The 144,179-nt window shown below is 32.2% G+C and overlaps 10 protein-coding genes and 2 long non-coding RNA genes across 15 annotated transcripts; 5 read left to right on the top strand and 7 right to left on the bottom strand.

The window, feature by feature from the left end:
• Window positions 1-9,277: 9,277 nt before the first annotated feature.
• LOC108323724 (uncharacterized) lies at window positions 9,278-13,380 on the top strand. Its single transcript, XM_017556316.2, has 10 exons — window positions 9,278-9,500; window positions 9,571-9,675; window positions 9,818-9,883; window positions 10,153-10,326; window positions 10,411-10,521; window positions 10,799-10,870; window positions 11,922-12,005; window positions 12,107-12,207; window positions 12,517-12,601; window positions 12,793-13,380. Exons 1-10 carry the CDS (start codon window positions 9,423-9,425, stop codon window positions 13,189-13,191), a joined length of 1,275 nt encoding a protein of 424 aa, XP_017411805.1. The 5' UTR covers window positions 9,278-9,422; the 3' UTR covers window positions 13,192-13,380.
• A 4,703-nt stretch (window positions 13,381-18,083) lies between these two features.
• LOC108321987 (homeobox-leucine zipper protein ATHB-14) lies at window positions 18,084-24,054 on the bottom strand. 2 transcript variants are annotated; one of them, XM_017553921.2, is made up of 18 exons: window positions 23,357-24,054; window positions 22,072-22,231; window positions 21,815-21,930; window positions 21,649-21,739; window positions 21,463-21,558; window positions 21,246-21,359; window positions 21,057-21,140; window positions 20,791-20,946; window positions 20,625-20,699; window positions 20,435-20,541; window positions 20,133-20,322; window positions 19,808-19,996; window positions 19,640-19,720; window positions 19,417-19,551; window positions 18,964-19,289; window positions 18,665-18,776; window positions 18,432-18,581; window positions 18,084-18,343 (listed from the first exon to the last, which is right to left on the bottom strand). In XM_017553921.2, exons 1-18 carry the CDS (start codon window positions 23,569-23,571, stop codon window positions 18,197-18,199), a joined length of 2,544 nt encoding a protein of 847 aa, XP_017409410.1. In that variant the 5' UTR covers window positions 23,572-24,054; the 3' UTR covers window positions 18,084-18,196. The 2 variants fall into 2 exon arrangements, with proteins under 2 accessions (XP_017409410.1, XP_017409418.1); XM_017553929.2 differs by having other exon boundaries at window positions 21,815-21,927; window positions 23,357-24,053.
• Window positions 24,055-39,733: 15,679 nt separating this feature from the next.
• Window positions 39,734-43,919, bottom strand: LOC108345380 (translocase of chloroplast 159, chloroplastic). Its single transcript, XM_017583980.2, has one exon. The coding sequence runs from the start codon at window positions 43,744-43,746 to the stop codon at window positions 39,997-39,999; it is 3,750 nt and encodes a 1,249-aa protein (XP_017439469.2). The 5' UTR covers window positions 43,747-43,919; the 3' UTR covers window positions 39,734-39,996.
• A 20,362-nt stretch (window positions 43,920-64,281) lies between these two features.
• LOC108322582 (nuclear transcription factor Y subunit A-7) lies at window positions 64,282-69,423 on the bottom strand. Its single transcript, XM_017554724.2, has 6 exons — window positions 69,196-69,423; window positions 68,413-68,467; window positions 66,046-66,188; window positions 65,192-65,293; window positions 64,930-65,094; window positions 64,282-64,804 (listed from the first exon to the last, which is right to left on the bottom strand). Exons 2-6 carry the CDS (start codon window positions 68,435-68,437, stop codon window positions 64,619-64,621), a joined length of 621 nt encoding a protein of 206 aa, XP_017410213.1. The 5' UTR covers window positions 68,438-68,467; window positions 69,196-69,423; the 3' UTR covers window positions 64,282-64,618.
• A 12,611-nt stretch (window positions 69,424-82,034) lies between these two features.
• Window positions 82,035-82,722, top strand: LOC108340512 (uncharacterized). Its single transcript, XM_017577965.2, has one exon. It carries the CDS (start codon window positions 82,076-82,078, stop codon window positions 82,553-82,555), a length of 480 nt encoding a protein of 159 aa, XP_017433454.1. The 5' UTR covers window positions 82,035-82,075; the 3' UTR covers window positions 82,556-82,722.
• Window positions 82,723-82,845: 123 nt separating this feature from the next.
• On the bottom strand, window positions 82,846-87,888 carry LOC108338539 (ADP-ribosylation factor GTPase-activating protein AGD12). Its single transcript, XM_017575488.2, has 9 exons — window positions 87,781-87,888; window positions 87,085-87,166; window positions 86,776-86,851; window positions 85,943-86,106; window positions 85,393-85,531; window positions 85,107-85,223; window positions 84,872-84,967; window positions 83,983-84,281; window positions 82,846-83,027 (listed from the first exon to the last, which is right to left on the bottom strand). Exons 1-8 carry the CDS (start codon window positions 87,818-87,820, stop codon window positions 84,000-84,002), a joined length of 996 nt encoding a protein of 331 aa, XP_017430977.1. The 5' UTR covers window positions 87,821-87,888; the 3' UTR covers window positions 82,846-83,027; window positions 83,983-83,999.
• A 2,883-nt stretch (window positions 87,889-90,771) lies between these two features.
• On the bottom strand, window positions 90,772-93,337 carry LOC108335752 (pentatricopeptide repeat-containing protein At5g46460, mitochondrial). The gene has a single exon (XM_017571890.2). The coding sequence runs from the start codon at window positions 92,956-92,958 to the stop codon at window positions 90,805-90,807; it is 2,154 nt and encodes a 717-aa protein (XP_017427379.1). The 5' UTR covers window positions 92,959-93,337; the 3' UTR covers window positions 90,772-90,804.
• Window positions 93,338-101,626: 8,289 nt separating this feature from the next.
• LOC108342237 (disease resistance protein At4g27190-like) lies at window positions 101,627-116,192 on the top strand. 2 transcript variants are annotated; one of them, XM_017579984.2, is made up of 4 exons: window positions 101,627-103,745; window positions 107,917-108,069; window positions 114,434-114,540; window positions 115,665-116,192. In XM_017579984.2, the coding sequence occupies exons 1-4, from the start codon at window positions 101,724-101,726 to the stop codon at window positions 115,801-115,803; spliced, it is 2,421 nt and encodes an 806-aa protein (XP_017435473.1). In that variant the 5' UTR covers window positions 101,627-101,723; the 3' UTR covers window positions 115,804-116,192. The 2 variants fall into 2 exon arrangements, with proteins under 2 accessions (XP_017435473.1, XP_017435481.1); XM_017579992.2 differs by lacking the exon at window positions 107,917-108,069 and having other exon boundaries at window positions 101,629-103,745.
• A 3,434-nt stretch (window positions 116,193-119,626) lies between these two features.
• Window positions 119,627-120,663, bottom strand: LOC108342279 (uncharacterized). 2 transcript variants are annotated; one of them, XR_001833359.2, is made up of 3 exons: window positions 120,516-120,663; window positions 120,369-120,445; window positions 119,627-119,790 (listed from the first exon to the last, which is right to left on the bottom strand). It is a non-coding gene; the product is annotated as an uncharacterized LOC108342279 (long non-coding RNA). The 2 variants fall into 2 exon arrangements; XR_008246591.1 differs by having other exon boundaries at window positions 120,369-120,663.
• A 3,676-nt stretch (window positions 120,664-124,339) lies between these two features.
• LOC108342228 (disease resistance protein At4g27190) lies at window positions 124,340-130,766 on the top strand. Its single transcript, XM_017579974.2, has 5 exons — window positions 124,340-124,813; window positions 125,025-128,109; window positions 129,456-129,641; window positions 129,968-130,332; window positions 130,422-130,766. The coding sequence occupies exons 1-4, from the start codon at window positions 124,404-124,406 to the stop codon at window positions 130,304-130,306; spliced, it is 4,020 nt and encodes a 1,339-aa protein (XP_017435463.1). The 5' UTR covers window positions 124,340-124,403; the 3' UTR covers window positions 130,307-130,332; window positions 130,422-130,766.
• Window positions 130,487-131,869, bottom strand: LOC108342286 (uncharacterized). Its single transcript, XR_001833360.2, has 3 exons — window positions 131,727-131,869; window positions 131,579-131,656; window positions 130,487-131,002 (listed from the first exon to the last, which is right to left on the bottom strand). It is a non-coding gene; the product is annotated as an uncharacterized LOC108342286 (long non-coding RNA).
• A 4,827-nt stretch (window positions 131,870-136,696) lies between these two features.
• On the top strand, window positions 136,697-143,964 carry LOC108342268 (uncharacterized). The gene is made up of 11 exons (XM_017580022.2): window positions 136,697-136,766; window positions 137,629-137,794; window positions 137,917-138,069; window positions 138,575-138,721; window positions 139,028-139,108; window positions 139,201-139,454; window positions 140,810-141,016; window positions 141,101-141,193; window positions 141,287-141,391; window positions 141,482-141,904; window positions 143,618-143,964. Exons 2-11 carry the CDS (start codon window positions 137,647-137,649, stop codon window positions 143,750-143,752), a joined length of 1,746 nt encoding a protein of 581 aa, XP_017435511.1. The 5' UTR covers window positions 136,697-136,766; window positions 137,629-137,646; the 3' UTR covers window positions 143,753-143,964.
• Window positions 143,965-144,179: the final 215 nt, after the last annotated feature.

Here is a 144,179-nt window from a genome sequence, read left to right as displayed (position 1 = left end):
ACAATATATAAATTATGAATTATTAAGTGTGAGATTATGGGATGTTAGAGAAATTAGGTTTTGATTAGGTGTTGTTCATATTTTGTTCAAATTATGATTAAAGTCACACTTTTGTTTACACTACACACTTTAAGTTATACATCTTATTATTTATTTTGATTTTGGAACTTTTATTATGTACATGGAACAATTTGAAATATATATTATGTTCTAAAAAAATTATTGTATTTCAAGTTTAGGTTTTATGATTAAATAAATAAAATTAAAGAAAAAAAACAAATTTAAATCTATTATGATCACAACAAATTTAAATTTATTACTATTTTTTTTAAATGTACGAAAGTCTTTTGGTGAGCAACAAATTTAAATTTTAAGTCTGTTTGTCAACAACAAACTTAAAATTTAAGTTTGTTAGTCAACAACAGACTTATTTACTGCCGAATCTAAGTCTATCGTAAAACAGATTTAAAAAACCCGAAATAACATACTTAAAAAGTCTTTTTTGTATTAGTGATAAAGTTGACAAGATAACTCTACGTATTTTTCATTTTTATATTGATCTCTAAACTAAAATTTAATGATATATACATACATTCACACGTGTATATATATATATAATTTTATATTTATCTCTGAACAAATTCTTAATAGTTTCCTTCTAAAAAATCATTGATGCTAAAAAATATATTAATACAATTAAAACTGATTTTTTTGTAAATTAGAATATCAAATTGTATTTAAATATATTTGGTAACATATGTTTGAAATTATTAATTAATCATTTAAACATTATCACTCATCTATGATCTATAAATTAAAATACTAATTTAAATATTGTCCCTGCACTGCGCCGACACCTTGGAAAATTTACTTTGAAAAGTATGATTAGTCAAAGGGGATTTACGATAAATTCAAATAAATGTGAAATATATATATACACATCAGAAGTTTGTGTGTGTGAAATGCTAAGAACAAATATTAGAGCAGTCAAAAGCAATACAACTTGCTCAAGTGTCTATTTTAGTTTGTTTTTATTCAAAATGTCAAAGAAATAAAAATTATTTTTCCCTGTAACTCTATGCTTATTCTTCTTGCACCTCCAACAAGATGATTTTACCCTTCATTTAATAAAAAAAATAAGTAAAGAGTAATTAAATTTTACAAGGAATCCAATTTAATTCTTGCCAACAAAATTTAATTCATGATTATATTTGCGTGGTGGTAATGTCCTGTCATTTTCTTCGTCATTATAAGTATCCAAAAATGTCGAATGTAATTAAATAACTTGGAATCTCTTGAACTCTTAACTGATTATTAAAATTCAGTTAAAAACTAATTGAATTTTGAAAATTGATTAAAGCATCAACAAATTTCGTTAAATTCTTAATAAGTTTTCAAAAGTTAGTGAATTTTTAATCAATTTTTAAAAATTAGATAAGGACAGATAAAATTTCGAAATCTTTTTAAGCCTATACTAGATTTTAGAATTCAGTGAAATTTTTGCTAGATTTCGATACTCGGTAAAGACCTTGTCGAATTTTGAAATTCATTGAGATCTAAACTAAATTTCAAAATCCAACAAAGCCTTCTCCAAATTTTGAAAGTCGGTTAAGCCTTCTCTGAATTTCTGTTAAATTTCGAATTTGTTCCTCTACATCTTAACCTGATTACCAATATCACAACAGAACTGAATTTGAACAGTACAAATCTTAAGTTTTTCAAATGCATATATGAGAGAAATAATTTATCTGGTTCTGCTTCACAACGTTTGTCTTCTTCTATTCACCAAGGAAGATTTCAGGTGTTGCTACAACCTACCATAGAAGAAATAGTAGCAAACGGAAGTGCAACCATGAAGAGAAAAAGGGTGGAAAGGGTGAAGCTTAGGGGAAAGGAGGAATATAGTAAAGGTTCATAGGAAAAGGTGCATTTGGGTGCTGGGAGAGATGATAAATACACTTTGCCTATAAACATGTTTAATTAAGGTTGGCTTAATCATGACCCAAAAGATGATAAATATATTTTGCCTATAAACGTGTTTAATTTCCAACATAATTAACTAATAGGTGTTCGACCGACCGACCACTCGCTCTTTAGTGAAAGTCATATGGTCTGCAGTGTAAACAAAAATGAAGACGTTGACCACTCCGATCAACTTCTGATAAAGAGGCTAAAAATGTTGACCACCCATTCAATTGTGTAGAAAAAGTGAAGTCAATTATCTCAACCAATAGGGGGTGAATTGGTTTGCCCTTTTAAAAAAATTTCTTCCAAACACTTTTTTAAATCTTTGAAGTTTTGTTGGAATGCAATCAAATAAATATGAACAATAATAAAAGAGAAGGGATAGAAAGATCAACACATAGATTTATACTGGTTCGGCCAAGCCTACATCCAGTCTTCCTTCAACAACCTGAGTTGAAGGGAACCACTATAATGATAGAGTTATACAAGCAAGAACACAGAGAACTCCCCTCTCAATGCATTTTCCTTTTCCCAACTCAATATCCCTTATAGCACAAGATGTGAATCACCTCACAATCTCAACCCAGAAAGTAATCCCAACTTTATGTAACTTTAAAGCAATCCCAACTCTAATCACTAGAACACACACGTTCTCTTCCTGGCTCACAGCTACAGGGAAACACAATCCTCTTAGATTGTATAGTCAACATTGATCTTCAAGAATACACCTCTTGTGCAAAATATGATCAACAATGTGAAAGAACAACTTCTTTGTGAGAATCTTGATGAATTTTCTTCCAATTAAGCAATATTGATTCTCCACAAAGATTAGAACGCTCCTGCAATTAATTCTCAACAAACAAATCAATTATGAAAATGTAAGATCATAAAAACATGTTGAGGCAGTTAGCAATGTGTCTATTTATAGAATTTTCAAACTTTGACGCAATTTAATCGATTAAGCACATAATGTAATCTGTTAAGTTTTTCCTTCTGCTTTAATAGTTTTACATTTGTATCAAATTTAACAGATTAAAAGCGCATGCAATCGATTAAAGAAATTATACAAGCCAACAATATTCAAATATGACTGTTATTGACAATTATGACTTTTCAAGAAAATGATTTTCACAAGAAACACATTTTAACCGATTAGGAAAATAATGTAATCGGTTAAGTTCCATACTTAAGAAAATTTGAAAACATTTCTCATTCTAAACATTTTAATGCACTCAGCAAACATATATTGGTATAACAACGTGTTTTAATCGATTACACAATTAATGTAATCGGTTAAAACATATTTGTTTTGCTCCTGATAAGCATGTATTGAAAACTGAAGAAATTTAACAGATTATGTAAATAGGGTAATTGATTATTTCTATCAGATATACAAAGTACAATATGTTTCAACCTATGATTCATTTTAATACAATATGCATATACCAATAAGTTCAAATACAAACATACAAATATGATCAAACAATTGTTTTGCCATTTGTTATGCAAGAAAGTATAAAATATCAATCAATCAAACTCTCTTAAGATGAAGCTTTGCATTAATTATGTTTAACTTTTAGGAGTTGTTTTCTAAAACATGTATATTTTTAAGTTAAAAACGCTAAAATAAAAAACTTAATAGAAAACTGTTTTATATATATACAATATTGAATTTATTAGGTTAACAATCATAATTAAAAATGAAGACATCCTTAAATTTATAATAATAAAAATAATAGATTGATTTGATTTTCTAGATCAATACATGTACTCTTTTTGAAAGAATCATTTGATAATTTATATGTTTCTTCAAGGTAATGGGATGCTAGAGAATAATACATTTGTGATACGTGAATCCAACCTATCTATAATCTATTAATTGAAAAATGAGATTGTATTTTGATTTTCTTTTACCCATTACAAAATAACATCATCCTCTAATACCTAAAATACATAGATGACAAAATAATTTAATATTGATTCATAACTTTTAGTATGGCATAACAATATAATAATAATACATGTTTTATAATATAAAAGTGTAAGATCCCAGAAAATAGGAGTCTTAAAGTAGTTTTGAAACTTTGGTTTTTTTTAGAAATTAGTGTTTTTGAATGTTTTAGGAAGATTGGTGGTGTTTTGGAAGAAAAGAGAAAGAACAACAGAAAATCCTTAGCGCAAAAGAAGATTAGTGGTATTTTGGAAATATAGATAAAGTCTTAGGATTGATCAATGTATGAGAAAACTTACTTTTTTTTGTTTATTGTTGTATGTTATATGTGTTCTTAGTTATTTTGATTAATAATTCTTGTTTGATATATGTTTATATGATTATGATTATGGTTGTATGTTGTTATTGTTGGGCAATGGTTTGTATATGCATGAGCATGGGGTTTATGTAATATTTGTGTTGGATTTTCCCTATGAATGTATTATGTATGTTTTGTTGGGTTATCCCAACAAAGGGTTTGCTGTTAAGGGAGAACAAAGTTATGATGCTTAGGAGTTTCCATGCAAATATATATTATAAGTGTTGGGTTATTGGGCTCCCTTTCTATGTAGAGAATAGGTCAAATAATGTGGACCATTATGACTCACTTTGTTTTAGTAGAGATGAGTCAAATTAGTAGGGAACATTAGAGTCATTTAAGGAGAGGGAAAAACCAAGTGAGAGAGAAAGGAAGAGAAGAAGTCATTCCTGTATAACATATAATCTGCACTGGTGTTTTCGTCGTTGTGAAGTCGTTCACCGTTGGATCGGGCTTATTTTGGATAGTGGGTTCCAGACGTATGGTTGTTCATTTTGACCGTTCGGATCGTCAATTAGAGGTTTAATTTGGGAGAAAACAACCTCGCATCAAGTTGTGTTTTGAAAATTTTCATAAAATATGCACTAGTGTTTTCGTCGTTGTGAAGTCGTTAACCATTGGATCACACTGATTTTTGGACAGTGGGTTCCAAACGTATGTTTCTTTATTCTGACCATTCGATTGTTAATCAAAGTTCTAGTTTGGGAGAAAAGAGTCTCGCATCAACAACTTTGTTTTGGAGAATTTTCATTTTCTTGGTTCTCATTTATAAGCATTATGCTTAGTTAGTTCGACTGATTGAAAACCCTATTTGGTGTTTTTATCGGAGACTCTTTTGCATCCTATTATTGGGGGTATAACATGTCAATGATTGGATCTTGATGATTCAAGTGATGTATTATATGTGTTTGAGTATGTTTACATGGGTATGCGATGCTTGAATGCATGTATGATGTGTTAACTATGTTTCCACGTGATCTAGGATTGATGTATGTATGTTTGAATGCTTGAATCATGTTCATGATGTGTTTTGATTATGCAATAATCGATTATAATTAGTTATAATCGATTATTTGGCGTTGGTTTTAAGGGTGGTTTCGAGAATAATCGATTATCCCTTCCTGCGTGATGTTTCTGGGTAAATTTCAATGAGAAAATCGATTATCACAGTGCATTTTGGTAATAATTGGCAAATTTGATGAAGAATGGACGTATACCAAGTCTGAGGAACCGTGAGACATGATGATAATCAAAGATTGAGGTTAGTGGTTATGTTCAGGGTCAGTTTGACTTGTGGTTGGGAGTGAAACATGAGTGAGTGTTGGGATGTACTTGAGGATTTGATTGATGAGCACGAAAGTGAAGGGTAAGTCTACTTGTTGTACCTCGTAAATCTTGGTTCTGATAGATGCTTCCTTTTGCCATATGTATATTGGAAAAAGATGATCTGTAGGGGAGGTTACAAATGTCTGGTAGGAGAGACTACAAGTGGGTTGTAGGAGCGGCTACAGTCGGTGAGGTATGGTACAAGAGTGAGATAGACTCTTTCCACTGTGGTATTATGGTACGAAGATGCTCATGTTGTTGTTCATGACGGAGATAGTCATGATGGTGGTGTATCTATGATGATGATCATGGTACTTTAGATACTTCAGGTTTATTATGTTGATAGTGGTGTTACTATAATGGTTATAATAAGTAATTAACATGGATGATAATGAGTGGATAAACTAAGGGTCTATGTATGAGATGTTAGTGATGACATCAAGGGTTAGAGATTAAGGATCGATGATCGAAGTTCAAGGATCGGAGGTCGAGGATCGAGTAATTCAGTATGATTGAATTGTTTATGTTAGAGGATCAAGAATCTTATTGTCATTACTACTATTTATGTGATGTTTGATTATGATTGATATAATAAGAAGGTATGTATCTTGTTGTGTGTTTGATTATGATTGGTATAATCACAAGGCATATATCTTGTTATGTGTTTGATTATGGTTGGTATAATCAAAAGGTATGTATCTTGTTATGTGTTTGATTATGGTTGATATAATCAACATGTATGTATCTTGTTGTTATGATTGTTTTATCGGTAGCTTACCCCATATATGTTTGTGTGTTTGTGTTTGGCAATAAAATTATGTGAGTAGATGATATTACAAATGTTCCAGAGGCATGATAAACTCAAGAGATGATGAGAAAAGCCTTAGGATTCAATTAGAACTATTTTATTTTACAAGTTTAGACAATATAAATGAAGTATTTAATTCGTTATTTTATTATTTGAAATAATATAATTGATAAGGTTTTTTTAAAGTAAGTTTCCGCAATATAATAATTTTTTTCCATTTTTAGCTTCATAAATCATGATGTTCCAACAAAACTTTTTTAAGATTAAGACTTGCGTTGGATTAAGTATCCAACACTTTTCCACCTTGAATATAAATTCAAGATTGTATTGAAGTACTAACTATATTTTCTTAAATGTTTTTTAATTAAAATTATTTATTTTTTAAATTTTAAAAAATCACTGAATGATTGTGGGAAGTAGAGCTGTCAAAACGGGTCACCCGACCTGGTCCACCACAGGTTGGTCACTTAGTGAGCCAACCCAACCCGGCTCATTTATTAGCAAGCCAGAAAAATTCGAACCCGGCTTGACCCACCACGGGTTGGTGGGTAAACGGGTTGGTTCACTGGCTCACTTAATTACAATTTTTTTTAAATAAAAAAAATTACAAACTTTGTATAATACAAATCTAAACAAATTTCACTCTCAAATTTCACTCCCACCATGGATGTTTAATTAATTTTGAAAATAAGGAACTTAAATAATTTTTTCAAGCAAAAATAAAATAATAAATAATTTTTTATAAAATTAAAATTAAATTTTAATAAAATAAAATTAGGTAGGTGGATTGGTGGTCCAACCCGACCCACCACAGGTTCAACCCGCATGAGCCGGGTTTAAACAAGTTGGGTTGAAATTTGACCCGCATAAAAAAAATACAATATTTTCTAACCCAATCCGACTCAAACCCGTGATGGGCCGGATTGATTCGCGGATTGTGACCTATTTTGTCAGTTCTAGTGGGAATGTATGATATTTAGAAAAAGTAAATGTCATTCTTCCATACCGAAACTGCACAAAAATATAATTCAACTATCAAAATAATTTATTTGAAAGTTATATAATTTTAAATTTTAAATAATTATTTAACCTTCTAAAACTTCGATTGATTAATTCCTTACACAAGTTTATAATGTTCTTAATTGAACATAATAAGATCTCGTTTTATTATTTAAAAACTTTAATTGCATGCCATAATACTTTATATAACAAATCTTTTAAACTATTTTAAAATCCACTTATCACCCTAATATAGTTTATCTATACTTTTATATAAATTTATTTATAAAGAGGATACATGTCTTCTATAAACAAATTTCCTTTTTCTATTTTATCTTTTATATATATATATATATATATAATACTAATTGGTTGTACATTTTTACTCATCTGTTAACGATAATGTATAAAGTTGTCAACAGTTTCAATTTTTTTATTGATTTGTTCAATTAATTTTTATTTTTTTAAATTTGATTAAATTTTTAACTAAATATATTTTTATTTTTATTTGGTAAAATTTTACTGTTTGTTGTAATTTTAGTTTTGGATTAAAATTTGTACTAAAAAAATATTTATATTTTATCTGATAATATTTGTTGTAATTCCAAATTTGAATTAAAGTTTTTACTAACAAATATTTATATTTGATTTGAAAATATTTTTGTAAGTCACTTTGTTTTCGTCTTTATAATTTAATTTTCTTACTAATTTAAATATTTTAACTTACATTCTTTATTTTATGTGTTTATAATTTTATAACTAAAAAATGATTTTCTTTTCTAATAATTTCCTTAAGTATTTATTATTTTTAAACATTTTTAGCGTTATTTTATGAATCACTTTAACTGAAATTGGAAAATTGTAATAATAGGATATTTAAAAATTAATATACAAAGAGAAGTTGTCTACGCTAGTAAATCATAATATATATTTATATAATTTTTAATTATATTACGATTATATATATATATATATATATATATATAATTATTTATTACATAAAAATAAACATTTATCATATTTATTATGTATACTGTGAGTTTACCGTTATCTTCCTATTGATTATAGCTCTTTTGCCATTGAAAATGTGGATAATAGAGAAATGATTCACTTCTTCGTCAATCATAAAAGAATTAAGTTAAGCTTAATTATTTGGATGTCACTTGATAAGAGTGTGTCAAATTGATTATCATTTTTAAAAAGTTTGAGTGTTTTAATTTTTGAAAAAGTATTTCAATTATTATTTAAAAAAAAATTATTAATGGTGTTAAGGTCATGTTACATATTAATATGTGATTTTTTTTTAAATTTATCTTATCACATATTCTTAGTATAACACATATTATTATCTTAATTTTAATTTATTTTTTATATAAATTTTTTAACTAATTTAATTTTAATTTTTCTCAAAAATAAATTATATTATTAATTATTTATATAAATATCATACTAATATTTTTAATAGTTTAAATTTAATAAAATAAATATTATTAATTATTAAAAATATCAATATAATATTTATATAAATAATAAATATAAAAATTAAATTGAAATTAAGATAATAAGAATTGTCATTCACATTACAGTGAAGTGAAGGACTTGGTATGGAATGATAATTTCTTTTATAAAAATAAAATTAAAAAATTAAAAAACTTAAAAGAAACTATAAATTAATACATGACATGCTAATAATTTCTTTTTTTAAAATAACTTAATTAAAATATTTTTTCAAAAGTTAAGATAGAATTAAAACTTAAAAAAAAATAAAAACTAACTTAACACGGTTAAACCAAAACGGAACCGAGTAAAGAAAAGCATATTAAAAACAAGGGCATTTTATAAATAAGAAAAATAAAGTAATTATTGAAAGAAAAAAGGATTAGCTTAGAAAAGGGTTTTTTCTGGTCGGTAAGGAAACAAGGTCTAGTGAGAGCAAGGGAAACAAGGTCTAGTGAGACCAAGGGTTTTTGTCAGGTAATATACGGCGATAGCCGGGCAGTGCAGTGCTGACGCCGATGGGGAGCACGGCGGTGGAGAAGACGGAGGAGGTACTCCGCAGCGAGATCGATGAGCTTCTTCGCCAACAACGCGAGGTTTTCTTTCTCTCTTTACACGGATATCTTAAATGTGTTGGATTCTTTCTAATGTTTGTTGATTTTGTAGATTACGGAGAGGCTTCGAGATCCTCGAGGTCTTCGCAGAGGTGCCTTAGCGGGGCCTGCTCTTCGAACTAACGGCGGTGTTCGCCAAAGACCCTTCATTCGCTCTGTTAGTATTTCTGAATTCCCTCTCTTCACTCTCTCATTAGGGTTATTTCCCAATTTCTTTATTCTTGTCAGTGTTGAATTTGAGTAGATTAATATCATGGTGTTAGATTTAATTGTATTGATACTTTTAATTTACTGTTCAGGGAGACAGGAATGATTCCGAAGATCAACCTCCTGCGAAACGTCGGCTTTCATCCACTGTGGTTAAGGTGTTGTTACTTATTTCTTGAATCTAGTTGTGTCTGCTTGGTACTTTGATTTTTAAGTTTTTTATCCTCTCTTGTCTTTTCGGGGCTTTATATTCCCATATTCGATTGTTTATAATGTGAGAAGTGGGGTGGGTGTGTTGCTTCAAAATTCGCCTGTGGTGTTAGCTCAGGGAAAAACATTGTTGTGGTGGGCCTCCCCCTGTACATCCTTCTCCCACAAGGGGAAATATAGGATGTGTTTTTAACTAAAGCTGTATTTGGGAATGAAGGTTGATGATGGTGAGTTGCCTGAAGATGCTGATGCAGGACAGGATGGAAAGGAAAAGGATTCAGCTATTGAAGGTGTGAATGGGACCGGTGCAGTGGTCCAGAGTGATAGGAACCTTATCAATTCTCACCAAAGTGGATGGTCTAAGAGAGATGGCAATCAAAGAACTTCCAAGGTGGTAAAGAGAAATGTGTTATCTTCCATGTGATTGTTGGTTTAAAGTTGTATATCTAAAACTTTAGCCGGTTGTCCATGCCAGGTTTCTGATATCCCCGCGGAACATGTTCCAAGGGTACTGCCAAAGAATGAGGATCCCAGTTTGGTTAATAGGAATAAAAGAATGTTGGGCCAGCTTCTGGGAACTCTGGAGGTATATGTTAAATTAGTTGCTAGGTTTTAGGACATCTCTATAAGCTCAAATATGTAGTTTATTTATTGTGCACATTTAAATTCTCTCACTCATCGCATTCTCTCAAAAAATGCTTTTAACTTGAATTTTCTGTCTCACACTGTTTTAATGTCACTTTTAACGTTCGTACGAGTGTTTTTCTGTTATGTAAGCATGTTTCTCTGATTTATTCATCAACTCCATTTGTTTATATTATTATTTCTATATTTTACATGTCCTTTATTCTGAACTATTTCAGAAATTCCGAAAGGAGGACATGCAACTCTCCGGAACAGAGGCATATATGCGAAGATCCAATTCCTTGCAAAGAGTAAGTTCTTTGCAGTACCCAATGTCATCACTGTCTATAAATATAATAACGTCCTTGAAAAAAAATTCAGTGAGCCTATCTTGTTTACAAGGTTATGTATAATTTTGAACTATACCTCTGGATAAATTGTGACTATCACCTTTGTTAAATATGATTTGATATTTTATAAGATACTTACTGAAACATTTTGATGAATGAATATTTTTAGATCTTTTTATTTTAGATAAATAATCATTTTGAATGTTCCTAATATATAGATTTTTTATGCTGTCAACTAGGTTTTGTTATGTTTTCATCTTTCATTAAGCCACTGCCTTGCATTGATAGCCGCAACATCTAAGTGTGTTCATGTGTTAATATAAGACATAGAAATAAATATTTATCTTTTATTAAGTCAATTCCTTGCATCGGTAACCACGGCATATGTAGGTGTGATCATATGTAAGTCAAGTTTAAATAATGCTCTTTATTAAGTTTTCTCTTTATCTCTGTCATGCTTGAAATTAATGTTGCCGTTGGCCACTTCAGATTATCGGACCTAGTTGCTGTTTCCCTCCTTAATCTATTGACATTACATCAATTTTTCACCCAGCCTAACCAAATTTGCCATCAATCTTAGTGGTTAGTGACAGTGTATGATGCTCAGATGACTAGCGGCTGGGATTGTAATGCCTGGCAATTGAATGGACAAGTTTTATATGGTCCAAAGTCCCAAAAAAGGCTGTTACAACTACTTTTAATGGCAACGTGTACATTCATGTGACTGTGATATGTACCTGAAAATGTAGCCAGAGTTATTGATTGTTCCAATTTAGTTGACCAAGGATAAAATTAACGAAGTAGTGAATCAGTGACTAGATTGTGGGTGCAATGTGCCATCATATAATTATATGAGGGATGTTTCAATGCAATACTTTATGTTATGACGATTTCAAGCTGTCTGAGCAACATGTCAATCACTGAATTTTTCTTGCCGCTTTGTCTTCTCTCGCTCTTATAATAGAATCCAAAGCTTCAGAATAATCTCATATACCTTGAAATTATTTCCTAGGCAGAGCAAAGGGCACGAGAAGAAAGTGAAAGGCTTAGGAAAGAAGAGCGTGAACAGATTGCTGAAAAACGAAGGAGAGACTTGGTTGGCTTTCGATGATAACTATTACTTTGCTATTCATAATAGTCAACAAGTTCCATGTTGATCCTCACTAACAAATATATTATTTCTTTTATTCTCATCAGACCCTTAGGGCTCGTGTGGCTGCTAAGACAGAAGAAAAGAAATTGGAGTTGCTGTTTCTTCGCTGGAGTGAGCATCATAAAAGACTAAGCAATTTTATAAGGTTTGTCCTATTCAATTGTAAACTAATGAGGCATGAGTCTATATCATGTAGTATCTTCCAATCTGGTCTAGTTATATCTGACATCAAATCATGTATACTATGCAGGTTATTTTTAATTTTGGTCCAAAAGTGTCCATATTCACATTTTATTCAGACGAAGATAAGTTTCTATTCATGTGCATTGTAATGTTGACTCAACTTGATGACTGGATGTTTCCTGCCAATTGCAGGATTTTAGGTAGACATGTGATAGTTTTTATTTGAACTTTTTCGTACTTCTTTGATTGATTGTTGCCTGTATGTTTTTAGGACTAAAGCAGAACCTCCAATCTACTATTTGCCTAACAAGCCCTTGGATGAAGATCCAACGTCACTTGAGAAGCGCAGAGAAGAGGTTGCTAAATTTAGACATTCGATTTCTCTTGGTCTTCATCTTAAAACATCGTTTTTGAACTCTATGATGTTATTTTTTGTTGTTAAATTGGTGCTTACGAGTGCTTGCTCACTACCACACTAGATTCAGGATTATGGCATTTTATAACATTATTTTTTCTTGGTAATATGTATACCCTTTTCAATCTGCAGGCATTCCTAGAATGGAAGAATGCAAGAAGAGAGGAAGTGTCTGAGTACCAGAAACAGATTGGGGAGCAGTACCTTTCCAATGTTGAGAAGGAATTGGAGAGATGGCATAATGCACGGAACGCAAGGAAAGCGAATAATGACCAGAATTTACAGGAGACTATGGACAAAGAGTTGGATACACACAGGCTGGAGCATGGTCCCAAGAAAAGAAAGATCCCAGATGGAAACAATAATGAAGATGATGATGATGTGGAAGATATAAATGTGGGGGAGGATGACATGATGGATGATGAATTAGAGGATGACTCTGGTAGGAGGATTGATGAAACAACAAAGTCGGAAGCTGGTAACGCCATTGCAGATCCTGCAGCTGATGCCGACAATGCAGAAGGGAAGTGATCTCGCACAAGGTCACAATTTTCATTAGTTCTGAGTTACATTGTTTTTGTAGTTTATTCCTTGCAATTTAAGTTTACGTATTTGGACTTGCAGCCTTTCTATTTTCTGGTATTAACCTGAACTTTATATATACACTTGTTCTCTTTGTACTGTTAACATCCTTTGGAGAAGGAGTTTGAAGATTTAAAAGCTTGGTGTAGTTTTCTTCACTTGGGCAATTGGTACAAAATTGAATTGTAGGATGAAACATCCCTCATGCATGAAGTAAATATTCAGATGGTGTGGTTTGATTCATAGTGACAGAAGTGATTTTCAGTGTTCTGGTATTAGTGTTTGGCATAGAATATTTTACCTTCAAGTGTGTAACTAACTAAAATCTCTGTTCTCTTATAGCCTTAAAAGTGAACATATATTTAAGAATACTCCCGTCATTGATTATGAAAATCCATGGAGTTTTTTAGTTTCAAGTATATGCTAGACATAGGATAGGATAAATATTGCTAATTTTGCCGTAAGAAAAATGATTTTACTAATAATTAATAAACAAATAAGTATATATTGCCGATAAATTCTCTTGTTTTTTTTATTATATAAAATTGGTCCATATCTTGATTAAACATTGAAAATTTGCACTGATTTTATTTTACTAAATTTTTAGAGTTGATATCGGTAAGATGAAATTTATTCATTCTAACAAATGGTAAAGATTGTCTGCATACTAAACTGTACACTTTTTTATATAATTGGTACATGCGCTCTCGCGCGCACACACAAAAATAATAATAATAACAGGCTATAGAATGAGCAGAAACTTCGAAAGCAAAACACGATCAAGTTATAAAGTCATTTTGAGATTCCATTAAAAAAAAGCAATCACAAAACTTGTTTATTCATCCATCATTAATTACACCATAAGCTCTCTTTTGATATAAACATGATCAATCCGCGAAATAGTTTTTTTAATAAAAATCTTAAAACTTAAAATATTTGATGTTACACACTTCTTTCAATTTCAATATTGGAAAACCCTAGTCTCAAAAGCTCAGTGAAAGGGGGTATAAATTAGGCAAATGGATAATTGAAAGAGAAGAAGGAATTTACGTACCTACGATTCTCAAAGTAATAAATATCCCTTGAAGAGGAATTACATTGAAAGGCAATCAAAATCACATAGTTGGTTAGACAACCTTTTCTTCTGTTGTTCCTTTCGAGCATTGGGAAAACATTAAGGTTCATTCCACTCCGAAAAAACAGATGTTTGTTGTCCTCAACTTTGATCTTATTGAAATCCTTTTTTTTTTCTGCTAAGAAAGCTTTGCAAATAACAATAATTAAATTTCAAGTAATAAAAAAATTCATATCACTATATTTACTATACTCTATTATTAATCATTTAGACAGTGATAAAGATTTGAACCTATTTGTTATATATTTTAAAAAAAATCCAATTAAAACTACTTAAAATCTAATGATCTAATTAAAATTTTAGAACAAATATGAGATCGAATCGAATGTTTAAACCATCATTTTATAAGATACAATGTTTCCTTCATTCAACAATTCATGTGACAACAAATGTAGGTTTAATTATCTAAAATATTAAATTAATAATATTCTCACTTTGAAGCACATTTTTTTTTCCATTTGTCTTAAAATTATTTATCTATTTTAAAAAAATAACATATGTATTGAAAAGTATATATATATATATATATATATATATATATATATATATATATATATATATATATATATATATATATATAATGTTGTTTTTAAGTTTATATAAAAAGAATATTAAATCTTAGACACAGTAGATGAAGGGAACAAATTTTTAGCCGTGAGCATATTAAATTTCAATGTCTATTCAATATAGCATAAAACTCCCATTGGTCAAGTGAAATCATTATATTTTACCATTTTGAAGAATAGGAACACCAACTTTAAATCTTCATATATGAGGAATCCATAATCAAATATCACAAGCGACAATAACTAATTTAATATCGTGATATTGCAATTATAATACATAAAGTCAACATGTATAAATATAATAACATTGTTTGTTTATTTAAAATTTGCAATTATATTCATTCAATAAAATAATATTACGTTACATTTTCCTCATATTTGTTTTTTCTTTTACAACCTCTATGGCAGTAGTTATGCAATTTTTTTTTATATTATATAAGTATTTGATTAATATGAATGATATTTTCTGAACATGTTGTGCTCTATGGTGAGAAGTATGCTGAAAGAGAAGTCGATTCCATCTTAATCTTTGGGAGAATCTATGGTTAGAAAATATTTATAACCGTGAATGGATGAATGAGCAACTAGAACCCATATGTCTACATGAGAAACTTTCTTTCAAATATTTGTCTACCTGATTCTTTGATGGTTGATACATGAGAAGAATTTGAGAAAAAAACGTTTACAACAAATATATGACAAGATTTAATAAATACGTCTAATTGAATCTTATAATATTATATGAAAAAGAAAATTTATAAATTATAAATTATAAATATAACTGAAAAGTTTAGAAAATTAAAAAAATAATAATTTTATTTTTAATTTTATAAATTATTTTTTCGTGATATACCTAGATCAATTATTTTTTAGTAATTCATGCAATTATACACAAACATCTGAATTTCTAGTTTCTTTTAGGATCTTCTTAATGTGTAATTAAAAATATTTTTTCAACAACTTAAATCCACATCTGAATCTATTTTCACATAAAACATAAAATGTATCTCTAAAATTATCAACAAGGGAAATAACAATTTGAGTTGCATTAAGTCACATGCGACTCAACCAAAAACACACTATTTAACTCTAAAAAGAGATAGAGAAAAAAACTTATTTTATAAACGATTTTGATTAAATAAAATTGGAGTATTCTCCATTATAATTTAAATGATAAACCCTGATAAAAAAAATGAAATATAAGTTTTATCTTAAAAACAATTCTTCTTTAAATTAATATTTTCATCTTAAATTCGCTCACGAAATATAAGAAGGATTTATGCCATCTAAAATATTATCCACTATAAAATCTAAAACTTTTATTACAATTTTATTCTTTAAAAACCGTTTTCAAAATTTAAAAATATATATTTAAATTACTCCTAGGTTGAATTTATAAACACATATAAAATTATTTTAAAAATAAATATCAGTAGATATTGGAGCAATAAAATTGACTTGAGAAAAGTCTTGAAAACAGTGAAAAAGTAGAGAAATGATGAGACAGCACAAGAGAAGCATCCTACCCCACACTTTTTCATCTCTTCTTCTCCACTGCTTTCATTTCTTTTCATAAGTCTTTTGAAACCTCCATGCAAACCTGCAACACAACCATTTTCAACCTCTCTCAAATCTATGCATATATATATATATATAGAAAGTATACAATAACAATAAGTAAAGAAAGTTTTAATATAATAATTTATCAATAAGTTAAATATTTTAATTTAATTTATTTACCTACAGGATCTACAAAATTCTAAACATAAAAATATTAAACATGTATAAGTGAATTAGCAACATTTAAATAAAAAATAGGAAAAAAGTTGCAGCATCTAAATAAATAAAAAAGTTAAGAAAAAGAGAAGAAAAGCATGAGCATGATGAGTGAGAAATTGGAGTTACCTAAATGTCTATACTCTCTGTATGTAGTGTTGTGGAAAGTTTAGTGCGAAAATGGTAATGCCCATGCTGTGTGTAATTATTGAAATAAAGGTAAAATCATGAATTTTGGCGTGAATTGGATATCATATGCTCAGAATTTCACAGTCTTGATTTGACTACATAGATAAGAGTAATAATGATATCTATACATCTTAAATTTCTCTTCTTCTTTTTGTCCATATCAATTAATTAGGTTATGCTGTCATTTCTGTTATCTCTTTTAGTTTTTAATTTTAATTTTCAAAATTTTAAGAAAAATGTGGTAATTTGCAAGATTATGGGAGGATTCTATTGCCTCCACAATTTCATAAGTCAAATTCATCCCAAGGACTATGGAAAAGCTATATAAACAATTGTTATATAAATTGTAAAAATAGTATGAGAAAAAAAAAAGTGCATGTACATTTTGTAATAAGTTAACCAAAGTGATGAATTGATTTCTAACTTTTATTTATTTTGACTGAAACAAATGGGTAAATTGCATAAAAAATAAATCGTTTAAAAAATTGAATTGAACTCTTATTTTAATTTAGTTTTAAAAGTTAAATTATTCTTGAATAAAACTAAATTAAAGAGCAATTGAAATACATGCTTTAATAGTTATAAGCAATTCACTTTTACAGTGTAGTTGTGGTTACTTTTATCAAATTACATTTAGATTTCAATTTAGTTTTACACATTAATTAATTCTAGGGAAAAACATCATAGAAAAATAATTAAATTTTAATATAGTTCTAGGCCTCTAAAGAATCTTGTTCAAGTGGGTTCACATCAATTGTCTAGAGAAAGAATAGTGAGAGAAAAGTGGATTTAGTGGGATACTTATAATAGAAATACAAACCATAAAATGATAGAAAGTTGGTCATAAAACACTCTTTATAAGACCTCACTCATAACATTGATTTCTGTTCAGACAAAGGCACACTTCACAAACAAGTAAAACACAATCATAACAATGCAATACCTCCTTTTCGGTCATGCTTTTACTCAAACTACATTAAATTTACGAAATTTACTAAACATGTATCTTATTACTTGTAAAAGCTGTTTAAAAATAAAATATTATCCCACATATGTGTGTATGAGAGAGAGAGATTGTATGAAATGATTCATAGAAGTTGTGTACATAAATCATAATGCCATTGAGTTGAATTAATAACCAAATGCAGATATCAATGGCAGATAAAAACCAAGTGTTGATGAAATCCAGACATTAGATACTACGTTGTTGTGACTATATCTGAGTACAGTAGTTGACATAAATTAGTAGATGTAATAATATAAGTATCTGAATGATAGTTTGTTCCCGTTAGACAAAAGACCAGTTCATGAACACAAAGGCAAGGCAGTGATTGGAATCATTATCATCCAAAACTTTGCATGCAATGGCCTGCTCATAGGACACTGGTCGATTCATACTTGATACACATATTCCAGCTGGAAGATATGCAAACCCCTGAAATGAAAAAAAAAAATCAGATAAGCACAAATTATAAGACTAAAAAGGAATAAACAGACAAGTAGTTTACTAGGGGATTGATTACCTGTTGCATTATCTTGGAGAACTCGATGCAGAGAAGCTTCCTGCCAGATTCATCAAGAACTTTATCCAGCATTATGTCTTGAAGAGCAACAAGAGTGGTTTCAAGCATATCAAGTCCAGCTTGGTTGGCAAAGGTGAAAACTGGAGATGCCTGCATGATTAATGGAGTTTGTTGAGTTCAAGACAAGTTCTTCCCGAAGAAAGATATTATATAAAGAGGCAGAGAGTGATTACATTAGTTTTTACAGAACAGCATAATATTGCATCTGAATGGTGCCAAAGTAGCTTCAAGATTGCATCACCAGATGTGGACTCAACTCTGAAAAGGTCTGTGCAGGTGTGAAGCCTGAAAGAAACAATCTTTATTGCATCAGACCAGTCAAATGAGTTTAATTTATCTTAAAATAAGCCTTTTCCAGACAATAACAGAACACGGTTAATTCATAAATTTTATCACATTTTTAGGTGTACTTTTACTGACCCTGAAGACTAATCAAGACAAGAAAATCAAATGAAGCATATGAAAATTAGACCTGTAGCTTCTGTAGATCCATCTTGCCAAGGTAAGAGCTTCTGGGGGACCAGTAAGTGACTTTGGCCCTAACTCTGTACTGAGCCGAGAGGGTGCAATTGCCATGGCAACCCTCTGAACTGATCTCACAACATTGCGCACATATTGGCGAGCCATAACAGCCACATTGTCCCGCAAATGGTTCTCAAAAGTAAACTGGAATGCAATTGTGAGGACTGACCTAAGGTTGTAGTTATTCAGATCAGTTTCACCAGCAGGACGAGCATTGCCAGATCCTATGTCTAGTGCTGATGCCAAATCCAGTGTCCTAGTTGAAGCTGGACCATCCTGAAATCAACAAATATTCAGAAACACGTAATCATGTTAGACAAAACATGTTCATGAGTCCCTTCAAAAAGCTACTTAAGAAAATAGCAAGACCAAGTCATTTTGAAAAACAAATGCATCATCATACAGTTTTAGGATCCAATGGTATGATGCGGAAACCAGAAGGCAGTAACAGAGCATCATCTGCAAAAGACTCGTCGATAGGTGCAAACACAAGCTGTGCGCATGCTCCAATTGCATTTTCATCAACTCCACTGCACAGCTGTCACATCAAATTGCATAATAAGTAAAAAACATGGACAGAAACAGTAGCAATTCCTGGTTAAATAAGATAAAAAAAATGGCTTTACCTGCAATAGATACATATCACACGCCAAAGCTACATCATCAGGGGGAAATGCATTACCCTCAATTCGAACTACCTCCAAGAACTGCATCATTGCAGTGGGTGGCATGAGAATATAAATGGGAAATATAGAAACAAGTTTATCAATCATAAATTCAAAAAAGATCAATACCTCTTCATGCTCAATAGTATGAGCAAGTGGCAAAATGACCTGGCTGCTTGGGAAGCCACTAGGTCTTCCACAAGGAACTGCATAAGGACTAGCTTTGAGACATGCAGCAGAGTATGCATCAACCCCATAATCAGCCCACTCAGAACGATGTTCCCTCAAAAATCGAACAAGCAAAGCAGGAGGAACATTCTGCAAACCATTAATGTAAATTTAGTATAAAGGAGATACATACTCCAAATTCCAGAAGAGTTCTTGGAATTGATACAAGGTTTAATTTAGACAAAAATGATAATTTCGCATGAGTTTATATGGGATTATCATATACCTGCAGGAGCATTGATGCCTTGGCACACAGAACCCCACCTCCAAATGTTGGAAGCATGGATGTATTGTAATGGGAACCAAAAGACTTGTTGGGAGATGAGTTTATGGCTATGGTCACATCTTCCACCCCATCATTACCAATCGGCGACCAACCATCATCCACAAACCCATTGACAGCATCATTAAACCCTCTGAATCAAATTACAAACAAATAATTCGTCCATAAGAATTGATGAAGACAGAGCGATTAATCAAATACCCAACAACACAACGACCTCACACTCCAAATACAAAGTGTCTTACTTGCAAAGCCTTTGACTAAATGTTCTCAAGACAGCAGGTTGACGACCCCCACCATAATGAACTTCTCCACTTGATTCTTGTGCAATTTGTCTTACATGTCGCAAGGCCTGTACAATAAATTTAAAATTTTAATTCATAAATGTTTAAAGAGTTAAACATTTAAATCAGTGTTAATTATACGAAATCTCACAGCAGTGGTCAATTTCTGAGCTAAGAATTTTGAAGATTCATAGAGGGGCCTCAGTACTTCAGGAACACTCCAAACCTACATCAATTAACAAGTTAACATACTAGAAAGATGGAGTTCAAAGATATGAAAAATTCAAAACTGATTTGAATCGCATCATTGTCCTTACATCCAGATCAATGTGATCAACAATGTGAATAATAGATCCACCACCCTCACAGGGTCTAATTAGATAGCCACTAGGAAGCACTTCAGCTCTTACAAAGTTTGAAGCAGGAGGCCCTGTTGGGCCACCCGTTGAAGAAGTCAAAGACCTCTCACAAATCTGCAAGGCAAATAACAAATAAACAGTTTTGTCAAGACAAGTTTTTCCTATGAAAGAAGTCACGTCCTATATCAAGAAAAACAAAACCAAGATTCATCTCAGTTTAGTACCACAAGACTTCCATCTTCCAATGTTGAAGTATATCTTAGAGTCCAGAAGTCTCTTGCAGCTGCCAAGGTTGTAGGTGCATATGTCTGATAAAAATCAAATTCAAAATATCAACAGAACAATAGAGGGAGTGATTCAAAAGTACATTAAAATGCAATTCCACTTTCTTTTGCATAAAACAACCACTAGACCTGCATGTACATGAGCTCTATTGTGCCCCCATTCCCTGTGGGGACTACGCTTAATACATTGAGGCATCGACAGTCACGATACCATGATGGACGATCTTTGAGAATCTCCGCAACCTGAGATGATTTGGAATGCAATTAGGCCAATGAAGCAATGTTTCTTTGTTCAGCAAAGAAAATAAATCGTGAGTAGAAATGGATTATGATTAAAGCTAAATACCTTAGTGGGCTCTAGGCTCACAAGGCCACAGGCTCTTGCTGCTACCCCACTACAGTTGGGGGAAACAGCAACGATTCCAATAGAATCCGGACCAGGCTACATAAGAATGAAAAGCAAAAAACATAAGTGTACAAACATACGATTTATGAAAGCTATGGCCATGAAGAGTTATTGAGTAGGTCACACCTTCATCCCAATCATTTGAACCCAGTTGACAGCAGTTCCAGTAGCTTTTGAAAGAAATGCTGCCAGGGTCTCTTGAGCAATTGCAAAAAGACTGGCAGAATACAGAATTAGGAACTACTCATGAATGTAAGTTGAACAAATTTGCTTGCATGCATGGAGAACTTACCCAGCTGGGTTGTTGGCATCCCACTGGGGATGCTGAGTTTTTGGGTTTTGCTGTTGCTTCTGACCACTCACTACCACAGACTCACAGCTATTGTCAGTAGTAGTAGCAGACGCCTGCTAAGAAACCACAAAATGATATTCTTCAGCAACAACGAAACAGTACACTACAAACACACTAGTGTGCATAGAATGGCACACCAATGAATATTCAGAATGAGAATTTAGAAAGGGCAATCACCCAAAGGTAAAGTTACTAACAGTGTGTATTTGTTGTTTCATGTATCCATTATCATAAACCAACTGTGAGACCTGCTTCTGCAGACGGTCATTTTCTTCCATTAACAACTTGTTCATCGCCGACAGCTTTCTATTCACTGTCTGAAGACGAGAGGCCTCCTTCCTCTGCTTTTCGCGACATCTAAAGAAGAACATCGACAAGTGTAAGCAAGTAGAGTAGGTCATTTTTCCCATACAACAACAACATTGCATGATGGTCATTCATCGTAAACTCACTCACTCTTTAAAGTTTCCTAATATATATTCCGACAGGTCCCTTACTAAGCTATCATGTCCTCAAATCAAAGACATGTAAAATGAGAAAAACGAGAAGTGCATCTAAATTAGGATACCAACCAACCATCAGATCAAAACATTTTGCTTAAATTTGTCATAGCACATGACAAGTTGGAAACATGATACATACACTCACATGTGTGTGCATGCGTTTTAATTTTAAAGAATTAATGCAAGGGCAAAAAGTAGTTCAACAAAATTTAGAATGTACAGCAAGACATAAATTTCTCTCTGCCATAAAAATTATTACCTAAATGAAAACAAACAGAAAAATGAAACAAAAAGAAAGTTGATGGTGAAAAATAATTAATCTAGAGTGCAAAAGTCATAAGAATCAGCTGTCACTTTCCTTCGCCTTATCCATAACCAATACCAAAACTAAAGCCAAATGATCATATGAACATTTCTGTTAAAGCACCCTCTACAGAAACATCATGAGATGGTCTAAAACAAAAACAATAGAGGTCAGAAGAGAGCGGTTGAGAAAAATTCACCTACAAAAATGAACAAGTAGATGTCGTTATCTCCCATTAACCAGCTAAAAATAAGAAATAAAGAAGCCATTTTTATGAACAAAGAATGAAAAAAGATCGATCTTCACAACTGGGATATCTACAAGTAAAACGGCAAAAATGGAGTAACTTTTCATGTGCATCTTTCCTTCAAAAGGGATGCTCAAAGCTTTTCGAAACGGCAAGAATGAATATTTCTCTAAATTTGAACCCACGTAGCACATTTGGAAAAACAAAAAATAAAAAATATGCAAATAACAAAACACCTCTTATGACACCCAAGTTTGCAGAAAGGGCAAAAAAAACTCACTGAAGAGCAAGTATACTAAGAAAGAAGCTGAAAATCCACCTTTGAGCATTCCCAACAAAAGAAAAGAAATGAAAAGAACAAAGGGAAGAAGGGAGAATGCCAATCAGAGAAAAAAAAAACACAAACAACGACCGTTTATCTCCTCTACCTGCGATTCTGGAACCACACTTTGATCTGCTTTTGTTCAATGTTGGAAAGGATAGGGCAGTCCCTAATGAGTTGTTGCCTTCTGGAAGAGCTAGGCTTGGGACACTCCGCATACACCCTCTCCAAAGCCTCCACCTGTTCAGGAGTGTACCTCACATACTTGCCACAATCCATGAGCCTGTTCAATACTGAATCTCTCTGCATACAAAGTGCCATAACAACAAACCCAAAACGCTCTTCGATTCAAAAAGACACCTTTTTAGAGTCCTCTTCTTCTTTGCCCTCTTCCCCCAGAGAGCCTCCACACTCCTTCATCAGATGTTGCTCCCTCAACTCCCCTCAAAATCCAATCTTTGAACAGGGTTTCAAGAGTTTAAAGAAGAGCAGTGATGCTACTGAGAGAGAGAGAGAGAGAGAGAGCTTTATCTTGCTGCACACACCAATCTCGAGACAGAAAGAGATGGAACGAAAGAGCTTTTTTTCGTGTGGAACAGTGAATGCAAAGACGAAAAACCAAACAGGCACTACAAAAATGAAAGGGCTGGTTGGAACAGTGGTGGCTCCTTAAATTCACTTGGATTTTCTGCAAAACCGCTTTCTCTTTCTCTCTTTGATACTGTGTGATGCCAAAATGAAAAGCAACAAATTATATGAAAGAGAGAGAGAATGGCAAATGAAAGGACATGGAGCTCATTTTTAGGTCCTGCCAACAAAAGCACAGCAGAAGATGCAAAAACCAGATTTTCTTTGTTTTTTTATATTTTAACTAATCATGACATCTTCCAATTCTAATTCTAATTCTAAGTTTTCTAGACAATTTAGTTTCAACAACAATGTATCATATATTTCATTTCTTTTGTTTATTTATTTATATAATTAATTCTTTGATTAAAATGTAGTACTATTTAAAAAAATATAAAACCATTACAAACACCTTATAAATTAAAAAAGTGGTTGCGAATTAATTAACAATTTATCTCTTAAATAAACCAGACAAAGATATTGGAAAAGTACATTTTGTCCTTGGGTCAATTAAAGCAACAGTTGGTACAATATATTCACTAATTTAAAATATGAATTTAGAAATCATGATAGTAAATTTCAGTACAAACTCTATAAATGAGAAAAAAAAAATTGGTTAGAAGGGAAAGCCTTCAGTGAAAGTAAATGCCAAATTTTTAGATGAATATTAGTTATGAATCAATTTGATAAATGATTGTTACTTATAAGAAAATGGAAGAAATGGTTTAATGAGAAAAGGTTAGAAAGTGAATGGTGATGTGGTTTTATGATGCATGTGATGTAATGCATGTATGGTAGATGTGGATAGATGATATAAGAGATGGGGATGTGAGGGTTTAGGTTAAACGCAATGCAACCTAAGAAAATATTTTGAGATCTCAATTTTTTTTTTTGTGTTTTAAAAACTGAATATGCATAATATATTAAAATAAAAATATATATTTGTATATATTGGGAGGCCAAAATTCCTCATTTATCATTCAGATCTGCCACAGAAAAATAAAAATAAGTGTAAAATATTTAAATCGAACATAAATATATTATATTTGTAGATATTATTTATACATAGGAATTGTACTTTTTGATATGAATAAATTGGCACAAATAATAACAGTAGCATCATTGGTGGTGTCAGGTTTGTTACGGAACTGCATGGGGGTTGGAGGGTGCCTCCCTTAACATTAATATTCATTTATTGTATTTTGATGTTATGCTCATAAAATTCTAGATGTTCTATATCAAATGAGAATAAAAGGACGAGAGTTTAATTTTTAAGTACATCCTCTCTCCTTCCGTAATATTTTATTTAGAAAATTATATTATTTTTAATAATATTTTAATTAATTTTAGTATTGATTATTTTTTATATTTTTTCTATTCAAAATATGTTCATGGTATTAATATGAAGCATACATTTCAAATATATGAATCAGATGTATCATATAAGATATTATTAAAATTAAAAAGACATAAAACATTAAAATATATTAAATTCACACACAAAATTATATTTTTGAAACAGACAAACTATTTATTATAAGAAACTTAAAAAAAAAACAAGATAAAATTTTAAATCACTTATATTATTATTTTAAATCACTTATATTACTTTTTACGAAAAAAACCAAATTAGTTAATTTGTCAGTGTCTCAAGAAAAATATGATAAACTTTGGATGTTTAAAAAAATCAAACATTGGTGTTATTTTTTTCTAAGACAGCACTCATTAATTTACCAGACCATAATAAATTAAAGTAAAATTATTTTCTAACCAAGGTCTATGAAAATTCTCCATTTAATCATGAATTTATCATTTAAAAAAAATACAAAATATGACCATCTAATTGGAAAATTAAAATGAGAGCGAAAAATAAAAACGAAAAAAGGAACAAAATCTACCTCTTTCGCCTTTTTCTTCCACACTTCCCATGCCTAACGCTAAAGGTTATATAAGGAGATTCTTCTTCCACTCCAATGGGAACAAAACCTACCTCGTTGGCCTTCCTCCTCCACACCTAACCATATGCAATGAACACCCTTCCCTCATCTTATCAAACCCTTTGAAATCCCTCCACCACTTCATAGTTAATCCACCACTTATGTGTTTCTCATTTGAATTTTGAAAATGTTGCCCAATGAAACTCCATTTTCCTTCCACTCAATTATTGTATTTACCCTTCTAATTTGGAGACAAATACTTTTTTCTATTTTACCCTTCTCACTTTGACAAATATACCACTAACCATGACATCATACACAATTGTCCACAGAAAATAATTTAAAAAATAGTGTGAAATAAACATGTTTGATTAGTTAAATAAACATGTGTATATTTAATTCAAAGCGATTGTATAGATATTGAGAAAGATGTACAATACAAGAAAGAGTGGTCAATATCAGGATATGTTTGGGACAATCTTTTATTCTTATGTTTTTTTCTTTTCAACAGAGTATATGTTTGTAACACAATATATTTTTTCATGAGTAAAGTTTTATTCTAATAATTTAATTTGTGTTAATTATACATTTCAGGAAACGAAAAAAAAATTAGGATGTTATATTTTGGTATCAAAATCATGTTAGGTGTTAAGTGATTTGTACGGGAGTGAGCTTACTATGCATCTATGTGCATCATCTATCAGAATATGAATGTGTTATGTGTTTATTTAACTGCATTTTTTAGTATTTCTTTTAGGTGTATATGAGGAAGGCATGAGATGAAGATATCCTTATTGTTTCACTAGTAAGTACGTTTTTTAGGATGGATTTTTTTAGTGGGGGAATGTGAGATTCAATAAATTTCAATAATTAGAAAAATATACTAATGTGGTTAAATATTTTAAGTAAAGATAAAACAATTTATTAATTATAATTTAAAACATTTATTATCTCAGAAATCAGATTTGGGAAATAATTATTCAACTAGAAAAATATTATTAAATATTGTTAGTTATTCTTTGATATTGTTACATACTAGATATTTATGGATCTGTGTGCGGTAGAGCTCAAGTTTTCAATGATCTACATGGGGAGGATTTGTGTTGTGGTTAACGCTCTCTGGCAAGGCAGTAAAGGTTGTGAGGTGCATGTGACACGTGCTCAGTGGTAACTGGTTTTTGACTAAGGTTGTTGATGTATGGTTCAACGTTGTTTCAACAATGGCTATGCGATGAAGGCTTACAGTTTTGACATATTTGCTTAAGGAAGAAGGAGATGATAAGGTGATCTTTGGTTGGTCAGATTTGAAAGTGGAGAACTGTGACATGTGGCAACTCACGGTTGTGCAGAGAATGATTGGTAGGATGAGTATTTTCTAACGGTAATTTTATATATAAGCATTGGTTAATGTTGATGCAAAGTTTGTGGGGATTATGCATATGCATTGGTTAGCATTGATGTAAGGTGTATGGTGTTTATGCACATGTATTGACTAATATTGATGCAAGGTTTGTGGTAATTATACACATGCATTGGTTAACATGAATGCAGAGTGTGTGAAAATTCTTTGGATGGTTCAATTTCAAGTGAATACATTATCTATGGTGGATTATGATTGTTGGTATAAAAGTGAAGATATGTTTATTTTAATCATGGTGAAGATTGTTGGGCTAATGAAAATAGTATCTCTGGGAAAGTCCCATATCACCTAAGATAAACTAGGGAGTGAGTTTGATGATTATATAATGGACTCTGAGTCCATGATGTTTCTTGTCCTGGTAAACAAACGGTGAAGATTGTTGGGCTAATGAAAATAGTATCTTTGGGAAAGTCTCATATGAGTGAGTTTGGTGATTATATAATGGACTCTAAGTCCACGGTGTTTCTTGTCCTGGTAAACAAACATTTTAAGCTTGTATTTGGATTTTCTTATACTTTTATAATAAAGTGTTGTGAGACTGGGTTAAATTATTGCTTTGGAGAGTGTGAATATACTTGGAGTCAAAAGGCATGTGAGTGTGTTGTACAAATTTTCACATAGTTTTATCTTCAATGGTCATGTTTTTTTTTTGGTTTTGAAGTTTCCACGTTATATTATTATTTTCTTTGTTTTTATCTTATTTCTTTATTAGTAGGATGATTACTAGAGATAAAGACAACATGTTTTTTTCAACCATTTAAGAGTCTTTAGATTGTCAAAATTAAAAAACAAATGTTTTTGGACTAACAACCCTATGAGTCAATATGTTGTGATGATTTGATGTGAAAAATTATGTTTTTTAATGTCGTAAGTTTTAATTTATTTTTAAAATTGAGATTTTTCTTTTTCTTTTTTTATTAGCTTACATATTTGTTTTGGTAGTTATGTTTTTACTTGGGATGATCATTATTTATCACAATAAAAACATATGATTGTACAAATACGGAGGAAGATGCTGAGTATTAGAAAGAATGGTTAATTTCACAAGACATTTAAGACATCATTTTATTCTTTTGTTTTTCTTTTTAAGTTTATAAAAAATGTGTTTTTTTATTGAGATTTCAAATAAGATAAAGATAAAGTTTTATTCTAATTATTTGATTTATATTAATTATAAATTTTAGAAGAGAGAAAAAAGTAGGATATTACACATCCTACGCTAATATTTTGTTAGGTAGGTATATGATAATTTTTTTTTATAGCTAATGTAAGATGAATTTAATAATTAAGTATAGTGTAAGATGAATTTATTTTAAAATTTTGAAAATTAACTAATGAGATTTATGTTACAACTGTAGGACGATAATCAAAAGGATGAATAACAAGCAAATTAGACCGTTGAAGTAAAAATTTATTGCATCTTCGTATTTAAAAGAGGTATAAATTTTTTGTTTCATCTTTATTGTAAGGGCCTCTTTTCTTAGTGGTGGGGACACCCACTTGCATGATTGGAGTGGAATTATTGGGGGAAGGGAGAAAAGGAGAGGGGGAATTTTACGGGGGAGGCTTGGCAAAAAGAGGGCATTCATTATTGGCATGTGAGAGGGAGAGAGAGAGCAGCAGAGGGAGGGAACCCTTCTCCCGTTTCCAGCCGTTCAAAGAGCCCCCAAGGAAGCAGTACCAACTTCAGAAATATGCTGAGGAGGATCTGGGGTTGGGCTTCTTGTGAGAGTGGAGTTGTTGCAGCAAGATCTGGGAGAAGAAGTGGAGAAATATTGAAGTTGCAAGGAGATCTTGATCTACTCGTTTGGAGGAAGATAGATCCTAAATTTTACAAAGAAAGTCTTCAAGAGGTAAGGGGAGTTAGATCTTTCGTTTGATTGTTGAATCTTACTGTCTTTGAAGCAAATCTGGGAATTTTGGGGATGAAAATTTGGGGTTTCTGGGTTCGGGAAATCTGGGTTCGATTCTGCAGAATTCTGCAGAATCGCGCGTTCGTTTTAAATGGCTCGACCAATTAGTGGTCGGCCAAATAGTATGTGCGTTCGGTTTTGGTGTTACGAACGTTCGTGTTCGTCCTTAAATGTTATGTTGAGCGTTCATTCAAAAGGTGTCTACCTATTTCCTCTCGTAACAATTGATCTATGTGCGTTCGTCCAAAAAGATATTTACATAGTATTTCGTCCTAATAGTACAATGTTGGCAGATAGCGAGCGTCCATAGGTATCTTGAGCGTTCGGTCTTGTAATCTCAGGAAAGGGATTTAGCGTTCGTCTTTGTATGTGCTAGTGGCTAATTAGCGTTCAGTCTTAATTTGGATTCTTAGGTTTAGATATTTAGCGTTCGGTTTAATTAAATACTTTCTAGCGGTGATCTAGAGCGTTCGTCTGGATGTTAAATTGATATTCAAAAAGTTGATTTTTGAACGTTCGGCCTTAAGTTGATGCTATTAAGTGTAGATCTTTAGCGTTCGGTTTTGGTTGATAAATAGCCTTTGGCCTTGCTTATTCTTAAGTTTTCGGTCTCGAACGGTCGGTTTTGGGGTATTAGTGAACGTTCGGTCGTGTTAGTGTTTGCAATTAACGATCGTCCATATCGAGCGTCAAATCTTTGTGATGGTTTCTGGTGGATGATCGTTCATATCGAACGGTCGTCCGTGATGACGTTTGTAGTACACGCCTTAGTGAGCGTTCGGTCTTGATAAGGGTTGATATTTGAGCGCTCGTCCAAACAGTATTGAATTCAATATGCTGTCCAATTGTTTAACGTTCGGCCTAGGGAACTGATCTTAGCGTTCGGCTTAGTAGTGTTGAATCCAACATGGTGTTCGTTCTTGAGCGTTCGGTCGAATGGTATTAAATCTCGGTTTTAGCGTTCGGTCTGTTGAATCTCTCAGCGTTCGTCCAATTAGCATAGTGGCGTTCGTCCAATTAGCATAGTGGTTCGTCCTTGTAGTGTTAGAATTAAAGGGTTTTCAATGCTTAGCGTTCGTCCTTATCGTATTCGGTTAAATGGACTTCGACCTTAGCGTGCGGTTTTATAGGGTTCCATCTCAAAGCGAGAGTTATAGGGAATGATCATTATTGCTGATGTTTTTCTGAGGTGGCGATCGTTTATGGGTAGTGATCAGCCTTGACATTTGTTCCTAGGTAGCGATCGATTAATAAGTAGTAATTAGTCGTGATGATGCATGATTCAAGTAGTGTTCATTCATAGGTAGCGCTCGGTTTGGATAATGATTGTCTCAGGTATGGATCGTAAATAGTTAGGGGTCGTTCGTAGGGAACGTTCGGTCTCAATGATGTTGCACTCGTATAGTGTTCATCATAGGCAGTGTTCGGTGAGATTTGACCATTGAACGATCGTTCAACTAGGGCTCGATCTGGCGTTCGGCTTTGAGCGTTCGGCCTAGTGTTTGATCTCTGTTTGTTCTAAGAGTGTTCGGTCAATATAGGGTCCAGAGTTTTAGTGTTCGGCTCAATAGTACATGATTCCCTAGCGTTCGTTCCAAATTTGACCCAATCAAATAATGTTCGATAGATGGCGTTCGGCAGATAGCGTTCGGTTTCAGAGCGTCCGCCCATGTAATGTTCGGCAAGTAGCGTTCGACCATTAGTGTTGTCTTGTAGCGTTCGCCCAGTAGCGTTGTTAGTAGCGTTCGGCCGTTAGCGTTCGTCCAGTAGCGTTGTCAGTACCGTTCGGCCATTAGCATTCGTCCAGTAGCGTTCGTCCTGTAGCGTTCGTTCAGTTGATTTCGGTGAATAGTGCTCGTTCAAATGTATTATACAAATAGTTTTAGATTCTGAATTTGAATGGAATTGTGTGTATAAAGGTTGGAATATATGCTGTAATGTGATATGTGTGAATGCATGAGATGTGATAATAACTGTAAGGAATGCATTTTATGATGTTAATATGAGATTGTGCATTTGCTCATGATATGAGTATTGTGGAGAGGTTTTGTAATTGTATAAGGGAATGGAGAAATATGAGTATGGTATGAATCTCATGGAGAGATTTTGAAATGTTATAGTATTAGTGTATATGTTGATGTTGAGGGTCCCGTAGTTGGAGGTTATCCTGATACTCTAATGTTTCATCCAGTCTCAAGTAGAGAAGGATGAATTATGTGGTGAGAGGAGCAGGAGGTCCTGGTCTATGTGCCGGTTTTGGACATAGTGAGGGGACTAACCTTGTGAATGGTATGGAGTATTTTGGAAGTGTATTTGTAAGAAAAATTTGAAGTCATCACAAGTGCATAACCTCCCGTGACCGCTCATCAACGTATCATCCGGATGAGTGTCTAGTAGGAATTGTGATATGATAGTATATGAGGATGTCTGACATAAATATTATATGATGTTTATATCAAAGTAATTATGCATGTTTTATCAATGATGTGTTGTATGTTAGCTCACCCTTACTTGTTTGTGCATGTATCGGAAAAACCATATTTTTGCGATGATCGTATAACGTATTTGTTATACGGGAGCAGATGAAGAATCGTCACGTGATCCTGTGCAGATGAAGGAAGAGATGGAAGAACAAATTAGAAGGATTCAATGTTATCTTCGCAGTTAACTCTCAGCTTAGAATTCATGTATAGATTTGTGTATGAGGTTACGGAGTGTCACCGTAAATGTATTATTACCTTATTTAAATTTTTGAATTTTTAAGGGTGAATTTTTGGGATGTTACATTTATTCCCATCCAAATATTAATTAAATAACTATTTTACAAATAATAAAAATTACAACAAATAAAATATTATTTTATTAGATATTAAATATTAAAAAGAAATATATTAATTATTTTCTTCAATATTAAATATTAAGAAAAATTAATTTTATTTCTATTAAATAAAAATATCAAATAAATATTAGATAAAGATCAAACAATTGTAGAAAAATACTAAAATGATCATATGTGTGTTTTAAAAATAAATTACAAAACCAAAGAAAAGGAATTAATTAAGTCATTTAAATTACCTAATAAATTTAAAATATTTTGATAATTTAAGATGACAAAAATAGATATTAAGATGAAAATTAGATGAATGTATACATACTTATTCTCGTTCCCATATCCAATTTAAAATATACAATATCTTTTGTATTGATACTTATTTATATATGAGTTAAATATGTTTTTAATTTTTTAAGTTTTAGTTTAAATTGAAAATAATTCATCTCCAAAATTTTGACTTAATTTAGTTCTCTAACTTTATAAATGTGTACATAGAATTAAAACTTTTTAACTAACTTTTGTTATATTTATTTGATGTTTCAAACGTATTTTATGATAACATTTTTGTTATTTATATCGTTTGACACATTTTCTCTTCAATGTTAATTGAGAAACGTGTTTGAAATATCAAATAAACTTAATAAAAATTTGATTAAAAAGACTAAATCCACACAATTCTTTAAATTAGTTCAAAATTTCAAATAATAACTAATTTTAATTTTCACTTCAAGTTAAAAGAATTAAAACATATATAACTATACTTATTATATTTTATTAAAGTTATACCAAATTTAAAGAAGAACAAAATTATTTGACATCTCTAGCTAAAGAACTTATAATTAATAATTAACTGTAATAAAATTATTTGACATCTCTAATTAAAGGACTTATAATTAATAATTAACTATGATAAAGATGTGTTTTTAAATTTAATTTTATTATTGTACATGATACTTGACTAAAAATTAAGTTATATTATATGTAGATGATACATTAATTGTTAGAAATATATAACGTTGTAAAATACAAATATTTCACCATGAATCTATTATTGGTTAATTTAATTGTTATTGACAAACAATTTTAAGAAATATAAATAATTTTTCTTCCAATGTCCTTTTCTTTTCCGCAAAAATAACATTTAGCTTCAATTTGGTTTGCCTCGTACTTGTTATTCCCAACTACCATGGCAGATTTTTATTTTGTTTCCCGATGCTATTTAATTTTCATAATAATTAGCAAATTCATCAACGTCACGGGCATTAATTCATTTTTATCAAATTGAATAAAATATAAATGAGGATCTTAAAAATATAATATTATTTTTCTTCCAGTAACTATTACAAGAAAAAATTATATTTTTATTCATCCTTTTGTGTTATGAATTAACTCTAGGTATGCCATAAATATGAAACTCTAATGAATTAACTTATCCTGCATGACCTAATAAATAAACGTATTTTCCACCTTAATTCAATCTATCCTAATCAATATTTTCATTTAATTATGGACGACAAAAATAGTATCCAAAATTCATCAAAATTTAATTATATTCAATATTCATTTAACCAGCCCTTTATCATTTAAAATTGAAATATAATAAATCACTTCTTACATGACAATTTAAAGTCAAAAGAAATATTTGTTTTCTCCTTTAAAAAAATTTGTTGACATTATAAGTTTATATTAACCATTGAAAATTTTCATTTGTCAGTTTAAAGATTGTATCCGTATATCTATTATTTGTATATGTGAACTGATGAATAAAATTTATTAATACTTATTTAATAAATACTACTTTTAAATTATAATAAAATTTTATTAAAAATAATTCCTATATTAAATAATATAAATATAATTAAAAAATACGTTATTGTTAAACTAACACAAATTATGTGGTAATTGAACCTTGGCTTATAAAAAAAAGTTTATGATAATCTAACTAAGAAAATATCGAGATGGACCAAAGTGTGAAACGCATTTTTGAGAGTTACTAATGTCAAAAATCCACTATTGTATGCTGTTTATGTAATGTCATTGTGATTAATTTTAAACCTATAATTATTATTGTTACTCTTGGAGATGATATTTAACTATATACTATGAATTAAACATTTACACACGTAATCAAGGAGCTAAAGATTTTCTTAAACAGTAACTTAAGTATTACAATAATTATCTTATATTTTTAATAATTAGAATAAAACTAATTTGGTCAACTGGGTTTTATAAACATAGTCATTTGGGAAAGATAAAGTCATTATTTTTTTAATTGTATTTTAGGTAGAATGTATTTTAGTGGCACCTTTTTATTGATTAACTTGATCTTACTAAATGAATTTGGTAGACATATTTGTGAAAATATATGTTAAGTGAATGTCACTTTTATAAAAAATATTGTAGTATGTCCAGGGGTTTATAAATTGTTACAAACTTTAACTCCGTCAAAACTAAATTCACCTTAAATGCATTAAACTTTACCAATCTGTTAATATTTTTCTTAAGCATCCAAAACAAAGAATGCATATTATAATAACATAATCAAAAAGTTAAACACTAATTACAAGGTATTTAAAAAAGTAATATAAATAAGAGTATCATATTAGCTCTAATTATCAACCCTTTCAGTTGTATTATATTATACCAAAATTCAAGCTTAGAGTGCTAATCAGTGTAAGTCTACAATGATTTGATTGTAATTTCATGATGAAAACAAATTATATGTTGACAAATTGTTGAAATATCTCCCGCAATCTTTAAGCAGCATTAATAATGATAACTAAGAAGTTATGTTTGATCCAACAACTTGTGGTAAATAAGAAAACAACATGTGTGTTTCTTCGTCATTTTATGGAATCTCGTTCGACTCCATGGTGGGTGTCAAAATATTTCGATTGAATTTATTCGAAGATCGTTTGTCTTTCTTTGCTATGCTTTCTTTCGATTATCTAATTCTCTCCAAGAACGCAATCCACCCAAAATGTTTCGATTGAATTTGTCTGAGGGTTAGTTGTCCTTTCTTACTCTGCTTTATTTCGATCGTCTAATCCTCTCCGAAAACGCAATCCACCCAAAATGTTTCAGTTGAATTTGTCCGAGGATCGGTCGGTATCTTCTGCAGGTCAACAACCCATAAGAGGGATTGTGTTCTCGGAGAGGATTGGACGATCGAAAGAAAGCAGAGCAAAGAAGGACGACCGACCCTCAAACAAATTTAACCGAAACATTTTGGGTGGATTTGATGATCAAAAGAAAGCAGAGTAAGGAAGGACGATCGACCCTCGAACAAATTCAAGCGAAACACACAAAAATTTGCACTGTAACAGTGAGCCAAATACTAAATGATTGCTTGGTAGACTCCATAACTTGGCCATGACATATGTACAAGAAACATGGCAACAAATAATTTACAAATGATTATCTTCAATAACTTTTCATGTTTTTATAAATTTTGGACAAATCCTTATAAAATAAAGGTTAAATCCCTTCGAAAGTCCCTGTTTATGTGGGTTTTTCGTAGTTAGATCATTGTTTTATCGGTTTCGTCAATTTAGTCCTTTATAATGAAAAATTGACTCAATTGGGCTCCTACCGTTAAATTGGCTTAACGGAGTTAATTTTTTGATGACTTGTGATATTGACGTGGAGAGTTTTTTAAACGTGGCATTGAGAGACCATTATACGTGACATTTGATAAAAGAAACATTTTAAAAATTGGGTTTCGAAAACTCCACCACCGTCGTGCACCTCGACCACCTCCACTGTCATCCCCAGCTTCCCCTTCCTCCCTTTCGTCGCTCCCTGCATCCTCACCGTGAACTGCTTCTTCCCCATCACCCTAAAGTTCTGCTTCTTCGCCACCGCCTCCAGCTTCGCCATCACTGACGACGTCGAGTGCTTCGATATGAACATCAACGGCGACCGCTTCCTCGTCTCGAACAGATTACTCAGATCATTGTAAGACGGACGAGCCGGCTTGGCCCCGACCAGTTCCCAGAATTGGTTGCTGCTACTGTTACCATCTTCATTGCCGCTAACGTTTCCACTGCCACTGACACTGACATCGTCCCCGTTGAAGTCGATGTGGGGGTGACAAACCAAGCGCATGACGGAGACCTCACGCTTTATCTGTTTCACCAGCTTATCCTTCCGAAGCTTCTATTTTTTTATGACCTTGATGGCCACACTGTCGTTTGTGCTGAGGTTTCTCCCGAGGTACACTTTGGCGAAGTTCCCCTACCCCAACAACTTCCCTATCTCGTACTTGTTGAACATGATGTTCCTGCTGCCATCCGTGCCATTAGATTGCGATCCATCTCGACGGCGGGGATTGTTGACCGAACCAGTTTTACCCTAACGTTGTCAATGGTTTTGGTTTCTACCTTCTCTAGGGGGGTTTGAATTGGAATTGGTGGAGGTGGGAGAGACCCAGATCGAAGGGCTTGACCCTTATAATGAAGAGGGTGTCAAATTGACACACCACGTTCTGGAGTAAAGATTTGGATTGGTTGAAAATCTTCATGGTTGCATGCGGGGGAGGGAAAGGAAAAAGGGTGGATTTGGGGTTCTTTACAATTAGAGATGGTGGCGTTTTAGAGGTTCCATGGAGATTCGAAAGTGTCACGTTTTGTGTCTAGCCTGATTTAGGGTGTATGGCTAATTTGGGGGGGCTTTCAGATTTGTGATCTTTTACAGGTTTCAAATGGCTTAATGGAGAAGAAAATAGATGATGATGATGGTGGTTCTGAGCTGCGATTGGGTTCTCTAATGATGGTTCTAGGTGGTGCTTGATTGTAATGGAAGATGATTTTTTTTAAAATTTTTTAATCAAAATGTTAAAATGTTTTTAAATTCCACGTAAAGCTATGTGAGTGCCATGTTTAAAAAACTATCCACGTCAATATCACAGGTCATAAAACATTTAATCCGTTAAGTCAATTTAACGGTAGGGACCCAATTGAGTCAATTTTTCATTATAATGAACTAAATTAGTGAAGCCGATAAGACGAAAATCTAACTGAAAAAAAATCCACATAAATAAAGACTTCCGAAAAGGTTTAACCTAAAATAAAACAAATTTCTTCAGCTAAAATTAATCTATAGACGAATTAAAGAGAACTAAAAGAATTGTACACTATTTTTATCTTATAGAAAAATTCATATATTTTCTTCTTCTGATGTCTTTATAGAGAATATATATATATATATATATATATATATATATATATATATATATATATATATATATATATATATATATATATATATATATATATATATATATATATATATATATTCTGTTGGTTAAATTTTGAGTCCTAACAAGTTGAGTTTACTACAACCTTTTTCTCCCTTCATTATCTATCTCTTTTTTTCGTTTTTTCCTTTCATAAATAAATAAAAAAGTACTTTTTTTTGTCTAAATTTAAATTAATTTATACACAAGGTTAAAAATCTGATTTGGGAGAAACTAATATAAGAGATAAGTTAATTTAACTTGTATGCGATTTTTTTTTCTCTCCTAGTGATGTCCATTCAAATAGACTTAGAATGACATGAACTTTATTTATACAGTTTTGTATGTAAGACAAAGTTTAAAATAAATTAATATTTATTCGAAAATAATAAAATTTAACAGAGTTAACTGTTTTTTCCCTATTACATTTTGGCAGCAAACATTAATTAATGGATTTGTGGTTGTAGGCCCATTTCATGTTAAAGGTCTAGTAATCGGGGAGATGAAGACAAAAGGATATTATTACGGGAAGAGATTTAATAACTTTAATAAGGATTAAAAAGAAGAATGATAAAGAAAAGGAGACGATAAAGAGATTTGAGTAAAGAATATAAAGGGAGAACAAAAGAGAACGACCAAGAAATGAAGTAAGTTTGTAACAATAATAAGTTAATATGTAGGCTAAAAAAGTACTTAATATTTTGGGTTTTTTAATATCCCTTTTAAGAAAATAAAATAAGATTATCAATTATCAATTTTTTTACTGAGTCGATTTTACCGGTTTGACATCAATTCTATCAGTTTGATACTAATCTTATGCACCTGCAATTTTATACCACAAGTCAATCTAAGAGCCATAGTATATAGAGACTCAAACTCTATAAATTAATTAAAGGAATGAATTCATGTTCTATTTAGAGTTTTTATAGTAAAGTGAAACCTTAAAACTAGACTTATATAATATAACTTTAGTCTACCTATTTATATCTTCATCTCATGCCTATGAAAGTAGCATTTTTAATCTTCATACTTTGTAACTTGTGCCATATAAATTTCTACTTATTAGCCTATTAATGGATGGGAACATAATTTAGATCTTCATACTTTGTAACTTGTGCCATATAAATTTCTACTTATTAGCCTATTAATGGATTGGAACATACTTTAGGAATAAGTTAGATCTTTCTAGTGAAATAGGTCTTATAAAAAAGCTCAACCATACTATAAAAAAGTCCACAAAAGTAATGGACTTTATTTATTTTTTAAATAAATCACACCTCTTTAACCAAAGTCTTTTTTAGTTTAAAGTATTTTTAACCTTATTCTTAAAACACTTACAAGATTACGGCAGTCTAAACAATATTTAAATGAATTCAACCAAGTATAACTTTCTTGATTTATTAATCAAGTTTTGACATTGTTCAGTACATGAGCGACATACTAATGCACATTTGTTGACTTACACCAACCACAACACTTCATATAAAAAAGAGTTTCTTTCTTCTACATCAATCTTTTCACACTACAAAATGACACATTCTCAGAGAAAGAGAACATAAGATACCATATAGGGGCGTAAAGTAAGTCTTATTATAATGGACATAAAAATATTAGTAAGGTTTGGCATTCGGTGTGTAATTCGGTGTGTAACCCTAGTGGCTGAAAGTTAGATAAAAGGGAAACAATGATCCATATCAACTAAATACAAATGCCTAACTTTTGTGAACTTTCCTTTACTCTCGTATCAAATTAAGATGACAACTCCTCATCATTCTTCCTCCAGAACATACTAATAATATACTTTAATGAATTAAATGAATACAGAAACCTCATTGCATTTCAGTCCATTTGCAGAACTTGGAAAGCTAAATATGCAAAATTAAATGTCAATAGACAAATATTGTTACTATCGTATAAAGATATAAGATTTTTCAAGTTTAATAACCATACGATCTTAGCATAAAAAATCAGTCAACTAATAAAGAAGTCTTCAGTATTATCACTTTTAGGATGATAATTGAAAAAGTCAACAAACTTTTCTTTCATCATGATTTATGATAGAATGATATTGTAAAACCACTGCAAAATATATTCTCTGAAAAAATTAATCATACACTAAGGGCATTTAAAAATGTTTGCAATGGCTATGGATAAAGAAGTTGACTATACCTGACTGTAGATCCTACTATGATCAGAACAACTTACATTTTACAGGCTCGTGATAAATGATAGTTGCTACAATATCATTTCTTTTCTTCGAGGAAGCATTACCAAGACATGATTTCTAATTCACATACAAAAACCTTCCCAGAACTGGAAGCAAATTATGTGTTGCCTATATAGAATGCAGCAACATGCTAGAGATTAGTCAACACAGAGGAAAAGAAATAAATAAAATGGAGTTGTAAACCACATTCCGGACCAGTCAAGCTAGGCCTAATAATCAATTAATACATTATTTCAAACAGGTGACAATTTACAACCAATAAATATTAGTTATAGCAACAAAGAAAGAGATTAACAAAAACAGCATAATCTGACATCAACATTATTCAAAATTTCAATAGATGCTAACAGAACAACTACGAATGATCAATTCCCTGTAGGTTCCATCTCAATTTCAGTACAATTTTCAGGCACATAAAACGCACTAATACAGTGGTCTAGACGAATCTAAAATAGCTTATTATTGAAGGCAGTCTCATGAAAAGAAGCAGAATGATATCATAAGCTCGTAATCTACTGTTCCTTAACTAATAACGCAAGCAAAAAGACGTAATCTAATAGATGGAATAATTCTCACTAGCCCCAGGCCAGAAGTTTTTGTAGATAGCCTTGGCAATAGGAAGTATAGCAACAAGGGCAATCTGAAGCTGGTCTGAGCTACTTGTTCTCACACTGATCTGTCCACTGAGCTTGTTGTTCAATCCAGCACGAACAGCCATCTTATAACTACGTCCAAGGGAAAATTGGGACTGAAGATTGGCCCCCAACGCTAGGTCTCCCCTCCACTTCACCAGAGAAAGGCTCAGTGAGGACTGGTCCTGGCCAATTGGAAAATCTGCCTCTCTGAGCCGCACTTCAAGATTGGCACCACAAGCAGAATCAGTTTGTGACTTCACAATCCCTGTGCTACCGACTAATACCAAGCGTTTTCCCACAGCAATCTGATCCTCAATTTTCAGCCCAGTAGACACGTTTTCGCCCAAAAATGTCACAGACACCCCACCAGAAGTTTTGTTTCTTTTGAAATTTTTGAATTTTGTCTCTCCTCGAACAATGTAAGCTAGCTGCTTTCCAATGTTTTGAATGTCAAAGCCTGCCATGGATGATCCATTCTCTCCAAGTTTTGCAGCAACAGAGGAATCCAGGTGGATGCTGAAGTCTTTCTTATCCTTTGTTATTTGAACAGTAACACCAGCTGGGAATTTGTTGATGATGGCTAGGCTATGCTCGATGTTTACACCGTCATAACCACAATCATGGTCCCAGCCATGGTTGTCTAAGACTGGCCTTGTCAGGAGCTGGGAAGTTGGCTCTAAGAAACGGTACCTGTAGGCTGGATTGTCACTGTCAAAGGATGGTGGCAAGGCCATATCCGGCAGTGGAACTGGCACTGCAGCTGGAGTTCCATTCTCTTGATCATCTTCTTCTGGGTAACCATAGTTGTCTACTTTAGCATTGCCTCTTTTCTTCATCTCTCTCATCCTCCTCAACTCCTCTCTCCATTGCTTTTTCTGTAGAAGTTTCACCCGATACTCGTACTCCTCCAAATATGCTTTCTGCTGTTCTTTAGTAAGCTTAGCAACCTGTGATTTCTTCATAGGCTTAAATGGTGGGAGCTGATCATACTCATCCTCATCTTCATCTAGATCAGAATCAGATAAGTCAGCCATTTCAGTATCAGAATCACCATTGTCAGCCCCACCCTGATCAGCAGGAAGTTTTGGGTAGGTACGTGACTGTAATAACCAAGATAACAAGTATGGAAGTGGTGGGGAGCGAGTTCGGAAACCAAATAGCCTCCGGTGGTCAAATGATTCTTGAGCTTTTGAAGCATTACCAGCTTCAGAGAGAATCTTCATTGAGAAGCATAAGAGCAACAAGAGAGGTCTCCAACTTTGACCATTAGGAAGCACCTTCTCACCATCTCTATTTTTGCGACAAGAAGGATGGTTTTCAACAAGAGAAACTGGATTCATTAAACTTGGATTCATGAGACGTATGTCCCCGACAGCTTGTCCAATGGTTTGTTGAACTATGTGAGATCTTTGAGCAACAAATACATCATAACTCAAAGGGGCACCTGAAGGCCCATCTGGAGGAGCAGAGGCAGCATGGGTCAGCGTGACTATAACATTTCGCCATATTGACGAACCCAGGACACTAGTAATTGATCTTAACATCGGCAGATCATTCATATCTCTAGTTTGCAGGTCCAGGCGATCCACATAGAGCACAATATCAGGGGGGGATTTTTTAGTCAATTTCTTCACCGCAGACAGGACTTTTGTATTGAAATTTTGTTCAAATGCAGAAGACTTGAGGCCCGGTGTGTCAAAAATCCTTATCTTCACTCCATCAACCACTCCAACAATTTCTGTAACAGCGGTAGTAGCAGGCCCACAAGAATTAATGGAGGTCCTTGTCTCACCGAAAATTGAATTTATTGTAGCACTCTTGCCCACACCTGCTTTCCCAAGAACAAGAATATTTACAGAAAAATCCAAATCATCTCTTCCCTCCGCTTCAAGCCGGGTAGCAGTCTCCTTTGCAGACTCAAGGCTAAACATTTGACCACTCTGCCTCCCTGCAACAAGTGTCATCCGGTACAGCACCTGTGCTGCTATTGATTCTTCTGTAGTAAAACCCAGCCTATGAACAAGTCTCAAGTATTTTACCCTAATCTCCTGCAATTTGTTCAGTTTCTTTTTCTCCTCTTCACTCAAATTGCTATCAGTGACGGCACTAGCTCTACTAATGGAAGGACTAAAAAGATTTGGACGAGTTGGCCTCATTGCAGGTTTACCTGACTGGAGAGATGAGCCCAAACCAGCAGGGCGCTCAACAGAGAATAGCCTTGATCCGTCTTGAGAGGTTATTGTGATACTGCCGCCATCTTGGTCTCCACCAGACGCCGCCTTCAAAAGAGCTGCCAATGTAGCAGTATCAAACAGCTCCTTCCCATCTCCCTCATCATCAGTCTCCTCTTCATCTGAGTCAGTAACAATCTGGCCATCAATTCCCTCGTCCCTCGAACTCCCACTGGCCCGTGATTGCTGCTGCAATTCCAAATCCTCCAAGAACTTATTGGCGGCAGCAGCACTGCTTCCATATACCACTTCTTCAACTTCTTCAACTTTCCCATCCGACAACGAACCATTAATCTCTCTTTCATCATCATGGCTATCAACATTCTCCACCTCCTCAACCTTCTCGCCAGAGCTCCCAATTTTCTCATCCGAAACCAAACCATCAATCTCCCTGTCACCATGATGACCACGCTCCACCTCATCGTCACCCTTCTCCTCTACATGGTTCTCAATCTCCCCTTCCACGTCACCCTCCTTCGTTACCTCATTTTGCTCAACAAACTCCGAACCTCCTCCTTCCTCACGAGGTACAACAATGTCACTCTTCAACCCATCTCCACTAACTCCATTTTCTCCAGGCTCATCATCCCCACCAATAACACCATCGGGGCCATCAACATTTTGAACAACACCATCCGGGCCATCAACATTTTGAACAACAGACTCATCACCCCCACCAACTATAACATCGCCATCATTATTATCATCATCATCACCAACCTTATCAATGGCATCAAAACCATTATCCAAACTCACTCTAGCCGCCTCATGCAAACCTTTAATCTGAGGCTCCTGAACATCCAGCTCATCAACAACCCCAGTCCCCAACAGACTACTCTCCACACCATCAACAAAATCCTTTTCAACAACACCACCCTCATCCTCACCCTTCTCGTCAACCACAGAATCCAAATGATTTGTCCCACCGTCATGAACTTCCTCCACCGCCTTCTCTTCCTCCTCTCTCTCATCCAATTCCACACCATCCCCCTCAAACCCTTTACCAGCATCCACTCCATTCTCAACAGCACCCTCTCTATCATCACCGCCAGAAGCCTCCACAAACACCTCGTTACTATCGCTAAAATCCCCGTCCTTCACAGCCTCCCCCGATTCCTCCCTCTCACCGCTATTCTGCCAAACGACACCGTCCGCATCACCCTCAGCAACGTCGTCCGCGTCCTCAACCGAACCATCGTCGTCCTCAGTGACCTTAGCAATGGGCCTGTGGGCCTCATGGAGAGGCCCATCAAGCTGAGGCTCCTCAACCGGCGCAGAAGTTTTAACAAGAACGGGCCTGGTGGACTCCGGCTCGAAATCCCCCTCCTCACCACTGACAAAGCCGTCGTTGTCGGAGTCTGATGCGGTGTCAAGAGACGGCGATTGGTCAGAAAGAAAAACAGAGGTTTGGGGAAAAGAAGACTCAGAAGAATCCATTGAAATTGAGAGAATGAGATGAATAAGAAAAGGATGAAGAAGAAGAAGAATAGAAAGAGATAAGGTTTTAGGATTGGGTTGAGGCGCAGCGAAAGGGTTTTAAGCTCTTCTCAGAACTCCTAAGCCACCGTTATATATTCATCTATCTTTCAATTCTATCTATCTATCACCAAATGTTACCCAATCAACAAACATATAACCAACCTTTTTCTTTTGCATAAGGATATTTATTTTGTTTTATTTATTTTTTATTTATTTTTTTATTTTATTTTATTATTTGTGGAGTATTCCAAACCGCAGTAATAGTTTGTCACCAAACGCTACTGCGCCACCCCCACTTTCCACTCTCTTCACTACACTTAATAATTTGTCACCATGTGATATTGATAATTGTTTATTCAAACTATTACTTAAAATAACTAATTAAAAAATTACGTTTTATAATCTTTAATTATTTCTCATTCCATTATTAATTAGGCTTAGTTCTATATTTAATCATTGTAATTTTAACGTAAAATTAAAATTTATATTTACACTAATTATTTGTGAAAGTTATGCTGAAAAAAATTAGTTGATTACCAAGTTAAAATAATAAATTATTTTAATTACTTCCTAAGTTTTTAATTAAACAGAAATTATAACTACATCGTAATTAAGTTTTTTCTCTATTCATCATAAATATTTATACACAAATAATTTCAAATTCAATTGTGTTAAAACTCATTAATGAAAATGTTATAGTCGGTCACCCCGACATGACACGTGTCATACAGTAACACGTGCACTTAAAGTTTTCATCTTTCGATTGATTTTACATGTATATTTTTATCCTTTAATTTGTGAGCGCTTAAAGAGTTAATTTTCTTTACAAACACAATTGCTTGTATGGGTAACATTGTTTATAAATTTTTACCAAAAAAAAAAACTAAATTTGTAGAATTAGGAGAGTAGAAAATATAATAAAAACTGTAAAAAATATCATAATTCATAATTAAACTCAAAGAATACAGTCTGTGATAAGTTCACATAAGAAAACAGAAAGCATAATCAAAACTACACATACTCTAATAACTGAAAAATAAAATACATTTTATAATTTTTATTTATATTTTTTTTACAGAAATACTTTATTCCTGCAACATTTTACTCTTGCATAACATTTTACTCTTACAAAGTCAATTAAAAATATCTGCAAAAAACTAATAAAATAAAAAAAATATAATTATATAATATTTAATATAATTATATAAATCCATAATTGAACTAATCAAATATATCCACCCAAAACTTAGATTTGACAACTTTACCATTTGAGTGAAATTTATTGAACAGTAGCTTAACGTATACTACATTAGATGACTCACAAAATTAAGATAAGTGGTCTTTTTAAGCCAATGCATTATAAGTGTTCTAACATATATTCACAAATATTTTATAATGATTTACGGTATATCAATTCATGTTGTAATTTAGTGTTTTTTTTCTTCACTTTTAGGTAGATATTTAATACAAATAATTAAAATTAATATGGAAAAGTTAACCTTTTTTAAATAGTATTATATTATATAGGTACAAATCGGAACACACTAATCGAGTCATATCAAATTGATCATTTAAGTCTGGGATGTAATTCGATGCTGATCAGATACGGTTAGTCATCCGATCAAGTTAAACAAGTTAATTATCAAGTTTAACAGAATTAGGTCGTAATTAGATTGACCTTAATCAAAGGTCCATGAAAAAAACCTATAAATACAAGTTAAATGTATGGTTGTTAGGACTTTTGCAACGCATTTATTATATCATTAATTATTAAATTGTTCGAATAATGAACTAACTTAAGAATCATAGTATCTTTAGCAGGTACTCCTAATCAACTGAAGCACTTGAGCAGTAAGGAAAAGAGTTAAGGAGTGGAGATTGCTTGGAGTGAACACTAAACCCTATATTCTCAAAACATTTTGGTGTCTACATGGGGTTGAGTAAAATATTTAAATTTTTAAGGTGTTTCGAGAAACCACTTTAAATAGAGGTTGTACAACATCACAAAATTCTTTAAAACCTATGTGATCAACCATTAACATTGAATACTCATGTAGAATTATCATCTTATGGAGTGCATATCTAACTATTTGTTGATTAAACACATAATTGCCAACAACTAAGGTTTCACCACCTTCTTTATTAGTTTTTAAAAATGATTGTTGGATGTCTCGTGTTGTTCGAAGCTTGCAACTCTTGAAATGGTTTCTTAAATGTGACGTACCTTGCCTTGCATCACCTAAAAGACTTTTGCAACAATAATTGAACATCACTTTCCATTTTCGATCTACCTTTTGTCTCTTAAAGTGATTCCAAACATCTGATAATAATCTTCTTGAGTTAATAGTAGGAGTTGAACTTTCAGTTTGATTTGAATCTACAGGAACATCATTTTGATTTGAATCTCCTACATTAGGTTCTACAAATTGTCCTCGTTCGCCATCATCAATAGAAGAAAATGTATCTTGGGTAAACATCCTAAAAATAAAATTGATCAGCATAAGTTACTCAGTTTTGTAACTTATTCTATTTTATAATGAAAAGAAAACATGCACAAATTAAAGGTTTTACATTTGACCTACTAGTAGATGTAGGGATTGATAATTCTAGGGAATATGACTCTGATCCTCTTGCAAAAGTAAGGGTGGTGCTTGTTGCAGCTTTAGAGCCAAAAGAATGAGGTGTTTATCAGGAACGCCTATTCAAAATACTATTGATGATTTGTATAACTACTTTGGATTCTTGAAGTATGATCCTTATGCTGCATATAAATCATTCTATAACACCATAAAGGTTCCTATAGCCTGGGATACCATTCAAGGTTATAAGAAACTTCAAGCAATTTTAAAGGCCATAATGCTACATGGTACAAAATGTGAATTTACTATATTTTGATTTCTCATGCACCAATTGATGATAGATTGTACATGATTACCTTTTTCCTAGTGGTATAAGTCTTCTCTCTCCTTGCTAAATTCTCATTAATCTCTGCTTAAGTCTAGTCGTTATTTCTATAATGTTAAGTCTAAGCATGTAGCACTTCAGGTTTGGTTTCTCATATTCATCTGATAAGGGAACTACTTAATCCTGCATCAAACATGTCAGGTTTGAAAAATGTCCATAAACATCACTATGGTAGATGAGCAAACTAATTATAATACCATTTCATTAGATGTCAAGAAAGGTAGTAAGCCCTTTTATAACATATTAAAACATTATCATAGTGGGTAGTTTTAGGATGACTGTAATTACACAGGACTATACAGGGATTTAATAGAAGACCATAACATAATAATAGATTTGCTAGTTATTTTAAGATTTTACAATTTCTTAAAAAATTTCAAATCTTTATGCAACTATGATAATTTATTGGCATAATGCTATTATGATGTAGCTACTACTAAAATTTTCTTTAACAAATATAAAATTGAACTCAAAAGTAAGTGTTGTATCAAATCAGATAAACAATACGTTATTGTAACTAGAAAAAATAAATAACACATTAAATAATAATAATTGAATAATTAACCTAAAAATAAAGAAATAAATAGCATTATAAGAAAATATGTCTGGTAACCTGAAACAATTTTCATCAACAATAAAAGCATAATTTGAAGATCAATAAGATAACAAAGATAACCTCATGTTTTTATAATTCGAGCATATGGTATTATGATTAGGAAGAAAGAACTAAAGCTAATGATAAAGAGAGACATATTAGATAATTGTAGGAAGTGATATTGCATTTGAATTTATCACCTGTTTCACACTCAAAATTGAATGAAAATAGCATGAGTAACAATGAGATTTTAGAATGTGATATTGAAAGAGTTACAAGCTTTTTACTTGAAATTTCCTCGTAAGCAGTATAAACTTTTGCATTTTTTTTACTACAAACACAACAAGATGCAGAGTTCATATACAATAGTTTATTACCAAATAATATTTTTCCCCAATTTTTAAAGGAAAATGAAACTTTCGAATAAGGGGTTTCGATTCTACCATGGATCTCATGAAAATGTTTTGGTAGACTTAGGTGTTATGCTGCTACACTCTCTTGTGAACAAAATCCATGAAAATTACTATAGTTCAAACACTATCCATGAAAGCCCACACCAACCTACCGAAACATCATCCGGGGAAGAAAACAATAAGAAAACAATTAAGGAAAACGAATAGAGGTAGTTGGAATAGAACTTAGAGTACCGTTCTTGGTCGACAAAATGCGCATCCGACATTCAACATCGATGGTGGTACAACTTGCGTTCTCTGGTTCGTAAATCCAACACCGATGGTGGCATAGAACGCGTTCTGGTTTGTAAATCCAACACAGTGTATGTCCTTTGGTTCATCAATTAGAGATAACACATTTGTTGCATAACTACAAAAAGAGACAAAACAATAAAAACTAATTTAAACCTAAGGATAAAAATGTAATATCACCTTTTTAGTGGGTAGCGGGTACCCATGGATACGGATAATATAATACTCGAACCCGACCCGTTAATGAACGAGTATTAAATTATCCCCTATCCGCGGTGTGGATACCAACTATCCGCAACGGGTTTTATCCACGAATACTTGTGGGCGCAAGTATTTTTGTCATCCTTAGACAAGATTGAGGAGTTTGTACGAGTTGGCCACCATAAATAGTTTGTCAAGAAGAAGGACAAGTCGAAGAGAAGTGTGCCTAAGCAGAGGAGTCTTACGCAAAGCCCCAAGCATGAACATAAAACAGAAAGCAGGAAAGAATCTTCCCGACGAAAAAGAAAAAGCAGAAGTCACAACAAAGATCTTCAGTTGAGAGGCTAGATCAACACGACCTTTAAAGGATTTATAAGAAGAGGATCCTCCACATCGGCCACAAACAACACATCAAAGCCCTTAAGTTGGTATATTCGGTAGTGCTTCGTTAAGGGAGACTTAATGTGAAGAAAGACAAATGATGCCAAGAAGTCGTCTTCGCAAAGGAAGTGTCAAACTGGGAGTGATCGTTCAAGATGACAAAAGACATGAAGAACGACGCCTATCAGCTCAAATACTTGAGCAACAAAGTTGTTCCTAACACCTGAAACGCATTCCACCTCAAATTTTATTTTAATTAACTCAAATGTAATTATCGAGCAACATGATTATCAATAAAGTGAGAAATTTCAAGTGTTGACTCTTCATCTATTTATTTTTACACCACAAAAATTCTAGTGGTCGGTTAAGAAAGAGTTCAGCAAAGTGAACCCATACTACACCTTTTAGCCCATCGGTCAAGGAAAAGTTTCACCTAAATCCCTACCAATGGAGCACTCAAACGGTTAAGGAGGATTTCTGAGCGAACCCTTATCGTTTAATAAGTGATCAATTAAGGAAGAGTTCTGAAAAGAAACCCTACCAAACCACTTATCATAAAAGTGGTTGAAGTTCGTTTGATGAACATACAAAATCGCACGTTAAAGACTAAGGAAAGGTTCACCAAAGTGAATCCCCACTGAACATTCATTCTTAAGTGGCCTAAAATTGACTTCGAAAATTTTCAAATAAATGTTAAGATGAAATGCTCTGTTAAGGACGAGTTTTGAAAAGAACCCCTATCGAACTTGACAAAGCGCATTAAGATAGAATGATAAATTGATATATAAAAAGACCAATCGAAAGGAAGGAAAACACACAAAAATGAATATGATTATAGAAAATAAGACTTTATATTACTTTGGTTAAAAAGTGAGAACTACAATATAACAAAGTCTATCCGGTAGCGAGCGATTTATAAAAAACCTATTTCTATTGATCGTATCAGATCGAACCTCAAAATGTTAATAAAAAATACAAGTTAAATTCAACACCTAAGAGAATGAGGATGTCTTTGGCAGCCTTTGTCCGGTCGGCGAGGTTGAGAGAGACTTCGTCTTTAGCTGCATCTTTGATTGCTACCTTGTCCACTATATCCTAAATGTCCATCAACTGGTCGTTGTAAAGGGCCATTTGAATGTCAAACCGATCCTCGTGAATGGGTATACCATAAAGGAAAGTCGCTTGATCCAAGTCCCTCTGGAAGCCAACCTTACATTAGACCATCACCTGCCACTTGAATTTTTCCAAGTGAGCAACCAAAGACTTGCTTATCCAAGTCCCCCAACTTCTTGCAATCGGCCTGCTGAACGAGGCGAAGGTCGTCATTCTTACGTTGGAGGCGTCATACCTTAACGGACAAACCTTTCTCTTTTTACGCTAAGACAACAATCCTAACGGCATACTCGTCCATCTTTTGCCTACATGGAACTTGGGCAACCTTCAGTTCGTCCACCTTGGCTGTTAGAACCTCGCTTTCTTGATGGGTAATGGCAAAGACTTTTATGGATCTTCGTCAGTTCTTTTTGGACCTTCACCAACTTCTTTTCCAATTGCACCACCTACAACCGATCGAATCCAGACGATACTCTTTGATATAATAAAGCCACATGGAGGCTCAACTCGTTTGTCGCGACTAGTGCCCTAACCTCAGACAACCCCTTAAAAAGATTATTCTCTTTGGAGCTCAAACGAAAGGAGACTTTGTCTCCCATCTTGAAGCCCATGCTAAAGACCCCTTAATAAGAAGGGTTAGACTCTCCTTACCTCAGCGAGTGTGCTTGAGGGAGCGGGGTGAGGAGGTTGATCGCTTGTCGTGTCTTCTCTTCCCTTTCCTCCTCATTTCCTTCTCTTAACCGATTAGAACTGCATGCACACGATGGTGATGAGAGTAACATTGGGAGCTTGCATATAAGAGACCTTTGTTGCATCGGTGAGGCTGATCGATACCCTCTCTCCTTCCACCCTAATCGAAGGGCCATTGCTAGTGGCAGTCTTCAAATTTCCTAGTCTTATTAGACGTTTGTCCATAACTTCTTGAAATAATTGAGATTGTGCGGGTTGATGTAGGCCATGATTTTTGTGACAGGAAAGAAAACTAAGCTAAATTGAAAACAAATCAAGAAAGAGATTGAACAAAGAAAGACAAGTTACCATAAAATGTCTTGACCGAGCTATCAGGAGTAAGAACATATAAGGAGTTCTCTGGTCAGTAGCTTATGGGGTAATTGCTCCAAGACCTCAACAACACGAACTCCTCATGGGTCATCATTGAAGTCTCCCAAGGGTCAATTTGCACAAGATTTCGAATCCAGTAAAAAGGGAACTTTGGTGATAACGACCTTGAAGAACCCATCCTTGAAACCTTTGCCGGAGGTTGCAAGAAACTGAAATAGGTTTTGGTCATTTTCACTTATTAACAACACTCACCTTTTTCGAATGTTCGGACGAGTGTGGTAGTGATGGAGGAATAAAGTAGGAGTTGGGTTGATACCTAACACCTGACACAAAACGTCGAACGCATGCATAACAGCCTAAACGTTTGGGTAGAGTTGCGTAGAAGTAATGTTCAACTCCTGTAAAACTCTAACTTGAAAATCATTGAATGATATGCACACACACAAGTGAATGAAGAAACATGAGTAGACAAAAAAGAAGTACAACTTTGAGGTACCATTGCCATGACATACCCGATCCTTCCCACGGTATACAAGAAGCCACACAGAGTCGTTTGTCACGTTGCCCTTTAAAATATGGGACTAACCAACAAACTCCACTAGATTGTCGCCCCACCTGAAGCGTATGGCATTTTCATGCACCTCATGTGCGACCCATGCATACCCCAAGACTTCAGGAAAGTTTCTCCATCCCCATCGGCAACAATGTCCACTTGGATTACTCCAGTAGTGTCGGTGTTTTCCTCCCCCGGAGCCTCCCTTTACGGACCTTGTTCCTTGACTGGTCCTTCATCTTTAGTTAGACCTTTATTAACAGGTTGAATTGGTGTCTTAACACTATTTACAAATGTCAGATTCCTCTCAAATGATCTTCAATCACTTCACGACGACCTGAGCGATTATGAAGACGTCGATATGTCATTGAAATACCCCTTGCCCTCTTTACAAAAGGAGCCTCCAGAAAAGATGTCGATGGCAGACATTTTATTATCTTGCACAGAAATATTTGATTGGCGAACAATGCAAAGATGAGGGTCAAAGCAAAAATGGTGAAAGTGACGGGACCACCTAACCCCTATACATAGAAATTATTGAGGACATGTGGCACTCTCATAACCATTATATTTGGAACCATTCTACTGAAAAAGGATGATACAACGCTTCACAGTTGGTATCAAACCTGACAGTACGTGCGACGAGACGACACGACTCTCCATTGCTAATAGTAAAGTCCCTAATCTAACAGCCATATTTTCAAAAGTTAAATCGAACGAATGCAATAATTAATGAGGCATCAGTGTGATTTGCAACGCAACATAACACTCCATCCCTAACTTTCATATCAACAAACCCTTTTCGATTGTTGGCTTAAGTCCAAGTTCAAAGGTTGGGGGTCTTATGTATTGTTTATATATCGATCAATATGCACCGACCAAGTCACACTAAACCAATCGTCCAAACTAGGATGCAGTCTATCAGTGCCAATCAGATCTAGTCAGTCATCCGATTAAGCTAAACAAGTTCGTAATCAAGTTTAATAGAATTGGGTCGTGATTAAGCTGACCCTAATTAGAAGCCCATAAAGAAATTTATAAATACAAGTCAAAAATATGGTTTTAAAAACTTTTTCAACACATGTATTACAACATTAATTGTTAAACTGTTCGGCTAACGAACTAATTTAAGCATCTGAGTATCTTTAGCAGGTACACTCGATCAACTAAAGCACACAAACAACAACAAAAAAGTTGAGGAGTGGAGATTACTTAAAATAAATACTCAACCCATACGCTTGAAACAATTTATAAATATTTAAAAAATAAAAATTAAATAAATTTATAATAGCTTCAAAATGAATTCATATGAAAAGTGATACCTAAAATAATTTCAATGTTTTTAACTTTAATGACGGTCTCATTATTATGATTTTTTTTTCATTTTTGTTTTATTATTTTGAACTTCTATAATTTGGTTATTTGTTTTAGAAAAATTAATATAAAAGTGATGACATAATGATTTCTTATTATTACATATGCATGTGATAACTTTGGTTGATGAGGTGAGATATCATTGTTTTTTAGAGTGATTTGTTCAACATTTCATTCAATGGAAAACTCATTTGTACATTTCATCACTTTCATTTTTTTTTTTCAATTTATACATAGTTAGAAAAAAAATTTAATCTCATAAATAACAAGATTTTTTTTTCTTTTTATCTTAAATCTTAAATTCTAAGTTAGCAAGGTAATGAATTTTAAAAAATTACTGAGAAGAAATATCTCAATAAATATATGGTTTAATTGCTTCCTTTGTCCCCAGTTTGGTTGAATTGTGTCAAATTCATCCTCATTTTTAAAAAAGTTTCATTGTCGTCCTCACGTGGTGTAAAAGTGTCAATTGAATTCAAACATTGAAAAAATTTGTGTCAATGTAGTCATCTCCGTTAAATACACACTAACGGTGTTAAGTGACTGATTATTTGGCACTAGAGAATTAAAACGTGGCAAAAGAGAGGTTTACGTGGATGCCCACAGTTCTCAACATGTGCAACACTTTCCTGGCCTTCTCCCTGGCGCTCTCTGTTCCCGTTTTTTCAACCTCCTTCAAAACCTCCACAACCCTCGCGTCCTTCGCCAACCCTTTGAACCTCAAGCTCCTATGACTCAGCGCAAACAGCGCTGCCACGCAATTCTCCCGAATCGCCTCTGAGTCCAACTCGTTCGTCCTCAACAGCCCCACCAGAAATGCAACATATAGAAAGCCAATAAACAATGATAATTGCGTGAAGCGCTAGAAACAAGAAGGAAAAGCTACTCATAGTAGAAATCATAAAATGGTACTGGAAAAAACCACCCCAACTTGAAATCACTAATGAGAGGCTAGCAGATCATAAAACTACAGAGTTACTTGAAGCATCAAAACACTAACCCCATAAGCAATTAAAAAAAAAATCGGTATCCGTTCACAGAAACATGAATCCACAAAATCAAAATTCTTTACACATTGAAAACAATACTAAGAATAAAAATAAGAACAAAAAACAGCACACATTTTCTTCTATTTCTTTGACAAATGACAGTACCCACATAAGCCCAACAGTTGCAAGGCATTCTTTTTGAGACAAAAGAGGGATCTGTGTTCCATAAAACAAAAGGGAAAAGAAGAATAAACAAAACCAAGCAAAAGGGACAAAATACAAACCCAGCATTGAAATGAAAGAGAAAACTGCGTAATATTATAATGGAGCTGTTTCTCTTTGTTCCCACTACTTCAAAGCCAATAACAACAACCACATCAAACACACCCTCTTCCTATTTCCTTCCACCACAAACCTAACACCAACTCTCTCTCTCTCTCTCTAAAACTGGAAAATGGTGATTGAAGAAGAAAGAATTCTCTCTCACACTCTATAAAGTGTTGTTGTAGCTGTTGGCGAAGGACGCGAGGGTTGTGGAGGTTTTGAAGGAGGTTGAAAAAACGGGAACAGAGAGGGCTAGGGAGAAGGCCAGGAAAGTGTTGCACATGTTGAGAACTGTGGGCATCCACGTAAACCTCTCTTTTGCCACGTTTTAATTCTCTAGTGCCAAATAATCAGCCACTTAACACCGTTAGTGTGTATTTAACGGAGATGACTACATTGACACAAATTTTTTCAATGTTTGAATTCAATTGACACTTTTACACCACGTGAGGACGACAATGAAACTTTTTTAAAAATGAGGATGAATTTGACACAATTCAATCAAACTGGGGACAAAGGAAGCAATTAAACCTAAATATATTTAGTTTGTTAGATTCCTTATCATAGATGAACTATGGTAGGTGTAACCTAAATATTTATTGTGTAACTTAAAGATTTATTGTGTAACTTAAAGATTTATTAATAATATATATCTACTTTACAATATATATATATATATATATATATATATATATTTATATTGTTTTTAGAATCTTCCAAGTAGTTCAAAAGAAAAAAAAAAGAAGTATCTCAAAACAAACATATATACGTAAATAACACTACATTGTTACGTTTCTTTCTAAAGTTTCACCGTTGCCTATCACTTATTCTTGTAACAATCATCTGCTTATGTAACATGCCTACAATGACTTACACAACACTAACATTTCACTCTACTTTTAAAAGATAAGTGTATTGAGTAGACTCAGAGACCATGCACTTGTCATCTCTCATCCCTATCTCACACGAGTTATAACTATATATCAAGGTCGGACAACCTCCCTTCCATAAAGCATGAGCATGACAAGGTAAATTCTATATTTGCATGTTTGATCAACCACTAAAACTCCAAATTGGAACCTCCTTCAACTCTCATACATAGACATTTTTCTCTACATGAGTAAGATTATGGTAGAGTTTGGATAATCTCTTTATAGAATCAACATTCAATACACTCCTAACTTAAGATCAATGTAGCATTTCCTCCTTTGGAAATCTATACACTATCATCATCAATACAATCAAACAAAATAGATTTCATATTAAAATCATCCATCATTCATAAAATATCCATATATACACTTAAAATAAAGCTTGGAAACTTGATTTTAGCACAAATAGATAGTAGCGCCCATCGTAGAAAAAAGAAAAAAAGTGTCTAGTGCGAGGCCTACAACACCCAATGCCAAGTCCTAGCGCTAAATGCCAAAATCTTTAAAGCCTCCTTACTTCAAAGAGCCTAATGATATCAAGGGTGGCACCCGACACTCCTAGACCACTGCAACTCACTAACTTATGAGCATACAATGGTACTAGGATGATTCTCGGTGCTCTAGACCACTATGCTCATTGTCCTGACTTTTGTGAGTGGCGTCAAGCGGTTCTATGATATTGCCCAATGCTTTATCAAAGTGTTAATTCCTAATTTGACTTGAATAGGTTGTGCAACTTGACTATCTATGCAAATCTAGTTCTTTCTTAGTTTAAAATGCATTTTTTTAGGTTAAAATAACCATTAGATAGGTCAAATTGGACAGTCATAACCAAGTCAAATCAGCTCCACAGACAACAATACCAATTAAAATAGAAATAATAGTTTACGTCAATTGTATACCATTCAAATTAATCATCTTACTTAATCCATCAATTTAAACTAAAGAAATCATTAGATTAAATTTGTTTCGCTTACCTTAAATGAAGAGCCCTTACTCCTAAAAACTCCAGATAGACCAAAATTCTCAAGTAGCTTTAACACACATAAATAACCCATATTAATGATCTGAACACACTCTCACAACAACGACAAACAAAAATAGAGAATCAAATAGAGTTTCCTAAAGTTGCATGCAACCCCTTCAAAGGTCACATGCAACAAAATTCAAAATTGACTTAAGAAAAGAGTAAAAAGAGAACTTAATCTATTGACTAGTCTGATGGGACAAAATTGTTGTTTTTAACAACTGAAGTCCTAAAATAAGCTTGGATATTCAAAGAGACGAAAGGAAACGTTAAATCTTAGTGAGAAGGTAAAATAGACTTACAGAAAAATGTTTTAAAAAAATGAATATTTTTATAAAATAAAGCTTGTTTAAATGAATTCTATTCATAATTTTGAATTTTTATAATAAAATATATAAGTATCATTTATAAAACTCTTTTTCACTCTTAATCGATTTTCTTATACTCATAGTCTTTAAATAGGTAAACTAGTAAAAATTTAATCCCAATAAACAATAAAATATTTTATATAGTAAAAATTGGTTATAAACTAGAAGAATATATATATATATATATAATTAATTTTACCGACAAAAAATAATTTGTGACCAATTTAGATACCAATTTACAAACTAAAATTGTCACTATTGTAAATAAAAAGTTATAATTTGTTTGTAAATTAGTCTTTAAAGTTAGCTACAAGGTTTTACCAAAAGAAATTGTTTTTAAATTTAGAGACCAATAATTGAAAACTAATTTCTTTAGTAGTCAAAACCTTTAGTAGTTAATTTTATAGACCAGTTTAGAAATTAAGTGTAACTTTTTATTCATAATAGTGATTATTTTAGTAACCAATAATTTTTAGTTTTGCAAATTGATATCTAATTAATCATTATAGTAACTAATTATTTTTTTTAGCTAAATTTGATTGTCATATAAAAATTGTCATGTAGTGTGCAAGTTTATTTAGTTAAATTTCGTGGACCTATTTTATTATTAAGTTGTAATATTTTAAGAAATATTTTGATATTAAACTATATTTTCTTAAGAATATACTTGTTCTTTTTTACACATTTGGGAACTAAAGGAGATATTGTGTTATGTAAATAACTAAATTACTATCTGTTTATACTTTCAAGATTAAATAGTCTTTTTCTTTCAAATTACCATCTGTCAAATACGTTTATGTTAGTATTTGAGACTGACACATGTTTTCACTTCAATATAAACTATAAAACGTGTCTGAGACATCAAAATAATTTAATATAAATAGGTAAAAAAAACTAAATCTATTCATTTTTAACAATATCAATGAATTAAAAGCGAGATTAGATATAACATTTAACTTAATTTTTAGAAAAAATAACAATTTTAATACACGTAAATCTATACTATTAAATGAGACTACGAAATCTTTACCGTGTATTCTAATTAAATTCTTAAACAAAATATAGTAGGATAAAATAAATTTGCCATTTCCAATTTTGTTAAAGAGAATGCACACATTAACCCACATCTATCATCTGTTAATCCACATTCAATTTTTTTATGTTAAAAACACTCCAAAAATTTATATATCATGATAACACAGTATAGGGTTTTGCTATTTGCGCCACTCTTTTCTCAGTTGCACCACTTAATAAATAAAAACACGACCGAGAATATATTTCAAAATACAATATTAAGCATAGGATTGATGGAATACACACACCATTATATTAGTAATATAATGTAAGGTCAATACATACTTTACATTTTTCTTTTATAAAATCAATTTCAATTTAAGATCTTGGTTCAATCATAATTTCAATATATATTCAATAAATTTATTTTTGTAAGATTTTTTTATTGATTTTTTGATAAATTTATTTAAAAAACATAATACTAGTTAGACATAAATATAAAATATTCATATAATTTCCTATTCAAAATTTTAAATTAATAAATTTATAGATATCTTTTTATATGTTACTCATCTTACTTAAACTTTTAGTGAAATTTCTGATAATAATTTTTTCAAAACACTTTTGTTTGAATTTGTTTTTAGTAATAAAATATGAACTCAATCTAAATAAAAAAATTGACACTGTTTTTCACTCAAAATTTAAAAACATTGAATTTGTAAATCTTATTATTTTATGTAACTTTATTTTTTTATTTATATTTATATTGGTATCACATGTGCATAAAAGATATCTTACTATTTTAATTATTTATTTTATTTTTAAACTAATTTTTCTTAAAAATAAAAAAATATTTTTACACTATTTTTTCATTCTTAATTTTATCATTTTATAATTTCTAATTAATTGGTCATTTAATAAATTATTAAAACATAATTTATATTTAAAATATTTGTTTATATTAATTTTTTCATTTTTAATTTATTCTTTTATAATTTATAATTATTTGGTCACCTATTAAAAAAATACTAAGAAATAATATAAGAAAAAAAAATACTAGTAATACAAAATATATATATATATATCCAAAAATTTACTTTATTATTATATATATATCCAAAAATTTACTTTATTATTATGCATGTTTATTTTGTTGACAAAACATCTCAAAAAGTTAGTCATTTGATATTGTTAATTTTTTTTTGTTTATTTTTATTTTGTTGTCACACGTATTAGTCATTGATTAAACTACTCTAGTAAAATATATTAGATAAGTTTTTCACACACAAATTAGATGAGTTTATAAATATACATAAACAAATATGTTCATTCGCTAATTATATGAATCTTGTTATGTACATTATATTAGTATGTTCTTATGTTAATTAGATAAGTATAGCGGAAAAAATTAAATGAATTTAACCACACACATTACACGAGTTTGTTCATATATTAATTAAATGAGTGTATCTAAATAATGGTACGTTTTTACATTGGATTTTCTATCATGATTTTTTTCTTAATTTGTTTTTTAGTATTTTGTACGAATAAAGATTTATATTATTTATGATTTTAAGAATTAGTGATAAATTTTTATTTCATTTTGTAAAAAAACATCTATAAAATATTTATTTATTTTAAAATTAAGTAGGCTAACCTATTTAATATACCAACATGTGGTTGGCTAGTTCCAACCAACATTTTTAAAACTTACAAAAGGATCTAGTTTACTAAGTGGGTTTAGTCTAATTAGTAGAAATCATAGCTATATCGAATGTCAAAGTTTTGTAGAAACTAAGCACATTTATGAGTTTTTCTTCTGTGAGAGCATTTAACGGATTCTTTAACTTTTTATTTCTTTTACTCTATTCTAATTGTATTCCTAAATATAGTTTTTATGCGCTTAAATTAGAATAATATTGTATTATAATCATAATTTTAAGATGATTTAATTATTATATAGAATAAAATAATGATCTTACATTCTAAAATAAATATTATTTATAAAATATTGAAGGCGACGAGTGATCAAGAAAAACATTATAAAAACATTTTTAGTATGAACACTCCCATCTAAGAATATTCTTTTATAAATAATCTCATTATCTTAGACTTGAAGTATTTTTTTATTAGAAACATTATATGTAAACAACAAAAGTCTATATAGTTAAGATTTAAAGAAGTTTGTCATTAGCTAGAAATGAAGAACATGTTTTGTAGTGTGGAAAGGATAACTTAATGGATGAGAATTCTTAAGAAAAGAGTTTTGTTTGTATATATATTACATATGTTTGTGTTGTTGTTTTCTGGTTGGTACGTGTTTCTATTTTCTTCCTCTTATTCCTCATCTTAATTGAAAGGTCAAAATTCCACACTTGTTTCATCAACCCAATATTCTAATTATCTTTTACTTTCTAACAAAAAATATATATTTGTTTGGAAATTGATCAAATATAAATATATTAATATGTGTTGTTTAATATAATAAAATAAAAACTTGGAGTCCTACAAATTGGGATTTTTTCATATAGATAATTATATTTTTAGTGTTTAGTTCAGAACTCGATTTTTGAAGAATCAAATTCTAAATATGTTTTTAATATGTTTTGACTTGATTTCTATAATTTACAGAAAAAACATGTTCATGTGAAAAATTCACGTATTGGTAAGAAAACAGTGAAATAATAATAAAAAAGATAGTGAAATATTAGAAAGCCTAATGCTATTAGCTTTGGAGATGCATCTTCGACTGTAATGAAAAGTGATGGAGAGAGAGAAAAAGTATAAAGATGTAAGATAAGGAATATTTTAAGTCATGAATAACTTTTTTGTTAACATTTTAAAAAAATATCAAATATAAAATATTATGTACCTCGAAATTTAAATACAAACTATTGAAATGAAAAGGAGATTAAAAAATATATTAATGATACGATTTCAATACAACAATTTTATTGAACTGTTATTTTTTATTTATTTTTTTATAATATGACCGTCATTGAATCGTTGCAATATTAAGGACTTTTCAAATTTAAAAATAAATATGTTATGTAGCTATTGTGGTTAAAAACATTAAATCCCTGATCTTGGAAGCAAAAAATCTTTAACCTTCAAACTTATATATATCAAATAAGTGCAAGTATAAATCAAAGAGTATTGTCAAAGACTTTAATGATTTTAGTGATAACATATAATACATATTTAGGTGTACTAACAAAGCTACTTAGTATGCAATAAATCACATAAGTCTTTGTTAAATGTAGTATTATATAAAATTTAAATGAATACTAAACATACAAAAATTAAACAATGTCTAAATAAGTTTAACAAAGCGATAAACAAACAAGGATCAAACAAAGACTTCAAACAACCACTATAAAAAAAAAAATAGATAACAGTACTACAGTAGAAAAAAAAATCTTATATGAGAAGTCAAGACACAAAATCAAATCAAATTTCAGAATGTCAATCTTTGAAGAAAGTTGGATTCATAATTTTCAAGGATGATTTCAGAATATTCAATGTTGTCAAAAGCATAGAAAAATATGTAGAATAATAGTCCTTCCCTCTTTACATTGATTGCAATAGAATGATTTACAAATGTGTACACAGTATATAAAGAAACATACATAATCTATAACTAGGGCGAGACATAAACTGAACTAAACTACATTTAACTGTACTATATTATATTTAATAAAACTGAACTGATTTTTACTAAAAACTAATTAACTTGTTTTATAGTTCAAGTTAAACAAACTGAACTTTAATAATTTTAGTGCAGTTAACTGGGATTAACTATGTGAACTGTATGTCTTTCTTCATTAGTTTTTTTTTCTTTCACGGTCAAAGATTTTCTGCTGCCATCACTGCCCTCTTTCTCCCTGCCAACACAACCAAGAAATCCTCCTTCTGACACGTTTTCGAATCATGTGATCGAAAATATCATGCAACCTGACGTATGAAACCGCCACATGTCCCTTGACGCCCTGCAAATCAAACGGCTTCAGCAAAGGAAAGTAGTCTCAGAGGTTAACCCTCCCTGCGTCCTCCATGATCCTCCACACCAGCTCCTTAAACTCCCATGCACTCTCGAACTTTGGATCTACCAAATCCTCCGAAAACACCGTGTTCGATACCAAGTTCAGCATCATCGCGAATGCCAGATTTCCAATTGGAACACCTTTTCCATTCGAACATTGCTTCCGAAGGTGCTCAACAAGTTATACGAGACTTTGTGTCATGTTTTCATCTGTAGGTTCCTGTGAAATCAGTTAGTGCATTTCAGGATTTGTACTCCACTGTATGTGTTTAGCTTGAAGGGAGCTTGAAATCAGTTAGTATATTATATTATGTCTCAACCAATTTTAAGTGCAGTGTACTTATGGAATAGTTTCTGCCTTTTTCTTTGTATTATGAAGGGAGCTTGAAACTCACTATTGCCCTCAAAACTGAAATCATGTTCCCTAGAATAGTTTCTGCCATTTTCTTTGTATTAAATGCTCTAATATGGGGACAAAAATGGTCTGGAGTAGTTCCATTTGGAACAATGTTTATTCACTGAACTGCACAATAAATAGTTAACTAAATTGTGAATTAAAAAACAGTTTATTGAACTGAACTGCAGTGTAACTGAACTAAAAAATAGTTCAGTTCAATTACTCTGAACCATATTTTAGTTCAGTGCAGTTTTCCTGAACTGGTTTATAGTTAACTATAAACTTCCATAGTGCAGTGAACTGTGGTGCAGTTTGCCCACCCCTATCTATAACAGTTCTTTTTAGAAAGTTTATAAATAGAAACAAAGTCATGCAAAAAAAAAAAATAGTGAATGGAATATATGTGATTTACATGTAAAAATATTGTTAGTAGACTTTATAGTGAATATTTTATTTACAAGAAAGAGTTGTTGTTTTGACTATTACATTCTTAAATAGAAATAGTTTCACTCTGACTAAGAATTATAATTTTTTTTCCTAGTAATAAGTATTTGATCTAATAATTGGTATTAGATCCAAGGTCACCAGTTCATTTTCTAATCGGACAGTTGTTCAAGACAAATAGTTTCAATTTGCATCAATTATCTTGTGACATAAGCTAGGTCATAATTGAAGAGTTTGATTCTTACTAGGACAAATTCCAATAAGGAGATTGTTGTAGTGTACATGAATGATCTCGTAGTGTATGTTGATGGGTTAAATTACAATTGAATTGTAGTGTTTGAGTTGCTATGTTGTTAAGTAGAAGGAGTTGCACCTTAACTTAATGTTATAACTTTTGGTCTAATGGTAAATGTTTGATCCAAAAAGATTCATTTTTTTCATCTTGAACAATAATACTCACCATAACAAGTTCAGTTGAAATATCAATCGTAATTTCAATACTAATCTCATCAATGAATGATTTGTGCACTCATTCCCAATACAAAAAAACTTCCTAATTAGAAAAGGAGCGACCATGACGATGAAAGTCAGTGGAAGTTATTCTAACATAACAAAGAAGTTAGATATAAATTAAAACAAACAATGTACCTAAACGATGTTCATTAGTGTGTTTGTTTTTTTATATGGATTTGGAGAAGTGGATTTGAGGAGGAAGAGAGGTGAATGTGTGATTATTTGGATTAAGGAAAAGATGGTGAAAAATAAAAGAATTTCCAATAAAATTTTATGAAAATTAGTTAGTAATGTAATGGATTTGATAGATTAAAAAGATATTTTAATTGATAAAAATAAAATATTATAATTTTTTCCTTTAAAGAATTAAAATCAAATAAAATTAGTGTTAATTAGGTTAAAATGAAATGTGAATTATTATCTAATATAAAAAATAAAAAATGATGAAATTATATTAAATTAAAATTGATTAAATTATTATTATTATTATTATCATCCACCAATTAAACAATGTCTGGATCTATTTATTAAGCATGTTGATTTGGGATGCATCTAGTTGCAGAAAATGTGTTGGAGCCATGCCTTGTAGAAGAAAATTGATTCTTCCTAATGGAGAAGAGAGGATAATCAATTCTCCTGCATTCAATTTTTCAAAATTAATGCATATAACATATAAGAATCCATTTTTCAAAATTAACTCATATGTGATAAATGAGAATATATTAAAGACAAAAAAAAAACTAAAATGAATAGAGTTGAAAGACTAAATGCAATCCTTCAAAGAAAAAAAAAGGGCAAAAATAATATACATAATATATAACATTGAAGTAAGTTATTTTAAATTTTAGCATAGTATGAAGTCATAAAGACAAATGAATTACTTAGATTCAAAACTCTTTCCCCTTGATTAAAAGTATTCAAGTTACTTTCTATACAGATTCTTAAATCATGAGCTTATGTACCTATCCTTATCCAATATATTCAAAACATAAATTGAATATTCTATAAATTAATTATTACTTACATTCTTGAATATTCTATAAATTAATCATTATTCACATTCAGTTGATAGTATATTATTTAGTAAAAACAAGACAATTATGTAGACATATTTCTTGTCTATTTTCAATATAATTTATGTTGACAAAAAAAATTATAGAGCACTCAGCAATAAAAATACTCACTTCACTCATTCCTCGTTAAGAAACCTCTAGTCAGTCTTATTAATGTCTACAGATAGAGATAGCAATATATATATATATATATATATATATATATATATATATATATATATATATATATATATATATATATATATATATATATATATATATAATTTTCTATGAGAATTATAATTTAAAAAAAAAAATTCAAATGCATCCCTTTTTAAAATAAACATTGATATAAACTTCAATACCAGTAAGAAATGTTGACCTTATTTATGTTTCTATCAATTTTACTGAACAGAAAGAACTAAAAATATCCATCACCAATCATGGTTGAAACTTGAAACTCCTTCAACTGCCTCCAGCAAGGTAAATAAACATGATCCATCCAAACATGGCTTCGGACAATCTAATCTCTCTAGAGTATCAAATACAAAAGAAATGCTCACCATAAAAATCTCACCTACCAAAGGCCAATATTTGATAAATCAGTTCAATTTACATTTTACCTGCATCATGCCACATCCTAACGTACCTACCACACAAAACCTAGAGTGTTTTTACAAAGCCAGAATGAAGCAATAGTGGGTTATCCAAGGCAGGTATTATTGATCTCTCACATACAATCGATCCCCCCACTGTCTAAGATATTGACATTTCTGTAGTTTCAGGATGTCCTATCTGATGACGTTTGATCATTTTTATCAGAATTGAGATTGATATTGGATTGTGATTTGTCTGCTGATGCTACATCATTATGCTCGTTCTCTTCTTTCTTTGAATTCAGAAACCGACCACCACATCCTCTCGGTCTTCTCAGTGCGTGCATGTGTCGAGATTCATGCAAGTATGGCTGCAACATTTATTACAGGACAAGAGCAAGTAAGTACCTCTACATAGGAAGTCAAGTAAGAAACTTACAACAATAGAACATTGGTGTCATTAGAACGAAATATATAGAAGCAGAGAATGATATACCTTCCTATTTCTTATAGCTTTATTTTCTGATTCAGCTTTAGCACGGGATTGTCTACGTCTCAATATACCGTGATATTGTTTTGCATTGACAAACACGGGCTCCTCAACTGCATCAGTTGGGAGAGGAACACCAGCTTGCTGAATTCCCATTAACTGAAGATGGACCTGGAACAGGACATGATTCAATAATTGGAGGATAAGAAAAGGATACAAGGAGACACCAGAATATTAACAGAATCAACATTAAAAGATTAGAGCAAACCATTGGCTGTCCACCATAGGCTTGTGGGGGATAAGGTTGAGTATCATAGGGAGCAAAGATGCTTCTATAATAAGGATCTGGATATGGATACACAGGTGGTACCTTCAATTATATAACAAAGTAAAATAAATCAGTAACACGTATAGAACATTTTCATTCTAAAATAAAATACCAAGAACAGTACTAGCGAAAACGGTGATTTGGGGCATACTTTAATATCATGTCCAAATAAAAAGTGACACAAGCATTCGCTTGGGAAATCATTCATTTACCTCAACAGCTATGACAAAAAAGATACGGTTTCTTTAAAATCAACCTTAATAACCCACACACAACCACTGAAGAAAACTAATGTGAAAGAAAAACTTCAGATTGAATAATTATTTGCTAGTCCAGAAGCCTTGAGTCTTCTGTTAACTAGAACAAGATCGATAAATCTATGGCATCCAGAAATCTTTTCACATAATTGCTGCTTTGAAATCGGCTTGTTGTAGCACATGGGGACTCACCTTAATGGATAAAACGTAATGTAAAAATACTAATTTATTCATGAATTAGAGGAAGAATAAACCTGGGCAAAATTTTCATCATGATTTGATAATATTCAGATTCAATTTGCTTCAATGACAAAACAACGGCAACGTGTGTCTATCTTATACTTACAACAGGCAAGACAAATTGGATGATATCTAATGGTTATGGCCCATACAAAAAACAAATCATTCCTTAGTAACTCTGGAATTAATCAAATATTAGGATGAGATTCAATGAGGACTGATGGCGTCAAATAATTGAAGAAAGGTGTCTCTTTTAAGACAATCAGAATGAAACCCAAAGAGAGACGAAGTTCATACCATTGCATGCCCAGCTCCAAGCTGGCCAGGTGTTGCATACTGTACATTGACATTCTGGGTTCTAATAGCGGAATCAGAAATTCCATTTGTAGACGGGGACTGCACTTGGGATTCTGACTGGTGCTGCCCTTCATCTTCATTATCTGCATAAACATTTTGTTGCATAAGTTCAGACAGTAAATATGTTCTCCGAATAGAGTGAAGGAACAAGTAAAATGCTTCAATTTAAGAAAAACCTCAAAATTCCAATAGGATTAATAGCTAAGATGCTAAATCCAAAACAAAACAAAATATCTTAAAAACGAACCTAGTACAGTATTTTATAATGCATGTGAAACAATCAGAATGCAAAAAACATCTATCATAAATGGAACACAAACTCCAGATTTCAGTTGAGTCTGTAAATACAGAAGAAACAGAGATTGTCAAAAACATTAGTTGAAGTGAACTTTTCTACCCAAATTTGTCACCTGCTAAACATGTGACAACTTACAATTTAACTCTTTTCATCTCAAACTAATGCGCACTTTTTTGGTGGAGGACAATTTCCTCTGTGATGTAACGGGGATCTTGCTACAAACTCCTGCACACTAATTGCCTTTATAAATCTCTAAATAATTAGCTTGAATGTGGGAAAATTGAATATATCACTCAAGAAAACAGATAATTATAAACAAAGTTCAAAAGGAAATACAAAGGAGACCCGATACCAGGAAATGAATAAACCATAAATAAAAAAAGGTGAGTAATTACAATGCGTGGATGGATATGAATAATATTAATAGTTAACATAGTTTAAACCCCTTCACAATTCCCCACGCTACAGTGAGGCATAGTGAGGGAAAACATCAAACAGACATTTAGGCTTTGCTTGTTACGGGTATCAGTATTAGAGTATAGCACTACACATGAATAAATTCATAGTTCTTACAATTTACCATTTTCACATGATAAAATTTTAGAATCTAGAATGCACACTGGAGTTGCCGAGGGAAGGTTCTACTCTAATGAACAACAAAGCAATAATATTAACAGTTTAAATATGTTTTTAGCCTCTTAAATTGGAGTAGGTGTTTTTGACTTCCAAATTTAAAATTGATCATTTTATACCCTGCAATTTCAAAAATGTTTCTTTTAGTCCATCTGCCATAAATATCATTAAATATTAAATATATATAATTAACAATTTGCTAATGGCAAGCTGTTTTGATTTTGCATTCTTATCTCATCATTAAATACTTAAGAACATGTTTATTTTTCTTCCAAAGTACTCCTTTGGACAACATGTATGCATAAGACAATTGGGCAAAGGGATAAACAAGCTTTTTTCAAATTACAAGGACTAAAAAGATTAATTTTAAATTTGAAAGATAAAATTAACTCAAATTTGAGGAATTAAAAATATATTTAAGCCATTTATTAACATATTATGTAGGACAGAAAGGTGGCCAGTGCAGGAGTTAGTTAAAAACAAAGATAAAGTATTCGAGGATTACAGGACTTACTAAAATTTAAAGAATTTTAGAAGTTTCAAATTTTTTTAAAATAACAAAATGAGATACTATGAAAGCTAAAATACGATATTTATAAATGCTTAACGATAGCATGAAACCATATGTAAAAACTAAAAATATAACAGCTAGGAAATGTTGATTGCAGTCCCTAGGCATGACATCAAAACAAAGATGCTTCTCAGAAAAACAGCACACCATAAATAGCAAAAGAAGAATATAAGAAATAAGTCATATTATGCAGCTTCAGTGCAAGAGTGTGAATTCAATGACTTGTGTGATTAAAAGATAGGCAACCTCAAAGACAGCGAGTTGTAGATCAGTGATACTGAGAGGTCAATATCATTTAATGCAAACTAATAATTTTAATAATTTTCAAGAGGTAATTAATAAAACAAAGGGTAACATCCAGTTTAGTTGCCTGTATGAATTGTAGCCAAAGATTAAAAGTTACTAGACAGTAAGTAAGAAACATAAGTTTTTATGAAAAGATCCTAACTTTCTGTTTCTGAAAATTATCATTTTTTCTTTAAGAAAGGTATTCTTTTACCCTTTTTTGTTATTTTCACAAAAAGAATAAATCCATGACACAGCAATATTAAATGCAAATTTGCTGCACTCAAAACAGTAGCTATTCATCTTTCCCAATTTCAACTTAATGTTTAGTAGAAACTTCTCCATTAACAATTCCTTAGACAGAGATGAGCTATTGTTGTTGTAGCGATTCCACTAGACACAAAAACACCAATTATATTGCTCCATATGTTGTTAACTAAACTTGGGACATGCAGTTAATCTACTCGTCATAAATAGGAAAGTTACAAATAGTAAACTGCACCAAGTTCATGTAAAATACCAGTAAGGTTGTGAGCAGAGGTCATGTTTCGAGTAGGGCGTAACACTATCCAAACCTGGAACCGAATTTGTAGACAGAAGTTAGGAGTATTACAGCCACAAGCTACATAGATAAAACAGAGTAAAAGAAGCTGAAACGAAAACTAAAACAGCAACAGTATATACGATTTATAGCTCTTCAACTGAACTTACATATTGGATATACCATAAAGGCAGAACAAAGACAGACAAAAGCACATATCAGAGATGGATGTACTGTAGAGATCAGATCACAAATAAGCGACGATAAAAATAGTTTGCTACTATTTGTTACAGTTGTTCACTGGCCCTTGTAGCATGAGTAGAAGGAATAAAAATATAAAGAAAAATCAACCATGAAACATAAAATTTCAAATAAAGCGACAACAGAACATTTGAATAAGAGAATTTCCCCAAACCAACCGAACAAAGAATTCCAAAATTGCAAGCAAAACCGGGTAGAGCGAGAAAATAACAGTTGGGTTAGTTACAGAGCACCCACAAGCTCAAGATAAAAAATTGCAAACACAAACAACCCCAAGAGCATGTCAACCCCAACAAATTCACGCCTTTCTTGTGATTACACATTCGCTTGGAGTGATATCAGCGAAAATTGAAAAGCAAGAAACAGTAAAGGAAGAAAAGACAGAGAAAATAATAATTGTTGGGAGAATTAAATCGAAAAGCGGAAAACGAGAATTTGGTTGGTGATTGATTGAAGTGAATTGGAGGGAAGAAAATTAGGGTTTAGGAATTGGAAATTAACCTTGAAGAAGTTGAATTATTGTGGTCGAGAGAAAGTGGTTGCGGTGGTGTGAAGAAGAATGTGTTGTGTTGCGTAGCGTTTGTGGGTACACAGCTACTACGCTGGACCCTCCCTATCCACACACCAAATCCTGCTGCATCTTTCTTTTGCTTCTATTTCCCCACAGATACTTCCTTTCTCTTTCCTTTTTCTTTCTCTTCTCTATGTGTGGTTGGATCTTCCCCAACAATATTCTTTTCAAACCTCTCAACTTTTTATTCTTATTATTATTATTATATAAAAAATTCATTTCATAATACAAAATATACCAATATGCAAATTTACGTTTTTTCTTTCGATAATAAACTATGTAATTTTTCTATTATTATTTTTGCCTTTTTAAGAACACAATTAGTAACATAAGATTCATAATAACTTCAATATTTTGGTCAAATAATTAAAGTAGACTTCATTTACTAGATTTATAGAACTCCGTTTAGTCCAAACTGACATTTAGATTATATTTTATCTGCTTTGACTTGACTTGATCAATTGAAAATTCACTCACCTGATTGATTTAGTCCATATCTTTTAGTTTATATAAATATATTTGTATATATTAAAAAAATATTTCAAATATTATTTAATTTATGCTAATAATGTTTTGAAGTTTAAAATTATAATCATAATTTTAAATTTTATTTATTATTTTATATATTAGAACTTTGATATAAAAATAATCGAAATGATATATATATATATATATTATGTTTTTATTCGCTTAATGTAAAGTATTTAGTAATTCAACAATTTGATATGTAGCAAATGCAGATCTGAGACAGAAGGACAAAACTGTAGGTTTGTGTTTTTTTAAGATAGATTTGAAGAGAGTAAGTGGAAATTTGAGTAGACTTCAGGGAACGAATTTTAGAATTTTATTTCAAAGGATTTGAACATAAGTTCAGTAGATTTGATAACAAAGTTTATGAAAATTTGTGAGTAATTTGACTGAAATAGAAAAAAAATATTTTAAAAATTTAAAATTTAAGATTATTATTTTATTTTTATAATTAAAATTAATATATTATTATTATTTAATATAATCGTCTGTCTAAAAGTTCAGAGTTATGTAGTTCTTTAAGGAAAGTTTAGTAAGGTGAGATTTGCACACACTAATATATTATAAATTGGTCTTATTTCTAGTCAAAGAAAGTTTAGTAAGGTGAGATTTGCACACACTAATATATTATAAATTGGTCTTTTTCCTTATAAATTGGTCTTTTTAAGGAAAAATAGTTGTCGATATCCGTTTTGCCTTAAACGGATGTTGACATCCGCTCACGGATGCTCACATCCGTTTAAAGATTACATGTTTATTTTTCAGTTTATTTTTATTAGATTTTTTTTATATTAATTTTAGAGATATTTTAATAATGTAATTTATATGTTTTGATGTATTATTTTTTAATATATTTTTGATGTATTTTAATAATGTATTTTTGAAGATCTATATTGTTATTAGTTTATATTTATATTTTCTATATTTTGCACGTTATGCGACATCCATTCATGGCATGTTATCTTCTTCCTCCGAACACACGCACACACAGAGAAAACAAAAAACACACGACAAAACACAAACCACCACAACATCAACCACATAACAAACACAATATATTCAATACATTTATAAAAAAAAATTAAGAATATCATGCAAATGAAGCAAGAAACGAAGAAACGAAGATCCAAAAACTAACATCTCGTAGACCCAAGACGCGAAGCACCACCGTCGCACCGCCGAATGACCACCGCAAACTCCCCGCACCGTCGTCCGGAAAGAGAGAAAGTGAGACTTAGAGAGTTGGGGGTGGGGCTATGTAAACGAATATGGAGGAGAGAAGTAAGAGATGGGAGATGAGAAGAAACGAACCTGGTGGAGTTGGGGGTGAGAATCTGAAAAGAGAGAAGGAGAGTTGGGAGGTGGGGCTGAGTGAAAAGTGAAAATGGATAAAAATATAGGGTTTGAGTTTAAAGTAAATAAATAAGGTTAAAAGTAAAAAATATTTTTTTGTAATTAAAAAACTTTTGCAAAAGGTTGAGGAGGTGAAGGGAGAAGAGGTGGTGGTGGAGGGAGCAACACCCTAAGAATTAAAGGCAAATTAAATATATAATTTTATTCTTATTTATAGGTGCATAGTTTAACATTTAGAACCTCAGATTAAAATACTTTTGTCTTAACTTAATCATCAATTTATATTTCAATTGATCCGATAGGAAATTTAACTTATAGGTTTAAACTCTCGGATCGTCCTTATATTTGTTGGGGAATCTCAAGTGGTTACTCATTTTTTAAACTGTCAAAATTTGGTCATATATTTGTAAAATTGAACCAATTTTGTCCTCTCCTTTAAGTTTTGATAGACGGCGTTGAAAGGTGCTGAGTTGTATTTTTTATTAAATGGTGTGGCATTGTGTATTAAATTGAATGAGTTATGGGTTATTGAATAACCATTCCACGTAGAAAAGTAAATTTTTCCACACTGCTTCTTCCTCAACTGCACACTAACCCGACGAGCCATTGGACATTGTTGTTTGCTGGGACGAGCACTGGATGCGCGTTGGTGTTGGTGACCGCAAAGTTCATGGATCGGACTCTGGGTGGGTTCGACATGGCAAATCCTGCACTAAAAAACCCTTCTTCTCGAACTCACTCTCAAGTCAATGCCCAATTCGAAATTCAAATTTTAAACCTTCTCAAACAAAATAAAAAAAAAAGTTATTTGTTTTTCGTGAGTAAAATCTTGGGATTTTGAAATTTGAGTAGTGGGACTGCTTACCAGGTTCGAAGATTGGTGATGATTTTTCATGGTGGCTCTTGACATGCGAAGTGGTGGTGCTGATTTGAAGTTTGCGATTTTGGATTTTAGGGTTTATTTGCAGGTTCGATTTGTGACTAAAGCTCCCGCGATCGACTCACGTTTCAAGGGTTTTCCTTTTGTCTAGTTATTAATTTCTTATTTGCAGGTTGGATCAGTGAAGAAGGTGTGAAGGTTTTTTCAACCCTTCCATTTCGGTGGATCCCTTCATCAAGATGCCACTCCACAGATCCTCCTCCCAAATAAAGAGGCTTTTTCACATTGCAGTCACTACCTCTGACTCTGTCTACAACATGTGGCAGTGCAGAGTGATGTACTTTTGGTACAACAAATTCAAGCATGGACCCCAATTTGGGATGGGAGGCTTCACTGAGATCCTTCATTCTAGGAAGCCTGACCAGTTCATGGATGAGATCCCCACCTTTGTTGCTCAGACTTTACCTGATGGGATGGATCAGGTTTTGCTTTTCTTCTTGCACAATTATGTTTTCTGTGTGGATGTTATTCTTATGAAGTTGAAAAAATTGAATTTTTTTAAAATGGGGAGGTGGGGGTGGGGGGGGGGGGGGGGGGGGGGGGGGGTTTCTATTTCTGAATGATTGAAAAATCTTATGAATTTGTGGGAATGGTATAACATTGTAAAAGGTTTTTAACTATTTTTCGACAACATGGTAATATGTTGACTTTTGTTTTCTGTAATTTCAAGTGGTTGGGTTGTGTTTCTCTACCGCAATGACTGTGACTATTCAGAACAAAAGAACGAACTAATTAAGGCGCGACTTGGGATTTAAGGTTTTTCTGGCTTTGGTTTGAGTTTGCAGGTTGACGAAGATGGAGAAGAAGGTTCCTGGTGGGTTCTGTTTTTGGTAGCGCGTTTTCTGGTTGGGTCAGAAGAAGATGGTGGATCACATTTTTTAACGCCGTTTGTCAAAACTTAACGGAGATGGCAAAATTGACTCAATTTTACAAATATATAAACCAAATTTTGACAGTTTAAAAAGCGAGTACCCACTTGAGATTCCTCAACAAATATGAAGACGATCCGAGTGTTTAAACCTAACTTATATTATGAATGCTCAAGATATAAAGTAGTTGCAAAAATATATTGAACTAAATAAGGTTTATTCCTTAAACTTTAATATAAAATTACAATTCATTTTTTTTTAGTTTAATCCTAAACTTAAAAAGTTAAATAAATATAATTATATTATTTATTATAAAAGTTTAAAAATAAACTATATCAAATTGATATGAAAACAAATTCTAATTAAACAACATTAGAAACGGTAAAGATATTTAATTTAAATAATTTTTATGTTAAATATTTTATTTGTATTATTTTATTGAATATTTTTAATTTTATCATCATATTAAATACTTTAACAAGAGTAACATTATATATATATATATATATATATATATTTAATTTCATGTTGGAAAAGTTAGATTATGATATTCCTTCGTGAATCTCCTTGAAAATCTTTTCCTGGAAAACTTGATTGAAAATAATTTCCGAAAAAAATTATTTCCTCAGGACTTAATTTTTAAAATGAAAAAATTTAAATATAATAATTCTCCAATTTGAAATTATTGAAAACAAAAATTTCTCTACTACCAAACATCTCGTGTAGTAAAACTAAATATAAGGTTAAAGAGATATTTACTTAAAAATAGAGATGTGATATATATGGTCATCCAGGGATTTAAGTAAATTTAACTCATCGGATAATTTTGATTTTATGACAAATTAATTGTCGCAAGATTTTAAGTATGAATTGTAATTATATTTTTAATAATAATAACTATTTAACTTTTAATTTTACATGTATTTTATTTTTCAATCATCTTAAACATGTTTTATTATTTGTTTAATAAACTTTCAGGTGTTCTATTTTTTTATTTGTTTTAGATTTTCTATTTTTTTATTTGTTTTAGATTTTCTATTTTTTTTTTTACTTTTTAATAGAATAACCAGCCCATTACTTTATGCACCCAACAAATTACTTTCTGCACCCAAAACATTTCAATATACTCAACTATACGCAGTTGCATAATAAAAGTTATTCAGAATGAGCATTCCAAGAAGGTAAAATGTGTTTTTAATATTTTTAATTATTTATTTTAGAACTTTCAACAATGAAATTTATCAATATATTCTTAATAATTTAAATTTTATTCAAGAATATTATTTGGATAACGATCCTTATATTTAACTTTCAGAAATCAATGACTCTTAAATATTCTTACTAGTAGCAAATAATTTTTCTATAAGGGACTCAGATAACTTTCCTCTCCACCCAAATGTCATCTCAACCATTCAAATAAATAATTTCATTTCCCTTCTATTATTTTTATTATTTCTCAATAATTAAGAGGTGTGGTAAGAAATTGTGAAGATATAAAAAGTAATTATAGTCTATTTACAATAGTATATTTAAATGGTGTTTTCATGAATTAAACCAAAGGATCCTATTGAAATAAATTGTTCAAATTAAGCTGTATAATATTAGTTATTGTTAAATTTGCTAATATTATTTTTTAGAAGTATAATTTGTGATAATTTAGAAAATAGTATAAAAGTAGTAATAGTTTTTAAAAATATGATACTATAATATTTTAATTATAAAAGGTCAAGGTTATAAATAGGTTTTTTTTATTAAAAAAAGTTTATTTTATAAAAATCATCATCTCTCTAGATTTTTTTTCTTCTAAACTTTTCCTCTACCTTCTCTTTATATTTATAATCTCAACTTCATCTTTTTGAAGATTAAGGATCCTAAGATTTCTCTTTGTTAAAATTTCACATATTCACTTAATGAGATTGAAGAACATAGTCAACTTACTTTTTGTCTTTTTTAAGTAGTTTTGACTCTTTGAGTGGGTATATATATAGTTATAATAAGAGTTTTCTTTGCCTAGTTCGTACATCTTATGGTAAATAGAGCTCTAAGGAGCATCTGAGCAAAAACTGTCAATATAATTAAATTAAGGAAAGTTAATTTTAATCTTTGCACGTCTAACTTTCATTTGATTTGGTTATTGGTTTTCTATGGGTTGATGGTTGAATTAGTATATTAGTCTTGCTTGATCTTGACTGAATTGGTTGAGAAAATGTATAATTGTGTTAATTAATGAAATGATATCCAATGTTGTGAAATTTGAGATTCATTTGTTATAGGCTATCTTTAGTTCAAATAAGTCATTTTTATCAAATCGGTGTTGTTTATGAGTTGTTTTGTTTATACAAGAAAAACTCCTACTTAAGCTAAAAATAGCCTCTTTTATGTAGTTTTGGGTTATGTAAACTCGTTAGGTCGCTCACTGAGCAAGTGTTGAAATTGAGTTTGGCATAGAGGTAGAAGAAGGCTTCTCGTTAGGCGAGTGTCAAATATAGGTTTTGGTAGATATATAGGGGAGGTTTTCTTGTTGGGTGAGCCAACCTCTCAGTACACAAGTTCATATTTCCTACTCTGAGTCATTTCAAAAAATTTTGGATTCTTATTTCGTTAATTGTTGGATTAAGTTAAAATTTTGACAGTTAATCCTAGACATGTGAATTATATGAATGAAAAGGGAAGAAGTCATCATAAATTCTATTAGATTTACAAACTCACACACAATATTTTAATCGATGTGGTGAGAGTTGAAAATGATTCTTATGACAAGATTTGTGGTGGAATCTCCTTTTTGGTCCATGAATTGAACTTACCTTGGTTATGTGGGGTTAAGACAATACAGTTTGGTATGACCGGTCTTGATATTTTGTTTCATTATTTCATGACACGTGCATGACTTCTATTGTCCAAGTGAATGCATAAATCCAATTTTGAGTCTAGAAGTAGTATATTGTAAATCCTAATAATATGATATGTGTTTTATGAATCCAAGATAGTGATTTTTGCGTATTGTGAGCTTATAAGTATTGTGGATGTACAAAAATGATCATTAGTTTACCTTTTCTTTTTCGTGTGTTATTGTTTATACACTTCCTATTTTATAGGTGAACAAATGATACCGTAAGTAATGATCTCATCAATAAGATAGTTTGAGTGGTATAGATAAAAGTGAGTCGCGTATAGTTTCTTTTATGTTTTACAAATTTCTTCTAGATTTAGAATACATTAATATCTATGAAAATGTTATTATGTATCTTATGAGTAATATTGTAATACATAAATCATATATTATATGTAGTTAGTAGAATGATTTCTCTTATCCAAGGTGTTATACAATTAGACCAAAAAGAGAATCATAAAGAAAAGGAAAAGTTATATTTGGAAAAACTTTTTTTATAAATAAAAATTAGCTTACAAATAAGTTACTTGGTAGATAATCTTTTATGTTTCTTGGAATTTTTGTTTGGTAACTTTTAATTAAATTAATTTTAATTTATTTAAAATTCAAATATAATTTTTTCTTCATATTTTCTATCATAAAAATATTAATAAAGAAACTCATTAAAACAAACCTTATATCTGCATGTTTGAATTTGATTCAAATATTCTCATGATTAATTCCAACTTCAGATTAAAAGTTGAACAAACAATTGTTCTGTTTTCTAAATTTTTGTAATTTGAAGAACCAAAAACAATTATAATAGTCATCCAAATACACAAATTTATTTTGTTATGTGCAATTAACAGCGCAGTTGAAAAATATATAAATTAAAATTTTCAAAATAAAAAATTGCAATCCTCATACGATATTAACATCAAATAAGATTATTCAATCATTGACTAAATAAATGTTTTTATTAAGAATTATAGGTTCGATCAAAATTATTATTATTACATATAATAATTCGATGCATGTTAATTATAATCAACAATGAAATTGATAAAAAGAAAATCCTCTACTTGGTCTTCTTTTTCCATGTGAGTTTGTGTGTAATGCAAAAGTAAAGACCAAATATTCAAAGATGCAATCATGGCTTTTATTCAGTATCTTATCATAATCCAGGTTATAAGTTAAACTTACAGTTTTATAGTATAAAGTCCAGGACTTTGAATCTTAAATGAAATAACTATATAAATAAGTCATTTTTCAAGTTCTACCAGGTTAAAAAAACAAAATAAAAAATAGTAAAAAGTATATTTCATAAAATATCATAATAAAGTAAAAGTTGTACAAATATTTTTAAAATATTAGAGTATAATACAAAAAGTCACATAAAATAAAACAAAATTTCATAATATAAACCCTTGTATACTAGAAATGAAGGTGATAAAAAAATGAGTTCAACATACTAGCCTGATAATCTAGTAAAAGAAAACGGATTAGAAGACCTCCTTAATTTGGTAATCCGACACAATGTTTAATTAGGTAGGTCAATTTGATAATTCAAATGAAAAAATATATTTTGATATATTTTAGAAAATTCAACTATAAACAAAAATATTATATTCGAATAAGTGATAAATTATTTAAATATATTTTAACATCTCGTTTAATAACTTGACTTCAATATAATAACCTGATATAAATTCGTTTTAGTTTATTAATTTAAAATTCTGACAACTCGATAAATTAAATTGTAAAAATCAATCCGTTATTAAGTAGTTGTTAGTTTGATCGATCCATTTTTAATATAATAAGTAGAGTTGAATTTAAACTAATTAAATTGACCCATTTTATCATCTCTAATTAGAAATGATAAAATAAAATAAAAGTTTATAATGTAACACTTGAATTAGGGATGATGCATTCATAAATTTGTGTGGAAGGCTCATGTGGTGATTGATTATACAACACATGGAAAGGTATAATTAAAGGTAGCATGCATTTTCTAAATTTGTGTGCATGAGTTTGTGTTGGTTGGTTTATTGAAATTGATGATGTTGCTTTTTAACCAACTAACTCATTTTCTCATCTCTAACCTTCAACTCCTTCATTTGCTTTCGTAGGTTTTGAAGTATTGTTAGGCAAAGAATTTTGGTTGGTGAAAACATGATTGTGTCATTGATTCTCTCATTTTATTTTTACTATAACCATTCTCAAAACAATTTCCTCATGCCAAATTATTTTTTAAAATTATAAAATATATTTAAGATAAATTACACTATGAAGACATTGTAGACTATTTATATATATATATATATATATATATATATATATATATATATATATATATATATATATATATTACAAGAAACAAGAAAACAAAACATTATATTAAAATAAATATTCCATTAAGTGTTCAAAATATTTTTTATTTTTATTTAATTATACTGGTCATTGTTGTTGTCTTTCAGTCTCCATCTTGCCGATTATTTTTTGCTTCAAAAATTGGAAGAGATTAAAAAACGAATTAAATATAAGAACATGGAAATAAAATTTACGTAATTTTCTTGGATATAAAATAAAATAAGAAAAAATGAATGAAAATTAAAAAAATAAACACTTTTTAATAAAAATGATTAAAATAGTCAAATTTGTAAGTTATTTGAAATTTAATTGACTGAAGAGCAATATATATTTTTTTAAATTTTTTTGCACCAATATATTTTGTTAGCACACTGGTAGGTTATTGGGAAATGGATTGTGTTCAACTTTTGCATCATTTTGTTCTTTTAGTTAAAACAGAGTAGAAAGTGGGCCCTCTACCCAATTGAGCATGTTTCACTCTTTCAAAAATATAGTTTTAATTATTAACTATTTTTAAAATAAATTATAATAATCATTTCATAATAATTAATAAAAATATAGTAACTAAATAAATTTTTTTGTAAGTAGTGTCAGAACTCATCAATCTGGTTCCTGTAAAGTGAATTTTTTTAGTAACTAATTAAAAAGATAAGACTTGAAAGTGTAACTAAATATTATGTGCATGTAAAATACACATATTGTTATATAAACCTTAAAATTAATATTTCAATCACCCAAAATAATTTTTCATTTGAATTTTCTAAAAGAAAGGCAGCATTGCTTCGTATACCTTTCTAGAACAAAAAGAAAAAAACTAACATGTGGTTGCAACATACATTTTTATTTATTGAAATTCATTTAAAATTAAAAAAATTAAAAGAGAAAAATAAATTCTCTATAAATGAAAAAAAATAATAATTAATGATTAATGATAATAAAAAAAACAAGTTTTTTATATTACAAAGAATTTCGAGATTTTCATATGAAAAAATAAACAATAAATAAAAATATTTTAAAAAATAAAAACTTTCAAATGTGAAATATGAAAGTTATTTGATTTATTATAATTGATAATACACTATTTTAATTCAACCATTGTGATAAGAATAAAAATATGTGAAGATGTAAGTTGATTTTCTAGATATGTAACAAGACAAATCATGAAAAAAATTATATGTATATTATTTAATAAATTTTAAATATTTTATTATTTTAAATGGAAACATGACAAGATTAGGTATAAGAATTAAAATGCGACAAATATATACATGTTCATCCCGTATCATATCCAATTAGAAAAATGAAGTATTATCCATATCCAATAAATATAAATACTTAGATTTTCTATCAAAAATTGAAATGAGTTTTTGAATAATATTATTGAAAACAAGTCTACTCTTCGTCCCTAATTTACATTGTGTAATTATACTTAAATAATTAAATAACATGTATGAAGTAGTTTATTAATTTATTTTCAAAATAACTTATCGTTATATTATAAATAGAGGAAAAGTTTGGCTGAGCCTTTTTCATTTTCAAAATAAAATAATTTTAAAATAATTTCAGTTATTCTGTTTGAGTAGAATGTGATAAAGACATATAAATTAAATATTAAACAATTATTTAACAAGATTGTTAATTGCAACGCTTATTTATTTATTTTTCCATGATTAAATTCAAGAGTTTTAATTTTGATGCAAATAAAAACTTAAAAATAGCATGCAGCCACATTTCTAGAAGATAGTTTAATTTTCCAACATATCACGGCTGTATAGAATTCTTTTAATGATTGAACAGTACTTTACCAGATGACAACATAAGAAAAATATAAAATTAAATTTTTAGATAAATATTAATATTTGATGCACACTTAATATAAATAGTATAATTAAAAAAAAAAACTCAAATCTAATTCAAAATGCTTAATTTGGTTTCAATATCTTGCTATTTAATTATTTTTAAGGATTAATAAGGTTGAATCCAATCAATTGAATTGACATTTTATAATAACTATTTCATGTCTCAATTTCTTAAAGTAATAAATTCCATAAATTGTATTGTTATTTAAATCCTTAAAAATTGATTGAATTAAAGAATGTAGAACTTTTAAATGGAATTAAACAATGTAAAACTTTTTACCTTTAACATTAAAGAAAAACTATTTCATATATTACATTAATTTCTTTTTCTTTTCATCCCAAAGTAATAGATGAATTGTTTATTGTGCAAAGTGATAAGGTGCATGAAGATGAATCCATGATGAAAAATGAATGAAAGTGTAAGTGAAGGACCAAGAGGAATAAAGCCCTAGACATATCTTTTATAGATGAGGCATATAATCTACGAAAAAAATAGTACTAACTACACTCAAACAAAAGTTGATCACATAGGAGTCTGTCTTTTTTTTTACTTGTACATGGATTGTGTCTTTTTTTTCCTGTTACTTTTTCCTTTTGATTTGTTTGTTCTTTTATACTATTCCTAGTTCCTTGTTTCTACCACTTTTCTCCACAAAAGCAATTGTATGAGAGGAGTAAAACCCGCCATCATCTTCGGAATTTTTCTTTCCGATTTCTTGTCCCTCTCACTTCACCTTTACTCTTTTCTCCCTCTTTGTATATGTATAATACTATCAACAAAAACCTATATACAACATGATACATGCATTAGATATATAACCACATCGTAATATACACATGTTTTTCTTTTCTCTCGTCTTTCTATATATGCATATGTTTGATATTCAATTCTCTAATATATTGCTATATTCATAAAATTATTATATTATTCAATTTTGAAAAACCTTCTATACTTCATTTTTTTTTCTGTCATGTCTAATAGTCTCATATTATTTAAAAGTTGAAGTTAAAGTTAATATTTTGATTTTAAGTTTGTTAAAAAACATTATTAAAATCAATTACATGACTTTTTGTCTTTAAAATACACTTTTAGAAGATAAAATGAAGAAAAAAATATTTAAATTACTTTAAATATTGACTCTTAATTTTTTTATACTTCTTTTTTATACTTAGAATTAGAATTTTATGAGCAGAAACTAACGAATAGTTTTATATTCCACTTAATGACACACATTAAAATTTGGATAAAGAATATATGTGAAATAAAATTTTTAGATTATAAGTTAATTTTATGAGATAAAGTTTGGTGAATATTAAGTTGAAATTATTTCAAACTTTAGGGACAAAAAAAAAGATTTTTAAATGTTAGTGAGCGACTCGAGGACTTGTGTGTTAGAGATATAAAGGAAAACGTTGAAACGATGGGTGAAGTTAAATGATTGTCTTTGGTTGGTTACAGTTGTTATTTAATTGAATTTTATTTTATAGTGAGCAAGAAATAACAATTTTCATCTCCCATTAAAATAAACCATATACCTCTTACTCCATGTGCAATTTCCATGTAGTTTTCTTATTTACTCAGAAAAACAAAAAGAAGTCAAAATTTCAAATAAAAACATCACGAGAATACTTAAAGACAAAAGTGAAGAGTAGTAAAAAGACAAAGAAGATAGCGGCGAGAGCGAACAGCAACCTTTACCTTTTCCTCCGACACATTGTAAACACAGACTTAAATGCTTCAAAATCTTCACTGTAAAGATTTGAAAGAAAAATATAATATTAAATCAATTACTCATTTTTAATTTATAATCTTTTTTTCTTAATTTTTACTGCTAGAAAATTTTACGAAGAACACATTAACTTGTTTTTCAAGGCTCAGAGACAAAACCCTGTCTTCTTTGACTTTAATCATCATTCCTGAACGACATCGTATTCAACATCATACTTCTTACTCTCACTATATATATGCTTCGTTCACTTCACTGTCCCTCCAAAAGTTATTCCAACCATAATTCACTTGCCATGGCCGTTCCCTTCGCCCTGGTTTTCTTCGCCGGAGTTGTTCTCGCCGGAGCTTCCAGGGAGCTCCGGCCATCGGAACATGGCCTTACCTTCCAGACACTCTCACCGGCGGGGGCGCATTCCTCACCGGAGATGCGCTCCTTCTTCAACAGCGCCAATTCCTCGCCGGCCATGTCCTCCTCCTCCGACGTCGCATTGCCGCGGGCCATGAACTCCGGCGACGCCTCCCCACCTACGTGGTGGCATCCCGCCAGAGGCCATGGCGGAGACGGCATGGGGAAGGCGCTGACGGTGGCGAGCCTCGTCTGCGGCGTGGCCGGCGCGGTTCTGCTGGTGGCTTCGGCCTTGATCTATTTGTTCAAGCACCGAAACAGAAAGCAGAAGAAACAAAACGCGGCGTTTTGCGTCGAGAATGGGAATGGAGGTGAAAATGATGAAGTGGAGAACAACAAATTGCAATTGGTGGTACGCAACCCCTAGAATTGCGCTCTATTGTTCACATTTTGATTTTGATTTTTCATTGCTTCGTTCATTTTCCTCAGTAGTGTTGTATGATTAATTCCACGTTGCATGTAAAGCGTAGAGTAACGGCGTTAGATTTATGACTTAATTATATAATAATATAATATATACTTTTTTTTTATTTATTTCGCGTTTTTCTAATCTTCTTTGTTAAATAACTAACATATATAATCAAACAAATTACTTTTATAAATATTATTAAGATTAAAAAAGTACAAAATAATAATTATAAAATGTGTGTACAAACATGACCTTATAAGGAATATTCGTGCTAACAGGAACATATGATTGCCGTCCCAAAATTTCTTCTTTTTTCTTCTTTCTTCTTCCTCTTTCTGACGCGCCGTACTGTTATTGATCAGGAATTCAAATATCGTATCCTTTCCATCCAAATCCAAGAATGCTTCGTTCAGTTCTAGATTAGCGTTTCCTGTAATGAAGAGGAAATGTACATAAAACATCAATTGGTAAAAAAATATGTAAAATGAATGATCAACTTAAATTGTGTCCTCAAAATTTGAAGAAATAGTCACTTTCTTTAAGTTTTCGACAAAAAAAAAATGTTTTTTAATATAAAAGATAAAAAAAAATGCTTATACGTTATATAATGATGATTTTTTAATTAATCTGATAAACTGTTCTTTTATGGACACAATATGCATCATGCAACGATTGAACCTTTTGAGCATCTAAGATCTAATATTGACTAACTCATAGAGATAGTCAAATTTCAAATCAACAAAATCTTGGAAAATTAGGTTATTCTGGCAATTGATGTTGTTCAAACAACACTATTGGTCAAGTAATTACCCTTTTTTATCATTCATTTTTCTATTTAACTTTATAGTATTATTGCACCAAGTACAGTAGAAAAAACGTTAATAAAATGAAAGTGTTGTCTAGTTAAATATTTATATATTTTCTTGAAATTATTGATATTCAAATGTTTTCTTGATCATTTAAAAAAAAAATCATAAATGGCTACTATTGTAAAACAGGAAGTTACTAAACAACACCGGGTTATGCAAAAAATGGGAATACTTTTCACATTTCGCTCAAAATGAAACATGGGTTAAAAATTAACAAATATATTTTATTCACACAAATTTTATAGTAATCATTCTTGTAAACTTAAAGGGTAGTAGTAGATATATCTAAGCTCAAATATATCATGGTCTTTTTAAGAATGCATTTTTGTATTGAAACAGAGACATGGAAACTGACATGCAGCTAAAATCCATTCTAACTTCATTAGGTGTAATTCAATAATTTAGTTGTAAAAACTAGAGAAATGAACAAAAAATGTTTATTTATTTGTCATGGCCAAATGCAGCTCAAAATTAGAAAAGAAAAATATTTGTAAGAAAAGGGAAAGTTTACTTAACAGTAATTTACCCAATGATCAAGACTCTAAAGGCATCCACTCAAGTGCTAACTCTAATTCTCCGGATTCAACGTTCTGGAGCTTGATTAATATCTCCTGTTTAACTTTACCACCAACAATTTTGACTTCGCTATCATCTATAAGCGCATTGTCTTGAGATTTCAGCCATATTCCTATCTGCATATCATCAAACATGCTAGGATCTCCATAGGCCATTGCAGATGTAATCAGGGGATGAAGATCAATGTCTGCTTCCCCCATTATATCATCAGATGAAAATAAGTCATAATCAAATACCTTCTGCAATGCAATGTAACCACCGGTTATGATAATTTCTCATGTTTTTATATCTTCATACCATAACACAGAAACACACAAAGACAGCTAGAAGCATCACACATTCAGATCCAAATAAGATAACCCAAACCGATGGCCACTTACTTCAATCTATAGTCCCATTAGAGGATGGTTGGGGAAAGTAGTATTTGATTTCCATTGTAGACAAAGGATGTAAGAGAGAAGGAACCATTGAGTAGGGTTTGGTTGAGGTAGCATATGGATTTGGTTTTACAATGAAAAAAGAGTCATGCATTGTTGAGAATTTTGATTTTCTACTGGGTTTTTCTGTGCCGTGCTTTCAAAATACACTGCTAAACATTGATTTTGATGTTTTAAAATATATTACAAAGATTTTTAAAGTACCAACATCAGTGTAATTTGGAAGCACGTTAGAGGACAACACCAAAAAAATACAGTAGAGAATCTGAACTCCATTGTTGAGGAATTAGGAAGAAGGAAGCTCAAGTGATTTGGATGCATATGGCAGAAATGTAGAATAGACACAATTTGTTTCCATTTTCTAACAAACACAAGATGAAATTCAACCTTACCAAATTCAATAATCCAAATGGCCGAGTAACAGACAGCATAAGTTCTTCATTCCAGACTGGATTCAAATTACTCTTTATTACAGTTGTCTGAACAGTCTGAAGATGTAGCACCAAAAAGCCAATTCAGAAAGAAAGTTATCAATGTCTAGCAATCTTCAATTTAAAATTAAAAATAAAACATAAAGAACAAAAGTTTCTCAAGCATACATGCCAACGAGAACTGAGAACAACCAACCTGCTGGCCAAGTGTGAAGATAACATATGGATCACTGGTCATCATATCTCTGATAGCTAAATCTGTGCCTTTGATCACTTTTACCTTCAAATTTCCAATAAATCCTTCCTTTCCTTCCTGTCATGACCATAAATATCAGTCAAACATCCAAGGAAAACCACTCCAATTAGAAAGCTTTCATCTGAGTGGAAATGTAGTTTTTACATTGATATGCTAACACAACCTATGGTCAACAAACAAACAGAACTCCTCCAATCAAAGGAAATAAAATATGAAATATAATCACCTCACGCGAACCGCTAATACTTCGAAAATTATCCATAATCCCATCCATAATCCCTCTGGAAATACTTGATGGGGGATTCATTCTTCCCGACTTAATGCGCAAACTAGGTTTCAAAAATTCTTGACGTTCATACTTCGACCTGAAGTAAAAATTTGAACAGTTAAAATGCCACTCTTAACTTGAGCATCCATAATTTTAGTATCATAGACTTTGAATATAAAAAAGATATTGGTATCGTTGATGATGCTATAATGAGCAATATCCCAACCCCAATATTGGTATCAACCTAGGACAATGAACTGCGGCTAGAAATAGTAGCAAAAAATAATGTATCTTGAAAATAAATGATTCAGCAAAGCTAAATGGTAAAAAAAAAAAAAAAACCATGAGAAAGAGAGAGCACAGAAGTTCATATCAATATCATCTAAAGTAGCCTAAAATATTTACCCACTTTGTGGTGATCATAAATATCATAAATTTATAAAACTAGCAAAATGATGCTAAGAATAATAGATATATAGTTTAAAGTGTAGATGAAAAACTATCTAACCGGATGAAATTTTTGCGCTGCTCATGACTGGCATCTGGTCCAGGTTTTACAGATCCTTGTGAAATATAAGCCTCATAAATTGAATTAGCAGAAGAATTTCCTCCAACTTCAATCATTCCATTTATTTCCTCATCTGACCATTCATCCAATGTCACAGACAAAACCTGAAAGTAAAAACAAAATGTTCAGAGGCTTTAATGCATGGCCAGATAAATTAGTTCTTTACAGTATTAACTAGATAGACACAACTCATTGAAAGACAAGCAAGGCATGATAATGATTAAAAAAAAAAAAACCTTCATGCACCTTGCCTCAGTGGCTTAGGCACGTCATCAAAATAGGAAGTTTACTTCTTAGTCAAGAGTTACAGAGATTCATTTCTCACTTCTTATTATTACAGATAGAACCTGTACCTGTAAGTTGGTTGGTTCTCTTATCTTTGATATAAAATTTCACTTGCATCATGTATAAATTTGGACAAATTCAGAATTAAAAAGACCTAGTTTTCCACATATTATTTTAGATCATGTCAGAAAATTGTGAAAAAACTAAGCATGTATGACAACGAAGGCCAAGAGAAACTTAAGCAGCATAGTCCATTGGTAGAGGAGAAAAGCAACACTAAATTGAAGCTTCACATTTCATAAAAAGACATGCGAAAAGGTACCCTGTAATAATTTATCTATTAAGATAAATATGTTCCACTCCTACTACTCTTCATTTAATAACAGATATAACAGAAAGAATAGTTATTATTACAGATACATCACATAGCAGTAGCACATTGAAACGAAAACCTTCTTTCTTAAATAAGTGGGTCAGGAACAGTTTACCTTTGATACATGAGCACCAAGACTTCTGTGCACACCGCAGCATTTTAAGCATATAAAAACTCCAATATTCGCTGATCTGAGGAAGCAATTAGAAAAATGATTCACAATTAGGAGGTAATACGCATCCCACATTTTTCTATTTTAGCAAAATTCATGTAGTTAGTTTCGTATAACTTAGTCACAAGGATCTTAATAAATCCTTCCAGAAAATAGTCAACATTCAGACTCCAGTTTTGAGTATTATAATCAGTGATCATGACCATAAACCACTAAAAGAAAAAATAAAGGTGCATAGGTGAATATACTTACGCCCATTGAGGATCTGGAGCATTACAATCAGCACAAAAACGATTATCTTTTTGAAGCAATAAATCCTTCAACCTTCTTTTACCTGTAAGAGACCTGCCAATCGTTCAACTTCTCAAGAAAATAACTTTACTTTCACAATTAGACATGGAAATAAGAATAAGTGAGTTTGTTTTGTTCTCCTATACAGATTTGTTCATGATTCATTGGTATCAAATATTTATGGTGTTTCTCTTTGAAGAAGCCATGTTTCAAACATAAAAGAAGCTTGAGTTCAATCTATTACAAGATATAAGCCTGTTCGTTTTTCTTCTTTGCCCAACCTAAAAGGCTATTGTTTAAAGGCTTATTTTGCATCAAGGATTTGAAAAAAGACAACAGGCATATAAGCCTTGGTATTCAAACTGCCTTTAGATGATTTGTATTTTAAAACTTTGTACCCCTTCCAGTTTTGTTTTTACTTTTTTTAAATCAACAATCCTAGCTAAATATACAACCAGATTACAACTTCATCTAACTCATCAATCATCCATTCATATTATTATTATTATAATATAGTTGTTAAATGGATCAAAGTATCATTTTTCTGTTTGTTATTCTTATGCTTATATCATACATATAAACTTAAGTTTATATGGATTTTAATAAAGATAAAACAGTTAAACACACGAGAGCATAAAATTAAGAATCATTGCATACTTGAGGCAGGCCTTCCAAGTTCTGACCGATTATCACTCATTGCCACCTTTAAAGCCAGCAATAGTTCAAACTGCAACTCCTGTAATAGCAGCCAAGCTAATAAAGAACCTGAAAGAAAGAAAGAAAGATCTCGTCATAGACTCACAAAACAAAAGCCATACGAAATCCTATTATAACATGACTTTCTTCCACAGTAATATTTAGTTCCCTAATTCCCCCCAAAATAATTTTAAATAAAAACCAGTCTTTGAATAATTAACGTCATCAACAGAATTACCCCTCAGATTAATCTTCAGGAGAAAGGAGGAGAAGATAGAAACATCAAGCATCAAAAGCAAGAATTAGAAAAGAAGCAAATTTTGGTATTATATGCAGACATCACCATTGTTCTCTCCTCTGAGTGTTAAATATTGAACTTTCTTACATTATAATTAGATTTTTGCAAGCATTTACGTAAATCATTCATTCGCAACAAATAAATAATAAATAAACGACAACAATGGGGTAACCTGTTACCTCATTTTTTTCATTTTTCAAGTGAAGAAACTCCCAAAAATTCAACCAAAAAAACATAATGTTCATAAAAAAAGTACCGAAACCAGAGCCACAAATCAGCAACCTTAAACTTGATATATCCTCGGTTACAACGAATGCAAATGGTCGTCAAAGGGTGAAAAAATGTCGGATTTCTGGGTGTTCAGATTTTTTTTTGAAAGACTAATAAGAACGTTTGCACTAAACGAATTATGTTCTTGAGGTGACACGAGGGAAAGTAAAGAAAATGAAAAGAAGAGAGAGAAACTAATAATTGAGAGTGCAAAGATAGATTACAGAGAAAAAAGAAGAGAATAAAAATAGCTGTGAATGAATGAATCGAAAGAGGTGAATTTGAAATCCACAAGAGAGAATGAGATATAAGGAAGGTTTGTGATATGTTCTTTCATCATTTCATGTCAAAATTTGTTGGCATCCACCAACGTCAGACAATTGTTTTCTTATTGTAGTTAATTAACTGTCACTGCATGTTTAAAAAATATTAATTTTGCTTAATCTCAATCATTTTTAATTAATTCACTCTGGATTGTATTAGTTAGTTGGAATGATGGAGAAAGAAATGAAAAAATAATTTAAGGAAATATAAAATAAACAATAGAGGATAAAACAAGTTATACTGCTTTTCATTATTATTCTTCGTTCTTATTTTGCCATCCAAACAGAATAATATATTATCATTTCATTTCATACTTTTCACCAATAAATTATAGTCTTAATGTAGGAATTAAGAAACTGATAAACAATTTTTTTTACTAAAGAACATGAAAGTATGTTACATCTGCGTTTTTCTAGGATAAAAGTGGTAGGATATAAATAAAGTTTTACTGATAAGATAAGATATCAACATCAATTTATATACATAAAATACTTTTATTAATAATTTTTTTTAAATGATACCAAAAATAAATACTTTTATTAATAAAAGATTTTTTTGAAATAATACTAAAAACAAACGCATATTTTAACTTCTATTATACAAATATTGACATAAAAAATCTTAAAATAAACATATTTAATCACATATTTAAATGATTTTAAATTTAATTCAATTTTATAAAGCGAAATTTATTTTATTTATATAATTTGACTTAATTTCTCGTGGAGAAGAAATGAACTCGTTCAACGTTATATTTAAACTCATTACATATGTAAGTAACCAAAAAGAAGATTAAAAGCATGAGAATGTCTCAAAAAGAGAAATTGAAAAATTAAGCCTAAATCAACATGAAATGCATGCCACCTAATAGTGAAAATCAAAGCAAACTATTGAAAGAAATGAAACAATCGCCATCCTCATATTGCGAATGATCTGCAAAATTTGAAGAGTTTTGCTCTCCTTATGTATTATTTAGATACTAAAAATTAGAGATTGGCTTGCTTTTAAGTTATAACAATAATATATCCTATAAGTTGTGTAATTTTTATTGACTTAAAGTGTTGCAATAGGTGGAACTCTATGATGACAAAATCAAGAAAAAGGCCATGAAAATCTGAGATTTCAGGTAAGGAATCTCAACATCCAAGCATCTTTGTCACGCTAATTATCTGTTTTCTTTTATGCATAAGTTTTTTATTCAAGGGTAGAATCATATGGCACCAAAAATGACCAAAATTGTAGATGTTGATCTTGTTCATTTTGGTGGGAAGGTCCAGGAAGTTGTTTCATATTGGGATATTTTCAGTTAGACCAGCCATGGAGGTGAAAAAGGAAGATACACAGAAAGAGGAAATGAAAACTATTTGCCATTGTAGAAAAGCCATGAAAATTTCAAAATAACTTAGAAAAAAATACTATAGCACCCTATGTAACGCTACCATAAAATATATGCAAAGATTTAAGTTACTGATCACTAAATAGCACCATCACAGTGTGCACTTTCCAAGAGAAAAGCGATTATAGAGATTCTTACAAAAGTCATGTGCAGCTCATATGAACAACACCCTCTATAGTGATCGATATCGCATAAAGGGAAAAGGTGGACACTTCCCACGAAAAGACCTCGAACGGATGAAATCAATGTCAACTTTGTTCTAAAGTTAACTTTCACAAACTTGCAAGGTTGGGTGTTGTTCAAGGTCCTTCCTGGCACATGCTCCTAAAAGGCATAACTTAAAGGGACAAGGATGTTTTCTTTTATAAGTAGAGTGAATTCAGTATCATTTATTGTTCTCAAAGATTTAGTTGAAGTCTTCTTTTTCAATTAAAACAATTATATCAATATTTTCAATTAAAGCTCATAGGACAAATTTTTTTGTCCTTTATTTTTCCTTATTGATTGTGTGGACTTCAACTAGGATACTCATTTCATTTGCTCACATTTTCTCTTCCCCCTTCGTTATCTTTACTAAGGATGTGTGGTGCAGAGCAAACAAATAGTTACTCACATTCATAGTTTTTTTCTTCCCCGGTTTTTAAGAAGTGTGATGCCGTGTGGGTAATAAATTAGACTCTTTTTCACGAACAATGTCCTACCAATAATCTCCACAGGAACATATGCCATTCTTAAAATGATGAAAGCGGCTAGAATCTCGTACTACAATCTCACGGTCAACAATGTGGCTCATAAGCTTTATTGCAGAATGACAATCCCCACATACACGTAGATTTTTCATCACTGTTATTGTACTGCCTTCCACAGTGCTAAGCAGCGCAAATGCAATCGCAAGCCTTTCACTATGATAAGACAGCATTTCTTCTTTTTGCTCAGTTTCTACATCATGCAAAGCGAATTGTTCATCTGGAACATAACCTAATTCTTTTAACTTCACTCCTAACCACTCTAGCTTTTGATAAATTTTCCCTGTAAGAGGATGTGATCTATCTGCAGAGAGGAATTTGTGCTTTTGTCCTTTTAAGGTTAGCCAACTGGATCCTGGTTGTTTCACAATTCCATTATGCTTCATTTTTTTACGTATCAAAGCTACTTCAGCCCATCTGCTCGAAGAAGCATACAAGTTTGATAGCAATACATACGCAGCACTACAATCAGGTTCCATTTCAAATATCCGATTTGCAGCTCTTTCGGCTACATCTAAATTGGAGTGCTTCCTGCATGCACTCAGTAAAGCCAGCCATACCATTAAATTTGCTTTCATTGGCATGCTCATCACCAGTGCTTCTGCTTCCTCAAGCTCTCCACACCGGCCAAGCACATCCACCATGCTTGCATAGTGTTCAATCGTAAGTGTAACTGACCTTTCCTGGCCAAAGTATCTGAAGATGCACCTTGCTTTCTGTAACATACCAGAGCGACTACAGGCTGAAAGCAAACCGGTTAATGTGATTCCATCTGGATCAACTCTTTGACGCAGCATTTGATTAAAGAATGCTAGAACCCACATGCCACATCCATGCTGTGCACAACCAACAATGACCGTGTTCCACGAGACAACACTCTTCTCATTAATCCCCTTAAACACAGAAACTGCATCACTGACATAACCACATTTACTGTACATAACAACAAGAGAACCTCCCACATATCCACCACTTTCCAAACCCATCTTAACCACCTCAGCATGGATCACTTTACCCCTCTCTAGATCCTCCAATCCACAACAAGAATTCAAAGCACTGGTGAAGGAAGACTCATTGGGAATCACACCAATTCTCATCATTTCTCTGAACACCTCCAACGCCTCTAGATGCTTATCATTGAAACCATACCCCGTCAATAGAGCTGTCCAAACCACCACATTCTTACAAAGTGCCTCACAAAAAACCCAGCACGCAGATTCCATCTGTTTGCAACAACTATAAAACGTAACCAGTGAAGCAGAAACAAATTCATCAAAACGCCAGTCACCCAGCTTGAGCGCAGAGCAATGAATTTGAATCCCCACGTGAAAAGCCAGTATCTTAGCAGCAGCAGACAGCCCACAAACCAAGCCAACAGAAGATGGACACACACCAGAAGCCACCATGTCGCGAAAAACAACCAATGCTTGTTCACTCTCCCCATTGTGATCAAGCCCATTAATGATAGAACTCCAAGAAATCACATCCTTAGAAGGCATTTGGCGGAACAATCGCAAAGCATCATCAACTCTACCATTACCACAATACCCATGAATCATTGCATTCCACGCAGCCACATCCCTGTCCATAGGGTCCATTGCCCAAAACAAGGCTTCAGCCTCCTCGACAACTCCCAAGCGCAGTAACCCATCGACGAGGGTGGTCCACGACACAACGGTTCGGTGCGGCATTTCGTCGAACAACTTCCTGGCGGTGACAATATCGCCGCAATGTAGACACCCCTTAATCATGGAGTTCCAGGAAACGACGTCCTTGAAGGGAATTTGACGAAAGAGGTGGATAGCTTCGTGGAGTCTGTGGTTGCTAGCGTAAGCATGGAGCATTATGGTGTAGAGGGAAACATGGGGGGAAGGGATTTGATCGAAAAAGGCACGAGCTTGGTCTAAAGTTCGATTATTGAGGTAGTGGAAGAGTATATGCTTGTGTGATTTAATGATGGTGAAAGGATTTGTGGAGATAGATGAAGTAGAAGGAAAACCATTGGTGGCAGTGGTGAATGAAAAGATTCTCGAGTTTCGAATTGCAATGCATGAAAACGTGTTAGTATGAAAAATGGACTTGGCTAAAGAACTGAAAAGAAGCATTGGAAGCAGGAATACTTCTGTGAATTAAACTACAGGACAATCGACTTCTACTTATACGACACAATAGAATGAAGTATGAGAAAGGAAGAATCATACAATATTGAATGAAGGGCGCGGGTCCAACGTTGGAGTGGAGAAATAGAAGAGAGAAAGTTTGGCTTATTTTTTTCATTGGTACAGGAAGTTTCGCTTTTGATTTTGATTTTGGAATTTAAAGAAAGTCGATGAGAGAATTTATGGGGACCATGGTTATAATGATAGAGAAGGAAGTTCACTATATTTTGTGTTAGAGGTTTCTATCACTTTATTTTCATTGTATATTATGCGTGTGGTTTAGAAAGATGACTCTGTTGATATGTTTTATTATATGCTTATTAGTATTAAAATTAAATTGGGGATGGAATCAGGTTTTATTTTTTAAGGATGATTTTTAGTGTAAAGCAGGTGCGGGCTTGTTACGTTTAAGAGCATATGCATGGATGCTTGGGTCGATTTGGTGGACCTATGTGGGGCTTACTTGTAATTAATTATTTCAAGAAATAGATCGGCTTCGTTAATTGAAAATAGTGCTTAGTTTGGTGTTTTAAAATTAACTGTTTTGAATTGATTAATGTTGTTATTGAGAATGAGTGTGAGATTGTGATATAAAAATAAGTTTTGTAATTGTCATCGGATGTGAGATTTTTTGTATTGCGATACGAGAAATAGACCGGGTCTCATGTAGAGACGAGATTCGAGTGTCACTTCTTTTTGAGCAAGGAAGTGGATGTCTTTGTATTGCGATACGAGAAATAGATTGGGTCTAGAGCTGTCAAAACGGGTTACCCGGCCCGATCCGACCCGGTCCACTACAGGTTGGTCACTTAGTGAGCCAACCCAACCCGACTCATTTATTAGTGAGCCAGAAAAATTCGAATCCGGCTCGACCCATCACGGGTTGGTGGGTAAACGGGTTGGCTTACTAGCTCACTTAATTACAATTTTTTTTAAATAAAAAAAATTACAAACTTTCTATAATACAAATTTAAACAAATTTCACTCCCAAATTTCACTTCTAACATGGGTGTTTAATTAATTTTGAAAATAAGAAACTTAAATAATTTTTTCAAGCAAAAACAAAACAATAAATATTTTTTTATAAAATTAAAATTAATTTTTAATAAAATAAAATTAGGTAGGTGGGTTGGTGGGCCAACCCGGCCCACCACGGGTTCAACCCGCATGAGCCGGGTTTAAACGAGCCGAGTTGAAATCTGACCCGCATAAAAAAAATACAATTTTTTCTAACCCAACCCGGCTCAAACCCGTGGTGGGCCGGGTTGGCTCGCGGGTTGTGACCCATTTTGACAGCTTTAATTGGGTCTCTTGTAGAGACGAGATTCGAGTGTCACTTCTTTTTGAGCAAGGAAGTGGATGTCTCGCCCAAAAGGCTTCCTTGAGAAGTCGGGGAGATAGGTCTGAAGTTGCGATGGAGGACGACTCTGATTGCGTAACAGGTTGGGATGATAAAGTGTAAGGAAACGACACTGATTTATGAATGGATTGGTTGTGATATTATTTATGAGTGGAGTATGTTGCCATGACTAGTTATGGTTTGTGTTTCATGCTGTTTTATTATATGTTATGATGTTATTTCTGATTGCTCACATCACATATATAAAAGAATCTACTTTTGAAGGGTATTTTATGAGTGTATTTATTGATAATATATTTATATTTATTAAGATATAATAGCAAATTATATTATAACTTTTATGTATACAATTATGTAATTTATTTTTTAATATTAAATAAAATAAAATTGTGAATATTATAATAATGTTAAAAAAAATCACTAAATTTTTATTTGATTTTTATGATAAAATGTTCATTAGTATATGTAACATCCCAAAAATAAAGTCTAAAACTATATCATAGAATAATCACATTAAATAATATTACAGATCAGTCTTACATTAAAAGAGAACGTACGGTTGTGGCCGAACGACCTTACAAAGAAGGATAAGAAATTTAAAGTTGTACAGGGTGCAATTCTGACCGAACGGTTTACAAAATACTGTACAGTCCTGCAAAAAGAAAAGGGAAAAGGTGATCGAGCGATCACCTTACTATCAGACTATACTACTGACCGAACGGTACTACTGTTCGGTCTTAACTTCTACCTCTACTAAGTTATCTTCCTCCAGCGCCTCTTCTAGCAGCTCGTCTCCTTCTGCTCACATCCACATGGATGATCATTGCAACAGAAGGACAACCGAACGTACAAAACAGACAAGACAGGAAACACAGGGTAAGCTTATGTAATTTAATTCATGTATAAACATATATTTCACACAATCAATCAAACAAGATAATTCATCATTCGTTCATGCAAAACCTAATACTAGACTGACTGTCCGGACTGTATGAGATCTGTGTAGCTACGACGTTCGTGCACCCGGGTGATGTAGTAACTAGGATACCCTCAACAGCTGCCACCCGAGGTTAGTCCTATCTATCCAAATTAACCATAAGGACTAGGACCTCCTACCGTTCCCACACATGACTTACCCTCCTCTACGTAAGGACGAGTAATCACGAAACATCAGGATGAACCGTCAGCTTAGCATGCCCACATTCATACTTTACCAATTCCAATATACATTCATGAGTCATTCCTCCCCGGAACGCTCGTCCATAATCCAAAACATTTCATACATATCATATTCTCTTCATCTTTCATTATTAATCATCTCAATTTCACCTTCGTACAAAGATTATTAAGGACACCAAATACCGAACGTTCAATCCTAACTCAGAACGAGAACGAACACTTGGAGCGAGAGAGAGAGGTCTCCAGTTCCAGAACAGATTAAGACCGAGAGGGTTACTATCGGGTTGAGAAAGAAACCGAGTACAATCATATATCACAAGGACGACTAGAACGAATATTACTTACAAAGTGAGCCAATTAAATGAATTGACTCTTGAGAGCTCAAACCGAACACGTCAAAGGCCATTCCAAGTGCTAAGACTCTAGGCCGAAACCAATGAATACTGACACTTCAAAGAATAATACTTAGAAGAATTCATATGATGAAACCGTACGCTTATAAATACTTAGCTTATTTGAATTTAGAAATCAAGAAAACCGAATGTCAGTCAATGACCGAGCACGGTAGAGAGAAAACTCTATTGAAGTTGGACGAACGCTATTTTCATCAAGATAGATTATAAAATAAAAGAGAATGAGCGCCTGGTGTAAGACCGAACACTACTCAATACGAGCGCTTGGTGTAGGACCGAACACTACTCAGTACGAGCGCTTGGTGTAAGACCGAGCACTACTAAACTTATATTAGAAGGCTTGATACCATTTGGAGTAGTGTTTAAGAATAAACGAAAATATACAAATATATATATATATATATATATACACTTAAGTTTATAACCGAATACCAAGAAACAACTATGCTTGGTCGAACGCTCATGCACAGTATTTCGAAACGAAGACGCTCGTCCTCAATTAGGATTCTTCCCAAATGAAAGAATCCAATTCCAACCAAGTTCACTAGAAAAACCGAACGGTCAAGGACCGTTCAGTGACGAACGTACACTTTCATAGGGGAAATTTCATACTAGAATTATTTATATTCAACTCATTTCTCAACATATATCTTTATAATTTCATACATTCATATCATAGTCAATTTTCATACTTCATAGAATCCAAACATAGCAACCATCATATTTCATATTAATTCAGTCAATTCAACGAACGTTCATGCAATACAAGTAACATACAAATTAAATTAATAAGCTTCCCTTACCTCTGAGCGTGACCGAACGTTCTTAGAGGCAGAATACAGTTCACCACTACCAGTTCTACCCTCAACGCTCGACAATTTTCCAACTACACCAAGTGACAACCCAACACTATCAGAACCACTCATTTTGAGAATGGTGATCAACACATGAAACCAGAACTGGGTTTGCATGTCTAAGAAAACGAACGACAGAGTGAAGAGAAGGACTTACCAGCCCAGCTTCACAAATCGAACGGTTTATCTGGAAGCTCTTGACGCTGGAAGTGCTTCTACGGTGTCTGAACGGAGATCGGAGAAGAGAAAGGGTGAGATTTCGTAGAGAGAAGGAAGAGCTTTTAGAGAGAAGGAGGAGGAAATGAGATTTTTCAGAATCTGGGGAAGAAGGGTGCATGCAGAGAGTGTGACGTGAATTTCGGAAAATCAAGTTTTCCTTCCGACGTCAAAACGAGCGTCCGCTCATCTGCCAACACCTGCCTTCCACTATCTCATTTTCGGATCCTCTTCGCTTGACACCTGACGTCCGTTCAAGGGATTTTGGGTGCGTTTTAAATGGTTCTAACAGTATAAGATTAAATATAAATAATTTTTATAATTTTATTGTAAATAACTTTTATTTATTTTGTAAGTAATTTTTTAATTAAAAAATAGTTAAATTTAAAAGATAATCAAAACTAAAAAACAGGTAAAAGGGAAAGAAATTATCATTTAAATGATAAAATTAGTAAGATAATTATTTTGATTTAAAAAGTAAAATTGAAAAACAAAAGTATAAGTTTTAGCAAGGAGAAATCTATACAAGAATTAATAAATATTAATTTATTTTTCTAAAAGTTAAATCTGAATAGCATACAATGTTTAGTTGATTAGACTTTGTGTCATGTAAGATTAGATTTGAGTTAATGAATACTAAATTAATTAAATATTTTTACGAAAAGTAAAAGCACACATTAACTAAATATTAATAATTAATAAAAAAGTTATAAATGTTATATATATATATATATATATATATATATATATATATATATATATATATATATATATATTAGATCTTATGCAAAATAAAAATATAATTGAGTATATTTAAGATATAATAAATTATGTGTAACTTTCATCATAAATCACAAATGTTTTTTATTCGAAAAAGGTAAATACAAATAAAGTGCTTGTTTATCTGTGAATGAATTAATTTTTCATTTTCTATTTTTGTTTTCTATCCGCTGAAGTAGATTAAATTAAGTATAGTAGAACCCTTCTCACCGTTGGATTCTTGATTCTACAATAAGAAAGTCACAACTACACCATTCCCCCTAAGCACAATCAACGGACTCCAGCAATCCAGGCACGCAGCTCCTTCGGGACTGGACTGACTTTGAAGTTCTTTTACTTTTTCTCTTTTTATAAAAACTTTGTTATAAATATATTATAAAATATATAATTTCTCTTGCAAATTTGTTAGTCGAACTTGTTGTAGACTCCCATGGAATTCATCTATACGCATCAGGAATTAAGTTTTCTTCGTGTTTTGTTGGTATTTACAACAATATTTTGCTGACATCAACAATCAAAATCTAAATAATTAAAACATTGTTTCTGAAATTCAAATGTCTTTGCAAGACAGAATTTCTGTCGTGGCTAAGAATGTCGCAGCTAAGAACATGTGTCTTCCTGGGAACAAGTTTCTTATTCTAGAATCATATAATTATGATGTATTGGATTTCATACGAAACCCAAGTTTTTCTTTCACTTTTTGTTGTATTTTATCTTTTATAATACGTGAAGTTGTCATAAAAGCTCTTATAAATATATTGTAAAATATACAGCTTCTCTTTCAAATTTATTGACGGGTTATTGCAACAAGTTAGAGTGAACTTGTTGCAAGGAGTCCTATTCTACAGGAATAAACCTTCTCAGCTATAGTCGCAAAGGTCACGAAATTTGGTTTTGAAGGTTATGTGTCTCTTTGGTAAGTCATGAAAACTTGGCACCATGGCAACCCTCCTCCACCTCCCTTTATAAATACATGCCATGTTCTTCTCTCTTGTTTTTCCATTTTCTTTTCTCATTTTATTATTCTCGGTTTAGTAATTTATTATTTTGAATTCTTATTAATTTTAATATTTTTAAAATATTCAGAATCGTTCCTCCCTTATATCTTAGAAAAATATCAAGTTAACACATTGGTTCTGTCTCTCAGTTTTACACTTCTTTCGCGTCTTCCAATACTTCTTCCAACATCTCTTCTCCTTCTGCTCACATCTACACAGATAATCATTGCAACAGGATAACGACAGGACGTACCACACAAACAAAAATAATAAACATGGTAAGCTTATGTAATTTAATTTACTTAATCATAACATACAACATTCATAACAAAACCAACAACGACCACATCATGATTCATACATCCATGCATGCAAATAATGACCACATGACTCTGACTGTCCGGACTGTATGAATCCTGTGTAACTATGATGTTCGTGCACCCGAGTGATGTAGTAATTGGGATACCCTCAACAACTGTCACCCGAGGTTGATCCGTTCTGTCCAAGTTAACCTTATAAACTAGGATCTCCTGTCATTTCCACACGTGACTTACTCCTCTCTACATAAGAACGAGTAATCATGGAATATCAGGATGAACGCCTGCTAATCTTTGCCCACATTCATACTTTACCAATCAATAACCATGTTCTGAGATATTCCTCCATGGAATACTTGTTCATAACCAAATTATTTCATACACATCACATCTCAATTTTTCTCATACTTAATCATCCATACATTCAAATGAAATAAGATCATACGTTCTTATCATAGTCCAAGTACGACTGAAATGACGCTTCTTAGAAACTAACAAGACTGAATGCTACTCATCTACTTCAATAAACAGACTCTTAAGATTTCAAACCGAATGTCACGATCGGAAGAAGAAATTGTGAGGTTTTCTTAGAGAGGAGGAGGAGATTTTAGAGAGAAGAGAGAGAAAATGAAAGTTCAGAACTTTGGGAAAAAAGGGTGCATGCAGAAATGGCGTGCATTTTTAAAAACTTTGAATTTTGCTTCTATAATCAAAATCGAATGTTCAATCTGCATCTTAGTATATTATTTTTAGATTCCCTTCTTGACACGTGTAGTCCACTGATACGAGGTTTTGAATTCGTTTTAATGGGTCTGATACTGAGCCTCACAATATCTATTTGGTCTCTTATCTTGCTTTCTGTCCACAAATACCGAAATCTACTTTTGCAATCGTAATGGCTTTCGCAGTGTTTGTGAGTTTCAAGGATGAAGACATACGCGACATCACAGCTTTTGTTCTTGATCCTCTCAGAAGTAGAGGCATCCAAGTCTTCGTTAGAGGTGAATCCACAACTTTTGACCTGTTTCAAGCGATTCAACGCTCTCGCCTTTTGATCGTGGTCATTTCCAAGAACTACGCTTCCTCAATTCGCTGTTTGCGTGAATTAGTGGCGATCATCAATGGTGTTGAATCTTCTCCGAGGATCGTTCTGCCTATTTTTAATGGTGTCCATCAATCTAACGTGCTGTCTCAGAATGGATGTTATGGGCAAGCCTTTTCGAAATACGAAGAAAGATTCAGGGAACACAAGCAGAGGATGGAAGAAGTGCAGAGATGGAGAGAAGCTCTCACACGAGTGGCCTGTTTCCCGGGTTGGCGTATGGAAAAGATGTAAGTATTCCGTTCTTGTCTCCTCAAAGATCTTAATTTATTTTGTATATGTTTCATCATTTCTTAGTCAATCATATTTATAATTATTGTATGCAGTATTGAAAACTACTCTTTATTATATTCTACTGTACAAGTACTTTCTGGTTTGCTTCTCTTGGGTGTCAATTTGACATTCTTCATTTTTTTTAATATTTTCAGGAAAGGAGTTGGAGGCCGTGGTCTTATTAACTATGCAGTCGATATTTTGAATCGTGAATTTTCAACTCCTCAAAATGAAACAATATTCAATAGATATGGAAAATTTGAAGATATTGTTCAATATAAAGATGGAGATGAAGTTTCATACAAGGAGCTGCGAGGTTTGATTAGGTTAAGGGATTTTATCAGCCTCGTGTTGACATATCCAGTGAAATTAGAAGAGGACGGTGTATTAAGATCCTGGATTAGTGCATTTCCTGAATGGAAAGCTCAGTTACTTTCCACTGATGGTTTTTCTGTGATTTGCAAACCATGGAGTCTACTAACTGAGAAGGCACTGAGATGCATGAAAGGATTCATGCCAGAGGAAATAATGGCTGAAATAGAAAGTGGCGAGAGATACCTCTTCAACCGCCATAATGATGTAATACCAGAAGGCCTTCTCCCCCTAAGTGTTGATCTCGCAGTTGACCAACTAATTCAAACTTTGTTTTCTGGAGATTACTGTGCGCGCTATATCAGATTGTTGACCAGAAACTCGTCTGAAAAAGAATCTGTAGTAAACAAAATACATACAGCCTTGGAAGATAAACACAACATGTTTGGAAATGACAAAGATTTTCTGATGGCCGCATGGATCAATGCCTTAACTTGTGAGACTGATGCGGAGGTTCACCTTCAAGAAGAAATCAATAAGATCATGGTGAGTATTTCTATGACAGAAGGTGATGACATGTTAACTACAGTAGACACTGACAAAAAGAAGAGAAGCAATAGGCTGTTGGTGATTGTAGTGGATGCAGATAGCAACAGGAAGCTGGACCTCCAAAAAGTGCAATTTCCAACTGGGATAGTGGTGTTGATAGCAACTGAGTCTTCAACACAAGCGGTGAAGGATGATGACTTTGGAATTGCATGCACAATGGATTTGAATATTTGGACCCAGGATCATATGTTGCCTTGGAAACTCTTCTATACGTATGTGCGAAGTTGTATTAGCTGTAGCACAGTGGATTCATCAATGACCATTCAGAAAATAGCGGTGGAAATAGTCAAGAAAAGCCATGGCCATCTTCTTGCCATTGTCCTTGTGGCAAAAACATCTTAGGTATGTGAAAGATGATAAATATTGGGAGCTTGTACTTGACAAATTAAGCAACCCGAATCCTTTCTATGATTATCAAGATTGTGACCGAATTGGCATTAGTAGAGTCATGGTCAATGCATTTGTAAATATTATTTGGCAAGACATCGATGATGAACTAAAGCTTTGCCTCCAACTCAGTTTACCTGTTCACAACATTAAAAATGGGGTGAGAGATGATATCTTGGTTTCTTATTGGGCTAATACATTACGATACACACAAGAGCTTGGTGAATACAAGAGACAGTTACAATATTACCTCGAGGAGCTTCTAGACTGTTTTCTCTTGTTGAAATTTGAAAGTAGAGATGTCTGTTTGCCAATAGAAACCTATGATATAATTAAATCATTACACATCTCAGAACCTTCCATCATATGGGATGGTGCATTAGGATTGACGGAGATTGGACAATGGCATAGTCTTATTCAGATAGAATTGGTTAACAATAAAATATGTGAACTACCACAATCACCAGACTGCCCCAAACTCAAAGTGTTGTTGTTGCAGGGCAATGCTGATTTATTGGATATCCCTGATTTATTTTTCGACCACATGCCTCTACTTCAACACTTGGACTTATCCTACACTAGTATAAGGGATTTGCCCCCTTCTCTCGCCAAATTGATGCAACTTAAGAAACTATATCTTAAAGGTTGTGATCTCTTCATGGAAATATCCCCGCAAATTTTTCAGCTGAAGAATCTTGAAGAGCTTGATCTTCACGGGACTTTGATAACCCATTTGCCAAAAGACATTCAAGAATTGATCAACCTGCAACGCTTAGCCCTATGCTTTGATGCATACCATCATGTACTTAGTCGTGGTAAAAGAGGCAAGCAGATTTTTAACACAATGATAATTCCTCGTGGAGTGATATCAAATCTTACTCAGTTGAATTATCTAAGCCTTGACGTCGACCCTGAAGATGAGCAATGGAGCGAGAATGTTATTAGTGTCTTGGTGGAAATTTTGGGACTAGAGAAGTTGAAGACGGTGAGCATGTATGTTCCAAAGGCTGATCTCTTGGAACTCATACCGGCCGAAAAATCTCTCAATTTCCGATTGGTTGTTGGTCATCACATGCGGCGTCTAATATCCCGGGTAACACCTGAACTAGATACAAAATTCAAAGATTTTGATTATAGCATGAAGTTTGTTAATGGTGTAAATGTTCCCAAAGGAGTAACGATGAACCTTTGTCGCTTCAAGGCTTTGTATCTTGACCGACATATGACCATCAAGAGTCTTTCAGATTTCAATTTGAACAACGTACGCAGGTTGGAAGTTTGCATATTGGCGGAATGTAATGAAATGGAAACAATTGTCGGTGGTGATAATTTACCTGATGAACGTTTTTCTCTAATGTTGGAGTTGTTGAGTGTATTTTATATGAAGAATTTAAGAAGCATTTGCCAAGGGTGTGGTTCCTTTTACTACTTAAAGTATATGGCATTGCACACTTGCCCCATGTTAACTACTATCTTCACCTTACGTACTTTTATCAGCCTTCCCTTTTTGGAAGAGATTCATGTTGAAGATTGTCCAAAAGTAACCACCCTAATAAGTCATGACTCACCAAAACGTAAAGCAGCGTTTTTCCTGCCCAAGTTGAGAGTGATATCGCTTCTTTATCTTCCCAACTTGGTGAATATTTTTAATGGCCTGCCTGTTGAACATGTTTTAGCAGAAATGATTTTTTATTGTTGCCCAAAACTCCAAAGTCTTTCCAGGTCGGAGTTAGCATGGGAATATTTGAAGTTCATCAAAGGAGAAAGGATGTGGTGGGAAGCATTGGATTGGAGTGTATCAGAGTGGGGTAATGCTGGTCGACCCTACTATGAGCAATTTTTTAAACCAATTAATGTGGAGGCTGACATGATGAACGCACCAGCTGCACATCAAGAGACTCAACTAAATAAATATCACGGCGGAATGTATCAGGTAATTTTTATTTATCCTCTTTTTTCAAATTTCATGGTGTTGTAGATGTGTTGGAATCTTCCCTGACTCAGAACATCTTTATTGAAGCTCATACATATAATTATAAGATTAATGTTTGGATCTTACATAAAATTAACACCAGGGTCTTGAATAAGATCCAAGAGTTAAGTCATATACCTTTCCTATTTTGGAAATATATATATATATATATATATATATATATATATATATGTATATATATATATATAAATTGTAATATCCCAAAAATACAGCAATAAAATATATATTAGAATAATCACAATAATAATAATCCAGAATCAGTCTTACACTAGAGTCGAGCGTACGCTCATGGCCGAACGGCCTTACAAAAAGGATTACAAATTTAAGCCGTACAAAATAAGCAAACCTGACCGAACCGTTTACAAAAGAAAAATACCGAACGGTCAGATTAAAAACAAAAGAGGAGGTGACCGAACGATCACCTCACGATAACACTATCATCTACTAACCGAACGTTCCTACTGCTCGTTCTTCACTTCCACTTCTACCAAATTTTCTTCTTCCAGCGCCTGGTCTCCTTCTGCTCACATCCACGTGGATGATCATTGCAATGACAAAGACGGACGTACAAAACCAGACACGACAGGAAACGCAGGGTAAGCTTATATAATTTAATTCAGGCATAAACATACATTTCAAATAATCCAACACTAAATAAATTTCAACGTACGTATCATACAAAGCCTATCACTAGACTGACTGTCCGGACTGTATGAAATCTGCGTAGCTATAGGCGTTCGTGCACCCGGGTGATGTAGTAACTGGAATACTCTCATCAGCTGCCACCCGAGGTTAGTCCTATTCATCCAAAGTACCCCTAAGGATGGGACCTCCTGCCGTTTCCACACATGACCTACCCTCCTCTACGTGAGGATGAGTACCCACGAAACATCAGGATGAACTGCCAGCATTAGCTTCCCAGAATCATACTTTACAAATTCCAACATTCATCCATGAGTCGTTCCTCCCTGGAACGCTCGTTCAACTTCACATCATTTCATTCATATCACATTCTCTTCTTATTTCATTCATAATCATTCTCAATTCCATCTTTCATTATCACTTTTCTCAAATTCATCTTTATTGCCAATAAGTTAAATTTCATCTTTGTTCAAAGGTTTATAAAGACACTAAATACCGAACGTTCTATCCTCACTCAGAACGAGGACGAACGCTTGGAACGAGACAGAGAGGTCTTCAGTTCCAAAATAGAGTAAGACCGAGAGGGTTACTATCGGATTACAAAAGAAACCGAGGTCAACTGCATACCGCAAAAAGGACTAGAACGGACGTTACTTACAAAGTGAGTCAATTAGATGAACTGACCCTTGAGAGTTCTAACCGAACGCAGAAAGAACTAGGCCAAATACTAAAGCTCTAAGCCGGAACCAAATGGACGTATATACTTCAAGACTTTCTGAGAAGAATACTTTAGAAGGATTCACCAGAAGAAAACGAACGCTTAAGAATGTTTAGCTTATTTGAATTTACATCAAGAAATCCGAATGTCAGTCCAAGACCGAGCACGGTAGAGAAGAAAATTCTATTGAAGTTAGACGAACGTTATTTTTCATCAAGATAGGTTATATAAGGAAACGAGCACGAGCGCTTGGTGTAAGACCGAACACTACTCAGTACGAGCGCTTGGTGTAAGACCGGACACTACTCAGTACGAGCGTTAGGTGTAAGACCGAACACTTATTTAGGACGAACACTTGGTATGAAACCAAATGCTACTAATACTGAAAGAGAAAAGGCTTGATAATTATACTTATATACTACTGGGATCGTATTTATAACAGGACAACAATATACAGCTATACTTGGCCGAACGCTCAAGCATAGTGGCTTGAAATACAAACGCTCGTTCTCAAATAGGATTATTCCCAAATGAAAGAATCCAACACTAACCAAATTCACTAGAAAACCGAACGGTCGAGGACTGTTTAGTAACGAACGTACAATTTTATATGAGAAATTTCATATTCAGAATTCATTTATATATGTCTCATTTCTAAACATATAGTTTCATAACTTTATACATTCATATCATAATTGACTTTCATACTTCATACAATTCATATCATATAAGTTTCATATATTTCATACATTATAACATAACTCAGCCATATTTCATTTCATCTCATTAAATAAACGAACGTTCATTCAATCCAATCATATCAACCATCATGCATCAAAATCATTCAATCAACTAAACGAACGTTCAAACATTTCAACAGCATACAAATTAAATTAAATTAAATAAGCTTCCCTTACCTCTAATGTGAACGTACGTCCTTCAGACTAAAACTCAGTTTGCGGAAATAAGATTTCTTCTACCCTCAACGTTCAACCAAACTCTTCAAACTAAAACAAATTGCAGAAAACCAAGATTTGTTCAGATAAGGTGACCGCATGCAACCAGAGCTTGGTTTGCATGTTTACAAGAACGAACGGTTTAGACAAGAAAACTTACCCGTTCAGATTTCGAAACCAATTGGATCAAACTAAAGCTTGGGACGCCGGAAGCGATCCTACGGTGCCGGAATAGTGATCGGAGGAGAGAAGGTGAGTGTTTTCTCAGAGAGAAGGTGAAGAAGACGTAGAGAGAAGGAGGAGAGAAAGGGATTCTTCAGAAATCTGGAAAGGGGTGCATGCAGAGAGAGTGGGGTAGATTTTTCTGAAAATTCAAGTTTTGCTCCGCGCGTCAGAACGAACGTCCCCTCTTCAGTCGACACCTGTTTTCCACTTTTTGATCCTCTTCGCTTGACACCTGGCGTTCGTCATCTGAGTGTCGCGCCTCCCTCTTGACACGTGAATTCCACTAAGCGAGACGTGCTTGGATTTTACTGGTTCTGACATTCCCCCTAACTACAAAAATTTTCGTCCTCGAAAATTAAGACATACTTAGAGAATAGACGAGGGTACAAGTTTCTGACTGCATCTTCCACTTCCCATATAATTTTCCAAATTGACAAGCTTCACAAAATGTGAACGAGTAAATAAACGATGTTTTCACATTAAATTAAAAAATAAAATATTTTTATTTAAATTATTCATTTAATTTATGAATTTGTAGTGGTCTATCAACTTTTGATTTATAAAAAAAAAATGAGTCGAGTTAAATTGATTATTTTTATCTCAACTTGTACCGAACTAAATTGTGAGTTTGGTTACCTTTGAGAGTCCTAATGGCGTGTGAATTGAGTAGTAAATGAATTTGTGCATTTTCCTAAGAAGCAACACTTCCAGTATATAGGTGAGAAGTAAGCAAAGATAAGAAATAGAAGGTTACGTGCTTGGAAAGTGGAGTTACTCTCTCTCCCTCTACAAACTTTTCACACCAAAGCTCGAAGAGATTGAAATGTTTATTTTAACCCTTTTGTTTTTCATTCAAATAATTTCTTACTCTGTCTTTTCTCTCTCTACCTAACGAAACATATATATGACAGTAGATCAATTTTACATAAATAGTTTGAGAGCAAAATATGGAGCAGTCATCAATAATGGTCATTTGTGTCTACAATAGCAGCCTAAGTAGCGACTTATATATATATATATATATATATATATATATATATATATATATATATATATATATATATATATATATATATATATATATATATATATATATGCTTATACCAATTTCTCACATCACCACATTTGTTAAAATTGGTATATTAATAGCAAGACTATCTTTTAATGTGCGTATTAAAATCAAGCCATTACAGCTATGAGGACCAAAATTACTCAATTTTCAAATGTACGGATAAGATGGAGCTATTCAAATTACTCGAACTATAGGAATCACAATTATTCGCACATTAAACTAGAAAAACCAAAACTGAAATTAAGTTAATCTTTTTTGAAGGAACAAAATTAACTTCACAGCAATTCTTCTTGGTGCTTGCTGAATTGTGGCAAATTTTTTTCTTGCTTGAACTTAATTAGGTTTAGAGATTTAAATAAACAAGTCTGTTCATATTTATCTTTCTACCCATCAAACTACAACCTTTTGTATAACTCTACAACAATTAATTTTGTTACTGTGATCGTACCCTCTGAAATTCATCTTTTGTATTTAATTACTTAAATATCTTCCTTTCAGGGAGTTTCAAGTTCTACCGAGTTGATAACGCCTCTTTTGTTGCCTTCAACTCCATTTCCGTTATCGAGTAGTAAAGAAGGTGAAGCCCAAAAGCGAAAAGCCGTTATTGAGCCAATAATAGTACCACCGTTGTCAAAAAAGAAACCAAACCAGGTTTGAGATGCCTTTCTTATTCGTGATTGATTGCTTTTTGTTTTCGTTCTTGTATGCATGAGTTGGTTTTCTCGCATTATGAAAGCATGTTTGATAACCTGTAAAACTATATTTGGAGAAAGCATCAAGAAAGGCAATGTGAAATATAGTACCATTAGAAGCAGCAACAGGGAGGGTCCCTATATGTCAACAAAAACAAGTCCAAGGGGTTTAGTGTAGACAATAGTAATAAAGGGTAATTGCTGAGACTTAGTAATAGCACACGTGATCATAAAACATATTTGTAAGAAATATTACATAAACTCCTAACAAGATGAATAGTTTTGGCAGAGGCATGACCAAGCTGGGAATGCCATAATTGAAACAATGATATTATAGTTTGAAGATTAGTATCATGAGCACAAGGCTGACAAGTTGATTGAAAAGATGGAAAAACATATAACCCATCTTTAACTTTTCCTTGGAGGATTATCTCCTTGGTGTGCTGAGTTTTAACAAGACAATGGTTAAGAAATAATACTTAGATTCTTGGTGATAGTAGGGACATGTAAAAGATTATTCAAGAGATCAGTTTTAGGCATGTGTGAGTGACGAAAATAAGTTGTGTCGGTGTGTGTGATATGCATACCTGTGTCTTTACCTATTTTCACAACATCAGTGCTACTGTAGGCAGTTATTTTGCTGAAAACGATGTTGTCATGGGTAATTTGATGCGAAGCACTACTATCGGGACACCACAGTGGATCAGAGAGACTGGAAGGAGTGCCCAGTAAAGAAGGCTCACAATCACCTTGAGCCGAAGAAAAAAATAGAGAGGAGTTAGTAGAGATATTGGAGGATGAATCAATGTTATACCTATGCCAGCAGTCAATGATAGTATGTCCATTCTTGCCACAAATCTGACACTGGATTTTGGAAGTGTGGAATTGACCAGAATTAGAGGAGTTCCAGGATCTTTTGACATTGGATTTGAATCGAGTGGATTTCTTGTTGGAAAATTTTGTCTGATGATTGGTGCGAGCTGTGCCATGATCACTGTTATATTGGTAATTGTTTTTCTTGTTGTTTTTTCTTGATTGAGAAGAAGGGTGCTGCGAAGCGGAAGTAATATTGGCTTGAATTAGTTGTTGGTCGGCAAAGCTGTGTTTCTCAAATCGGTCTTCTTGGACGAGTAAAAAAGGACTTCGATATCTTCAATGCTGTATGGATCAATCCGAGACATAAAAGAAGTGGTAAACCCAACATATTCATTAGATAAGCCCTCCAAAATGGCTTCAATGTGGTCATCAGTGATGATCGGTGCTCCAATGGCAGCAAGAGTATCTACAATTTTCTTGATATCAAGATAATATGTAATGATAGACTGATCCTTCTTGGGGTTTTTTCATTGAAGTTTGAGTTTCTGGATCTTTGCACGTGTGTGAATGGCATAATACACACAAGCTTTGTCCAAATCTGATTGGCAATGTGATAAGTAACAACAAATATAGAACTGTAATGGAAATGAAAATTTCCCTGTATTATTTCTGAATCAAAACAAAGAGGGTAATGATGATCCTCTTCCCAACTCCCAGTCTAGAGTTTTTGTTTTTTCCTCCCAAAATACCAACCACCCATAAAGATTACATAAAACTACCTCTTATCCTCTCTATTCTCTCCAAAACGTCAAAGATCCCTACATTCCTTCCAAAAGCCACATAGGCAATTCTATTAGCAACAAAATCAATGTGCGTGTGCCTGTGGTTCCCATGCAATGGATTTCCACTTCTTCCTCTCATAAACATGTTGAACCTTCCTAATATGCTCTTCTAATTCTTTGATTGTGCCACATTGTCAAGACCTATCTTGGTTAGCATCCGGGTAGTCATTGAAGCTAAGAGCCGGGCAACAAGAAGTTGATCTTGTTGCTCATGATTATGAAATTCAACACCAATATTGTTGTTGATGACATTTGCAAGGGTGTTGAACTTAGGAAGGAAAGAAGAATCCTTTTATTGGAGATTTCACGTTGACTAGAGATAAAACCAAGTTATAATATATAAACTTAATATCTATTTTAGTCTTTATTTTTGTTAGTTTTGTTCAAAGTGGTCATCAGCTTTTTTCGACATTTAAAAAGTGGTCTCAATTTTTATTCAATTTAGTCATTTTCTTTGACGACGTCTAAATCGTTAAGGGCACACATTAGTCATCACTGAATGAGGTGTAAGTCTTTTGACATACATGGTCTCATGTGACAGTTTCATCTTTCACCCAAAATTAGGATTTTAATGTGGCGGTGTCTGTTTTTGAAGATGGAGGCGTGAGAGACTGTGGGATTTGGGATTTTTTGGTCTGGTCTTTTTTCGATTCATAGGTTGCTCGCAATGGAGAAGATGGCAGACAATGTTGTGCATAATGACAACTAGGTTATGTCGCGGTTTGGAAAGGGAGATTTATGGTGGTGCAAATTAACATTGCGATTTGGGATTACAGGATGTGATTCGCAATTTTGGGTGCTCGCGATTTTGGGGTCTTCCTTTCTTTTCCGATTTGGGGCTTTCTAATTTGTAGGTTCAAACAAGTGATGCTGGTTCTGTGATGGTTGTTGACGGCGTAAATGAAGGTTGATTGCGGTGGCTACATTTTTTGTGGGTATAGTGGTTCACGGTGGTTGACAGATTGACATTGTGATTTTTGTTGCAGATTGCTCGTGAGGTGGTGATGGCGGCTCGAGGTGCTACTCACGATGACTAGGAAGGAGATGCAAGTGGTTGTTGTGGTAGTCAAACAATGGTGGCTTGGGACACTACCCCAACGTGGTTCGTTGTTGGTGGGTGGTGGCGTGATTCTAGGTGGTGTTGTGGTTCACGGTGTTTGATGAAGAAGAACAGACTCGAGTGTCTATGGCGATTTGGTCTTTAGTGGCATGATGATGAATAGTAGTGGCTTGTGGTGACTCTGTGTTATTATGTGGTGGTTAACGAAGATGGAAGGTGTAAGGATGGCAAATTGTCGGTGGCAATGGAAGGAAACCATGGTGATCTGGTGGTGGATAGGGTCACCAGTACAATAATAAAGAAAGACACTGGTTAGTTTTCCTTATAGGCATCGGTTGTAGAACCGATGCATACATGGACGAGGTAAAAAGGACACGTTTTATGCCTCGGTCAGATGTCGAGATAAAACAATACAGAATTATGCCTCGGTTATCTAAGAACCGAGGCAGTATATTTTTTTTTTCTCAGATTTTAGTACACAATAGAACCGTGCTCTTCAGATCCAAAAATCAATTTTCATGTCACAGAGAATTCCCATTGTCGTTGATTGATCATGTGTAAACCTTCAACCCGAGAAGTGGCTCTGACGGGTGAGTGGTGCAAGTGAAATTGTTTTTCAGCAACAAGAAAATCCCAAAACCAGAAAATCCACAACCAGAAAATCCCAAAACTGAAAATCCAAAACCAGATATGAAGAAGAAGCAGAAGAACAAGAGTAGATTTGACGACAAGCAGAAGAACCAAGAAGCTCCCTTAGGGTTTCCAATCACTCGCGGAGGGGAAGAATGGTTGAGGCGGCAGCGGCAGATCTGGAGCGACGACGGATCTGGAGCGGCAGCAGCGGCGGCGGATCTGGAGCGGCGGATTTGCAGCGGCGGTCGTCTAGAGGCAGCGGCGTCTGGAGGCAGCAGCGATCGTCTGGACTGTGCACGGCAATGGGAAGAATGGGAGAGCACAGAGGGGAAGGGAGAGCACCGAGAAATAAGAAGTTGTTCGAGTGTGAAAATGAAAAGGTTCAGAGTATAGGTAGTAAGTGTATAGGCAGCGGTCGTCTGGGTAACCCGAGGCAATAGCGTTTTTCAAAAAAGTTGTATCCTCGGGACAGATGTATAGGTCTCGGGTCTGCTTCTAACCGAGATAGTATTACCATTCGACCTCGGGTCAAGCTATAATCGAGGCATATAGTCTTTTACGCTTTGGGTTTTGCGTAACCGAAGCGTATATGACGCGTTAGTTTCTCGTTTTTTTACTAGTGGGTTGTGGGTGGTGAGGGATTGAAGATGATGAGGTGGATAGAGATAATAGGCATCCACGTCAGAAAAAATGGGTCACGTATTCACTTATGGCTCATGTGGACACTATGTCATTAACAATTTAGATGCTATCAGGAAAAAGGACAAAATTGAACAAAAATTATAAAAATTGGGACCACTTTAAATGCTAAAAAAAGTTGAGGACCACCCTGAACAATACTGACGAAAATAAGGACCAAAATAAATATTAAGTCTAGTATATAAGTGGGTGTAAACCTTATCTTACAAACGAGTTTTTGTGAGCTTGAGTTAGATGCCTACTTTTTAACATGATATCAAAGTCATGTATTATATCCTAGCAATATTTGATAGTGTCACCCACTATCGGGAAATTTAATATTTGTTAGATCTATCATGTCACCTATTATCGGATCATTATTGTCCACTCATTAATGTCTAGTCCTACATTTGAGATGTATATGTTTTAACGTGAAAAAGTGTGTTAGAGATCTCATATCAACTAAAGATAATACTAGATTACAAAGAGAGAAGATAAATGTAAATAACACAAGAGCCTAAATGATCCAACCGAGATTACCTATTGTGCTAGTCAATATTTATAATTTTTTCATTAATAATTTATAATAACCACCCTTGCTAAGCAAGGTTCATGATTCATCAACTATACTTCCTAGAAGTTTTGCTTTTAATCTCGAAATAAATATAAAGTAGAATTGGCTAGTCTTTAATTACAAGGAATCCAAAACTCATTAAACGATAAAAGAGAGAAATATGTGATTTATATAGATTGTTGTTTAAGTTTAATAAATAACACATTTATGAGGATTGCTTCTTCCTTTCTATTTCCTTTCTTAGAAACATGCATAAATTTTATGGCCATAGCCACGTTCAATGTTTAAAGTTTAATTGAGTCTTAAATACTAATTTAGATTTTATTTTGATTGAGTTTAATTTAATAAGTTTAATTTAGACTTAAATACTAATTTAGTCTTTATTTTGATTAAATTTATTCAAATGTGGTCATTTTTTTTTATAAAATTCAATTTTCGTTATTTTTTTCATTAATTTAATCTTTTTTACTAATGAGTCAACAATGAACAAAGAAATCATGAACATGAGATACTCTGTTCACAAATTATTAATTATTTCAATACATTAGAAAAAAACTAAATTAACAAAAAATAACTAAAATTTGAACCTTTTTAATTATTAAAAAAAATCAAATGGAATAAATTCAATGAAAATAGAGATTAAAATAATATTTAAGCCTTTAATTTAATATAATTTGTCAAATATAAGTTTATATATCTTTACTATTTAGAAAATATTATTTTTTATTTTATCGATTACATAATTGTTAATTAAAATTTTGTTATTAAGTTTTATAAAATTTTACTTTTAATAATTACATGAATAAATCATTCAAATTATTTTTGTAACACAGTTTATGTGTAGTGATTTTAATTTTAAAGATCGACTTTCAACTGTATCAATAACATAAATTACAAGTATCATGAATAATAATTTATAGATAATGCATGTATATGAAGGAAAATGCAATCTTTTAAATGATTAACATTTTTAGTGAAATATTAACTCCCTTTGTCTATTCTTATTCCAATATCTTTAGTTAGAAATAAATCAGTATTTTCAATATTATAGTACTAAGTACTATGTAGGACTTAAGTCTTTCAACTTTAATACAATATTCTTTTCAGCCAATCTTCGTCTAAAGTTTCCAATTGGCCAATTAATTCAATTTTGAAAGTAGTCTTAATAACAAAAAAGAATAATATATATAATTTACAATAATAATAAAGTTTAAAAGCTAGTAAATCAAATTAAAATATTTTTCAGAAAATATAAATCTTTTTAGGCTTTAGATAATTTGATGTCTAAGGCAATTGCCAAAATGTCCTTGGAGTTACTATGATGAATAATATTTGAAAGTGATTATTATATCGGTTTGAAGCTCCTAATGGACATTAATTTTCTTCATTTAATAAAAAAACACGTTTAATTTAATAAATGTTGTTGTGAGTATTGCAAAAGACCCTTTTTTGTCACATATTACTTAGACTACATTCGTTTAAAGAGTTTATATACTAAGAAACTTTTAGTGACAAAAGAAGTAGGTCTCACACTCATAAAGGTGTGGACCTTATGCACATTTGTCAATCCAAATTTCCCTCCTTGCGCGTGCAATAAGCACAAAACCATCAACCAATACATTGTTTTATTCTTCTTTGAAAATATATTATAAAATTTCATGACATATTGAATAGTCTGATGAGTATTCTGGTTTTTATTTTTTGGAATGACAATTAATAGGATCGTGAAGCTATGAAAATATTGATACATAATGATCAGAGTTTAGATGATGGATATACGTGGAGAAAATATAGGCAGATGGACGTTCTTGGAGCTAAGTATTCGAGGTTAGTTAAAAGCTCTGTATTCATTTGCCTTTCTCTTGTTATGTTTAATTAATATGTTTCGTAGGATAAGCTTATATAATCTCCATTTGATTTGGCTGTGATAAAAAAGGTTCAACCCTTTCTAGCTTATTGACCTACATGAATAATTTGGTACTAAAATGAATTAAGGTGAGTTAAAAAAGATTTAATTGTTTTAAATGTAGATCAAACTTAAACTGGCTTACTTAACTCACATGTAAAACAGATTTGAGTTGGTTGAGTTACGACCACCAATAACTCTTTATTATTTGTTTATTGTGATAATTTACTAATTTTAATTATGATAGTTTACAAAATTTGATATTTTGAAAATTAGAATGTTGTTTAATAATATTTGAATTATTTAAATATTTAATTTATTTGCTTATTTAATTATATAGATTCACTTAATTTTTCAACTGTTATCTTTATCATAATTGTTAGGGTAAACATTATTGCAATGATATAAATATATAAGTTAAATCAATTAAATATATAAAATAAATTAAGAGAATAAAATATCTGAGTCAACCCGTCTATCAATTTATTTTAGATCAAAGTAAGTTATAAAATTTGTAACTTACCAAAAGGTAGACTAAGTTAAACTGACTTATTCCTCAATGTTTTTAAAATGGCTTGCAGTTCCTAAATTTGTCTACAGGACCATATTTGAAATTTGTTATATAAATTTTCATCTGGAACGACTCCTATGAAACCTGGAAGGTAGAATGACGTGCAGATACAATAATTAAAAATATATTAATTTCAATGGCGCGTACTGTTTCAAGGATGAATCATCCCAAAACTTCAGGCCACTTGGTGCAGAACATGAATAATGAATATCGTTGAACGTTAACAAGAAATATAATTGAATTATCATATATAAATAGATGAAAATTTCATTTCATAAATTAGTTTTGTGAATTTGAACATATTTACTATAACAGTCCCAATGCATAAAACAAACTTCTCAATGCATAAAACAAAACGGGTTTCTATTAATACATTTATTTGCTATACTAACAAAGCCCGTGTAATGTTTATATTAAGAACATATAAAGATATAGTTTTACCGAAAAATTGACAACTACTGGTTTGTACTGCAGATCATATTACCGCTGCAATGAACGTGGGTGCAAAGCAACAAAACAAGTTCAAAGGTTAGATGACCAAACAACGATTGAGGTAAATTACATAGGAACTCATAGTTGCACCCCTAAACAGGATTTGATCGCGGAGACATAAAAGTATTACAAGATTTTTGGGGAAAACCAGATTCTCCATCATCTAGCAACAAAAAATGCTATCATTGTTTGGAAGGAAATACCAGAAAATAGAGAAGTATTAGCTGGTATCAGCTGAACGAAGAGTCTCAAATGAACGAAAAGATGAACGAAAAGTCTCAGATGAACGAATAAACGAAGAGTATCAACTGAACTAGAAAAACTCGCTGAACTAGAAGAACTAGCTGAAGAACTCAAAAGTCTCAGGTCCCCTTTAGAAGATGATCGATAATATATGTGTTTAAATGTAAAAAAGTAACGTACATTAAATAGTAACTTATAATTGTACTAATAAAGACAAATATCATCTTAAACTGATGTTGATGAATTATTACAATAATTACTCTAATATCACATTGTAAATAAAAATTGATATTGTGAGTAGTTAAAATCAAGAATTATAAATGATAAGATATTGAACAAAATATTTGATTTTGTCTGACTCCCCCTTAAATTAAGGGTAACATGCTAAAAAGTTAAATCTTGTATGAGTGAGAGGTTTATTCAAATTGTCTGCAGTTTGATCAATAATAAGAATATAGGCGAGTTACTTCATTTTGTAGGACTTCGTCATGTAGTGCACATTTATCTCAATGTGTTTATACCGTACGTGCGTGACTATATTACAAACAATTAACTTGGTACTTAGGTTATTACACAAAATTGGTTTTCTAAGCATGAGTAGTTTTAGTTTTGTCAATAAATATTTAATCCAAGTTACTTCGACTATAAGGTCAGCCAAGACTCTTCCGTGCTTGATTGTGACTTTACCTTTTATTTTTCGGAGACTAAGAAACAAGAGTTTCTCTAATAAACATATTATCCTACCATTGATTTTTTGTCATCAATACTAGTTTCCCAATCTGCATTAGAATACCTCATGAATATTTGAGGGTTTTACGTACAGACATAAGTTCATTTTGCCTTGAAGATATCTTAAATTCTTTTTATTCCTTGCCAGTATCCACGGTAGGGGTGCTTATATATTGATTGACTTTGTTGACAGCAAAGGTAATGTCTAGCCTTGTGTTGGTCAAATATTGCAATGCACATGTACAAAGTAGCATTGGTCATTGGTTCCCCTTTTGTAGTGAATTGTCCTAAGTCTTTCAGAGAGAAACAACATTCAGTTGATAGATGAATATTTCTAAGCACCAGTGGTTACTTCCTATTACATTAATGTCATTAACATACATGAGAAGGAATGTGATATGATTTGTACCTCTAAGAATGAATGAAGAAGAATCATTTTTGGTGTTTTGAAAACCCCAACTTAGAAGAGTGTCTCTTAGTCTATCAAACCAAGCTATTGGTGCCTGCTTCAAACCATATATGACCTTGGACAATCTACATATATAATCTGATTTGGTTGAGTCTATGTAGCTTTCAAGTTGATGCATAAAAACTATTTACCTCATATTTCTATTTAGGAAGGCATTATTTATATTAAGTTGCATAACATCCTAATTGAAATGTACTGCAATGACTAGTATATTTTTGACAGCGTTGGACTTGACAACAGGACGAAAAGTTTCATCAAAGTTTATGTCTATTGTTTGTTGAAAACCTCTCGTAATAAGTCTTACTTTTTTCTTCTTTCGATTGAACCATCTGCTTTATACTTGGTTTTGATGTTTCCTTGACCCTTGAATGAAACTAATGTCCAAGTTTGATTAGATATTATAGTCTTGAATTTAGTGTCCATGGCTTCTTTCCATTCTAGCTTGATTAGGGTTTCCTTAACATTTCCTAATTCTTTGTCATCTTCATGAACTTTTGTCAATCCGATGTATGGTTGTTTAGGTTTCTAAATTCTAGCTTTTCTTGTGTTACCATCCAGTGAGTGTTGGTATTGGGTTGATGACTTCACTTTGATTGTTGTTTTCTACTGACTCTGCTGATGTTGAACCTTCTTCTTGACTTTCTCTTGGTGTATTGTTATCAGTAAAGATTCACCCATATTTTCTTCATTTGTACTAGTGTTGGCAAGACTATCACCTGTGGTTTCTTCTTGATGACTTGTAGTATTGTTGTTTGGTTCAAGAGTATGATTGATAGTGCTACCCGCAAAGTAATTAGGAAGCAAAATTGACAAGTTCAATTAATTCTTTTAAAGAATTTCTTGTGTCAATGAAACCTTCATGAAAAGGGAAGTGCTTTTCATTGAAAATCACATGTCTTGAGATGAAAATTCTCCTATGAGAATTAATGCATTTGTATCCTTTGTGCGAATTATTGTAACCAAAAAACACATACCTAGTTGTATGAAGCTGAAGTTTATTTTGATTGTACGGTTTGAGACAAGGATAACAGGCACACCCAAAAGGTTTCAAGTTTCCCTAGTTAGGTTCTTTCTTGTAAACCCGTGAGTATGGACTTTTGTTTAGATTTATTGATGATGGTAGTTTATTGATTAGGTGAACAATAGTTGAGAAGGCTTCCCACCAGTGGTGTAGGAACATTTTGGCTTGTGCTAATAGGATTAAGCCAAGTTCTACCGAGTTGATGACGAAGTTACATTTGGGAACGCCTCTTTTGTCGCCTTCAACCTCATTTTCGTTACCGGGTAGTAAAGAGGGTGAAGCCCAAAAGCGGAAATCCACTATTGGGCCAATTATAGTAAAACCGTTGTCAAAAAGGAAAATAAAGCAGGTTTGAGATGCTTTTCTTATGATTCCTGATTGATTACTTTTTGTTTACATTCTTATATACATGTTAGTAGTGATGATAGTTTTAGTATTGATTTTCTGATATTCAAATTACTGAACACAAACCAAACCAACTATACAGATTTCTTTACTATTAATTATTATGTATTAAGTTTAATGATAAATTATATACAATTAATCTAAACCGATGAAAATTTAATAGTTCAGATTTTATTTCAGTTTTCATCCAAACCCATGCATGAATACCTCTATTTTCAACCAATCCAATTAAGGTTCAGATTGGTTTGGATTTAATATTTATTAAGATACAGCTTGATGATGATGATGATGATGATGGCTACAACTGGAGGAAGTATGGGAAGAAAAGTGTAAGGGACTCCTCTCGAAGTTATTACAAATGCACACATCCAAATTGTCCTGTAAGAAAAAGCTGGAGCGATCTTTTGAGGGTCATGTAACTGAAATTATTTACCGAGAGCACAACCATCAACGTAAGACCACTAAAGGCATCCTAACATCAACTGAGAATTCAGATAGGTTGAAAGAAGAGACGAGTTCTCACTCGGTGATCCAGATGGATCTACAATCTAGTGAGGATGAACATGGGTCTGGAATAAGTGACAGTGAGGAAGTAGGTGATTATGAAACTGAAGTGGATGAACATGATCCCAAGGGGAGATAAACCTGTTCATGGTGGGACAATTATTTGGCCTTATGTGATTTTGGAATGTTTTATTATTTCGCAGAAACACAAAGCCAGACACCAGGATCCAACAAGTGAAGTGGATATCTTGGATGATGGATATAGATAGCGCAAATGTGGGCAGAAATTTATCAAAGGCAACCTATATCCAAGGTGATATTGCTTTTCCTCCACATTTGATTGCTTATCATTGTCTATTAACAAAATGGGTTACGGCTCTAGCAAGAACAGACAAATTGAGCCACTTATACATACATTTGACTTAACATTGTACCCGACAACTTCCAAGAAACTTGGTTCCCATAATGCTTAGTTATTTCTCATACCCAAATGTGACTCAAATTAGCTTTTGTTGTGATAATTTCGTTATATTATTGATCACAATGTATCTGTTTTTTTGTGTTCACTAATGAGGACTAAACTAAACTTCATAACAAGTAATCATAAAATAAGAATAACCTTTCCAAAAGCTCAAGTTCAACTTCCTCCAATACCTCTAGCTCAGCCAGTTGAAGAAGGATTGGAAAGGACCCAAACAAAACCCCACACAAGCTCCAAAGTCACCTCAGAAATGGACCTTTTAAAATAATGCCATACGTAAATGAGTTAGAAAAATCAACCAACAAACCAACAATTAAATGTTTGCACTATTCTTTTCAAAAGAAAACATTAATAAAAGAGCACTTCAGTTCGGGGGTGTTAAAAACAACCCAGAAAAAGCAGTTCACCAAAGAAATGATCACAATTGGTTCAAATTAATAAATAAATTGGTAGTATACATTCAGAGAACAACAAAGTACAAAAATAGATTGATACAGGATAAATAAATAGTAAAGCATCTTCAAGTACAAGCAAAATATGGAACAGACAAAACTTATTGGTTCTTTTCTGGGACATCCATATTTCCTCTGCATTTGTACAAAGGTAAATACAACAGGTCATATTTTTGATAATTTATATCCTGAACTGAACCTGAATTTCACGAGCCCTACAGGGGTTAAATAGGCGCAACTCGAAATTGAACCTTCGAAACTCACATTCAACAAAATACTTGAAAATCAATAGAAACCACATTTTCGATTGTTACCATTTAAACCTTAAATTTGTTATTTTCTTCATTTCGTGAAAACCCTAAAGCATAACATTGTAAAATACCTGATGTTTCACGCTTCTTTAACCTTCAATCTGGTAAACCCTGATCCCTTTACTGAGAAGAGTGTTCAACCTAGAAGCTTGAAACAGTGAAAGGGAGTGTGAGATAGTGAAAATGAGTATGAAGGTGAGGAAGGAGCGTTTTATTACGTGATCGTGATTGTGGTTGAGTGTGAGTGGTAGAGCGCGCTGGACGAATGTGCTTGCAGTGTGAATCCTTCAAAATCAGTAGCCTTTCGCAGTCACAGTGAATTGAAGAAGGATGAATGTGCAATCATGTTAAAAAATGGAGTGACACAGAAATTAGAAACCAGGAAAAGATTTCATAATGGAAAAAACAATCATTTATTAAAAAATATATTTCTAAATGTTATTTTTCGATAATATAATGACAATTAATAATACGAGAATTAAAAATATCATTTTACATTTAAAGTGTGACTATTCTTAAAATGTGATATTATAAAAACATATTTTCAGTAAATACTTTTAAAATGGCTAGCAAATTGTATATTTATCTAAAGGACCGAATTTAAATTTGTTATTTACATTATCATCTATAACATTAAAAGACTCCAAGGAAACTTAGATGGTAGATGAAATGCAAATGCATTAATTCACAATATATTAGTTTCAATGGCATGCCATGAATGAAGTTCAACACACCGTGTTAATTAGAAGATTAAATTATAAGATATTTAAATCATGCTGTTTTTTTTAAGGAAAATCTCAAATTGGTCAATTTTGAAAAATTTGATATAATCATATTATTATTATAAGTTAAAAAAGTATCATGGTACACCGTTTCATAATTTTTTTTTTCAATTTTAGAAAATAAATAAAAATTTGTTATGTATCAAATTAACGGCGTGTCACACATATGATCATGACAATGTGAGAAGTCAATTGTAATGGTTTTATTCTTAATTTAGTCTCTTTTACAATTAAACAATTTCATTACTTTCTTACTTGAACTTTAATTTTTATATAAATTTTATAGAGATATTTTATTAAAGTTTATATTTTTATTAAATATTTTTAAAATTAAGTTTATTTATATTTTATATTAAATTTTATTTAAAATTATTTTAAAGTTGTTAATAAAAAGTAATATTAATAAAAATATTTCAAAATTAATTTTAAGTAACAAATATGTTAAGCCTATTTATCATTTATATTTCATAAAATAAAATAAATTTATCAACTTTTTCAATCTTTTTAAATAATTGTAATTTTTAAAATGTATAAAATTCAATAATTTCTATGTAAATGTTCGAGATGCTTTAAAAATAACAATTTAACAAATTCGAATATAAAATTTGAAAATAATTTTAATAATTTTATAGTAATTTAAAACAAATAAATTTGAAATTTGAAAATAATTTTAAATAAATTTTAATGTAAAAGATAAACATAAATAAACTTAATCTTATCAAAAATATTTAATAAATTGATCAATATTAATATAAATATTTTTATAATATTTATCCAAAATTTATATATCGTTTTAATTTAGAGAGGAAAAACATTGCATCATTCTAAATGAAAAGATGAGACTGAATTAAAATAAAATAAAAATATATAGACCAAATTAAAACTAAGGTAATGATATCTTGACATGACTATAACACATGATACTATCACTATTACATTATATTGTCATTGTCACGTGACATGTCAGCTTGATATAAGGCAATTTTTTTTAAAATTTAAAACAAAATACGAATAGACATGTGACACCTCTTTGTTATTAGTATAGTATTAATGGAAAGGGCATTGATTACATCAAATTTTTTAAGATAGGGACCGAATTAAGAGACATAAAAAAACAAACCGGTTTCAGATTTTCCTACAAAAATGAGAACAAATGACATGATTTAACCTTTTTTTAAAAGAAATTAAAAAAAAAATCAAACAAATCATGAACTGACACTTCACACATCTTTAACATTGCTAGTATAACCCTGCCAGAAAATACCTGATTGCATCAAATATTCCAAAATAAGAACTAAATTGAGATGCATAAAAACAAAGAGATTAATTTGAAATTTTCTTACAAAAATAAGGACAAATTGTGTGATTTAACTTTATAAGATATAATTTAATATAAATCTATTCACGCAAACTAAATTTATGAGATTAAAATAAACTTAAAATTCACTTACTAACATATATGAAGAATTGGACTTAGTAAAATTTTGGTCAAAAGGTTTTTAAACTGTTTAATTAGTGTTAGGGTGTCTAATCTTAGCATGCAGTAGATCATCTTACTAGACTATTCAAGTATACTCTCTTAGTAAATCATCTAGTATTTAAGTGAAAATTGAGTCTTTGATCGTTTGATGAGACTGTCCAATGACTATTTTGTTTTGTAATAAGATACATTATTCATTTGTCTTCCTTGTTAGTATATACATGTTTCATGTGTATTAGTTGTAAGAGTATTACATTGTAAATAGGACCTTGTAGCTTCACTAGAAGTTAACTAAGAGTCAAATGTTTGAGTTGCATTATGAGTGAGAGTTTGGTTAAAGAGAAATTAAAAAGTTGTATTATCTATATTATAGTGAATTCTTTCATGTAGGTTGCATTTTTTAATACTTCAACCTAAACACTTTACTTTTACTTTTGTGTATAATACTTCATTGATTCTCATAAATTTTTTATTTATAAGTCACTTTTATATATATATATATATATATATATATATATATATATATATATAAATGGGTTTCAATGTTTAGTGTTCAACCTCAAAAACCAAAAAAAGTCCACATTAAAAATGACTTTGTGGCATTGTGTAAATAAATGACATAATTTAGCCACAACTACACCATTCCCCCTAAGCACAATCAGTGGACTCCAATCCAGGCACGCAGCTCCTTCAGGACTGGACTGACTTTGAAGTTCTTTTATTTTTCTCTTTTTATAAAAACTTTGTTATAAATATATTGTAAAATATATAATTTCTCCTTCAAATTTGTTAGTCCAGCTTGTTGTAGAGTGTTCATGACAACTTCACTTTTTCATTTATAAATGAGTAACGGTATTATGACATACTTTTACATTCATTTGACATAGAATACAAAGATAAAATGATGATAAAAGTATAAATGTTTGTAATTTTTTAAGAAAAAACAGAGTAAAAAGTAAATAAAGATAATATCAAATTAATGTAAAAAATTTAGGTGTGTCAAATAATACTTTTCTTTATAAATACATGCCATTTTTTTACTTTTCCGGAAAACCTATCTCTTTCATCAATTTATAATTTTGGGTTTAATAGTTCTCACATATATACGCAATACAATATGAATAAATCTTTAAAAACAATAAATGATATTAAATTAAAATAGGAATCAAGTTTTATTCGTGTTTTTGCTGATATTTACACCAATATTAAAGATTTATTGTTGACATCAACCATCAAAATCTAAATAATCAAAATATTGTTTTTGGAATTCAAATGCTTTTGCAAGATAAGACGGCTAAGAACACGTGTTTTCATAAAAACAAGTTTCTTTCTCTTGGACTGATTCATATAATTGTGATGTATTAGATTTTATATGAAACCCAAGTTTTTCTTTTGTATTTTATCTTTTACAATACGTGAAGTTGTCATAAAAGCTCTTATAAATAGATTGTAGAATATATAACTTCTCTTTCAAATTTATTGACGGATTATTGCAACAAATTTGTTGTGTGAACTTGTTGCAAGGAGTCCTGTTCTACAGGAATAAACCTTCTCAGCTATAGTCGCAAAGGTCACGAAATTTGGTTTTGAAGGTTATGTATCTCTTTGGTAAGTCATGAAAACTTGGCACCATGAAAACTCTTTGAAAGTAATTTATTATTTTTAGAGTTTCTTATTAATTTTAATATTTTTTAAAAATTCAAAAAAGTTCCTCTCTCTTATATCTTAGAAGACTACGCTCCAAAAACAAAGTTTTGTTCTGTTTTGTTAGTATTTAAGACATCTCTTTGGTCTCTCATCTTGCTTTCTGTCCACAAATACCGAAATCTACTTTTGCAATCGCAATGGCTTCCTCAGTGTTTGTGAGTTTCAACGATGAAGAAACACGCGACCTCACAGCTTTTGTTCTTGATCCTCTCAGAAGTAGAGGCATCCAAGTCTTCGTTAAAGGTGAATCCACAACTTTTGACCTGTTTCAAGTGATTGAGCGCTCTCGCCTTTTCATTGTGGTCCTTTCCAAGAACTACGCTTCCTCAATTTGCTGTTTGCGTGAACTAGTGGCGATCGTCAATGCTGTTGAATCTTCTCCAAGGTTCCTTCTGCCTATTTTTTATGGTTTCCATCAATATGGGCAAGCCATTTCGAAACACGAAGAAAGATTCAGGGAACATAAGGAGAGGATGGAAGAAGTGCAGAGATGGAGAGAAGCTCTCACACGAGTGGCCGGTTTCCCGGGTTTGCTTATGGAAAATGCGTAAGTATTCCGTTCTTGTGTCGTCAAAGATCTTAATTTATTTTGTATATGTTTCATCATTTCTTAGTCAATCATGTTTATAATTATTGTATACAGTGACTACTTAAAAATTGAAAACTACTCTTTATTATATTCTACTGTACAAGTACATTCTGGTTTGCTTTTCTTTGATGTCAATTTGTCATTCTTCATTTTCTTTCTATATTTTCAGGAAAGGATTTGGAGGTTTTGATTTTGTTCAATATGCAGTCGATATTTTGAGTCGTGAATTTTCAACTCCTCAAAATGAAACAATATTCAATAGATATGGAAATTTTGAAGATATGGTTCAATATAAAGATGGAGATGAAGTTTCATACAAGGAGCTGCGAGGTTTGATTAGGTTAAGGGATTTTATCAGCCTCGTGCTGACATATCCAGGGAAATTAGAAGAGGAAGGTCTATTAAGATCCTGGATTAGTGCATTTCCTGAATGGAAAGCTCAGTTATTTTCCACAGATGGTTTTCCTGGGATTTGCAAACCATGGAGTCTATTAACCGAGAAGGCACTGGGATGCATGAAAGGATTCATGCCAGTGGAAATAATGGCTGAAATAGAAAGTGGCGAGAGATCCCTCTTCAACCGCAACAATGATGTAATACCAGAAGGCCTTCTCCCCCTAACTGTTGATCTCGCAGTTGACCAACTAATTCAAACTTTGTTTTCTGGAGATTACTGTGCGCGCTATATCAGATTGTTGACCAGAAACTCATCTGAAAAAGAATCTGTAGTAAACAAAATACATACAGCCTTGAAAGATAAACACAACATGTTTGGAATCGACAAAGATTTTCTGATGGCCGCATGGATAGATGCCTTGACATGTGAGACTGATGCGGAGGTTCACGTTCAAGAAGAAATCAATAAGATCATGGTGAGTATTTCTATGACAGAAGGTGATGACATGTTAACTACAGTAGACACTGACAAAAGGAAGAGGAGCAATAGGCTGTTGGTGATTGTAGTGGAAGATAGCAACAGGAAGCTGGACCTCCAAAAAGTGCAATTTCCAAGTGGGATAGTGGTGTTGATAGCAACTGAGTCTTCAACACAAGCGGTGAAGGATGATGACTTTGGAATTGCATGCACAATGGATTTGAATATTTGGACCCAGGATCATATGTTGCCTTGGAAACTCTTCTATACCTATGTGGGAAGCTGTATCAGCTGTAGCACAGTGGGTTCATCAACGACCATTCAGAAGATAGCGGTGGAAATAGTCAAGAAAAGCCATGGCCATCTTCTTGCCATTGTCCTTGTGGCAAAACATCTTAGGTATGTGAAAGATGATAAATACTGGGAGCTTGTACTTGACAAATTAAGCAACCCGAATCCTTTCTATGATTATCAAGATTGTGACCGAAGTGGCATTAGCAGAGTCATGGTCAATGCATTTGTAAATATTATTTGGCAAGACATCGATGATGAACTAAAGCTTTGCCTCCAACTCAGTTTACCTGTTCACAACATTAAAAATGGGGTGAGAGATGATATCTTGGTTTCTTATTGGGCTAATACATTACGATACACACAAGAGCTTGGTGAATACAAGAGACAGTTACAATATTACCTCGAGGAGCTTCTAGACTGTTTTCTCTTGTTGAAATTTGAAAGTAGAGATGTCTGTTTGCCAATAGAAACCTATGATATAATTAAATCATTACACATCTCAGAACCTTCCATCATATGGGATGGTGCATTAGGATTGACGGAGATTGGACAATGGCATAGTCTTATTCAGATAGAATTGGTTAACAATAAAATATGTGAACTACCACAATCACCAGGCTGCCCCAAACTCAAAGTGTTGTTGCTGCAGGGCAATGCTGATTTATTGGATATCCCTGATTCATTTTTCGACCACATGCCTCTACTTCAACACTTGGACTTATCCTACACTAGTATAAGGGATTTGCCCCCTTCTCTCACCAAATTGATGCAACTTAAGAAACTATATCTTAAAGGTTGTGATCTCTTCATGGAAATATCCCCACAAATTTTTCAGCTGAAGAATCTTGAAGAGCTTGATCTTCACGGGACTTTGATAACGCATTTGCCAAAAGACATTAGAGAATTGATCAACCTGCAACGCCTAGTCCTATGCTTTGATGCATACCATCATGTACTTAATCGTGGTAAAAAAGGCAAGCAGATTTCTAACACAATGATAATTCCTTCTGGAGTGATATCAAAACTTACTCAGTTGAATTATCTAAGCCTTGACGTCGACCCTGAAGATGAGCAATGGAGCGAGAACGTTAATAGTGTCTTGGTGGAAATTTTGGGACTAGAGAAGTTGAAGACGGTGAGCATATATGTTCCAAAGGCTGATCTCTTGGAACTCATACCGGCCAAAAAATTTCTCAATTTCCGATTGGTTGTTGGTCATCACATGCGGCGTCTAATATCCCGTGTAACACCTGAACTAGAGACAAAATTCAAACATTTTGACTATAGCATGAAGTTTGTTAATGGTGTAAATGTTCCCAATGGTGTAAAGATGAATCTTGGTCGCTTCAAGGCTTTTTACCTTGACCGACATATGACCGTCAAGAGTCTTTCGGATTTCAATTTGAACAACGTAAGCAGGTTGAAAGTTTGCATATTGGCGGAATGTAATGAAATGGAAACAATTGTTGATGGTGATAATTTACCTGACGAACCTTTTTCTCTAATGTTGGAGTTGTTGAGTGTATTTTATATGAAGAATTTAAGAAGCATTTGCCAAGGGTGTAGTCCCTTTTCGTTTTTAAAGTTTATGACATTACACACTTGCCCCATGTTAACTACTATCTTCACCTCTCGTACTTTTATCAGCCTTCCCTTTTTGGAAGAGATTCATGTTGAAGATTGTCCAAAAGTAACCACCCTAATAAGTCATGACTCACCAAAACGTAAACCAGCATTTTTCCTGCCCAAGTTGAGAGTGATGTCGCTTCTTTATCTTCCCAACTTGGTGAATATTTTTAATGGCCTGCGTGTTGAACATGTTTTAGAAGAAATGATTTTTTATTGTTGCCCAAAACTCCAAAGTCTTTCCAGATCAGAGTTGCCATGGGTATTTTTGAAGTTCATCAAAGGAGAAAGCATGTGGTGGGAAGCATTGAAATGGAGAGTATCCGAGTGGGGTTATGGTGGTCGACCCAAATTCTTTGAGCAATATTTTAAACCAATTAATGTGGAGGTTGACATGATGAACCCACCATCCGCACATCAAGAGACTCAACTAAATAAATATCTCGGCGGAATGTATCAGGTAATTTTTACTTATCCTCTTTTTTCAAATTTCATTGTGTTGTAGATGTTGGAATCTTCCCAGACTCAAGATCTTTTTTGAAGCCCAAGAGTTAAGCCATGGGGAAAAAAATACCCTTCCTATTTTGGAAATATATAATTTTTTTATCCAGAATCAAATAAAACATTTCTTGGAGTGCAAGTTTTATAATACCTTTATATTATATTAGAGTAAAAATTGAAAAATGATCTTTAAGAGTGATGTACCACAGTGAAATTCACAAAAATCAAATTAAAACCTTATACAATGATCCTCAAATAAAAAGGTATTCTGATGGATGGTTTTCAATATATTCCTTGATTTTTTTCTACTATGTAAGTGTATGAACAAATTCATAAATGGGGACATCTTTCTCATCTTCCTAAAAATACTTGAAAGATTAAAGATATATCAATTTATTAGATTAAAAATATTGTTTAATATAGTTGGAAAATCGTCAGGATTATGGGATTAAATTGGTTTTGACATTATGGAGCTATGTAATTGTTAAGACGGTGTTTTACCTATTAAAAAAGTGAATATGATAAAAAAAAATAGTTGTCTGTTTTTTATATTTTTAAAAATAGTTAATATATGTTTTAGTATATCATAAACATCATTCTTTAAAAGAAAAATAAAAAGCCGCAAATTAAGTGTCAAGCAAACTTAAAGGTCATTCTTTAATGTAAAAGAGCCTGGTGGGCATTCAAAATACTTTATCTAGGAAGCCGCAAGATCAATATTTTCATTTTCCAAAGTATTATACCCTTCACCTATTAAAAGAAACACAAAAAGAATGAATAATATCTATTATCTCTAAACGTGTTTGTCAAGTGGTTACTTTGAGTGTCGAAAAAATGTTTATCTATCAATTTTTTTTTAAATATGGATTAAATTGAATTTGATTCAATAAGTTAAATGGATAAAGTCAAGTTAAATATGAACTAATCCATAATTTACTATCAATTTTATCTATCAATTTTTTTTAAATATGGATTAAAATATGGTAGATGCTTATACCAATTTCTCACATCACCACATTTGTTAAAATTGGTATATTAATAGCAAGACTATCTTTTAATGTGCGTATTAAAATAAGCCATTGCAGCTACGAGGACCAAAATTATTCAATTTTCAAATATACGGATAAGATGGAGCAATTCAAAATTACTCGAACTATAGGAATCAAAATCATTCGCACATTAAACTACAATAGTAGCCTAAGTAGCTACAACCTCGGGGTATTAATCTACAATAATTAATTTAGCTACTGTGATCATACCCTATGAACTTCATGTTTTGTATTTAATTACATATCTTCTTTTCAGGGAGTTTCAATTTCAAGTTCTACCGAGTTGATGACGAAGTTACATTTGGAAACACCTCTTTTGTCGCCTTCAACCGTTGATCACGAAGTTTCATTAACGGGTAGTTCAGAAGGTAAAGCCCAAGAGCGGAAAGCCGTTATTGGGCCAATAATAGCCCAACCGTTGTCAAAAGGGAAAAGAAAGCAGGTTTGAGATGCTTTTCTTATTATTCCTGATTAATTGCTTTTTGTTTTCATTCTCATACATGTTAGTATTGATGATAGTTTTAGTGTTGATTTTCTGATTTACAAATTACTGAACACAAACCAAACCAATTATACAGATTTCTTTACTATTAATTATTATGCATTAAGTTTAACGATAAATTATATACAATTAATCTAAACCAATGAAAATTTAAGAGTTCAGATTTTATTTCAGTTTTCATCCAAACCCATGCAAGAATACCTCTACTTTGAACCAATCCAATTAAGGTTCAGATAGGTTTGGATTTAATATTTATTACGATACAGCTTGATGATGATGATGGCTACAACTGGAGGAAGTATGGGAAGAAAAGTGTAGAGGGTAGGGACTCCTCCCGAAGTTATTACAAATGCACACATCCAAATTGTCCTGTTAAGAAAAAGCTGGAGCGATCTTTTGAGGGTCATGTAACTGAAATTATTTACCAAGGAGAGCACAACCATCAACGTAAGACCACTAAAGGCATCCTAACATCAACTGAGAATTCAGATAGGTTGAAAGAAGAGATGAGTTACTCGGTGTCCCAGATGGATCTAAAATCTAGTGAGGATGAACATGGGTCTGGAATAAGTGACACTGAGAAAGTAGGTGATCATGAAACTTAAGTGGATGAACCTGATCCCAAGGGGAGGTAAGGGTTTAATTCATATATATAAACCTGTTCATGGTGGGACAATTATTTGGCCTTATGTGATTTTGGAAAGTTTTATTATTTCGCAGAAACACAGAAGCCAGACTCCAGGATCCAGCCTCTTTGCATAGAACTGTTGCAGAGCCTAGAATCATTGGGCAAACAAGTGAAGTGGATATCTTGGATGATGGATATAGATAGCGCAAATGTGGGCAGAAATTTGTCAAAGGCAAACCCATATCCAAGGTGATATTGCTTTTCCCCCACATTTGATTGCTTATCATTGTCTATTAACAAAATGGGTTACGGTCTAGTAAGAACAGACAAATTGAGCCACTTATACATACATTTGACTCAACATTGTAACCGACAACTTCCAAGAAACTTGGTTCCCATAATGCTTAGTTATTTCGCATACTCAAATGTGACTCAAATTAGCTTTTGTTGTGATAATTTCGTTGTTATATCATTGATCATAATGTATCTGTTTTTTTGTGTTCACTAATGAGGACTAAACTAAACTTCATAAGAAGTAATCATAAAATAAGAATAACCTTTCCAAAAGCTCAAGTTCAACTTCCTCCAATACCTCTAGCTCAGCCAGTTGAAGAAGGATTGGAAAGGACCCAAACAAACCCCACACAAGCTCCAAATCACCTCAGAAATGGACCTTTTAAAATAATGCCATAAGTAAATGAGTTAGAAAAATCAACCCACAAACCAACAATTAAATGTTTGCACTATTCTTTTCAAAAGAAAACATTAATATAAGAGCACTTCAGTTCGGGGGTGTTAAAAACAACCCAGAAAAAGCAGTTCACCAAAGAAATTATCAGTTAGTTAAAATTAATAAATAAATTGGTAGTATACATTCAGAGAACAACCAAGTATAAAAATAGATTAATATAGGTTAAATAAATAGTAAAGCATCTTCAAGTACAAGCAAAATATGGAACAGACAAAACTTATTGGTTCTTTTCTGGGACATCCATCTTTCCTCTGCATTTGTACAAAGGTAAACACAACAGGTCATATTTTTGATAATTTATATCCTGAACTGAACCCGAATTCTACGTGCCCTACACGGGTTAAATAGGCGCAACTCGAAATTAAACCTTCGAAACTCAAATTCAACAAAATACTTCAAAATCAATAGAAACCACCTTTTCGATTGTTACCATTTAAACCTTAAATTTGTTATTTGCTTCATTTCGTGAGAACCCTAAAACATAACATTGTAAAATACCTGATGTTTAACGCTTCTTTCAACTTCAATCTCGGTAAACCCTGATCCCTTTACTGAGAAGAGTGTTCAACCTAGAAGCTTGAAACAGTGAAAGGGAGTGTGAGATAGTGAAAACGAGTATGAAGGAGAGGAATGAACGTTTTATTACGTGATTGTGATTGTGGTTGAGTGTGAGGGGTAGAGCGCGCTGGACGAATGTGCTTGCAGTGTGAATCCTTCAAAATCAGTAGCCTTTCGCACTCACAGAGAAGAAGGATGAACGTGCAATCATGATATAAAAAGGAGTGACACAGAAATTAGAAACCAGGAAAAGATTTCATAATGGAAAAAACAATCATTTATTAAAAATATATTTCTAAATGTCATTTTTCGATAATATAATGACAATTAATAATACGAGAATTAAAAATATCATGTTACATTTAAAGTGTGACTAATTCTTAAAATGTGATATTATAAAAACATATTTTTAGTAAATACTTTTAAAATGGCTAGCAAATTGTATATTTATCTAAAGGACCGAATTTAAATTTGTTATTTACATTCTCATCTATAACATTAAAAGACTCCAAGGAAACTTAGAAGGTAGATGAAATGCAGATGCAATAATTCACAATGTATTAGTTTCAATGGCATGCACTCTTTATAGGATAAGTCATCCCAAAAGTTTAAGCCATTGGGTGCATGCCATGAATGATGTTCAACACACCGAGTTAATTAGAAGATTAAATTATAGGATCATTAAATCGTGTCATTCGTTTTAGGAAAATCTTAAATAGGTTTTCTTTTATTTTCGTAACTATTTTAAGAAATTCAATACAATCGTATCATTTAGGTTAGTACTATACGTAAACATGTCTTATGTATCACTTTATGGTTTTTTAATTTTTTAATTTTTTTAATTTTTTTAATTTTTTTTAATTTTAAAAAATAAATACAAATGTGTTATATATCAAATTAATACCGTGTTATACTCACGTTATGATATGATAATGATAGAGTCTCGTATCATTAGTCATTGTTTTAGTTTGCTTCATGTATTTTTCTATAAATATTATACAAATTTTTTATTAAAATTTATATTTTTATTAAATACTTTTAACAATATTAAATTTATTTATATTTATATTTTACATTAAATCTTATTTAAAATTGTTTTAAAGTTATTAATAGAAAGTAATGTTAATAGAAAAAAAATTTAAAATTAATTTCAAGTAACAAAATGGTAAGCTTGTTTATCAATTGCATTTCATCAAATTAAATTTATTAACTTTTTCAATTCTTTTAAATAATTGTATATTTTTAAAATGTATAAAATTTAATAATTTCTATAGAAATTTTTAAGTTGGTTTAAAAATAAAATTTTACAAATTTAAATGTAAAATTTTAAAATAATTTTTGAACAATTTTATAATAAGTTAAAACAAATAAATTTAAAATTTGAAAATAATTTAAAACAAATTTCAAATGTAAAGTGTTTTGAAATTGGTATTTTTTTTTTAAATTGATACATTCAAATTCCTTGGATTGCAAATATTTTGATGTATCAATTTCAAAACATCCAATAAATTTTAATTTGCAAATATTATCTATAATTATATCCATCAACTAAGGTTCATAATTATATCCTTCAAATAATATTTAAAATTATGTCCATCAAATAGACTAAAATTATATTTTTTAATAAGATAAATAATCATAATGTTAATTTCTTTATTTACCTTCTATAGTACTATAGTATAATATTGTGAATTTCTCTATTACCATTTTTGTTTGTGGGAGGTGCTCTCGAGTGAATTTGATGACTACTTCATAAAGAGTTATTTTCTAACAAATTCATTGGACCCAAAGATTTCAAATTATGACGGATGAAAATGCATGTTCCTTTGGTTTAACAAAGCCTCTTTGAAGCTCTCGAAGGTGAATCTAGACTTGATGCATCTATGGTTGAGAAAGACAAGAAAATATTGTTAAAATAGACTCACAAATGCAATTGTTCTAAGCCTTAGTAATAACGTGTTAAGGTAATAGACAACACAAAATACCATAGATGACCTTGTAGCAAGGAATAAATCATTTACTAGTAATAACAAAGAAGATAGAAGAAGGAGGTCAAAGAAAGAAGAACACACCAAAAGGTTTTGTTAAGAGAGGTAAAATAAAATTACCAACCTATCATGAATCTTGCAAACGGTTTGATGGATCATTTGTATCTAGTGAAACAATTATAGTGGATGATGGTTATGGAAGAAAAAAAAAACAAAGAAGTATCAGCTGCATTATATGAAGAACTCGAAGTAATAAAAGCAATGTTAGAAGATTAAAAGTTGTATCGTACACATGTACGGTCTATGCCTTTGGACGGTCAGTCATAAGAAAGATGAGACCGAACGATTTGTAGTCCTAGGTAACCTTAAATACAACATCTAATCAAGTTTACTGGTAAGTCTTACTTATTAGGTATTGGGTCGTGATTACAGTTTCGTTAATCATAAGATCATCTCGAAACATATAAATACAAGTTTGAGGTAAAGAGGTACATTATTATATTTATTGCAAATTTAAGATTTTACTATGACTCTGATTAGTTATATTACTCAAGTGTTAGAATGTCTTTGACATGTAGACTAAGTGTGTTTAGGACAACCTAAGCTTGGTTTGGAGCTTGGACAGTGAGAACGTAAAGAAATTTAACTGTGTTTAAGACAACCTAAGCTTATCCGAAGAAAAGTGTGAACAGTATTTGAGAAAAGTTCTCGACCCCACATCCGAAACAGAAGTAAAGGTGAGTGCATTTTCAATACCAAGAGATCTGGGAATGCTGAAAAACTAACCTAAGTATTAAAGATGAATGAAAACTTTTACTAATTTGAAATTTTAATCAAGAGTTCGTATTTGTTTAAAATTTGTATGCTTTCAATCTTGTAACTCTTGTACTGGTCAATGATATTTGCAAATTATGAGAAAACTCGTCTTGAAATTTATAGTCAACGATATTACTGCAAATAAAAATACAAATTAGCTAAATTAAAAATATATAGTTGTCATTATCTACATTTTTAGTAAATAATTATCATGGTATGACATCATCGATCAATATAACTTGAGAGGAGATAATTGTGATAATTCCCATTTTAGTCTCCTCTCCTACAATTATATCTCATTAGGATTTGAATTAGTACTTAGATTTTATATCAATTAAAATGTTTTGAAATTGGTACATCCAAATATTTGCAATCCAATAAATTTGACTTCTAATAAAGGTAAAAAATACTTAAGTAATTTCACATATGATTCTTTTAGGAAAACTTTGGTCTATTTTCTACAATAAAATAAAAAACTTTCTTTTTATTTAAAAGTTTCAAAACTTGAGTTGAAACTGAATTGAGAAAGAAAATCAAATGTGGATCATTTCAACATGAATGAGAGGTAAACTTTATATTTAATTTAATCCAAAAAAACTAATTTATAAAGTGAAATTCATATCTATATATATATATATTTTAAATTTATTTTATTCATAATCAATGTGAGATTTTACTTTCAATTTTTAAGCGTATTTCTTATAAAGATCAAAACTTGATAACAAAGAAAAGGATATATTTCTTTATATTAAAGATCATTAAAATAAGCTTTATAATCCTACCACTTAAAAGATCATTTTTAGGTATGAGGTTTTTTTTAATGAAGAAAGACTGTGGGGGAAATAACATAGATGCAACAAAGAATATTTTTGCAAATGTTAATGGAGATAATAAATATAAAGAGTTGTAACCAAGAGAGTTAGAAAAATACTAAATTTCAACAACCACAATTGAAGAAGAGAGACCTGAACTTGCAAGAAGAATGCATGCATGGATGTCCAATTATGAGTTAATGGGAAATTGAGGATCCTATTACTCATTTTGGTGGGCTAAGTTGGTGTTTTTACTAAGTAATGATAAATTAATTAATTTGATTAGTGGTAGGAGTGAATATCTAATATTTTCACCAAAGTAATCAAGAAAGCCATTCATAAAATAAAACATAAAAGGTTTATTAGACTGACTTGAGTGAAGTCTTCAAATTGAATAATAGTCAAACATTAGTTGAATAGGGTTTGAGGCATTTATTTTATAATATTTTATTCTCTCTTTTTTTTTGTAATAGTTATCTCACTATATTGGATTATCTATTACAAATTTAAACTTTTAATTTAATAGTTATATATGGTGTTTCCCTTTTTATGATGATTTTTATTCAGGTTGTATACTTGTTGCCTTAAAAACAGTCCTACCATTTTCAATAATATAAATTACACACTAGTTAATAACTGTTTTCAAAACTGATTAGAATAATAACTGATCAATAAAATATTTTAAAAGAACAAAACATCATATTAATTCTATTTTATTTCAAATTATTAAATATATAAAACTATAATAGCTATTAAAACGACATACGTCAAAAAAATCTATACATTGTGAATTATATAAATTAGTTATTCTACGAAATTATATATATATATATATATATATATATATATATATATACGTGTGTGTGTGTTATATACTGATAACTTTATTATTATTAACATTACTGTTATTTTATAATAACGATATAATACAATAATAATATGTGAGTCGATGCTTTTACAAATAATTAAATAAGTATTTCTGAATGAGTCTAATATGTCTGTGTGAAAATTATAACGTTAGTCACATAAATGTTACGTGTGCACATTCAAGTGTTCACCAGTCAAAATTTATATTGACATTTTAAGAGAATTCATAAAGTATATGGAGCTTTTAAAATTTTATAATTTTACCAATAAATTAGTATTTATGTTTTCTTTTTCATATTTTACCATCAAATATTTTAATTTTGCATATTTATATTTCATTAACTTTTGTCTATAAAAAAAAGCGTTTTAAAAATGAAAACGAGCTATTTTAACTTTTAAACTTTTTTCATTTGAAATTTAATTAGAATATACGAAAATAAAATAAAAACGTAAAATCTGTGAATAAAATACAATTGATGATGCAACGTATTTTATTAAGTGATTTACTGAACTCATTCCTTTTCGTTTTTACATTTTCTCTTTACCAGACTTTTGAGTTTCAGTCTCTGTATAAATAACCCTTACCGCATTCATAAACTGACGTCGTTGCCTATCGCCTTCTCCGACCGCCGCTGTCTCCGGCCGGTTAGCCTCTTCTGCACTTTCCGACCATTGCATGCTTCTCAATTCTCGTCGACACGACGAAACCCATCACTGAAGTTTACGTAGGAAGTACTATGAATACCATGCATTTGGCAATACAACACAGAAAACCCCTCGAATTTTGTTGCTTTCTTTATCGTTTTCATTTAAAAAATAATATGAAATCCCCAATTTCACTCTTTTTAGTTTCATCCAGTGTGTGGGACTTCTGTTACGTAGAAGTAGCTACTTTTCACTACTCATGGTTTCCTTCAAATTTTGATGCTGATCCTCTATGCGATATGATGTTGCAGGGGACTAAGTTTAATCTATTGGAGTGAAGAAACACTTTTTCATTTTTTGGTTGATGCTATTGGAGTTTTTTTGTTCAATGAGGATGAATATTCCATTATTTATTGTATTGGTTGTAATTAAATGATCATTGCTCACAATAACCAATAGTTCTCACCTGACGTGTATATGTAATACCTGTGCTAGTTGCATTTGGCTTTTTTAATGGTCACTAGTTTTCTATTTTAGTATACTTATATTTTGATAATGTATAATTATTTGAAGATAATATCTGTTTGCAGCCTGGATTGCTGAGTTTTGATGCGAGGGTGAGTTAATTTTGTTGCAAAATGAAAACTTTTGGTGGGTTGTAAGAGCATTTATATGTCCAGTCATCCGTGTAGACTGTAGAGAATTCGAAATTGAATACAGAGCAGCTGTTGATAAATTGATTGTTCTAGGCTGGTGAATTGAAATGATTATAAGTGCCAAATGTCACTTTAAACAGTCTGACTAAGGTTTTCGTGTGAGAGAAAATGATACGCTGCTCTTGTTTCTGATTTTTCTGTTTCAGTATTCATTTTGGGGTGCCATGGCAAAGAGAAAAGGTAGAGGACGACCAAAAGGGTCCAGGGTTCAGAAGAAGGTTAAAGGGAGTGAAGATGGTGAATTGGTCATTCCAAATACTCCCTTGAATGAGGTGAAAGTTGAACCTGACTTTATTGAGGAACATGAAGGAGGTATACATAGATTGACTTTATCATATTACCCTTTTTACTTGTATACTTGTATTTTACTGTTTCTTTTTTTTTGTTGTGAGAAGCATATGCTTACTATTGTTTATATTAACTCTGTGATTCAGGTACCAGTATGCCTACGAAAAAAGGACGGGGAAGACCAAAAGGATCACAGGCTAAGAAATTTCAAGAGAGTGTCCACAGCATCTTGAATAGTTGCATGAATCCATCTAAAATCGTTGAAGTTGGTCTTGACAATGAAGAACCACAAGATGCATGTATGGTTACGATAATACCTGGCTCTGATTTCTCATTTATTATTTTATTCAGTTCATCTTTCCTCCAGTTTACAAATATTCTAATTTTTTAGAAATTTGATGGATTAGTATTGATAGTAGGAGAGCCACGTGGCATTATAGAACTTATTTTCCTATGACAAAATATGATGTTTGATCATATCAAGACGCTTATCCGATGGGAAAAGTTTGTCATGATAGCTCTGATAGTGAGTGTTATTTTGTTTTTTATAGTAGTTTTTGGCAATGATATTAGGAAATATCAAAATATTTATTTCTTTATTTGCTTGGTACGTTGATTAAGGTCAACAGAGTTCTTAACTGGTGTCTCTCTTTCAATTCTCTGCTTCTCCCTTCTTTGTTACCTATGTTGAATGTAGCACGCCATCATCATATATTTTCTCAAATTCCTTGGGGTCGGTACATTGAAGAGGACATGTATACTGATCAATGTCTTATATTCAATATTTGTTGCATTTAAATACAGTTGGGCCCAACAAAAATGGCCAAGAACGACCAAGTGATTTGGGGGAGTACTGTCAAGAGAATGCTTGCGAGAACTTCTATTGCAATCAATCAAATATGATGGAAGTGAGCCTTCGATGTAAGGAGGAGCAAGAAGCTGCTACTACTAGTTAGTATATGTTCTATTTTTATTAGCTATATACCCTCGTTTATCTAAGTAAAGGCAATTTTAAGTTTGTTAGAAAAAAAACTCTGGGTAATACTGCTATTGGGAAAAAATGGACTGCTTCGGCAAATTTAATTCTGTGCCACCTAAACATTTACTAAATCATGCTGTTCATTTGTCTTAAAATTTTCAGTTGCAGTTTTTAACTTCGGTGGTTGTTCTATATGTCATTATTAGCGTTGACTGCTAGGAACTATTTCAATAACAACTGACTTCTTTTCAACCCTTTTTCGTTTGTGTATGTTTAAGATGAAGTTGACGAGCCTAGGGAGAGGGGATTGTGGCAACCAATAGAGTCAATAAATCAAGAGAACCATCAACAAAATGCAGGTGGAAAATTGGACGTGTTCATTTAAATGGTGGTCGTTATTTCTGTCTATAAGGCTTTATTTGAACTTCTCTTGTTTTTTGTCGTGTTTCAGATACGATTGTGAAGCCTAAAAGAAAGGGAAGAGGACAGACAAGAGGGTTGTCACTTCAAATGAAGCGTCAACAGAGTGCAGATGGAAAGTTGGATGTTCTCATTCATCCTACAAAGCTGGCGGCAATAGGTCCAGGCCGCAATGATTTCATTACTGATCTTTCTCTTATTGTTCGTCAGAATGCACGTCTTAATGTGCGCCAGTGGAAGAAGGTTCCACAAAGTACTAGGGATACAATAGTGCAAAGTATTCTGGTATGTTATGACAATGGTTATGTATGGTTTTCATTATGATTTGTAAATGATATTTGATTAAAGGATAGATTTGCTTTTTTTTTTGCTGGTTCGTGAGTGTCATTCCATAGTTTTGGTCACGTGGAGATGAGTCTTATTTTAACCAATATGACAACAGAGATGTAAATTCACCTTTGACCAAATGGTTTTAACGAAACTCAATTAGAAAGATGCTACTAATCTATTACACTGTTATGCATGAGGAATCATCAGTTTGTGGAAGTGAAAAAAAAGGCATGACAGTGTTTGTGGTGCCCCAGGTGTGCTGATAGATTTTTTGGAAAAGACAAAAGGTATACGTATCGTAGTTAAAGGTTTGATGAACAAGGGTCATGCAATGTTGATAAATTGGCGCTACAGTAGTGCTTTAGTGCTACTGCATTCCAGAATACCTCGGAATGTGATCAAATATCCTTCCGCATTTGTGACTGGCTGATATTGCAATCTGGATCATGATATTTACTTTGTGATTATTTATCCAATTATTTTAGCCTATGCTATGGCATTCTTCTCTTTCTTTACTAACATAAGCTCTCTGTTTTTGTAATTTTGTCTGTTGTACCATTAATTATGTGACTATCTATGTACAAAGGTATTACAGCAAATATGTGCTTCGAGCCTTGTTAAAATTCATGCAGTGTAATATATATTCATTGGACAATGGTATTTTGACACCCATAATTTTTTTACTTCTATTTGGCACTACCCTTCACTTCTTTTTACTTTCTCTTTTTCTTGCCTTGCTGTCTCTAAGGGATCTTCTCATTTATGTAGTATTCTAATGTTCTCACTCTAGCTTTCATTCTACTCTAGCATTGAGTCTATGTTAAATAAACCATAAGTTGATTAGTAGTTAGAAAGTTAAAATCAGTGAAAAGTATCATATATTTGAAAAAGTAGTTTTGTTCTCCAATCACTTTGGTAAACAGCACCATAGGTTATCAAGGTCAAACTCTAACTTCAATTAGAGAAGTCTACAAGCACTTAAAGAATAACTCTTGAGTTTGATCCTAAATATAATAAAAGAGAGGAAAGGAGAGGATCTTGTATATTTGTGTGGAAATTGGTGCCTTGGGATAGGGAGGTGCAGACCCTTAGGGGTCAATTCCCTTATTCTTGTAACAATATCTCAGCTTCCTATTACTCTGGTTTTTTCTCTCGGTTATGTGTATTTGTGCTTTAAGAGAAAACTTACCTTGTTTTGTAAGGCTGTTCCATTTGGTCTGTTTTTTCCTTGATTTATTCTATTAATCCATTCAAATATGTGGGTGCTTGCGTGGATAAATTAGCTTCTTTGGTTCAATTTTTGTTAACAGAACAATTGGAGACTTCCACATACAGATATGGTACGGAAGGCTATTCTGCATGAAGCGGGCCGTTTATATCAGAATTGGCGCAGCAGGCTTCATGAGTATTACTTAAAGTTTGAAACAAAGGACGAGGCCTTGAAGCATGTCCCTAGTGATGTTAATGATTCTGATTGGCAGTTTTTGGTTGATTATTTTAGCAGCCCTTATTTTGAGGTACAATAATTTATGCCCGTCTATATACCTTTCTGCCCTGTGAATGTCAATAAATTTCATGACCTGCTCTATGCCAATCTTCAGATAATGAGTGCAAAAAACAAGGCAAATAAGGCAAAACAGCTGATAAAACATACTACTGGGTCAAAATCCTTTCTAGCAACCAGCTATGATGCAGTGAGATTTCTGCTTAGCGTTTGTTCTTATGATTATCACGTCTTATTGTATGAAGTTTTCTTTATAATGCTAATAAGCATATGATTTTAACAGCGTGACCCAGTGACAGGAACGGAGCCCGATATGCAGACTTTTTGGCAGTTGACACACAAAAGGGGAAATGGGGAATGGATTGACGAAGCATCTAAGGAAATCAATGTAGTTGAATTTCATATTACTGTTATATTTTTTTTCTGCATAGTTTGATTTGATATTCACTGTCTTCTCTAAATGATCAATTGTTCATAGGACAAAGCTGCTCAACAAATTAATGAGAAAAGATGCCAAATAGAATATTCACAGGAAGGGGGAGAAACAAATGAAGAAGAAATTATTAGTACTGCCTTCCAAACATTGGTTGGTAAGAAATCATATGTGCGTGGTTTTGGTCCTTTTGGAGCAGAACTAAGGTCATCATCGTCATCGAGCTCCAATAAAATTCAACAGCTGCAGGCTGAATTAGATGCCCAAAAGAGAGAGACAGAGAATGCTAGGAAAGAATGCGATGAAATAAGAGCTAGACTTGTTGAGGTTGAGTCCCATCTAGAGGATGAGCGGCTGAAACGCATAGAGCTAGAGGCTCGTCTCTTGGATCGTCAAAATGAGATGCAGGAGATCAGCTGTCAGGTTCAGAACACCATCCAGGCTGCATTGTCTCAGTATCTTCCTCCAGTAAGTATAAAATATAAACATATTGATACTCAATTTTATGTACATTAGTTTAAGCTAACTTTAATTTTGAAATAAAGTCATTTTTAATATGTGAGTGAGATTGGAATTTTCATTAATAATGCTTTTGAATCATAAGAAGCATTGGAATGATTTTCTGAATACCAAAAGATCTGACCTTTGTTATCAGAACGTTTGGCTAGATATTTTAAATTATTGTGTATTATCAATTTTTACTGTTAGCCGTTCATGGATGGATTGAGGCTTTTTACAGTTAGATGTGAACCTTAGGAGGTTAATCAACTCAAAGGAAGTGTATGAAGCACAAAAACCATGGAAACAATTGTTAATGGCAGAAGCATAAATGGGCATGGTTATGGCTTATGGCAATCAAACAAATGGAAAGGGAAAATAATAACAAGTAAAGAAATGAAAGTAAAAATGCATTGAGATAAGAGATGAAGAGTAGAACACGCAACCTATAATCCAAGAATTAAAGGATAAGTGCTAGGTGATTCACCACTTGAGAAGAACATCTCTATATAAGAACAAGGGAAGAGAACTCTCAAACTCTCAAAAACTCATAAGAAGAATTGCATTCAATCTTCAAGGTATGTTTTCCAAATGAAGGAGATTCCTTAGTTACAATGGAGGAGCTCAGCCTATGGGACAAGAAGGGGCGAGAAAAGGGAGTTAACTTTCTTAATCTCCATTAAACATGGTTACACATCTTAACATCTTGAAATTAGGGAAGTGTAATGATTATATGTGAAAAGCAATGATGACTTGAGAGGGAAGCACATGGATGGTGTCTGAGGGAGTTCCAATATACACAAGAAGTCTCTTGAAAGTTTGAAGAGTCAAGCGGAAGAGTCGAACTACTCATGTGTACATGAAAGTGACATGTGATAGTTTAGAAGCTCCAAAAAACACTTCTAACTTTTTAGAATTTAGTAGTTCTAACTATTCTCAAGGTCCTCTAAAGACTTCGAAACTACTTATGTACAAATCTTTTAATCTAGTCTTGCAAAGCTTTGAATCTTTCTCTAGTTAGCCTCCCTTGGATTAAGGCTTTATCATAGGTGGCCTTCCATGATTAGCTTAGATTTTAGCACGACACATATATATAAAGTTCTTTAGGTATTGAGTCCTAATTTATAATTGGAATCTCATCTCATAAAATGGATACTTTTAGTGTAAACTTTTGCATGTTATCAAAGATGAAATACTAGTTTTAGTCTAAGAACAGTACTAATAGGTTCCTACAAAATCAGTTCAGTTGTCCTACATTTTATTTTATTTCATAGTACTATCATACTATCAATATTAAATTAGTAATTTTCGTAAGCTCTGAAAGTAGTAATACTTGGCTGCTGAGCTGAGGATTTGTCTGCAGTTAAAGGAGAGAACTATTGTGTTTTAACTAGTTAAAGATATACATTTTTGGTTTTGTCTTTGATCTTGTGGGATGAGAGTAATATTGAGCTGTTTCAGCTGTGGATTTCTTTCCTTCTTCCTCATTTTGAATCTTGTCAAAGTCTCCAAATTCCTTTTTTAGACGATAGAATAAGTTACTTCCTAAATAGATGTACACATTTTTAAATATGCCTCCACACCCACTTTGTGTGCGTTTCTTCTTTTCATTTTTCATATGAATGTTGCGTCTTTAAAATTTTCCCGTGATGTGTTCTTGTTTCAAAATATTCTTGTGGATAGAAAAGCGAAGCCGAGACCTCAACGAAGAATAAAAGAAAGATCGCAGAGCTTGAAGCACAGCTCCATGAAGCAGAGGATGTGATAACAGATATTAGATCAGAACTAATTAAATATCGCAAGGATCAGGAAAGTTAGAATGAAGTGGTTCATATGCTACAATCTTAGTACTAAATTTCTTTTGGCCTATGCTTATTATGTTCGAGTAGCTGTTACTGCTAACTGGTAAACAGACTTATTTATATTATATGCTTTTTCATCTCTGAGGAATCAATTTGGTGCACTGTAAATGCTTGTTGAAGTATTTATTGGGAATTAAAGAGTTTAATGTATAGCTTTGGTGGCACTTTTTCAAACCTTTATTTGTTTGATTTTATATAAGCTATATTTAAGTAAAGCTTTTAAGAATTATACAATATTTCGCGCCATTGGATTGAGTGGGTGTACATGACTTTTTAAAATTTTATTAAAGATTAAATACACTATTAGTCATATGCTCAAAATTTTCATTTTTCTTTCTTTTGATTTATTATGAAAATTTAATCAAGTGATATGATTATTTAAG

The sequence above is a fragment of the Vigna angularis genome, chromosome 1 (assembly GCF_016808095.1).
Source record: "Vigna angularis cultivar LongXiaoDou No.4 chromosome 1, ASM1680809v1, whole genome shotgun sequence".
Classification (NCBI taxonomy): domain Eukaryota; kingdom Viridiplantae; phylum Streptophyta; class Magnoliopsida; order Fabales; family Fabaceae; genus Vigna; species Vigna angularis.
Note: the sequence above shows the minus strand (reverse complement) of the source record. Positions and strands in the feature narration are given on the sequence as shown.

Excerpts from the sequence above, each read along its gene's own strand:
- LOC108323724 (XM_017556316.2), top strand. The coding sequence starts at position 9,423 with ATGGGGAGCACGGCGGTGGAGAAGACGGAGGAGGTACTCCGCAGCGAG. Across the intron at positions 9,884-10,152 it reads TTTCATCCACTGTGGTTAAG|GTTGATGATGGTGAGTTGCC; the intron begins GTGTTGTTACTT and ends TTGGGAATGAAG. Across the intron at positions 12,602-12,792 it reads TTGAGAAGCGCAGAGAAGAG|GCATTCCTAGAATGGAAGAA; the intron begins GTTGCTAAATTT and ends TTCAATCTGCAG.
- LOC108321987 (XM_017553921.2), bottom strand. The coding sequence starts at position 23,571 with ATGGCACTTTGTATGCAGAGAGATTCAGTATTGAACAGGCTCATGGAT. Across the intron at positions 21,931-22,071 it reads TGAAACAACAAATACACACT|CAGGCGTCTGCTACTACTAC; the intron begins GTTAGTAACTTT and ends GTGGTTTCTTAG. Across the intron at positions 21,141-21,245 it reads TAGAGCTCATGTACATGCAG|ACATATGCACCTACAACCTT; the intron begins GTCTAGTGGTTG and ends GATTTTTATCAG.
- LOC108345380 (XM_017583980.2), bottom strand. The coding sequence starts at position 43,746 with ATGGATTCTTCTGAGTCTTCTTTTCCCCAAACCTCTGTTTTTCTTTCT.
- LOC108322582 (XM_017554724.2), bottom strand. The coding sequence starts at position 68,437 with ATGACCTCTGCTCACAACCTTACTG. Across the intron at positions 65,294-66,045 it reads TTGGAGCTGGGCATGCAATG|GTACCACCTGTGTATCCATA; the intron begins GTATGAACTTCG and ends ATATAATTGAAG. Across the intron at positions 64,805-64,929 it reads AAGCTATAAGAAATAGGAAG|CCATACTTGCATGAATCTCG; the intron begins GTATATCATTCT and ends TAAATGTTGCAG.
- LOC108340512 (XM_017577965.2), top strand. The coding sequence starts at position 82,076 with ATGGCCGTTCCCTTCGCCCTGGTTTTCTTCGCCGGAGTTGTTCTCGCC.
- LOC108338539 (XM_017575488.2), bottom strand. The coding sequence starts at position 87,820 with ATGAGTGATAATCGGTCAGAACTTGGAAGGCCTGCCTCAA. Across the intron at positions 87,167-87,780 it reads ACTTGGAAGGCCTGCCTCAA|GTAAAAGAAGGTTGAAGGAT; the intron begins GTATGCAATGAT and ends GGTCTCTTACAG. Across the intron at positions 84,968-85,106 it reads TCTTCACACTTGGCCAGCAG|ACTGTTCAGACAACTGTAAT; the intron begins GTTGGTTGTTCT and ends CTACATCTTCAG.
- LOC108335752 (XM_017571890.2), bottom strand. The coding sequence starts at position 92,958 with ATGCTTCTTTTCAGTTCTTTAGCCAAGTCCATTTTTCATACTAACACG.
- LOC108342237 (XM_017579984.2), top strand. The coding sequence starts at position 101,724 with ATGGCCATCTTCTTGCCATTGTCCTTGTGGCAAAAACATCTTAGGTAT. Across the intron at positions 103,746-107,916 it reads ATCACGGCGGAATGTATCAG|GGAGTTTCAAGTTCTACCGA; the intron begins GTAATTTTTATT and ends TCTTCCTTTCAG. Across the intron at positions 108,070-114,433 it reads CAAAAAAGAAACCAAACCAG|GATCGTGAAGCTATGAAAAT; the intron begins GTTTGAGATGCC and ends GACAATTAATAG.
- LOC108342228 (XM_017579974.2), top strand. The coding sequence starts at position 124,404 with ATGGCTTCCTCAGTGTTTGTGAGTTTCAACGATGAAGAAACACGCGAC. Across the intron at positions 124,814-125,024 it reads GGTTTGCTTATGGAAAATGC|GAAAGGATTTGGAGGTTTTG; the intron begins GTAAGTATTCCG and ends CTATATTTTCAG. Across the intron at positions 129,642-129,967 it reads CAAAAGGGAAAAGAAAGCAG|CTTGATGATGATGATGGCTA; the intron begins GTTTGAGATGCT and ends ATTACGATACAG.
- LOC108342268 (XM_017580022.2), top strand. The coding sequence starts at position 137,647 with ATGGCAAAGAGAAAAGGTAGAGGACGACCAAAAGGGTCCAGGGTTCAG. Across the intron at positions 138,722-139,027 it reads GCAAGAAGCTGCTACTACTA|ATGAAGTTGACGAGCCTAGG; the intron begins GTTAGTATATGT and ends TGTATGTTTAAG. Across the intron at positions 141,905-143,617 it reads TGTCTCAGTATCTTCCTCCA|AAAAGCGAAGCCGAGACCTC; the intron begins GTAAGTATAAAA and ends TCTTGTGGATAG.